Source organism: Puma concolor, chromosome E2, assembly GCF_028749965.1.
Source record: "Puma concolor isolate L17-30 chromosome E2, mPumCon1.1.hap2, whole genome shotgun sequence".
In the NCBI taxonomy this organism is placed as follows: Eukaryota; Metazoa; Chordata; class Mammalia; order Carnivora; family Felidae; genus Puma; species Puma concolor.
In genome coordinates, this window is record NC_141681.1 from 32,724,815 (window position 1) to 32,868,993 (window position 144,179).

Below are 144,179 nucleotides of genomic sequence, written 5' to 3' on the forward strand. Positions count from 1 at the left end.
AACCTCTGCCCCTCTCCCCCACTCTCTCTCTCTCTCAAATAAATAAATAAGAATTAATTACAAATATGTAAATATCAGGATATTTCATAAGAATAGTTAGGTTCCAACTTCTCTTGAAAAATTATAAGGTCTGGAAGTGCTTCAAGACCATGGGTCTCAGCCACAGTTGCCCCTGCTCAGGACACATGAAGGAGGATTTGCTCACTAGGAATATCTCTACCAAAGTGCGTGTCCTGTCACGGTATTTTAGAATGTTTTTCTACTGTACCTCCTAACAGCCCCCCTAAGTGCCTTGTCCTGCTCTCATGTCTCCCGGGACAGCTAACATATGAAGGAAAGGTGTTCTGGCTTTTGCTATTCGGAAGAACAGGTGGTAAACTCTAGCAGAGATTCGAGGCTCCAAGACTGGGAAATGGCTCCACATGGACATTTATGCAAACCCGTGTTCAAATGTACACTTTTTTATGAAGACGTTTGCTCACTACCCAGTTTGAAGTTATGTGCCTCTTCACCATCCCTCATTCCTCTCCCCACTCATCCCTGAGATACTTTTGTGCACATTTTGCTGGTTTAATGGCGTCTCCGTCTCTAGGTTGTGAGCCCCACGAGGGCAGGCACCTGGTCAACCTTGTTCATTGGGGTATGCTCAATGCCAGGGCAGGCCCGGCCCAGAGGAGCAGGTCAGCAGACACTGAGCGAATGAATGAATGAGGTGAATTTGATATTGGTGGGTCTTTGAGCAAAGGCTCAGCTCTCTGACCCATGAGATGGATCCTGGGGTGAATAGTGTAGGCTGAGGGTGAGAGCAATGGAAACCACACGTAGCTTATGAGATTTGAAAAGGAAAGAGAAGGTTGCTCCTTCTCAGGTAGAGATGGGGGAGGCTGATGTTTCTACAGTGGCCATAACTGCATGGAATATGTAGCTAGACATGCCCAATGGCAGGAGAATGCTTCCCAGACACTCAGAGCTCTGGGTTTAGCCCAGAGAGCTGACGGAACTGGCAGCCCTTGGGACCGTGGACAGAATACTAGACACGGATGAGGAAAGCACAGTGGGTGCCATCTTGGATAAAGGACGACACTGAGGATGTGTGTTGCGTTCCCCTCCTCCCTTCCACCTCCATCCAGGTGACTTGGGAGGGCAGCGATGCTCTGACTCAACTGAAATGAAGTTTACACCGCTTGGTGAAATGAGGGTCTCCATAGAAACAGTAAAAAACCGAACCACAAACCAAACCAAAACCAGACCAAAACAAACTTCACATCCCTCGCTCCTCTGTGCTTACGGACTGAAATTTTGTCATCCCAACATGGGCAGCGCTTCACAGCTGTATCTCCGCCACTTTCTCTACCACTCATGGAATGCAAGTAAGGGTGATTTTGCGATAGGAATAAGTGGGGATCCACGGTCATTCATTTCGAAAAGGTAACGAATTCACCAGTTTCCGTAATTTGGCTCTCATTTGTCAGGTTACTCATTATGCCCCATTGCAACTGACTATGAAAATGTGTTCAGAGACCCGCTGCTGTGATCAGTGGGGCAAAGGTGCCTGTCGTAATGGGGGGGAACTCTGGGCTGTGGATCGCCAAGACCTGGGTTCTGGTGACAGCTGTGTCCTCTATTAGCTGTGGGCTCCTGGCGGGCTCCTTTCCCTCTCCCTGGGCTTCTGCCTTTGTACTGGACGACTGTGGGGATGAAATGGCCTGGCGAGTACATGTGATTGTCGTAACCGCGTACCAGCCGTGCTGTTATTCATGTAACGAGTCTCTTTAGTTCCCCTAAGGACCTGGATACTTCTGCGAGGTTGCTCGAGACCATCCAGCGTGAGAAGCGTCAGGATGGGCGAACTCTAAACGTCCTCTCTCTCTCTCTGACATTCCAGTCTTCACCTTGTGACTTTCAGAGGGAGAGCCTGAGCCACTTCCCAACTTCCTGTGGGCAGAGAGTCTATTCAGCCCACCACTTGAACGACGGGGGGAGCTGCCATCCGTTGTTCCCAAGACGTGGCGGGAGCCACAGGTGACTGGTTTCCAAGTGGAGAGGTTCTTAGGAAATGTTTGACAGCTCACCTTTGTTAAGTGTTCCCCCCAGGGATTTCGGTTGGGTCCCTGCTTTCTTGTTTATATTTTACCTCTCCTAAAGTGCCACTTACCTTCGTGGTGTGATGCAAATGGAAATGGCTGGCGTAGCAGGCTTGGGTTGGAAAAAAAAAAAAAAAGAAAGAAAGAAAAAGAAATCCAAACGAAGGCGAGGATTTGTCGGCTGTCCACTAGAGGGCAGCAGAGTAGTGAGAATCGGGATTCTCCGAGGCTTTGTACATTGAAGTGTTGACATGTGACTTGGCAATTGAATAATTTTTGATACTGTCCTGACACATAAACACCTAGAAGCAGGTTTTCAAAGGTTATTTGCACACTAAAAGAGGAATTAACAAAACGAACTTGCATGCCAAAAGTAATTTTCAATATTCTACAAAGAACCGTGGCCTCATTACGAGATCCCTTTTAGAGAATATTCGGCTATCGTTAACTGGATATGTTAAACTTAACTGGCAAACACTCGTTCAAAATAAATCAGGCTGAATGGACCTAAAAACGTAGATCCGGTGCCTAATAAAAATTTCTGCTGGGGTTGGGGCCTGGCCAAGTCACCCAAAAGGAGAAATTTGGTTTTAAGTGATTTTTCTATGTCCCTCAGGCCCTGGTGCTCCCAGATATGCGGTCCTAACGTGGTTAAACAATTGTACACACACTATGTGGCTGTGTGTGTTATTGCGGTAATTTATTTTTAAACCCTTGCTCTACCTTGTGCAGAAAAAGTCAGCGAATTATCAGAGTTTATTCCATTGACATTCTCACACCTTGAGAAATAGCCCATTTGTATTATCACAGTTTGATATATTTCCCATTTACTGAGCTTCTTTGGCAAGTTGGCATTTTAATTTAATTATACTTTTTGCTAATGGTCTTTATTTTTCAGTGTCTGTGTGTAAAACGCCCGCGGGTTTGATTATCTCCCCCCCCACCCCTTCCCAGTGCCAAGCTGTAGTGCAAATTTATAAACTGACAAAATTCAGCGTAAAATTCAGGAGGTGAAATTAAGGAGTTTGTAAAGAAACCCTGCCCGAGCCACGAGGCGTTTTCTTCACTTGCAGAGGGCGGCCCTGTCTTGCTTGGGCTTAGTTCCTGTCCTTGGTGTGGCTAACAGGACCTTTAGCACAAAAGAAGGTGGGGCCGGGGCTCCCCTGGGTCAGAGAGGGACAGAGACCAAGGGAGGGTTTTGATTCCTCCCTGGGACTTTTCTGCGCCTCTTAGGATCTGGCAACAAACGGTAGTAACGTTTCCTTGACTTCTTGGCAATGCTTGGAGCTTGTTGGGGCTTTTCCCTTCCGAAAAGTAATTCATCGTGGAGGCACACAGCTCTCCTTGAAAGCTGCAAGCAGGCTAGTGGAGCCCGGATGAGGGCTCTCCCAGGACCTCAGGGCTGCACTGGCGTGCCTTTCGTAGCAAAGAGGAGCTGCTGAATGGATATACCCGGAGAGGTGAGTGTACAGGCTCATACTGACATTTACGCAAGTGTGGGTACCCCGTGTCCTTGTGCTCACACACCATTGACTCTAAGGCACACCCACTGATTCAATAATAGCCTTTCAAGAAAAAATAAAGAAAAGAGGAAGACACACTGCCGTATTAAACATACACATCGATCGTAGGGTGCATCCCAGTGTCAGAGATGCTAAAAGGGGGACGCCTGGGTGGCTCAGTTGGTGAAGCATGAGACTTCAGTTCTGGTCATGATCTCATGGTTCGTGGGTTCAAGCCCTGCATCGGGCTCTCTGCTGACAGCTCAGAGCCTGGAGTCTGCTTCCGATTCTGTGTGTCTCCTTCCCTCTGCTCCTCCCCCGCTCACACTCTATCTCTGTCCCTCTCTCTCTCTCTCTCTCTCTCTCAAAAATAAACATTAAGAAAAAAAAAAGAGAAATGCCAAAAGGTAGAAAACAAACAAAGGCAGATTTTTAAATCTTGGAAATTGAGTGTGTATAATTTTGATAGATCTATTTAAGGCAAAGTAGGCTTTCAAGATGGGTCCCAGAATACAACTCAGCACCTGAAAACCTGTGGAACCATAGTCAAGTTCATAACGTCCTGACTCCTCAGTGGGAAAACCATCCTTGCTATAATTCGCAGGGTGGGGGAATAAACACGATGCCCATCTGTAGAAGCTCTGGGCAGGTGCTGTTTCCTGTTCATGTATTTCACTGGATGTGTGTTCTCTGTGTTTGTTTCGTTCGGTTTCTGTTGGACTCAGCTGAATTTTCCCACAGGAACCTCACCCCACCTGCCAGTGTCACCCCCTCATACTCTCACCCACCCAGCCTGCTTGGATGATTTGCCTGATAGAAGTGTGTGGACAAGAGCCAATTCATTTAATCGGTTTAGCAAAGCCTGGGACAATTTATTTGCCTGTTCTCAAAAAGACATCCGTCCGCTCCTGCAGAGAGAGCTGAGAAAGCCAAGAGAGTTCTAATAGAGGAGGGTTTTCCATTCAAGCAGAGGGGGTGGGGCATGCGAGTATATCAGGCAAGATCTTGGTGACACCATCAGGGACCCTGTGAACCCATCCATTACACAGGATCCCAGCTACAAGAAAGGTGCTGCCTGCTCTGGGGCGGCAGGAAGGAAAGAAAAGAGGCTCTGTTCTGTTGAAGAACAGAGCATGTTAATTACCTCACTCAGGGGATCCTATAAAACATGATGCATATGTAAATGGATACAATGAATATGATTACCGCAGGATTTAATTTTCATAAGGAGGAGCGGAGGAGGGGGGTGGGGCGGGGAGACAAGAGCTCAGATGGCACTCTCTTCAATCTTTGCCCTCATAAGAATCTAACTGGTAGCATCTCTACTGGCCAGCCTCCCTGGTGTTCGTGCAGTCCCTCCCTTGCCTCTCAGTTGCTACTCAGTTGTTTGCTTGAGCGAATGAAATCCTTTCGCGCCGTGAAAGATAGATAGGCTATAAGGCCAAGAGAGGTGGGTCGTGGAAGCCAACTCGTGTAGAACGTCTGAGATCTTTTGCGGGAAGGCTACTCGTTGGTGCGGAGAAGTGGGGGTGTGGCAGTGGGCCACGGGGAAACATGGGGGCCAGTTAACCAGAGATGGACAGGGCGGGGGGGGAGGAGAGGAGTCATCAGATTCTGATGTATTTTCACTGACATGGGTGGGACAAAACAACACCCAGGGCACAGAACGATGATGCCCCAGGTTTTGGCTTGAGCAAATGGAAGTCCGGTGTTGTCAGTTTTTGATGTGGGAGAACATTCATTTTTCATACGCAGAGTGTAATCTTTGTACCAGATGAAAAAGGAAACAAGTACCCTTTGGGACAGAGTGAGGCTGACTGACGGAGAACAGAAGAATTCAAGACATGGTGTAGGAGAGAGAAAGCATAAGAGAAAACAAATGTAAGAACGCATTCCAACTCTTGGCAAATGTCCAGCTGTACGGCGGGCTGGATTCCCCTCGACCCGGAAGGACATACGCACGCAATCATTAAACGTAGTTATTATTGAATTAATTGTGTGTGCGTGTCTCCCCTTCATTCAGGCCACCGTGAGCGCTTTGACAGTTGCCCCCTCTCTGATTCTTTAGCTGACTGTAGTCATTCAGGTAACACTTCTGAACTGTCTGGTTGGGGCAGGCATGGTCACTGGCCCCTACCTGGCCTCTTTGGCTGACTTCCAGAACTGCTTGGAAGGGTGGGCCAAGCAAGGGAGAAAATATTTTTCTCGTCTTTGCAGGTGGGACCTTCCAGTCTTCACGTTCGCCTTCATGTTTTTCGCCCTCAGAACAGCACGCCTGTCCTGTTCTCAACGCTCAGAAGATGCTGCATGGAATGCCACGATGTCCTTGTCACTGTCTTTGTCTAGTCTGGGTGTCTAAGAGAGAGAGAACAGTCCTGGCATAGTTGTCTTAGTGCACAGTTTGTCCTTGGCGTTAGCGGTGTTAAAGACGAGAAGCCGTAGGCTGAAAAGAAATGTGATCAGCCTTTTTGTTTTTTGTGTCTGTGTTTTTGCGAATGGTGGCCGATGGGATGGTTAGAAGTTCAATGTTACAGGTGACACTGGACTATTTTACAAACCAAAGGCAATCCACATCACTCCTCTGTTCTCTTTCATTGCAAAGGGGATGTGGCAGCCGAATAGATCCTGTGATAAGAACTGGTGGTACCCCTTGATTCAAGTTTCCCTTTAGGTCATGATTTTATTGTTCAGTCATTCTTTTAAACCAATGTATTGGGGCGCCTGGGTGGCTCAGTTGGATGAGCGTCTGACTCTTGATTCTGGCTTGGGTCATGATCCCGGGGTTGTGGGATCGAGCCTCGTGTTGGGCTTTGCACTCAGCGTGGAGCCTGCTGGAGATTCTCTTTCTGCCTCTGCCCCTCTTGCAAGCATGCTTTCTCTCTCTCTGTCTTAAAATTAAAATTATGAGGAAAAGTCACCCTTTAAAACATAAAAACTAAAATAAAACAATGTATCACTGCCCCCTGGTATGTTTCTCTCATTTTAAGGGGTTTAGTGGAAACAGCAAAGACTCTTCGTGGGTTTCACTTCTTAGTCTGCCAGCGTTGTCCTCATCACTGACTTCCAGGGGGCCCTTTGCGCCCAACATCGGTGTTTTGTGCACGCGGGAAAGAGCATCCTTTCCAGCTGCGTGAGACCAAGCATCATCAGGACCCTTGGTCGCTGAGAGGATTGGGAGACCCAGAAGGCAGCTTTTCTGGCAAGATGGAGACTGTCTACTCCACGGAGTCTTTGCTATTTGAGCCTGTGACTGTTGGGTGTAAGAGGGCGATTTAGAAAGCTATTCCTTTGCCCCAGCAGAAGTCTGCCTCTGAAATTGTGATGCATGAACACCAAGTGCCCAGTTTTTTTCTGGAACGGAGATGAAGGATCAAACAGAAGAGACGGGCTGTTTCCTGTGGACCCTCAACCGCCACACCTTTGTGCCTAAAAGGTATTCGGCATACAAATGTCTTTATGGTTCCCTGGAGTTATTGTGACGAATCGAATCACGTGCCTCCAAAATGCTGTGTGGGGAGTCCCAGTACCTCCGAATGTCAGCTTTTCAGAGATGGGGGTCTTTATAAGGCTAATCAAGTTAAGATGAGGACATTAGGCTAGGCCCTAATCCAATACGATTGGAATCCTTATAAAAAGAGGAAATTGGGACACAGATACGCACAGAAGGAAGACAATGAAAAGAGGCATAGGGAGATAATGACCATTTATAAGCCACTGGGAGAGGCCTAGAGCATATCTTTCCCTTGCGGCCCCCAGAGGGAACCAAATCTGCTGACCCCTTGATGTCAGACTCCCAGCCTCCAGAACTATGACAGAATATGCATTTCTGTTGCGGAAGCTGCCCGTCTGCGGTCCTTTGTTATGGCAGCCCTAGAAAATGAAGGTAGTTACCTATGACATTTACTACACTTTGAGTCATTCCATTGGCTCCTCCTAATATGTATCCACTGGTTGGCTGATGCGGTCTTTAGTTCTGTAGGCAGCAGAGTGTGTGATGCCAGGATTACTTCCAAAGACAAATGAAACAGACTACACAGAATGGTTTGCAATGATCATTTTGTGGGTCAGCAATTTGGGCTGGGCTCAATTGAGTACTTTTCTGCTGGGCTTTTCTAGGGTCACTCAACTGATTTCAGTCACGGCGGCTCAAAGTTGGGTGGAAAGTCTAAGATGACTTAACTCATAAGACCAGTGTTTGGGGAGCGCCTGGGTGGCTCAGTCAGTTAAGTGTCCGTCTTCGTCTCAGGTCATGATCTCACTGTCTCGTGGGTTCGAGACCCAGGTTGGACTCTGTACGGACAGCTCAGAGCCTGGGACTGCTCTGGATTCCGTGTCTCCTCTCCTGCCCCTCCGCCACTCAGTCTCTGTCTCTTTCTCTCTCTCAAAAATAAATAAACATTAAAAAAAAAAAGACTGGTGGTTGGTATTGGCTAGGATAGCTGGGGTTGGCTGTGACAGCTGAATGACCATGTGACCTCTCATCTTCAAGGAGGCTAGCCTGGGCGTCTTTGCATGGCAGTTATAGGGTCCAAGATCTTTATATGCATTCTTAATGATTTCCTCGGGATGGTTTCCCAGAAATGAAATTACTAGGTCAAAGGGAATGCCTCGTTTTCAGGCTTTACCTGGGTCTTACCAAAAACGCATGTTCTTTTAACAGATCCTATGACCAGGTATTGTATCTGTAGTCATTTTCCTTTTGTTGATGTTTTCTATAACTCACATTCATGTGTAGAGGGAAAAAAAAGCCACATTCTCTACCTGACTGCATTCAATCAATTCCTAAATTAAGTAGTGCGAGTGGAAATGTAATTCAGTACACACATCCCCAAGGAGCACGTGGACTACAGATTCGTTAAGTGGGCTTCATCCCCCATTATTAAACACATCCCAATTTTCCTAGCTGAAGAAGGGGACGGGACAAGCACTTTTACTCTAATTAAGTTATTGTAGCATTGAAACCAAACAACTGGTCTACAGTTGACTTTGTTCAGGAAGACCATGAATTTCTATAGTTTCTACACATGTCCCAGACCTGGAGCTTGCATTCATTTAAAATCCAAGAAGACCTGCTGGTGTAAAAACCTGGCTGCCATTTTGTCTCAAGAGCTCGAACAGAACATCGTTCAACCTTATGTCCATCTAGGTGTTTTCCATTGGTGCACCAGATCGGGTCAAAGTCAGTATAGTGCCAGAGTAGCAAACTTCAGAGATAGTCCTTTCTTTCATCTAAGACCTGCGTAAATAACCATGCCTATCTGCTGGTAGCACAGACACTTAAAGGGGAGAGATAAATAGAAAGTCAATAGAAGAGTTTCTTGGCAACTCCTGGTATCTTCCCCAGGTAGTCAACTTCTCCCAAATTATCTTTGAAGAGACACAGACAGACATAGGCTAAATATTAAGTGGCTGCGTTTCAATATCATTTATCAGTCAGTCAGAAGAGGAGTTTTAAAAAGTCAAACCTCTAAAATGGATTCTGAAATCCAAATCTTTTGATAAAAGTTCTGGCAAACAGTGCCTAGAAATCTTTTCACCCCATGGTAGGGATGGCGGTGACGTTAGGAAGGCAGGGAGGGCCTATATCCCAAGCTATGTTTTGAGATAAACTGCCTTTCTTTATGCTTTTATTTATTTATTTATTTATTTATTTATTTTTCAACGTTTATTTATTTTTGGGACAGAGAGAGACAGAGCATGAACGGGGGAGGGGCAGAGAGAGAGGGAGACACAGAATCGGAAACAGGCTCCAGGCTCTGAGCCATCAGCCCAGAGCCTGACGCGGGGCTCGAGCTCACGGACCGCAAGATCGTGACCTGGCGGAAGTCGGACGCTTAACCGACTGCGCCACCCAGGCGCCCCTCTTTATGCTTTTATAGAATTGAAAACATTCGTTTCCTCGCTGGTAGGCAAAGGTCAAGGCAAACAAAGAGGTAGAAAATACTGCACTTCACCCCAAACCCTTTATTAAGTTTACCTTTAAAATCGCACTGGTGTCTTTCGTCAGTATAAGGCTTTGAAATAGTCTAAGCATTGTGGCCACAGAGACTTAAGTCTCAGTAGAAGTTCAACTACATACCAGTGATGTGACAGGCTAATCGCACTCTGCGTCTCAGGGGTACTCATCTTAGGAATGAGAAACTGATCTTCTATTCGAAACGGCTGTTATAGTGTGGATTAATTGCAATTGTATATAAAGCAGGAGATGCCAAGCTAGGCATATAGTACTATGAATTAATCATTATCCTTATTGGTGCATTACTTCATTATACTATGTCCTGTATGTAACTAGGTCAGATGTTATTATTCTGGTTTTAGGGGCAATAATAACAGAGCATGGAAGAATTCTCCCAGGTTTGTGCTCCCAGTTCCAGAAAGCCAAAAAGACCTAGCCCCACACAACAGCACTAGCAATGACTTTCATATAGTTGATTGGGCTGATGAGCCTGACTCATCATGACCAAGACTTCTTTGGGCTGAAACACATATACATATACATATACATATACATATACATATACATATACACATACATATACATATACATATACATATATGATTCATAGTGGAAATAAGCAAGACGCTGAGCATCTGAGTTTAATACAGTATCCCTTGTTTTCCATGACTATTGATATTGGGTATAAGATTCAAAATCAGTTTCAGGACATTGGCCTCCACCATATCATAAGTGCACCACAGTCTACTTTGGTTCTTTTTATTTATTTTTCATTTTTTAAAAAACGTTTAAGTAATCTCTGCACCCAACGTGGGTCTTGAATTCACAACTCTGAGATTAAGAGTCACATTCTCTCCTGACTGAGCCAGCCAGGTGTCCCTACTTTGGTTCTTTTTGAAGAATCATCCTAATGTGCAGCCCCCAACAGACCAAATGCAGCATCTGTCCCCATTCCATGTTGGTAGCCGGATGTAGGTTGTTTCTCTCAGCTAGGGCGGCCTATGTGGTAAATCTGATGAAAATGTTAGATCCTCAGTGGAAGCGATGGTATCGTGGGTTAGGCTGGTGACGATTCTTAGGAGTATCTGCTCCTCGTTCGAACATGGGTACTTTTCTTTTGCAAAATCAGAACAAACAGCCCGTAAAACTAGATTCCTGGTGTCATTCCCAAATGCACCGTGCACCAAAAGGTTCAGTACTACATTTTGCCTCTTATTGCCATGTGGGTTTTCTTCAACATGGCCGTTTGTACCGGTTGACTCTCACGAGCAAGTCTACTTACTCCTCACAACCACTCTCTGTCCAAGAGATGTGAATGTGTCTTTTTGTTTACGGAGTAGCACAGTCAGGAGCAGAAGCTAGTGACAGAGAAGAAGCGGGGAGCTGTGTTGGTGGAAGGAAGGACAGAAGTTACCCTACTTGTAGGATAGGACAAGTGTGGCTTTGAAGGATGACTTGATCACCATAGACATGCTTTCTGACTCTAAGATGTGGCACATTTCATCAGAAGCTAAAGTAGCATCCTTATCTAGTTCACTTCAAGTTTGGAATGAAATCTTACAAAAAGTAGGTATGTGTTAGGGAGTCATCCATCCTGAAAGGGACATGGAGAAAAGTAGAGTTGTTGATGAAAATGTGTATGTTGGGGCAGAGGAAGTATGGGGGCTTTTTTGACAAGGTAATGGCTAGGCTGAGGGCTCTTTGTGATCCTTCTTTGCTAAACTCCTGGATATGAATCCTGTTTATTACTGAGACAGACAATGCTAGTTACCTAGCCCCCATCTTCCTTAAAAAAAAAAAAAAAAGACATGGCATTTTTCCAGCCCCTCCATGTGCCCCATTATAATTCTTCACTATATCGGACCACTCGCCGCTTGAGGTGAGCGTGTGACTCCGTTGTGGCCAATGAAGCATAAACCAAGAAGTTCATGGAAAGCTTGTTCTTTCTTGATGGCGATACCGTCCTTCTAATTCCTCTTTTCTTCTTCCTGCCTAGAATAGTGTTGAGGTCAAGCTGCAGGGATATAGCATCCATGAGGTGGTATGTGTATGGGCAAATGCGTTCTAAGAGAGGGCAGAGTATCTAAAAGGAAAGATCCTGTGCCACCATCTTGAGCCACACGCTAGCTCTGAGGACCGGTGTTCTGTTGTTTGAACTAAATATATTCTGGAGACCATTGATAACATCAGGCAAGACCTGAATTGGTTAGGGTTAAGTATAGCTGCTGTGCACAGCTGCCAAACATCAGTGCATTTTATGCAAAAACTTATTTCTCACTCACATAACTTCCCAAACTGATATTCTTTTTTTTTAATGTTTATTTATTTACTTTGAGAGAAAGCGAGAGCCCACAAGCATGGGAGGGGCAGAGAGAGGGAGAGAGAGAGAGAATCCCAAGCAGGCTCAGCACAGAGTCCAGTGCAGGGCTCTATCCCATGAACGTGAGATTGTGACCTGAGCCGAAATCAAGAGTAGGACGCTTAACTGATGGAGCCACCCAGATGCCCCCCCAAACCTATATTCTTGATCAACATGGAACTCTTCGCTAAAAACAGTGATTTGGAGGTACGGTCTCGTCCTGTCTGGTGGCTCTGTCGTCTTCAACACGTGGCTTTCAAAGTCACCCTGTTTGTGGGCTTCTGCTACCAGAGTAGGAGGCGAGAGAGTATTGAGGGGTGGGATGGGGCCACTGGGAGGATGTGCGCCAGTCCTCAACGTGGCGCTTGTCACCTCTCCCCTTTACCCATCGACTGGACTCGGTCCTTTGTCATCAGTGACTACGTGCGAGGCTGGTAAGGCAGTCTATCTGAGGCAGTATGCCAAGGAGGGAGAGAAGATGGTTTTGCGACGAACGAGTTGGCATCTTCGGCGACTGTGAACGCCATACATCCGTCATTGCTTCATCCTTGGGGTGTTGCCTTGGAGTTCGGAGGGACGGGCTGGCACCTCATTTTTCATATTGGTGATTTACAGTCCGGCTGGTCTTTCTTCAGTATTCAGATGATGGGATGTGAATATAGATAAGCAACAAGGCCTGTAGTTTTCTTCATCTGATAAGGAAGAAGCGAAGGCAGTGGAGGATGGTGGGATCTAGATGCAGGTATTAATTTCCCTGTTTGACTTCGGGGAGGCAGGATGTGGGGGAAGAGAGGAATAAAAATTATTGGAATTTCTTAACTTTCAAAACCACAAACTGTGTCTCACAAAATTGCAAATAGGACATAAACAACAACTATTTGTTTGGCCAGGGTTTTTCACTAACCTTGCTGGAAAGCGGGTGGGGGTATAGTGGTTAGAAAGTCAGCCCGGGGCTCCGAATCCTGGCTCCCCCACTCATTGGTTCTGTGACTCTGGGCAAATTTCTTAGTCCCCCTGAGCCTCAGTGTCTTTACCTGTGCAAAGGAGTCAGTGAAGCAGTTGCCTCCTAGGGGTGTCGAGAACACTGGATGAGATGAAAGCGATAAAGCTCTCAGGATAGGGTCTGACCTACAGTGAGCATTCAGTAGACATTAGCTGATGGTGATTTGGAATGAATGAAACACTTGATTTAGTTCAGGAAGCACTTAAATGTCAGAAGTCAGCGTAACACTTGTTTGTTTTAAATTTTCTTTCATTGTGGTAAGAACACTTAGCATGAGACCTCCCCTCTTAACTAATTTCTAAGTGCATGATATTGTTGATTAGTATCATTATTATTCACCCTGGGTGACTGAAACGTCTTGCCCATTGATTAGTACCTCTCCATTTTTCCCTCTCCTCAGCCCCTGGCAACCTTCATTCCACTCTTGGATTCTATGAATTTGACTGTTTCTGATACCTGGCATAGAACCATGCAGTGTTTGTCCTTCTGTGACTGGCTTCTTTCACTAGCATAATATCCTCAATGCCTATCCATGCTGCTGCATACACAGATTTTCGTTCTTTTTAAAGCTCGCTGTACTCCATTGTATGTATACAACACATCTCCTTTATGCGGTCATCTGTCCATGGACATTTGGATCATGTCCATACATTGGCTAACGTGAAGAAGGCGGCAATGAACACGGCCACACCAACATCCCTTGTAGATCCCGATTTCAATTCCTTTGGGTAAATGCTCAGAAGTGGGTTGCAATTGAAAGACTTTTGCACAGCAAAGGAAACTGGCAATGGAATGAAAAGGGAGAAAATACCTACAAACCATATGTCTGACAGAGGGTAGATTTCCCAAAAAATAAGGAACTCCTACTACTTGGAAGTAAAAAACAAAACAAACATAACAAAAGAAACTACTGGCTAGATTAAACAATGGACTAAGGACTTGAATGGACATTTCTTCAAAAAAGACATGTGAATGGCCGGCAAGCATATAAAAAAAAAAATTGTCAATGGCACTGGTCATTAAGGGAATGCAAGTCAAGACTACAGCGAAATATCACCTTATGCTGGTCAGAATGGCTATCACCGAAAACAAAAACAAAAGCAAAGCAAACAAAAGGCAAGTGTTGACGAATGTGGAGGAATTGGAACCCTTGCACACTGTTGAAGGGAAAGCAAAATGGTGCAGTCACCGTGGATAACAGTATGGAGGTTTCTCAAAAAATTAAAAATAGCGCTACTGTTTGATCCAAAAATCCCACTTCTGAGTATTTGACCAAAACTAGTATTATTATTAAAGAATTATGATTCATCGGCTTGGAGTGTCCAGAGAAAGCCTCTAGATGGTGCTGAAGCAGAGAATCAGCTTGGTGCCCAATCTGAGAAGTTTAAACATAGTTGCTTATCATTTCTCCCAAGCCAGGAACCTCCCAAGTCAAAACCGTAGCTGTGTTGGATGAAGTAATCTGGAAAACTCCCCTCTCTACCTCTGTGAGCCCATGAGTCTTTGGAATGGGAATTGTTGGCCATTCTTTGGTTGCTCCCTAAAATAATGTCAACCTCCAACCTAATTTAAATCAAATGAAACAGCATATGTTAAGGACACACAATAATACACACTAAATGCTCAGTAAGTGCAAATTTCCCCTTATTTTCTCTAGCAGGCAAAGAGTATTTCCCTCTATTTCTTTCCTCATCAGCATGGTCGGTGGGCAGCAAAGTTTGAAAATCTATGTATTTGCTTAGTAAAAGTTTGAGGTAAGCAAGGTTTCCCTGATCTATTGATCCGAAAGGCTGTTGGGTGTAGAGATTTCAAGTCTGAGCTCTGGACTCAGACAAGCTTCGAGTTAAAACCTAGCTCATCCAGGAGCTGTGTGAGTCCTCTCTGACCAGCTGAGTTACCTGAGACAAGCCTCGTCCTGTCTCTCAGAGTCAGCTCTTTGTCTGTCGTATGAAGAGGTGGACTGAGTCATCTCCATGGGGCCTTTTGGCCTTAGGCTGTCTTCTTTATGAGTGCAAAGGTGGCTACTGTGGGCAGTAAAAGAGACCATGAGACCACGCGTCCTTCCTAGGGGTGGGAGTGAGTTTTGGTTACTCTCCTACTTATGTATTTGACTATTTTTTCAACCTTCATGGGGCAGCTGGCCCGGTTTGATAGATGAAGACAGAAATCGTCTGAATTGCAAAGTCAGTCCCGAAGGGCAGCGTGGGACTAAGAAACATGAATGTCCCGGGAAAGCTGCTAATTTGGTGCCTCTTTAGACATACTTGTGTGTGTGCATGTGTGAGAACTTGATTTATTACAAAACTTAAAAAATTTCATTACAAATATAATATTCATACACCTCTGCCTTCATGTTCAGATGAGGGTCTTATTAAGGTCCTAAAAATGATGTTTCTTTGAAATATTTGTTCATTAAAAATACAGATAAGTGTGAAGACAAAAACCCCAAAATAATTCACAATTTCCACATAAATCCTGATAATCCAAAAAATAGAAGGATGTGTATACAGTTAGCAAGTGTAAACAGGTCAGAAAGGAACACGATGGAAAGGGAAGTCCCTTCCCCAGTCCTTTTTCACTACCACTAGAAGTTTGCTATGATTCTTCCAGAAACATTTTATGTATTTGCCAGTATACATGTATACATGCACACACACACACACACACACACACACACACACACACACACATTAATTGCAGGAAAGGAATTTAGCAAATTTTTTACTTCCATTGAATGTAATCTTATATTTCAACTTACCGTTTTGCTTTTTTTTGTTTGTTTGTTTACTCAAAACAGTGTAATGTTGGTTGCTTATAGCCACCAACATAATTTATGCGGGTATACTTAGTTAAGTGTTGTTCAAGCTGCCTGTAAAGTTTCTTTATCTAGCCTTTATGATGGTGCAATATTTTAGTATCCCTTGTCCTCTCTTAAGTTCTCTTCTGTAATTTTCTAAATCAGACGTCTTCTTGGGAGGCATATTAAAAGGGTTTAAAATTTGGATAATAAAATAAATTGCTCATTTCCTGTAAACAGCATTCCGGCATGCATTATTCAGTTTCAGAATTATCCTGATTACAACTGCTGACTTCAGGCAGCTATGGGTTCTTGTTCTTGGACTTGGTGACATAGATGTATTTCAGAAAAAAAAATCAGTGGGATTTTCAGAGAGGATTTTTGTGTGTTTGTTTTATTTTGTTTTAATCTCCAATTATGGGAACTGTCTACTTTTGTGAGACCAATATCTGTTTTGTCAATTCTGTAAAGAGTCGCATGTGGAACCTTGAATTAACTGGAAGCCACGTTGGCAATCAGGATACGTGGTGTTTTCCGGCCCCTTGCAGAAAGCCAGCCATGGTGACGGCATTGTTGACCTGACCTTAATTAGACTCGTCTTTTTTTTTAATGGATTTTTTTTAGTGTTTATTTATTTTTGAGAGAGAGTATGCAAGCTTTAGAGGGACAGAGAGAGGGAAACAGAGGATCCGAAGCAGGCTCTATGCTGTAAGCGCAGAATCTGACACGAGGCTCAAACTCACCAACCTCGAGATCATGACCTGAGCCAGAGTCAGATGCTTAACCCACTGAGCCACCCAGGTACCGCCTTAATAAGAGTCTTCTTAAGAGCAGGGGCAACCTCTGAATTTTTCTCTGAGTCTGTAGGGAAGGGGTGAGTAGGATTTAGAAGTTCTTGGAAGTATCCAGATTGCTCTGGGGAGTGAGCACAGAACAGAAGGGAAGAAGAAGACATACACGTTCTCCACGTGGGAAGTGCTGTGAGCATGGCACATGGGTCGTCTCCAGTAACAGCCCAGTTGATGCGAAGATTCTGCTCTCAGAATCAGGACTGCGATGCCATGCGGTTCTCACACACCCATCACCTGTGCACCACTTCTGTGATAACCCTGAGACGTGTCCACTCAAGACCGGGATGGGAGAAGACAGCTGTCACTGTAACTCTGAGGAATGCTACAGACACAAACTGTGTTATGTAAAATTACGCATCCGTTCGTAAAATTGTCATAACTGACGGGCGCAATGTGACTTTTCTGAAGCGGGCACTCAGATTGGGCGCAAGGAGCAAGTAATGAAGGGACTTTACAGAGATGATTAACAAGGGCCTCCACTTTTTATTAGACTCATTTTGCTAATCCCTAGAATTAAAGAATTCCAGGTGTATGGAGCCAAGTATGCAAATGATTTCCTTCCGCCTAGCTGCTGATTTCATAAAAGGTTCTCAAACAGAGAAATAAAACACACAGAATGGGAAAGCTTTATGGCACAGTCGAGAATATTGTGCCTTTAAATAGTTCAGACAAGCAGTGCGTGCTGTAAATTTGCCACAGAGACAAATTTGTGCAAAGCTATAAAAAGAGCAGAAGTGAAGCTGTAAGAAGGCGGGGGGGGGGGGTGGGGTGGGGTGGGGAAGGGACTGGAGAACTCTCGAGGCCTCATGGTGGCCAAGGCAGTGTGGATTCAGCTGGGGTGGCCTCCGGGGCAGTGCCAGTGGGGAGCACGTTGGACAGAGTGGGCTTGTCCAACACAGAAACAGATGGAGGAAGAAAAATGGAGACATTTTTATTCAATGTGCTGAAAGCATTGCATTTGCCTGGTGTTTCCAGTTGTAGGGCTTGGCAAACTATAGCCTGAGGGGCCAAATCTAACCACTTACCTGTTTTCCTCTGGCCCAAGACCCTGAGAATGGTTTATGCATTTTCCAACTGTTCAAAAACAAAAACAAAAACAAACACCCAAAGCATGGTATCTCATGACATGTAAAATTATATGAGATTCAAACTTCCGGGTCCATAAATAAAGTTTTATTGGAAGGTAGTATGGGTGATCTATGGTAGCTTTATGTGACAATGAGAAAGTTGCATAGTTGCAACAGAAAACGTATGGCCTGCAAAGACCATATTTGCTATCCAGCCTTTTATAGGAAAAGTTGAAAGACCCCGTTCTAGATCAGTGGTTCTCCAAGCACGGTCTCCAGACAGGCAGCATTAACATCACCTGGGAACATGTTAGAAATGCAGCATCTCAGATCTCCTGAATCAGCCACTCTAGGGGTGGGGCCCAGAAATCTGTGTTTTAATAAGCTCTCCATCCACCACCCCCCCCCCAATAATTCTGCTATCCGCTCAAGTTTGAGAACCACTTCTGTAGAGTAACTTGGCAACTAGAGCCTAATGGGACATGGAAAGTGAAATCCCCATAAGAGTGGGCACAGGTCTTCAGGAATGTGGGAAGTCTTCTGGAGGGATAGTTCACACCACAGTGGGTGCCCTGGGCTTGCTCCTTAAGGAGCTCTGCTGAAGGAAAGAAGAGGGACCAGATAGATGCTGTTGGAGGGCTAGACTCTCCGCACACATAGGCTTCAGGAGCTATTGTTGTTTCCCATTTTACAGATGGGGCAATAAATAACACGGGCAGAGTCACACGAGTGAAAGGAACAGCTTTCAAGTATGGGTTCTGTGTGGCCTCAGTGTTTGAGTTCCTTCCCCCTTCCCATGGAAACCTTGAATGAGGCATACAAATGCTGCAGGGACTCACCTCGTATCAGGCTCCAAAGAATTACTGGGAGCCGGTGCCTTGGATTTTGGAGTTCACACCCTGCTAAGCACGGCCTCTGCTCTCAGAGCTGGCGTTATGGAGAGAATCATTTTGCCCAGTGCAGGGAGATCCGCGGTCTCTTCGGGAAAATGTCTGGTTATTCACAGTATTTATATGTGTAGAGCACAGAATATTCTATTGTGAAAATATCGAGATAACAACTACTTGGGGAGCATTTTCAGTGAAATATTTACTTGGGAGAACAGGAAACATGTCTAACGATAAAAAAAATGTAGGCACATCTGGGTGAACATTATTTAGCTGCAAGTGTTTGCTTAGATATTTTTAATATACATTTATGCACTTTAAATTTATTTTATTGGGTGAAATAAGGACTTTGGGGAGAAGAGCTAGGGCATAGATTTTTAAATGTTCTGGGCAAATGAATACAGCCTCCGGTACACGATGATGCTCCCAGCTGCTTTTGTTTGACGGATTATCCTGATGCCCTTTGTTTTATTGTAGTGCTAAAGTAATGGGTCTGCCTGGAACAGTTTGCTGACAGATGAGGGCCTTGGTCTGTCACTGAAATCCCAAGAATTTAAAGGGAAATACATAGCAATTCACCCGGGCTCCTACTTATTACCTGCAGTAAAGGGGGCACACATGGGAATCGACTGGCTTTTATTTTAACTTTCAAAGGAGAGATTTCATCTATATTTCTGCAGAGACTGAAGGTGCGGATAGGCAGGTGAATGTCCGCAGACATGTCACTGGCACATTAATCAGATTTCCTGCTTTTCTAGCAAAGCATCACTTTCCTGAGACAAGTTCTCTCGCAGCTCACACGTGGGATATTTGTAGAGAAGACGTGAGGCAGGGGACCTGGATGGAGAATCTTCCCCTGAGATTTTTTTTTTTTAACTTTGCCTTCTGAAAGATTATAGACCAACAGGGAGTTAAGAATACAGAATATTCCTATGTACTGTTCACCTAGCTTCTCCCAGTGTTAACATCGTATGTAACTATAATACATTATCACAACCTGAAACTGATACTGGGACGATACTAGTAACTAGAGCACTGGCTTTAGTGACTATCAGCAGCTTCTACGTGCATTTGTGTGCGTGTGTGTGTGCGTGTGCGTGAGAGAGAGAGGATTAACCAGTGGATCTCTTCCGTGGAAGCTTACACCCCTCGCCTCTCCCTCGTGAAGTTAGGCATGGCCATATGACTTGCTTTGGCCAGTGACACGAGAGCAGAAGCCTTCACCAGTTTCCCGTGGCCCTGCCACAGCTACCACAGAAGAAAAGATGCACATGGAGGGGTCATGAGACCAAAGCCATCTTGCGTGGAGATAACCCAACCCGGGAACCTAACTCAAGCAGCAACAAAGTTGCCTGGAGTGAAAAATAAACTTTGTTGTGTCAAGCCGCAGAGATTTTGGTGCCATGGTTACCTAAACTAGCCTTTCCTGATTGGTGCAACGCTACAGCCTGGGGCCATTTTGAGAGACGAAGGGAAGTCGCTGGCTACTCTTCTCCCGTGGTGTGTGTGGTCCTTCTAGGATTGTTTGTTCTGTTCTGGTAGAGACTGACCTTCCACCACCGACGGGGTAAAATTGGTCTGGCGTTCCTTCCTGCTTGAGAAATGTCTTCTTCCATTTCCCCTTGCCCCACCTTAGAAAGCCAAGCAGAGCCGAGATGAGGCCCCACCACCTCCTCTGAATCAGAGGCTCTGGAGTGTGATCCAAGTTATTGTGATGCATACCTAAGTCTGAGACCCGCAGGCCTCAATGTTCCTTCACTTCACTCTCCATAGCTTATTTGCTGTTTTCTGAATCCTTGAAAGCCTATAACTATTGGAGCTCTGGCTTTTCACCAATATGCGTGGAATCTAGGAATGCCTTTTTTTCCTTTATTCTCAAGTTAGTTAACATACAGTGTAGTCTTGGCTTCAGGAGTAGAATCCAGTCATTCATCACGTACATGTAACACCCTGTGCCCATCCCAACAAGTGCCCTCCTTAATGCCCATCACCCATTTTCCCCACCCCCACCAACCCTCAGTTTGTTCTCTGTATTTAAGAGTCTCTTATGGTTTGCCTCCCTCTCTGTTTTTGTCTTCTTTTTCCTACCCCTTCCCCTATGATCATCTGTTAAGTTTCTCACAGTCCGCATATGAGTGAAATCATGTGATATCTGTCTTTTTCTTCTGGCTGACTTATTTCACTTAGCATAATACTCTCCCGTTCCATCCACATTGTTGCAAATAGCAAGATTTCATTCTCTATCATAGCCGAGTACTATTCCATTGTGTGTGTGTGTGTGTGTGTGTGTGCGCGCGTGTGTGTGTGTGCCACATGCATATATATATGTTCTGGGAGAACATACACCACATCTCTTAATCTATTCATCAGTTGATGGACATTTGGGCTCTTTCCATAATTTGCCTATTGTTGGTAGCGCTGCTGTAAACATTGGGGTGCATGTGCCCCTTCGAATCAGCACTCCTGTATCCTTTGGATAAATTCCTAAGAGTGCAATTGCTGGGCCATAGGGTAATTCTATTTTCAGTTTTGTGAGGAACTTCCACACTGTTTTCCAGAGTGTCTGCACCGGTTCCCTTTCCCACCGACAGTGCAAGAGGGTTCCCCTTTCTGCACATCTTCACCAACATCTGTTGTTTCCTGAGTTGTTAATTTTAGCCAATCTGGCCAGTGTGAGGTGGTGTCTCACCGTGGTTTTTATTTATTTTGAGAGGGAGGGAGGGGGGAAGGGCAGAGAGAGAGAGGGAGAGAAAGAATCCCAAGCAGGCCCCACATGCTGTCAGCACAGAGCCCAATATGGAGCTGGATCCCACGAACTGTGAGATCACGACCTGAGCAGAAATCAAAAGTTGGCACTTAGCTGACTGAGCCACCCAGGTGCTCCTTTAGCAATGCCTTTTTTTTTTTTTTTTAATTTTTTTTTAACGTTTATTTATTTTTGAGACAGAGAGAGACAGAGCATGAGCGGGGGAGGGTCAGAGAGAGGGAGACACGGAATCTGAAACAGGCTCCAGGCTCTGAGCGGTCAGCACAGAGCCCGACGCGGGGCTCGAACTCACGGAGTGTGAGATCGTGACCTGAGCCGAAGTCGGCTGCTTAATTGACTGAGCCACCCAAGCGCCCCTAGTAATGCCTTTTAAAGAAAACACAAAACATGTTCTGTTCTGCACTGGTATAAGGGCAAGGATTTATTGAACCTTCACTGATTTTAGCTGATTCAGGCTGAATGGGACCTGAAGGCCTCTGTCTCATTACTGGGAAGTTCTTCTCCTATGGCCGTTTTCTCTCTTTTGCTCTCACATGCTCCAACTCAGATGCAATGTTTAGGATTCATGGTTGGCTGCCTTGCTGAGATTTTCCACCTTAATTCTAGCATAGTCTCAGCATGTAATTATATTTCTGTTTTCAAAGGGGAAGAAATTCTAGGGGCACCTGGATGGCTCAGTCGGTTAAGCGTCCAACTTCGGCTCAGGTCATGATCTCATGGCTCGTGAGTTTGGGCCCCACCTCAGGCTCTGTGCTGACAGCTCAGAGCCTGGAGCCTGCTTTGGATTGTGTGTTTCCCTCTCTCTCTGCCCCTTCCCCCCTGACATTCTGTCTCTCTCTCCTTCAAAAATAAATAAACGTTAAAAAGAAATTTAAATGAAAGGAGAAGAAATTCTAATGGTGCAGGCACCAGGGAAAGATTATTATTTTCTACATGAGGATTTCACATCTCCCGGGTGAAGATCCACCAAAGCCACCATAGCTTTGGCCGTGGTGCTAAACTTCATTCATGATACTGCAGTCCTGCACTTGGATACCTAAACTGCACGTTAAGTCTACCCTAGGTACAAAAGGGGGCTGTTCCACAATGCTGTCATATTTATCCACAGGCAGCAAAGTTCTGAGCTGAACTGGTCCCACCAAGCGTCACCCCATCCAAAGCAAAAGTCAATACTTGCAGCTTGGAATCTTCTTAGCCGGCCCAGTGTATAGACCAAGCAGGACCTACAACAACTGAGACTTCCACCCTACTGTGGGCAGCGGGAAGACAAAATGCCATGAGCTAAACTGTAGACACTAGAGTATCATGTTTTGCTTCTATTAGAAAGGAAGAGTTCCAGATGAGGAGCGGTGACATTGTGCCGACATTTGGGTACTGGCTTCTCCTCCAAAGTGATCCTCACACATGGGAATGTTGCAGGTCAGGGCATTATATTGACAGATCTTGGGGACTCTTTACGGTATGGCAACCATGCACCGTGGAGGCCCAGTAGAAGAAAGGGCTGTGTCTCATTTTTAGTTTTTATCTTTTTACCTGTTATGACAAATGATGACTGTATAACCCAGAAAACTTAAAAGATAAAAAGACATAAAAATAAAGTATAAATTGCCCATAATGGCAAAAATAGAAATAACTCTTATTAAGATGTTGGCACAGGTACTCTCAGTTATATATAAGTATAAGCAAATCAGGATTATACAGAATATACATTATTATGTTAAATCTTTTTCACTAAACAATGCAGAGTGAGCTATTTGCCCATATTATTACAGAATCTCTAAAATTATTTAAATCCCTACGTGATATTTCAGTTGTTTGCTTTTTAAAAAAAATACGTATTTATTCTTTGTTGGACAGGCATTTCCTGGGGCCTGGCTGGGCCCTGGAAATACAGTGGTGAGGAGAGATGCCCTTCAACGTACCGATCTCTCTCTTGTTGGATGTCAGGGTCAGGAATCACACAGACACTCAGGAGCCCCCCACGTCCCACCCACAGGGGCCGTGGCAAACAGTGGCTCATGATTCTTGTACTTTGAGCGAACCTGCTTATACTTTGGAGTTTCCAGGATTCAACTTGCTGCACACAAATTGGAAACTGCTGCTTTGGTTGCCTGCGGGGCGAGGCCTGATGTCTGTATGGTTCCGATCGAACACAAGGTGAGTGTAATAAGCAGACCGCCTCTCCTCCTGGGGGAGCTCACTGATTCATGGTGCCACATCCTGGGTTTCCTTCCAGCTCAGTGCCACTTGCTGGGCCTGGCCATTTATCTTTGACAAAATTTCCACCTGAAGCTTTCCCCAAACTCCACTGTGGCCCACGAGACCCAGACATGTGACGGGGGGAGGCTCACAGGGGTAAATGAAAGGGTCCATGTTTAGAAACTCTCAGCCTCTGCAGCGTGAAAACAAGACACATCACGGGGTGTATTTGGTACCACACCGGATCTTTCGAGGCCCGTATCCTTTTTTTTTTTTTTTTTTTTTTTTTTAGTAAATTTCACCATTAGTGCTCAATATTCTTTTGGGGCTTGGGCTCATTCTCTGCTGTTTGTTTGGCACAATGGCTGAGGAGTCTGCACTTTCAAGTAAGTTATTCCAAAAGCTAATATCTTGTTTGATTCTTGGGGATTCAGAATGCATTTCTTTTGGCCCATAAGTATCACGTGAAAAGTAGTGGGTAAGGTTTTGTAGAGGCCCCTCAAATCCACTTGAATGTAGGATGTAGCCAAAGGTAGCATCAGGCGTACAAGAACGAGGTTTCCATCTGGGAGCAGGGAACGGGCAAGAGGGCGTCTTTGCTCTCTGTTCCAGTAGAAGACTAACCCTAATGGAACGTTTAAATAACTTAGACTTGCTTTTGGCTTTTTTCTCCCTTCCTTACCGGGCCCTTCTCCCACCTTCGAGGACTCGCTCACTGTCAGAAACTCTCACTAGAGGACCTCGGCCCGACCTGCCTGCCCCACAACAAAGCCCGCATTTCTTCACCTCATCTGCCTCCTGTGGGCCTTACAAGTACTAAGCTTAAGGGGCTGATGTCTGTTGGCCCTGCCACGGATACAGGATTGTCTCTGGAGGCTTCTGTTTGGTGGATTTCTGGGCGGACCAGAATAGCAAGGCAGCACAGTTTAGGTGGGACTTGTGGAAGAGAGTTTTGCTCTCTTCCTGTGTTGTCTGCCATCTAGGAGAGTTTGCCCTCACTCCTACCTCTTTGTGTCTCCTTCCCTTTCTGCATTCTCCACCAACAGCCTCCCTGAACTGGAGTTAGAACTGGAGTCTGAAGGCTGAGGGGGTTGGGGTCGAGCCAAGTTCTTATAGCTTGTTAGTCACACGGTCATATCCACCTGCGGGGGAGGCCGGGCGATGCAGTCCTTAGCTAAGGGGCCAGGTCCTTAGCATCCTCCTTTACTTATGCAAGTAAGGGAAAATGAATTCTGGAGAGTGTATTAACTTGCTCAGGCTGCCATAACAAAGTACCACAGACTGGACAGCTTAAAACAACAGAAGTGTCTTTCCTCGCAGTTCTAGGGGCTTGAAGTCCAAGGTCAAGTTGTTAGCAGAGTTGATATTTTTCTGGGACGTCTCTCCTTGGCTTGTAGACGTTCATGTTCTCCCCGCGCCTTCACGTGGTGTTTCCTCTGTGTCCTGATCTCATCTTCTGAGGACACCAGTCACACTGAACTAGGGCTCACCTGTATGATCTTAATTGTCACTGTAGAGACCTTATTTCCAAATAGTCACATTCTGAGGTACTGGACATTAAGACTCCCAACTCATGAATTTTTGGAGGCACACAATTCAGACCACAGCAGGGGGGTCTGCTACATCCCTTCCCTGCCCTCATGTTGTCCAAATTTGCTTGTTCTCATTGCCAATTAGACTGAAGGCTTTCTGATGGAAGTGGTGATGGCCTTTGGTCTTCATTTCCCTCCACAGCATTTGGCACAGTGCTTTACACCGTGCATGTTCAATAAATGCAGTTGGCTGAGTACCAGTGGTACTGATAATAATAAACGTGGTGATGCGAAATAAGGCAGTAATCGATAAATATATTTACGGATCCTGGGGAAAGCAAAAGCCGATTGGAAAAGGTTGAAATAAAGGAGCAGAAGCTGTATATTAACTTACTCGTTCGTGTTCTTTGTTAAACAACTGTTGATTCGGTACACATTGCGGAGCATCTTTGTTACAGGTGTTGGGGATACCATGGCGAACAAGGCTTTGTCCTCACAGAAGTTACATTCTGGAGGGACAAACAGTGACAAGTGAATTAATTAAGAAGATAATACCCGCTTGCGATAATGGCTATTCAAGATAGAAGAGAAATAATATGAAATTTAGTTTGAGAACGGCATTTAGGTGTTCCAGAAGGGTTCGCTTGTGGGGAAAGCACTGGAGGCGAGACGTACGGTTGCGAAGGGAGCAGACCCTGGAAGCGTTGAAGGGAAAGCAGCAGGCAGAGACAACAGCGAGGGCCAGGGCCCTGAGCTGGGGACCCACCTGTCTGTTTGAGGAGTAGAAAGAAGGCCGGTGGGGCTGGAGCAGAGTTAGGGAGTGGGGTGAGGTGGGAGGTGCTGAAGCTGGAGGTCAGGAGGACCAGAATGTGCAGGGCCTTGGAGGCCAAAGTGAAGGCATGAATTTTACTCTAGGGAAAATGAAAGCAAAGAACCAATGATATACTCGTGGATATACTACTGATAACAACTTCGCTTTCTAAGCCACGGTACACAGAGTACTTCCAAGGCGCCATTATGGTCATGCTTTTAGTGGATTGAATTTTTCTTTTAATTTTTTTAAATGTTTATTTATTTTTGAAAGAGAGAGAGAGATGGAGTGTGAACAGAGGAGGGGGAGAAGGGGAGGGGGAGACAGAATCCTAAGCAGGCTCCAGGCTCTGAGCTGTCAGCACAGAGCCCGACATGGGGCTTGAACTCATGAACCATGAGATCATGACCTGAGCTGAAGTCGGGCACTTAATTGACTGAGCCACCCAGGCATCCCTGGATTGAATATTTGGATCCCTTGACTTGTGGAGAGGACATAGGTGGGTTATGAGTTCCAGAAAACATCTGAAAATAATAAAACGCCTGCAGTGCTAGTGTAGAACTAGACTGAGTATAGCTAGTATCTGATGTGTGCAAAGGCCCATTGAGATCTGTCTGGGTCTTGGAATTATGATCATTATAAACACCAGCTCTTGTTGTCTCATTAGAGATCAAGTTGAATGTGCAAAGATCTTGAGACAGACCTTAGAAACTGCTTTCAAGAAATATATATGCCGCTGTAATTATAAAATGCTTATTATTTTATAGGTGCATGTATACTTACAAAATTACTTTCAAAAATTATTTTCTGGCGTGACTTCCTTGCCTTTTGTCAGTTAAGCCCTTTCTTGTAAAAGTGCTGGAAAGAGTTCTTGTAAACTGAACCCTTTAAGCATTTGGAGGCTGGTGCCTGAGAATTCACTGTGTAGTAATTAGAGTTGGCCACCTTGATTGGCTGCAGAGAATTATAGGAACACCAAGTAACGATGCAACAATTATGCCCCAGCAATTAGCAACCAATAAAGCAGCAGACCTCATTGATATAGCTGTCCTACTTAGTAAAAGTATTGGAAAACAAATACTGTGCAAAATAAATAACATGCAGCTAGCTCTGGAAGAGGAGCAAAGTGAACTTGTGTATGGAAGGGGATCTAAGAGCAATGGGGCCTGGGCTGAGGGGGAGCGATTCCTGAGCATGGGGTGGCCGGTCTGACAACCTGGGTAACTAATCCATAGCCCCTACACCACCACCCCCCCACCCCGTTTGAGTGCTTAGGGTGTATGGAGGGCCATTCTAAGCGTTGGACAGGCTTGGCCGTATTTCATTTTCACCACAATGCACGGAGACAGCTGCACGGTCAGCAACATTTTACAGATGAGGAAACTGAGGCCCAGAGAGATTACACGGTCATAAGGGGCAGAGCCCTGATTTAAACCAGAATTTAAATTAAACCCAGAGTCTGCGTGTTCCCAGCTAGGTCATCCAGCATTTCTAACTGAGCCTGTCTTTGTTGGAGCCTCAGCAATGCTCCCTAAGGATGTCTCCCTCCACTCTCAAAATTGATTGCTACTCAGACTGTGGATAATAGAGCCTTGTTGTAAAAGTAAGTCCTTTTTGACAGACACAAACCATTTAAAGCATGTTTGAAGATGTGTACTCACCACTTGTGTTTTGCCATTTAATTTTCAGCAAACTACACTGGTGATACAGCTGGACATACAGTGGGATCATTGGACTTAGCCACCATTTCTTTTTTTTTTTTTTTTAATTTTTTTTTTAACGTTTATTTATTTTTGAGAGACAGAGACAGAGAGTGAGTAGGGGAGGAGCAGAGAGGGAGGCACAGAATCTGAAGCAGGCTCCAGGCTCTGAGCTGTCAGCACAGAGCCCTCCATGGGGCTCGAACTCACGGACATGAGCCTGGAGATCATGACATGAGCTGAAGTCGGATGCTTAACCTACTGAGCCACCCAGGCGCCCGGACTTGGCCAAGATTTCTATGAATTGAGAACATCCCATTCTGCCCTGGACACTTTACATTGACTCGCTGCCCACTCATCACTGTTCCCCCACTCCTGGACCCATCCAGACCCCTCCCTCTTCACCTCCATTTACCATACTTATTCTCCTTTGTGCCTGGCCCCTCAATACCGTGGCGTCACCCCAGTTTGGTTGTGTCCTTCCCCTAATGTGCTCCAGCTTAGAGGACCTGCTTTATCCTCCTCATTCTAGCCAGCCCTCATAATTCCCTTGCAGGCATACCCCAGATCCACGTAGGAAGAAGAGCTACGTGGTACTTGAAGCTTGGGTTTGTATCTACCCATGTGACCATGGGTGAAATGGTGAATTGCTCTGAGACTCTGATTCTCCACCTGCAAGATGTAAATATCAATAGCATTTTCTGCTCCGGGTTGGCACAGAGCCACTGATGACATCACGTTCAGTACACGTTCAGGACTGTGCCCTGTATGGTTGTGATATGATTGAACATTGGGTGTGTTCAGTGAATGATAGGTACTAATTAAGAGAAATCTCCACCCACCCTGTCCTGGCCAGCAGTGCAAGGCTACTCTCCAGCTAAGGACTGAATGGGAAGAGAGTCAGTTGTGTGCGAACAAACATTAAGCCTGTGTTCTTTCTTTTGTTGTCCCCACATCTAGCATAGCTCTCGGAAAACTACAATAATAGCTAGAAGAAAAATCCATGCACATTTACTGAGCACATACTAATTTCTAGGTACTATGGTAAACACTTCATCTGTGATATTTAATCCTCACAAGGATTCTCTGGGGGTAAGTCCTTTAATGTTCCCTGCTTTATGAGAATGAGAAAGCCAAACTTCGAAGAAGTGAAAGGATTTGCACACACAGTGGCAGCCAAGTTGGAATTCAAAGTGAGGATGGTCTGTCTGTAAACCCTGGCTTTGACCATAGACTAAGATGCTTCAGTAAACAGTGTGAAGGAAGGAGGGAGAGAGGGTGATAGGAAGGAAAGAAGAAGGAAGGAAGGGAGGGGGAAAGGAGAAAAGAAAGGACGCCCTCTGCAGTCCCAGGTCTTCTTAAACTTGACTGCGCACTGGAAATCCTTTGGCCAACTTAAAAAAAAAAAGTCCTGATACCTGGCTCCTACCCCCCCAGAGACTGTAGTTTAATTGGTCTGGTCTGCAGCCTGGTCATCAGGATTGTGAAAGCTCCCAGGGGATTCTCGGGTGCAGTCAAGGTTGAGCCCCGCTGCCTTAGCTGGAGCACATTGCCCCTGTCCTCCAAGGTGGCCGGAGAGCACTTTTCATTAGCACACGTGAGCAGCACCTGAGGCCTCCGATGGCGGCTGCAGGTGCACTGGGCCCCGACAGGGCAGGGGTACATGCAGGGACGGACGGTGTGGTTGATGTAGAACCCGGAGGGGCACAGAGTTCAGGAAGTGGGGTTTATTACAGTCCAAATGACAAAACCTTCTGTGCCGAGTTGCATGCCGACAGTGCCCAGACTGCAGGAGGGGATTGACGCAGTCCCTTCTGGTGAGTGTCCCCCTCACTGTGGTGACAGGGCGCCTTGTGTCTGGAATTTCCTGGAAGATGACTTTTTCAGATTGCCCCAGGCTGGTTGCCCCGATCCACCTCCCGGTCTGGCTCGCTGGGGCCGAGCAGCTGGGCCTGGGGACTCCCGAGCCGGGCTGGGCAAACCCTGGGACTTGGCACCGGGAGGGGAGGAAAGACAACAGCCTGTTGTAGGGGGCGGTGTCTGAATCACTGTGGGAGTCGCTGAAGTTATTCGGACTGCACTGCCAAGGGATATAGCATTTCCTTTGATTCAGGAAGGAAACAGAGCTTTTTTTTTTTTTTTTTTTAAATACGAGTTGGTGAGTATTCCTCAGATTCACTGCCAAGCCTGGAACTGGAGGCTGGTCTGCACAATTCCCCAACTTTGCCCTCCATGGAGAGCCATGCAGGTGGTCTGTTCTGCGTCTCTTGGCTGCCACAAGATGCATCAGTACATGGGAGATCTGCCCTCTGCAGAAAGAAACAAAAAATAATCAAACAAAAATAACCATTCTCCGCGCTTGGCCTTGCCATCGGCTCAGAACGTTCTTGAAGCGCATAATAAAAGTGGCTATTTATGTTGCCTGTGTCCCAGATCGTGTGCTAAGTGCTTTTCGTTATTAGATCATCTCACGGTCGCTTGCTCTCCAAGTGGTACATGATATTACCCCCATTTTATAGAAACGTTACTTGAGTTTCCGAGAAGTGAAAATGCATGACTGAAGGTCAGAGAGCTTACATGTGTGTAAAACAGGATCTGGACTAAGTTCTAACACAATACATGTACTCAGTGACCTCACTGCATGGCATGTGTTTCATCTGTCTCTGAATTTCTGGCCCCTTGCACAGAGTCCAGTGCCTAGAAGAGTCACAATAGTGTGGGATGGACGGATGGATGGATGGATGGTCAAAGGAAGCCATTACAATCATTCTGTCCTCAATTCTTTATCTGTGGAGTTGTAAGAACAGAGAAATGATGTGTGTGACCAAGCTTCTAAGTGGGGATGTCCATAGGTAAGGAAAGCTTGCTAACATTCACTAACACACTCAGAAAAGTATATTGAAAGGGTAAAATTTCTCACTGTGGCTATTCAGAATCTATCTATTTCCCTGATCAAGCACACACACACACACACACACACACACACACACACGTCGGAGTGGTGAGACATCAGAGATGAAGGATCTAGAAAATTTTCCAGATGACAGAGGGTGGACGTGAGAGAAGATTCCATGTCAGGACATTCTTTTTTTTTTTTTTCTTTTTTCTGTGTAGGAATTCAGTGCTTGTGGGGATTGGAGCTGGAGGGGAATTCTGAGGCTGTGTGTGCAATGCCTCGTGCCAGAGATTAGGAAACACAGAGGAGGCTAGCCACTTAGCCTAAGTCACGGAGAAAGTCCGTGAAAAGCTGCAAAGAGCACTGAGGTTCGGATCTGCAGCCTCGCTCACCCCCTTCCTCCTGCCTGGAGCTGGGCCGAGCCTTGGGCCTGGCAGACCCACAACAGCCTGATTGATGCTTCCTCTGCTTTTGTCATTTATTTGCCGTGGGTTTTTTTTTTTTTTTTTTTTTTCCTTCCCCCAACAGAGCTGATAAGGAAGGTGTTGCTGGAGAATCATGTATCTCTTCCTTTTTTTTCTTCCCTCTGACCAGGGAGATGCAGTTTTCATTACTCTGGCCACTTTTCAAGGGTAAGCAATCTTGCATTATTTAGCACCTAAACTGGGCCTTGAAAGAGACTCAGCGGAGGCCTCCTAATGTTGGGGTGTCGTGCTCCATCCCAACAAAGAAACCCATCTGTTCGGCCGGCCGAGCTTTTCCATCTGATCGGAATGTTTTGTTGTTGTTGTTGTTGTTGTTGTTTTGTGTTTTTGCCTTTGGCTCCAAACGCTGATGCTGACCGGAATTTGCAAGTTGACAGCTCATCTGTACCCTCACCCTGCCCCTCAGGTGTTGTGATAAGAGGGAGCCACAGGCAGTGGGCCGGGGAGGTTGAGAGCCCAGGGTCTGCCAGTGCTGTGCACGGTGGCGGCCGGCAGGTTACTTTACTTCCCTGAGCGTCAGGTTCCCGCATCAGAGAATCTGAGATCTGAGTGGAGACGAGGGTGAGGCAAGAGAGGCATCCCGGGTACAACGTTTACAGAAGCACCATGCGTGGGCCTGAAAGCGAATGCCCCTTAGACGTCGCACCCGAGACTCCTCTGCCTCCCGTAGTCCGGGCCCTGGTTGAGATGGTTAAGATAATAGCCACTAACCCTTGTGAAGCATTTACTGTATGCTTACCACTCTCTCAAGAGCTTTATGTAATGTGCAGCCTTATACAGTAGGTGTGATTTTACCCCCATTTTATTGTTATTTTTACAATTTTTTTAGTGTTTATTTATTTTTAAGAGACAGAGAGACAGAGCGTGAGCGGGGTAGGGGCAGAGAGAGAATGAGACACAGAAACCGAAGCAAGCTCCAGGCCCTGAGCTGTCAGCACAAAGCCTGAGGCGGGGCTCGAACTCACGGACCGTGAGATCGTGACCTGAGCCGAAGTCTGACTCTTAACGGACTGAGACATCCAAGCGCCCCTATGACCCCCACTTTGATAAAGAAACTGATCTCGAGATTGTCACCCTCCCACGATCACAGAGTCTGTAAGTGATAGAGCCTAGATTTCTACTCTGACACTTAGTAGATGCTTAAATAAATGCTCGGCTGCTATTTGTGCTGTGGCTGTTATTCAGGTGTGAAATCAGCAGCCACGCTCCTGCCCTGTAGCAGCCAGAATTTTGCCCAGGATGTCAAGTGGCGTCTGACCGCCTCCACCAGTCTTGGAGGTGACAGATCCGTTTACAGCGCTGCTGAATGGAGTCATATTAACTTATCCATCTCTGCCAAATGCTATTCATTGTGAGATCTGCCCCATAATGAAGCATGATGGATTGCTTCTTTTGGCCAGAGAATAACTTAACCTCTGACTCGAGATGGAGGTATGTTTTCCATGAAAAGGTGGTTAACAGCCTCTTCCACCCGTCAGAAATACTGGCCAAGGCTGCGTGAGGTGCCAAAAGCCGTATTCCATCCTCAAAGTCTGTGAAAATAAATTCCTCTCAATATATTATGTATTTGGTTCCCCATCTGGGTTTCCAGGAATTAGGGCTGTTATTGTACAGTCTAATTTTAAATCTGGAGCTTTATTATTCAAAAGAAATGTCTTCTTTTTTTTTTTTCTTCCCTTCTTGTTCTTTTCCCTCCTTGCTCTGTGTGCATTCTGTAGTGGGTTTAATTGAGTTTTCCCCACAAGGATTCCATTGCAACTTCAGGGCTTGAATATCCTGATAGTCAATGGAGCTTAAAAAAAAAAAGAGAACATTTGCAGCCGTGACTGTATTCAAACAGAATCCCTCATTTCCGTGGAGAAGTACAATATGTCCAAGTGAGCCGGTTTTATATTAACTTTGGGGCGGGAGGTGGAATCTGAGAATTGAGGATGTGCTGTGTTGAGGCTGTCCCCGTGGGGAGCTCTGTGGCTGCGAAGGTGCTTGTCAGGTGTGGTCGTGGGCAGAGAGTCTGGGTCCAGGCACACCTCCCCACTAATCTTATCCTCTCCTTCCTCCCTCTCTGTCTTTCCTCCGCCCAGGGGTGGACGCACTCCATATCAGATGGACATTACCCTTAGGACTCCTAGGTTGTGACATCTTTATACACCGACCCTTTCTTTCCTCCTTTCTAGGTGGGTGTGTTTTGGGGAGGGCATAACATGGGACTCACGGCTGAGTTCATGTGCTCTGTCCTCTTTCACCTTGCTCCTTTGGAACTGGTCTCCTACACACTGATCTGAGCCTTCTTTATTTGTGCCCTGTCTTTGACAGGGGAACGCTCATGCCTGAAAGAGATTTGTAACCTACAAGGCACATGCAAAATAAATGAAAATCAAATTGAATTTTAAAATATTCTTAGATACTGTAGTCGTTTTTTTAAGATTTTATTTTTAAGGGGAGCCTGGGTGGCTCAGTCAGTGAAGCGTCAGACTCCTGATTTCAGCTCACAGTCTGTGAGTTCAAGCCCTGGGGTCAGGCTCTGTGCTAACAGCGCAGAGCCTGCTTGGGATTCTCGTTCTTTCCCTCTCTCTCCGCCCCTTCCCTACTTGTGCTCTTCCCCCCCCCCCAAAATAAATAAGTAAACTTAAAAAAAAATTTAAGTGACCTCTACACCCAATGCAGGGCTTGAACTCACAATCCCGAAATCAAGAGTCACACATTCTGGGGCGCCTGGGTGGCGCAGTCGGTTAAGCGTCCGACTTCAGCGAGGTCACGATCTCGCGGTCCGGGAGTTCGAGCCCCGCGTCGGGCTCTGGGCTGATGGCTCGGAGCCTGGAGCCTGTTTCCGATTCTGTGTCTCCCTCTCTCTCTGCCCCTCCCCCATTCATGCTCTGTCTCTCTCTGTCCCAAAAATAAATAAAACGTTGAAAAAGAAAAAGTAAAAAAAAAAACAAAAAAAATAGAGTCACACATTCTACCAACTGAGCCAGCCAGGTACCCCTCTTAAATTTTCTAAAGAGTGTTGGCATAGGGCATGACAGTGCTTTGGGGCTAACACGCTGCAAGCCCAGCTCTTTCTCCTCTTAGCTGGGTGATTTGGGTCAGGATTTTGGTCCCTTGGGTTCTCAGGTTCCTCATCTCTGAAATAAGGCTAATACCATGTTTATTTCAAAGGCAGTCATGAAAGTTTAATGAGATGTAATTCTCAAACTCCTTGCATGGGGCTGACGTTAACCCTCGATACTTACTTGTTGGCCATGTTGATGAGGGGGGGAGAGAGATATGATTGTTCACTACCATCTCTCGATGCGGAGCCTCACCCTTATTCTGGAGTATTCCATTTGAAGGCGTGCAATTTTTAGAGTGGAAAGTGACTCCTGTTACTTCTGCCGCCTTTCAGTGGCACCAGAACTGGTTCCTTGAACTGTGGACTAACGCACATGTGGTCTCTAGTAAAAGCCGTGCAAGGAGTGAGAGTGGAAAATTCCAGGTCTGGCTGCTGTGTGGGTGGCTGACCCTATTAACCATTAACAGTTTATCTTGAATCTGATTCTGATTCCATCCCATTTGTTCTCCCTGCCCCTTCGTTCCCTGGTTCCCTTCTACAATTTACATTAGAAAATGAACGGCAAGTGTGTCCCATTTGTTAGTGTTGGGGCCACTGGCTGTTCTCCCGTGTCGGCTCACCTAGGCATTCTCTTGGGTTTTTTTTTGCTAACTCACCACCATCAGGGATGGAAGAGAGACGGCCTTTTCTCTGGGCCTGTTACTCCATCTATGAAATCAGGCGACTGGCTCCCTGCCATCCTACATCATTTTGGCATTCAGAAGCAATGGCTTTTGAGCTCCTGAACAGAAAGGCACTTCAAACACAGTGGGGCATAGGAGTGTTGCTTCTTATATAGAGGGGAGGCAGGTGCAAAAGACCGATCAAAATTCAAAAGGTCATAGTTACCCCTGTAACTGTTGTAAATTGCCCAGTGAGGAGGCACAGAAATCAGGCTGTCAAGCTATAACTCTGGATGTGTATAACATTGGGTGTGTCACCGTAAAGTGTATACAGGCTACACATAACCTATAGAATACAATAGAGGGATGCGCCGGGTGTAATTGTATGCTGTTTTTGAATTATCTCAAGAGAGAGCGTGCGTAGCTGGATTTAGGTATCCAACACATGCTTGATTCTGCACCCCTCTATCACAACTGAATTATTTCGCCTTTCTGTAAAAGAAGTTCTATGAAAAATGGGGTGCCTGGGTGGCTCAGTCGGTTGAGCACCCATCTTCAGCTCACGTCATGATCTCACGGTCTGTGGGTTCGAGCCCCGCGTCGGGCTCTGTGCCGACAGCTCGGAGCCTGGAGCCTGCTTCGGATTCTGTGTCTCCCTCTCTCCCTGCCCCTCCCTGACTCATGCTCTGTCTATCTGTGTCTCTCAAAAAACAAATAAACGTTAAAAAAAATTCTATGAAAAGAAATTGTGTTTTAAGATTGAGAGAGCTTAGTTTCTCCACTATTATGTAAACCTTATCAGAGGAGGAGTTCGCCTATAAGGTTGGCCCACAGAAATTAGGGAGAGACCACCACAGAGCAAAACCTTAGCCTTCCTTTATTGTAAATAGGATAAGAACTTGATTGGCTCTCACAGTGGGCCCTCAGACCAGTAACCATCTCGTACAGACTCATGGAGCTCCTTAAGTCTACAATCCTGTTTACTCTGGGCCAGTTACCCAGAGAAAATAGTACTGACAAGAAGAGGAGTGAAAGCCGACAGTAACCGACTGCTGTCTGTGATCCAGGTTCTATACTGAGCCTTTTGTATGTGCTGTCTTCTTTGAGCTAGGTACTTTTACCATCCCCATTTCACTGATGATGAAACTGAGGCATAGCGGTGTTAAATACCAGGACTGACCACACAGGTCGGGAACATAGCTCCCGGGATAAAAATGCTAGCCGTCTGATTCCAGAACTCATGCTGTCTGCCATGGTTTGAATGCGTGGGTCCCCGTAAAATTCCTGTGTTGAAATCCTACCCCCCAACGTGATGGTATTCATAGGTGGGGGTCTTTGCAAGATGATTAGGTCATGGGAGTGGAGCCTCCATTAACAGTGTTAGTAAAAGAGATTCTGCAGAGGTCTTTAGCCCCGCAGCAAGAAGGTGCCATCTATGAACCAGAGAGAGGCCCCTCCCCAGAATGCAATCATGCTGGACCATGCGGGCACTTAAATCGGAGACATCCAGCCTCCAGAAGCGGAAGAAATAAATTTCTGTTATTTATAAGCTACTCCATCTGTGGTGTTGTATTATAGCAGCCCAAAGAGACCAAGAATCTCTCAGAAGGACACACACAAAAACCAAGGCTTCCATCTTGGTGCCTCTCCTGCATGCCTGGGCGAGTCATGTTCTCTCTCCACGTCTCCGTTTCCTCACCTATGAACTGAAGACAGTGGAATCTGAATGGGAACTTTGAGCAAAGACATTGAAACAATGCATGGGGAACTGGTGTGCAGTTTCATAGTGATAGTTTATAGGTTGGTGCTGATTTAAAAACTCAGACGGGGTAGATCATTGGACTACCAGCTTCTAGTGCTTCCTCCCAGTGACAGCCGGTCAAGACCAGTTGATAGCATCTCATTCATCTAAGCTCTGGCATTGCCCCTTCATCAGAGGCTCTCGGTCAAAGGTGGCAGGGGGTAGGATGGACATATCCGTCTAATCTTAGAATTTTTTTCTTTTTTTTTAAGTTTTCTTTATTTTTAATTTTGAGAGAGAGAGAGAAAAGAGAGAGAGAGAGAAAAAGAATGAACACGGGAGGGGCAGAGAGAGAATCTCAAGCAGTCTCTGTGCTGACCGCACAGAGCCCAGTGTAGGGCTCGATCCCACAAACCATGAGATCATGACCTGAGCCTAAATCAAGAGTTGATCGCTTAACCAACTGAGTCACCCAGGCGTCCCTGGAGTTTTTCTTTCAGGGGTGCTTCTGACTTTTTTTCTAATATATGAAGTCTTCAAGGAGTGCCCTGACCCACTATTCAGAAAGGGCAGGGTCAGTACCAATTAAGGAGACGACCACTGAATCTGTTGACTTAAAAAAAAAAAAAGTGAGTCCCTGCCTTTGAGACTCATTGCTTAGATACCTATTCATCTGTGATAAATTGCCTTAATAAATGCCATTGAGCCGGGGAACAATGAGAATGAGGGCGAGTTAAGAATAGAGGGCCCTCTTCTCCAGGAAGACGAGACATTATGATATGCAGTGTCCTGGGACTTTTACAGTGCAATGATGCTGATTCTGGAAAGCTTGTGAAAGGAAGGGAGACGCTTTTCTGCTTGCTGGGGAAAAAGACACCAGCTCAACTCATTCATGCATCGAAGACACATTTTGGCACATGGTAAAGAGGAAAGAAGGGATCTGGCGTCTGGCTGTGATCAGCAGCCACCTCACCAGGTGTCTGGCAGAAAGTGCTGGAAGTTGAACAGCACTTGGTCATGGCGACCTTACCTGATGCTGTTTGAGGGAAGCCAGCAGCACTGGGGGGTCAGAAGCTCTGAGCTGCAGTGCAGGCTCCTCCTTGGCTGTGTGACTTTGGCCTCATCTCTTGGTGTCTCAGCTTCCAATCACCTCACTGGGCTGCTGGGGGCACCGGTCAGATTTGTGGCAGGACCTTATGAACTGCCAGCAGCTGCTTGTAAATGAAAAATCGTCCTATCGGGGTTCATCAAGCACCTACTTTGTGCGAGACACTGCTGGACTCTTGGGGTATGACACTGAACAAAGAAAGCCACATGGCCCCATTCTCAGGGAATTTGCGGCTAGGTGATAGAGATAGACAATAGCAAATAAATACCTAAGACGGGAAGGGGGAGATTTGAGCAAGGAACCTGGGGGCTCCAGGTTCGCTGAGGCTGGAGGGAATGGAGTCAATGGTTGGGAAGCTGACCCTGGACCTAGTGCAGGTTACAGCCGTTGGGCACAAGCAGAAAAATTTCTCATGTGGGAACGTTTGTGCCTCCAGGCCGGGAGGGCGCCCACAGGCTGGCTTGCTGATGCCGATGTGAGTTCCTTGGAGAGCAAACCCCAGGGGATCCCTGGTGTGTGTCTCCTTCCCTTCTAGAGAAAGATCTTTCTCTCTTCTCGGTATCTTCTCAAACTTCCTTTGTTGCCTGGACATTTTTCATTTTGACTTTGTACTTGGCACTATTTTTAGATTCATAGAAAAGTGGTAGAAGTAGAGAGTTTCCATCTCCCCCCTCGCCCGGCTTCCCTTTCAAGTTAACATCTTCGGGGATCACGGTGAAGCCAAACCAGGAAATTAATGCCAGGACAATACTATTGACTAAATGGCCGGCCTGTGTGAATCTCACCGGTGTTTACCCCGCGTTCTTTTCTCTCTTCCAGGATCCAATCTAGGATCCCACGTTGCCTTTCGTTGTTATTTGTCTTTAGTCTCCTCCACTCTTTGACCATTCCCGGGTCCTTCCTTGTTCCTGACCATCTTGAAGGGCACAAAACCCTTGGGGTCACTTTAAAGAATGTCAGGGCTATTGGGTTTTGCTGCTGGATGGACAATCTGAGATAGTGAGGCTCCAATCATCAGCACCACTGGATCTAGATTGGGGGGATTTGGCTCCACTGCAGATTTGCAGAGGGAAAAGGTATAGGCACGGGGTTGGGCTCTAACAGGGACGGGGGGGGGGGGGGGGGGAATGGTGTGTTTCATTGAAGTATCTTTCTCCTGAGCTGCATGTTGTGATCAGCCCACCTGGTTTGAATCTGGGCAAAGTTATTTCATTTTTCTAGGCTTCAGTGTCCTACTCTGTAAAGCAGAAATCAGACCAATGCAAATCTCAGGGGAGGTATCAGGAATAAATGGGATAAGGCAGGCAAAGTATCTGATCCCATGTCTGGAACATAAAAAACATTTCATATATCTTATTCTTATTCTTATTTTATTCTTATTCTTATTCTTATTCTTATTCTTATTCTTATTCTTATTCTCATTCTTACACCATGTTAGTATTCCCTGGTGGGCATGATGCTAAGCACTTTGTCAGCATACCTCACTTCGTCCTGGCGTCTCCCCTATAAGGTAGTTGTCTGCACTTCCCAGATGAGAACCGGAGGCGCGTAAGTGGTTTCACACCTAATTCTCTCCAGCCTGGTGTCCGTGTCCTTTGAAACACTGCCCTGTTGCCTCACCTGGAATAATGGAGGAGATATTTCATGCGTGTGTTTTAGAGCTCTTTCTCATGTATGGGTTTGAATGTATCTTCAGAACATTCTAGGGATGGGATGGGGCAAAGACATCCCATTTGATGGGTAGAGAAAGTGAGGCAGAGTTTCCGAAGGAAGTGAGATACTTCTCACCCGTGCACGTCCTTTTGGGCGAGATGACACTAGAATCTTGACAAGATCCTTCCAAGCCCTTAAGAAGCATGCCCTGGTTTTCACAAAGCATTGTGCTTTGTGCAGTCTTAGTACAGATGATGCCTCCAGGGGGTGGGTTGCAGAGACTTCATGACCAGCTCAGGGTAAAGTCCCGTCTTCTCTCTCACCCCCAGAAAATGCCCCGCAAAAGAGCCTTGAAATTGTCCCACATTGGCCAAACAATGCTGTAATTTAGAATTTGTCTTTTCTCCCCAGTTGAGACCCCCAACCACAAAGCCAAGATCTCTTGCGGCTTTGTTTGGATTTTCTAGCTTAAAAATCCTTGCGTTTTAGGAGCAAACACTAGCCATGATTCTAATGTTTGGGGAAAGGCATTAGAGACACTTAGAGAATATAAAAAAGTAAGCACTGACATTTTTAATTCCCATTGAAGAGAACCCGATCCAAATAGTGGGTTAAGCAGGGCAGAAATCCATTTAGTTTAAAATAAAACATATTCTCTGAGCACTGTGCGTATTGGGGGGGTCACAGAAAAATGAGACCTGGTTCCTGGAGATACAGGAATGATCACAAATGACACCTGGTATGTGCCAGGTAAGTCATATGTGTGTGTTCGGCCTTATTGTGTTTCTTCACAGACAACTCTGCAACTCAACAACCCTCGTGAAGATCCAGAGGGATTGAATAAACAACCCAAGTTCACATAGAAAGTAAGCGCAGATCCAATATTCGAACTCAGAAAGGCCTTGCTCATGTATTGTCACAAGGCCCTTAAAGAACATATAAGATCAATGTGCAAGCTAGTTTTTGCGATATGGTGGTTCGACTACCGACTGGGTTTCCCCTCATAATTCTGTGAGTAGACACCATAGCGAGGTTACCAAATCTGCTCTCAGAATATGCTTCCAAGGGTCTTCCCAAGCCCCGTTTAGCCCCGCTTCTCTTCCTCATTGGCTTGAGCTGGACATACACATGATTTCTTACCTTGCCAAGCCAGAATGGAGACAACAGAGAAGGGAGTGAATAAAATGTCTGCCTAGGAATGGACATGTGTTAAAACCAGATAAATTCAGTTCATCATTAAAAAAGTTGAGCAGGAAGGCATCTGACTCGTGGGAGGCATTCGATACATGTGAGTTGAATGAATTGATGGGTGAGGGAGTAACTTTTGAGATCTAAAGTGGTTAGTAGAATGCCCTGGCAGAAGACAGGCTGGTGAATCAGCTCTAGCTCTGTCCCTTTTTGCACACAGTTGGGAAATGAGGTAAAGAGAGTTGCTGTCACTCAGCATCACCATACGTCGAGGGGCAGGTAAGGAGCTGTGCCCACATGTGCACAAGATATTGCACTTTTGCTTATTACACAAGACTACTTCTAAGAAAAGGGCCATTTTAATCACTACACATCCATTAGAATGGCCAAAACCCAGAGGACTGCCAACACCAAATGGGGAGCCGCAGGAACTCATCCATAGCTGGTTGGGGTGTAAATGGCACAGCCACTTTGGAAGACAGTGGGTGGTTTCTTACATACCTAATCATACTCTTACCGTGGGATCCGGTGACCTTGCTCCCTGGTATTCACCCCAAAGAGCAGAAAACATTTTCACACAAAAACCTGCACCCGGATGTTTACAGCAGCTTGATTCATAATTGCCACAACTTGGAAGCGGTGAGGGGATAAACAGTGGTACATCAAACGTTGGAATATTATTCAGTGCTAAAACAAAATGAGTTATCAAGCCACGTAAAGACGTGGATGCTTGTCAAATGCGTATTACTGAATGAAGACAGCCAATCTAAAAAGTCTACATACTATATGATTCCAACTATTCTGGAAAAAGGCAAAGCTATGGAAATAGTGAAAGCATCAGTGGTTGCCAGGGCGACAGGGAGGAATCAATGAATAAGCAGGGCACAGAGGGTTTTTAGGGCAATGAAAGTATTCTGTGATGCTATACTGGCAGGTGCGTGTCCTTATACGTTTGTCCAAACGCATAGAATGTCCAACACCGAAAGTGAACCCTCCTGTCAACTGCGGACTTTTACTGATTGTGATGTGTCAATATAGGTTCATCAGCTGCCACAAAAGTCCCACTCTAGTGGGAGAGGTTGTGTATGTGTGGGGACAGAAGGTAGATGAGACACCTTGTCTTTCAGTTTTGCTGTGAACATAAAACTGCTTTAAAATACAAAGTCTTTAGGGGCGCCTGGGTGGCTCAGTCGGTTAAATGTGTGACCTCGGCTCAGGTCATGATTTCGTGGTCCGTGTGAGTTCGAGCCCCACATCGGGCTCTGTGCTGACAGCTCAGAGCCTGAAGCCTGCTTTGGATTCTGTCTTCCTCTCTCTCTGCCCCTCCCCTGCTCACACTCTGTCTCTCTCTCTTTCTCTCTCTCAAAAATAAACATTAAAAAAAATAAAAAGTAAATTACAAAGTCTTTAAAAAAACAAAAACAAAGACAAGAAGCTAAAAACCCTAACAGAGGAGAATTTCCTCAGCGTGGCCAAGAATATCTCCCCAAACCTACAGCTAAGCGCCTACTTTGTGGTGAGAAACGTGAAGCTTTCCGCTAAGATCAGGAGCAAGGCAAGGATGTGCCCTCTCACCACCTGCTTCAAAAGAAAGAAAGAAGCTGAGGGAGAGGGAAGGAAAGAGAAAGGATTTTAACGCTTTGAAAAAAAGGATTAGAGAGGAAGGTTTGGGAATCTTAACTCTTAAAACTTATCTGTGCTGTTGTGCTGTTCATCGAAGAAGACCGCACCCCGTGTCTTTCTCTAGTGTTGTGGTTCTGGGAGCTGGATCACAGTCCTTCAGCTCCAGACAATTGAAGACCATCCGGGCTCAAGCTTGTTGAGTGACAAACCATGAACTATTTTATATTTTTCACCAAAAAAAAAAAAAAAAAAAAGCCTGTGAGGTAATGAACATGAACATCGTGTCTCACTTATGATTACTGCGTAATTAATTCATGTGAGTAAGAAAAAACACATTTAGGGGCTGCCATATGTGGCTTTGGTTTCTTTCATTTTTCATTTGTTTGTCTCTGAGACTAACGATGTGTTATTTACCATCCGAAGGCTTTTGCGTTGTGAGCGTAAGGCTGCCTTGCGTTTCAGGCTGTTGAACTTCCACTGGGAAAGAATATAAGAGAGAGGATCATCTGTTGTGAGTGGACAAGCAGAACGAGCTTCCCTGCCTGGTGGGCTTGGGTGGAGGCCAGAGCCACAGGGAGCAGGGTGGGCCTTGATGGGACTCAGCTCAGCGATGACACGGCCCAAGCTTGTCAGATCTCCATAAAATTGTTTGGGAGAAACTAGGAAACTCGTCTTACAGGTGACACCTCCCAATGTTACATTTTTGTCAGCTGTTGGTATTATTGAACGTATTGTTTCAAATCGTGAGATCCGAACAAGGCATAAGCATTGGCTGGTGTCTGACATCTAGGTTGGCATCGGCGTAAACGAGGATGCGACAATGGCTTCTCGTCTGTTGTTCACCGCTGCGGCTCTGCAGAGAGCCCACAGCTCTTTCATAGACATTCACTATTGTGTGGTCCCCGGGGGACTCTGGGTGCTCCATGAGAAACAAATGGGGCAATGAATGTGATGTGCTACCCGTTTTAATATCCAAAGGCAAGAATGCAACCGGGAGGCCCCAGCTGTCCCCAGCCAGCAGAAGCCATCGCTTTTGGTCTACACAGGAGGCCTCTCCACTCCCTAGGCCACGCATGCCCTGGGCCACACAGCTGGCCAGCTGCCCATGGTCTTGTCACCTGCTGGATCCTTGGAGGCATTTGAGTTGTAACTCCTTCCTTAAGCCGTTAGTTACTGCCATCTCAGGAAAATAACGCATGTGCTGCTGGCTTTAGGACTCCCTTGGAATGAGACAAAGAACAAGGGAGGCCCTGAGCCAGAATGGAGAGATGTGATTTTCCTACATTCCAGTTCAGAATTCCTCAAAGGTTCTCCACCCCACTGTTGCCTGGTCAAGTCTTAACTTCTTTCTTTTTTTTTTTTTTTTTTACTTTTTCTTTTTCAACGTTTTATTTATTTTTGGGACAGAGAGAGACAGAGCATGAATGGGGAAGGGGCAGAGAGAGAGGGAGACACAGAATCGGAAACAGGCTCCAGGCTCTGAGCCATCAGCCCAGAGCCCGACGCGGGGCTCGAACTCACGGACCGTGAGATCGTGACCTGGCTGAAGTCGGACGCTCAACCGACTGCGCCACCCGGGCGCCCCAAGTCTTAACTTATTTCTAAGGCTACAGCCTCTAGGTCCCTGAGCAGGATGTATGTGTTCCACTTCCGGGTTCCTGTCTGAGTGTGTGGCACCAGCTTGGCGCCCCCATCGTATTCTTCTCACATTTTCAACTGAGCTCTCTACGACCACGAGCTGCTAGAATAGGGGTGTGTGTTTTCCTTGGTCTCCTCCGGACCCGGGCTATTTGGTGGCACACAGCTGGGGGTCAAAGATATTTGCCAGTGAAGAACTGACAGAGATGAAGAACGTCTTCCGAATGGATGCACGGGTACCATGGAAAGCTGTTCTGATTTTGTGCTCGTGCCGTGGACCCTTCCCCACAGGACACTGTGATGAGGTAGGGGTGCTAATTTCCCTGCTCCTCTTTTATTCCTGTTTCTCACTGGACAGGCAAGAAGAAGGAGGTGAGAGAGAGCGTGGAAAGACCAGCTCAGAGACTTTTCTCCTCCGCGTCCTCCATGCCATTGATGGGAAATTGAACCCCAGCCTCCTCTTACAATGGCATGTTCGGCAAACCCTCTACTGCTGGAATCCAATCCATCCATTAAATACCAGAGCAGCCGATCTGGATCTGCTGTTCCCTTCAGCTGACCACTGCCGGCTGCATGGGAGGCAGGGCCGGGGGTGGGGGGGAGGGCCAAGAGGGAGCCAGAATGGGGGGGTGGGGAGAGAAGGAAGGAGGGGGTGGGGCACTCTCCTTGCGAACTTCTCCCTCCCCCGCCCGCTTCCAAATCATAAATTAACAACAGTGGACCTTGTGAAGTGCAGCTTCGCAAATTAATATGAAATACGGGGCTTTTTCATAAGCTTGAGAACCAGATTTAAAAGCATATTGGTGTTTGTACACAGCAGGCCGTAATGATCCATTATCCTGCAGACAGAGGAGCTCGCAGCAACACATAAAGAAGATGCAGTTGGGCCATCTGCTTTGATTTCTGCAGCGTCCCCAGAGATGCAAGGGAGGGGCTGACAGTCCTCTCCATCTGCCCTTACATTATCAATTACAGTTGAATTATGCCGGGAGCTGTAGGGCTGGCAGATACGGATGGGCGGCTGTGGCACCTGAAAAATATAGAAGAAAATCCATATGTTGGGAGCCAGCTGTTTATTTACAAGTCCTTGACATATTTCCTCACTTTCTCGGCTGCTGCCTTTTTTAAGGTTCCTAGAGACGTTTCGGTTCAGTGTGAACTTGAGAAGAAATTAGGTGTAGCAGCATAGCACCACATGAATAATATTTCAGTTTCCTTTTTTTTCTTTTTTTTTTTTTTACAGTTGAAATGTGCACGGAGCAAAAAAAAAAAAAAAAAAAAAAAAAAAAAAACACCAACAAAAACCATCAGGTCGAACAGATTTTAAATTATGAAAAAAAAAATAAGTTGTGAAAACATCTGGGGTGGCTGCTACAGCTTGTTATGTTTATAAAACATGTTGGAACCGGCGGGGGCCACGCACACTATACATTTTTTGGCAGCTTAGAAATCATGTGTAAAACTGTAACTTTTATGAAATGGTAAGTGTTTATGGAAGCTTAGGGGGCGGGGAGGTAGACATCGGAGCGGGCCCTGCACTTCCTGAAGTCTTTTCCCACAGTTTCTAGGGCAGGGTTTTGTTTTGTTTTGACTGGTATTTTTTCTTTCTTTTCCAACAAGGGGAAGTGCCTTGTCCCTGGTTCGATTCGTTCTAGACCGGGCAGGTGCACGGCTGCTGCCCTGATTCGGTCGCGCTTGGGTTTTACGGTGCGGTATTGCTTCCAACCGTGTGGGAGTTTACCCTTGGTTCTTACTTCACGCCATGTCCTCTCCCCACATCCACTCAACCGGAGAGTCTATGCGCGCGTGTTTGCTCAGCTGAGTTCCAACTCAGTGCGTCCGGAGGGTGCCGGGGTGGGGGGAGGGTTGGAGTCGGAATTCAGCAGTTGCAGGCGACAAGGGGCCTCGTGCTGGCTGAGGGGAGACTGTTTCGGAGATGCCCCAGAAGCAGAGGTCTTTGCAGGGTGAAGGAAGAGACTCAGACTAGAAGTCAAGCCCCAATTGTCTCTTGCCCCTTGGGGCCGATTCAGGGGACCTCCTGGTCTGTAGGCTAAGTCGGAGATCCTATGCTTAACACTGTTTCTTGCATTATGCTTTAGATCAGTAAGTGAGAGCTTCCTGAAGGAAGGGATGAACTTCCTTAGGTCTGCTTCTTTCTTAAGACCAGCATTCCGAGCGTTTGTCAGATGTTGGATGAATGAACCCATCAATGAACGGTACCTTAGGATTTACTTTACGTTACGTAAGACGCTTAGCAGCAGCAAGTGCGAAATCTAAGAACTACAGAACCCTGTCGTTCCGTGACATGGCCATTGAGATGCCAGCTCTTTGTTACTAAGGATGCCTTCTCAAACGTGACCACTGTCAGCCGGCCAGGGTGTCTCATTCTCTTTGTGACCACTGGGAAGCTTCCTGGAGAAGAGAGGACCCCCACGGGGGTTGTGCTCACAGGCGGTGCTGATTGTTGTTCTTCTTTTGTCTTTTTTTGTCTTTTTCTGTTGGGTCCATCTCATGGAGATGACGTCACGTGTGCACGGTGATGCCCACGCCGCTTCGTCGTAGAAGCTCAGTGCGTGAGAGCTTTCATACAACCGCATCAGGACCCTGTATGATCATCTGTGGGGCCCAGTGCAAAGGGAAACTGTGAAGCTCCTCGATCACAACTGAAGAACTTCAAGGGGATGACAGCAAAGCCTTAACCAAGCACAGAGCCCTTCTGAGCAGGTGCCCCCTCTAGGCAGGGGCCTCGTGCAGCTGCTCAGGCCACAGGCCCGGGAAGCCGGCCCCGCCGGTGTTGTCACCACATCTGCTGGCGGCAGGCCCACTGCTACGGCCTCTACCTCCTTCCCCATCTTCTTCTTCCTCCACAAGGCATTATGCAAGAGTCTCTTACCCGGCTTCCTGTCTCATCATTCCCTTTGCCCCAACTCTTTCACTCAGGTACTGAACGGAGCCTCAGGATGGTCTCAGCATTTTCCTTTCCTACTTCTTTAAAAAAAAATTTTTTTAATGTTGATTTTTGAGAGAGGGAGGGGGAGGGGCAGAGAGAGAGAGAGAGAGAGAGAGAGAGAGGGAGACACAGAACCCAAAGCAGGCTTCAGGCTCCGAGCTGTCGGCCCAGGGTCTGACCCGGGGCTCGAACTCGTGAACCGTGAGATCGTGACCTGAGCCGAAGCCTGATGCTTAACTGGCTGAGCCACGCAGGCACCCCTCCTTTTCTCCTTCTGACTTCTCTCCTGATTGACCTGAAATGTCTCAGTCAGGTTTTGATCCCCCTCACGAGACCGAACCTAACCACTCCTACTACAGCAGGCTGCTGCATTGCTGCAATAATTATACGAACGTATACATATTAAAATATAGATTTTACACGTTCCTTGGAACCTGGTAGGTGCACCCAGAATACCAGCCCTCCTTACCTTCTCCTCGTCACTTGCTGGAATTGATTCCATCATACGTCCAGCAGGAATCCTTGGGTGTAGGCAAAATTCCTTCCTTCGTTCTTTCACGTGTCATGATAATTTTTCTCCCCCACTCATGAGTTCTGATTTTTTTTTTTTTTTTTTTTTTGTTATTTGTTCATTCAGTCGTTGTGTTACTCAGCCTCGTTTACTGGTTCTCAGAATACACAAAGATGGAAAGAAGGCCAGGGTAGCCTCCATGATATTTTATGATTTCTCCATCCTCTCTTCCAGGTCTCTAATCTCTACTCCTCATATCATACTTAAGAGAAAGGGTGTAGCAATAGAATGACTCAGAGAGGTGAACTGAATTGGCTAAGACCACATGGAAGGTTAGTGGCTGCTATGGACTCAGTTGTGCCCCGCCCCTCAGTTCGTATTTTGAAGCCCAAACCCCAGTGTGACTAGACTCGGAGACAGGACCTTTATGGAGGTAACTGACGTTAGAGAAGGTCATAAGGATGGGGCCCCGATCCAATAGGACTGGTCATTATAAGACAGAGACACCCGGACAGCCCTCTTTCTCTCCATGTGCACACAGAGGATAGGCCATGGGAAGGCCCGGCGAGAAGGCACCTGTCTGCAAGTTAGGAAGATTTCTCATCGGAAACCAAATTTGCTGGCCTTGATCCTGAGCTTCTGGCCTCCAGAATTTGGAGAAAATCAACTTCTGTTGTTTAAGCTTCCCAGTCTGTGATATGTTATGCTAGCAGTTCGAGCAGACTGATAGAGCGGCAGAGCTTGGATTGCAGCCTAGCAGGAACTTCTGAGTTTGCCTATAAAGTCCGTGCAGATGGTGACCGAGGCTTTTACTTCTCCTGCGTCTTCCATTGACTCCAACTGAGCATGCAGGAGAGGCAAAGTGACAGCGAATGCACGCTGTGCATTCATGGAGAGGACTCCATGAGCATGCAGGAGAGGCAAAGTGACAGCGAATGCACGCCCGAGGGACAGAAGAAAGTCACTGATGCTCCATTAGCTGGTATCTTTGATAACTTCAGGTCTGGATATCTAGTCAGGGCTACTTAACAAATCACCACATAACGTAATCTGATGGCTTAAAACAGCGACAACTATGCGCTTGCCCAGGATTCTGTTATTTAGGCAGCACGCCAAAGGGAGAGCTCGTCTCTGCTCCATGTGGCCTCAGCTGGAATGGCTCCTAAGTGGCTGGAGGGTCCACCTCTCAGATGGCTTACTCCCACGGACGGCAAATTGGAATGCTGGCTGTCTGCGAGGAGCTCAGCGGGGGCTATCCACCGTGTCTGGTTTCTACCTCACGCGTCCTCTTCCCCCCTGGGCTGGACTTTCGACAGCATGGCAGCTGGGAACCCAGAGGGAGCAGCCTAACAGCAAATGTTCTAAGCAGACAAGTCCCAATGTCCAAGCTTGCACTGCCCAATAGAGTAGGCACCAGCCACATGTGCCTACAGGGCACTTGAAGGTTAGTCTGAATCAAGATGTGCTTTAAGGGCAAAACACACACTAAGTTTGCAAACTTACTCTGAAAAATAGAAGGAAAAATGTCCCTAGGACCTTTTTTCAATATTGATCACATTTTTGAATAATATTTTAGATATATGGGGTTACATAAAATATACTACTAAAATTGACTTCATCTGTTTCTTTCACTTTTGTTTTTTAATGTGGCTGCCATAAAATCGGAAGTTATGTCTGTGGCTCACATTGTATTTCTGTTGCGCTGGTCCCTGAGTTTATCAGGCCTCTGCTTGTGTCATCTTGTTATTTTTCAGGAACCAAAGCTGGTCACATGGCTAAGCCAGAGTCATCCTGGGAAGGGGCTCCACAAAGGTGTGACTATTGGGAGGAGGGGTTCATTGGGAACCACCCAAGTGACGGTCTACCACAACTGTCAGATTTCCATTTTGTTCAACCTTAAAAAACAATATAATACACTTTTGTAAAGTGACCTGATATAAAAGCTCTATAAAAAGTCAGAAAACAACTTCCAGCATCATACACACTAGGATATAGTATTGTGGGTGTTTAAGCAGTGACCATGCAAGTAATAACTGCCTGTTGTATGCAGAGCACCAAGTGCTGAGGAAGAGGCTTAACAGGTTCCCATGTGGCTTGAAACCTGAGAAATTCACAATGAATTTCTTGAATGGGAGAATGAATAATACAAAACTGTGCTATATTAAGACCTAGTTGTGTGTTACAAAATAAATGCCATGTGAGATACCTGCTTGTCCGTTGTCTCTCCAATTATATCATGTTGTGTGTGTGTGTGTGTGTGTGTGTGTGTGTGTTTCCCTATCTAGGGTTCCTGAGATTTAATTCAGGGGATTGGAAGTAGAACACGTATGGAAATGTTTGATGAGTATAATTTAACAAGATTATTTTTCTGTGCATTTCCAGTGGAGAACCACAGCAAGGCATGTCTCATGGGTGTTCCAAGAAGACGCAGAAGGAAGAGGAATGAGGTCAAGGGTATTTCTCAAAGAAGGGGTTCTTAGTGGTGGGGTGGGTTTCAGCCCCTAGCGAGAAATCAGAGGACCCTAAGACTTTCCCGATGTGTCGTATCAGCAGACAAAGCTTCTGAGATTGCTTCACCCTCAGGTGAAGTGGGATGAATTTCATATTTTTGGTCTCAACCTCAGGGGCCTGGGTTATGACATCCACACAGGGATAGAAGAGAGTTGTAGGTAGTTTGCTAGGGCCACCATAACAAGGTACCACAGACTCTGTAGTGTAAAGGACAGAGACTCATTTTCTCACAGTTCCTGAGGCTGGAAGTCCACGACAGCGTTGGTCTTTTGTGAGGCCTCTCTCCTTGGTGTGCAGACGGCCTCCTCTCTCTCCCTGTGCCCTCACACAGTCTTCCCTCTATTGTGCCTGTGTCCTAATCTTCTCCTCTTACAAGGATACGATTCCGATTGGATCAGGGCCCATCCTAACACCCTCACCCATACCACCTCTTTAAAGGTCCCGTCTCTTGGGGCGCCTGGGTGGCGCAGTCGGTTAAGCGTCCGACTTCAGCCAGGTCACGATCTCGCGGTCCGTGGGTTCGAGCCCCGCGTCGGGCTCTGGGCTGATGGCTCAGAGCCTGGAGCCTGTTTCCGATTCTGTGTCTCCCTCTCTCTCTGCCCCTCCCCCGTTCATGCTGTGTCTCTCTCTGTCCCAAAAATAAATAAACGTTGAAAAAAAAAATTTAAAAAAAAATAAAAATAAAAAAAATAAAGGTCCCGTCTCCAAATTCTGTCACCTTCTGAGGCGCTAGGGGTTAGGACTTCAGCATATGAATTTTCAACATTTTTGAGGAACACAATTCAACCAATAGCAAATTATTTCTAGGACGGGCCCTCTCACTGACAGAATAATTTCTGTTATTCAAAAGCATAAAAATTTGATTGAAAAGTAGAAATAGATAGAATATCCCAGATGCATTACAAAGGTGCCTATTTCTTTACTTTCTGAGGCCATCTTTATGCTACAAAACGGGACCAAAAGGCAAAGTTGCAAAATTAATGGGAAAACTGAGAATTTTAGGTGAGTGTTACTGCTTGTGTATACACATGCACACACATTTGGAGGGCACTTTCTGATCCTTTTGTTTCCCCTCACTTGGGTCAGAAGCAGTGCCTTCATTAAAACAAGAACACAGCCCTGGGGCTTTGGACAGAAGGGCCTTTTCTTTTCTTCTTTTTTTTTAAAATGCTTGTTTCATTTTGAGAGACAGCATGAGTGGAAGAGAAGCGGAGAGAGGGGGACAGAGGATCGGAAGCGGGCTCCGCACTGACAGCAGCAAACCCAATGTGGGGTTTGAACCCATGAACAGCGAGATCGTGACCTAAGCCACAGCCAGATGCTCAACTGACTGAACCACCATCCGAGAGCCCCAAGAAAGGCCTTTTACGAGAAGCCAGGTTGGAGCTGGGCTGTAGACCCAAATATCACAAATCCTACAGCCAGTGAAGTTGGGAGTTAAGTCATAACCACATGAGAATTCTTCACTCCTCTGCTTCAGTGCCTAGTGCTTTGCCTACTGTAGGTGATTAGTACTTACTGTGTAACCACTGCTGAAACACCTAAAATTCTCTCTCCTGTTATGTACCGAAGCTGGAAGTTTTTGCTCGGACTTTTTATAGAGCTTTTAATATCAGGTCATTTTACATAATTGCCTTATATTGTTTTTGAAATCACACAAAATGGAGGCGTTGGAAGATGTGGTATAATATTAAGGACGTGTCAACTTGACTAAGGCAGGGGGAAGAGCATTCCAGAAAGAAGAAACAATATGTGTTGGGAGGTAGCAGGGCGAATCCCAGGAATTGAAAGTTGCCCAGTGGGACCACAGGAGACAGTGAGGGGCTGTGCCCTGGGATACATGGTCTGGGACATCAAGAGAGTGTCATTTGGGGAAGGGTTGAGTCCCAGAGTATTCCGTCTCTGTCTTGGAGGGCTTTCCAGGTGGACTGGATGTTTTCTTTCACTGTGTTGTTTTTCATGCCTACCACCCTACATCAGAAATTTTCATGGGTTCAGGTGAGTGGGTGACACCTCCATGTGTCAGAACTCCTCTTTTCTCCTTGACCCCCAGTCCCCATGGCAAGGGAACTTCCTAGTAGGTGGTTACAAAAAGTACTTGTTTCTTGGCTACCATGGCGGTACCCTAACCTGCTACCTACACATTTTCTGGAACCCCTTCCAGTGCTGCAATGGGGGTGCCTCCCCTGTCCTCTGATAACAGTCTGACGGCAACAGCTCAACTTGACATCTTCCATTTTTTTTCTCTCTGTCTCTGGTTCCCCTTTCCAGAAATCTTAACGGTGAGGTTGCTTGAAGGTGTCCCAGCCGATAAAGCTTGAGGAAGTCCTACTCAGATCTGTGCAGAGGGTCTTAAACTCAGGGGGTGACGATCCCATCGTTCCACATCTTCAGGAAAGAAAAGAAATGGGAACCAACCGTAACTCACTCAGGAATTACAGCAATTTGTTGTCCCTTCTTTTGCCTGGGATGCTTCTTCCCCAAATATCTTTATGGCTCCTTCCCTCCTTTCCTTCAAGTATCTATTCAAAAATCAGAAAGGGCTTCCCTGGCCACCCTCAAATAAAATCACCCATCACCGATTATCTTCCTTACCCTAACTTCTTTATTTTTCTTTAGCCTGCTTTATTGTGTTCTGGAAAGTTAACGTCCTCTGACGCTGCGGAAGTCATAGTTCATCCAGCATCCATTCATTGTATAAGTGCCTTTTGAGCACCTACTATGTGGCAGGGACCATGCTGTGTGGTACTAATGAAGAGCGGAACACGGAGAAGACTTCTGCCCTCCTTCTAGTCTAGACGCAACTAATGAAGAAGTGATTAAATCCATCCAGCCATCTCACCATGGAGACGGGGAGACCTATTGAGGATTGCCTTCACTTGAGTGGTCACAGGAAGACTTTTGTGAGAAAAAAGGGAAAGGATCAGAGGGCGTGGGCTGCACCAGCCTCTGCTCTACTGGCTTCCAGCTCTTGCTTCTCTCATGGCATGGGGTCTCACCCAGGGTTGGAGTGGGCTGGGCACAGATGCTGTGGCATCCCCCCCCCCCCATCACCCTGTCTTCCTCCCTCTCCACTTGGACCTTCTGCCAGTTCCAAGACAGACACTTCCGTGTGTGAATGTTGATGGGCACAACAGGTGGTCCCGGTGTGGGGGGCTGGGAAGAAGACGGGCTCATTCCAACCATGTGCCATGACATTTCAGAATGTTTCACACCCCCCGCCCCCCGGGGACTGCTTGCCCAAGCCTAATTTTGCAGCCCTTTTCATCTGATGAAACCCCAAGTCTTTTCAAGGTATAAAATAGTGATCTTTTCAACATGCAGATCTGATCATACCACACCCTCCGGCCCGCCCTAGTTTAAAACCTTACAGTGGCTTCTCTCCGCTTTGGGGATAAAAACCGCTTCTGAACCCTGGGTTAAGAACCTTGCGTGGTCTGGCTCCAGCCTCTCCAGCCCTATTTCCTCCTAGTGGGTCACACTGAGTACCGTTCAACCCTTTGGATTCGTCCTGCTCCCTCCCAGCTTTTGAATATGCTGTTCTTTCTTTCCGGAATGCTTTTCTCTCCCTCTGAACCAAATTAACTCATCTCTGATATTTAACTCAAAGTTAGTATTTCTTTAAGGAAGCCTCTCATGATCCCTTGTGTTTTTCTTTGATAACATGTAGCCTGTAGCTGATTCCTGTCATCTCCCCCATTAGAGAGTAAGCTCTGTGAGGTCTGGCACTGTGACCATCGCTGCTGACCCCTGGATGCCCACTCCTAACACAAGACTTACCATGTAGCAGCTACCTGTTCACGTTTGTTGAATGAGAGAACGACTGAACAAATGGAAAACTACACATCTTTCTTTGTACTCCCCTTTGGGCATAAACAAGATCAATTAACAATTATTGGAGAAAAAGTTCCTGTCCAGGCACACGGTCCACTATGTAGAAAATATTGGGCCACTGATCCCGCAGAGGCAATCCCTTCCTGTTGCAAGTGATTTGTTGGTTGCGCTGGAGGAGTCCTGCTTCAGAGACAGTGATGTTCGTGTTCAGAGTGGATGAGATGGGGGCGGGGGGTGGGGGGGAGGTCAGAGGAAGAACACTCTGGGTGAGCTGACCTCTCTGTCTGGATCACGGCTTTGTGTATGAGTCCTCATGTGCACCCGTACATGTACGAAGCCTACTTCTACGGGTGTTTGCCCACTCTTCTTCTGCTGTTCCTTCCTTCTCAACCCAAGTGATAGTTTGTTTTTCCAAAGGTTGCTGGTGTGAATGGAAAATTGGTTAGGGTCATAAATAAGATTCAAGGGGAGTAACTGGCCTAGATTTGGGGGATGACTGCCCCTCCCTCCCCCCTCTATAATTTATTGTTTTTCTTCTGTGGAAAGCCAAATGATATTTCTCTAATTAACAGACACAGGCGACTATCGTATAAATCAACCTCACAGCCTTTTTAGTGATGCAATCGCTTTATGATCACGGGATATAAATTAAACATCACAAATGCATCTCAAGCAGCAAGACACAATGGAGTCAGAAAGAGGGGTTTTCTGGCTCTGGGGATTGTAGACGCTGAGGGATCTTTACTCAGGAAGCTGCTGATTTTGCCCCAATATAACCGGGGTCGGGGTATAGCCTGCTGATGGACGGGGACACCGTCCATCCTTTCTGCTGTATGTTGAACACACATCCTTTCTGTTGTATGTTTCTGTATGTTGTATGTTTCTGTACAGAAACATCCTTTCTGTTGTACGTTGCCTATAAGTGTGATTGCATGTACGCGCACGGAGAGCCCAGGATCTGGCCTCAGCCTGCGTACCTATTCCCTGTGTGACCTTCCGGAAGTCACTTGTTTCCATGAGCTCTGTTTTTGCCTCTGTCAATTGGAGACAATCACAGTACTTACTTCATAGCATGACTGAGGGCATTCGTACATGAATACATGCAAGGCACTCAGGATAGTGTCGGACACGTAAAAAGAACTTTAACTCATTTGAACTCTTACGACTGTGGTGACCATTATCACCACCCCCAGCCTCATATTTCGCGTCTCCCTGTTTTATTTTGCACCATCGCTTGAGATGCTGACTTCTGGGCTGCAGACCCTGCCACTGGGGGTCGATCCTAGAACTCCCCATGCAAACATCCTCCTCGATGCTTCTGATATCTGTGAATCACGTTTGGAAAAGTATGGATGCCATGCACAGCAAGTTGAGGCTTTTGCTAAGCACGTAGCTAACGTAAATTCTACCTGCTAGGAATGAGACAGTGCCAAAAACCATCCAGAGAGCAGATTTAAACTTATTTTTCTACTTCCTGCTAGGGCATGGCCTCTAGACGGAGTGGCTTTGCTGAAGGCACTATCCTTCCCCTTATCCCTCACCCAGATCCAGGTTTCTGTGAGTGTGGGGGATGCTGGGAGATGATACCCCATCTGGAGATAAGGGTGGGGGAAGTGAGCTACAAGAGATCCTTTCTATTCACACACCCTTGGATATGCTGCCTTCCTTTCCATCTCTTACTGTTTCCCCAAACTTGGGAGGTTTTTTGTTTCTTTTTTTTTTTTCTAATTTCTCCTCCCCACACAGAACCTTGGGGAGTTACAGCTTCTAACACATGTATATGTTCATGATCTTACGTAAAATGCTAACATGAGATTAGCAGCAAGGAGAGATTCTGATCTCTACGCAACAGATAAGAAGACTGAGGTTCCGAAATAAAAGGGATCTGGGGATCTGGGTGGCTCGGTCGGTTGAGCGTCTGACTCTTGATTTTGGCTCAGGTTATGATCCCAGGGTCATGGGATTGAGTCCCGAGTTGGGCTCTGCACTGGGCATAGAGTCTGCTTGGAATTCTCTCTAAATAAATAAATAAATAAATAAATAAATAAATAAACAAACAAATAAATAAGGATTTTCCTGAGGTCACACAGTTCTTAAGCGATACATCAGTCTCGATAAATTTTAATCTTAAAGCTACTACTGTGTCTGGCACTGTGGCATAGAGGCTTTGGTCTCTTTCCTTGCTTAGAAAGAGATGGCTGTGGTGAATGCGCAGTCATGTATAGACTACCATATTTTGGGATGAAGTGCACGTGAGTCTGTGTCCGTGTGTCCCTCTGTGTGTGTATTGGGGGCAGTGGTTCAAAGCCCCCTCTTACAGCTCTTTGCCCTGCACTTTCTGGGTGCCCCCAGTATTGTCCCACTCACCCCAACCTCAGGGACTCAGCTAAGTTCTCCATGTCCAACTAAAAGAACACTGTCTTGAGACTATTTGGGTCATTTTAAGCATGTTGCGTGGCCATAGTCTCTAGAAGTCATGGGACATTTTGTGGAACGTCATGACATTTTAGAAGTTGAAAGAATCATGTGTTTGAGGACACATGGGCCGTTTCCTTCTCCCTTGTAGCCCTTCTGTTCAGTCGTCCAGGCATTTCTGTGGTTGCCGTTCAAGGGAAGGGTGAGCCAAACACAACGGAGAGAAAGAAAGGAGGATTCTTGTATTGGTTTTTACATTCTCAAAGCTTGGGCTGCAGGGTGAGGGGAAGATCCACAAGTATCATTTGAGCGTAGATCTGGGGAATGCTTATTAAGCAAGGAATCCACGAAAGCCCTGGACTTTGGGAAGGGAAAAGGTGGCCGGGAGGTAAAGAAGGAAAGAGTTTGGTGGGCTTTAGAGTGGGCTCTGAATGGAGGGAGCCTGTGGGGCAGGGCAGAGCCAACATCCAAAGGTTCCTCGGCCTCTGCCAAAGGCCTTGTTTGTGGTTTGCTCTTGAGAGGCGAATGGAGGCTTCTTCTGTCTCTGCAGGAGCCCAGCCCCTACTTAGCTGAGTGTAACACAGAACCTGCCCTGGGGATCTAGAGTGGCTGCCCTTCCCATTGGATGAGCCCCTTTAATCCAGTCAGTATGCTGTGGGGTGACTGGCCCACAGTTCCCATCCAACTTATCCCATGTGACCAACCCCCATTTCAATACCATGGGACACTTCCTTACATGTGAGGCAGAAGATATGCACCATGGACACCCACAGGGTGGTGTTGTGGGTTTTGTTTTGAGGGTTTTTTTTTTTTTAACGTTCATTTATTTTTGAGACAGAGAGAGACAGAGCATGAACAGGGGAGAGTCAGAGAGAGACGGAGACACAGAATCCGAAACAGGCTCCAGGCTCTGAGTGGTCAGCACAGAGCCCGATGCGGGGCTTGAACTCACGGACCGTGAGATCATGACCTGAGCCGAAGTCGGACGCTTAACCGACTGAGCCACCCAGGCGCCCCAAGGTTTTTTTTTTAAGAGTTCATTTTTTAAGAACAGTTTTAGGCTCACAGCAAAGTTGAGGAAAAAGTGCAGAGATTTCCCATATACATCTTACTACCATAGATGCATAATCTTTCTCATTATCAACATTGCCCACCAGAGTGAGACATTTGTGACAATCAATGAACCTATATTAACACATCATGATCACTAGACACATCATGATCACCAGGAGTCCATTGTCTACATTAGAGTTCACTGTGGGTGTGGGGCATTCTGTGGGTTTGGACAAATGTACGAGAGAATGGATCCATCCTTTTAGTGTAACGGAGACTATTTTCACTGCCATAAAAATCCTCTGTGCTCTGCCTGTCCCGTGTATTTCTGCCCCCAACCCGTGGCAACAACTGATCTTTTAACTGTCTTTTTCCAGAATGTCAAATAGTTAGAATCATATGGTTCCTGGCCTTTTCAAATTGGTTTCTTTCACTTAGCAATATATATATTGAAGGTTCCTCTTTGTCTTTTCATGGCTCAATAACTGATTTCTTTTAGTGCTGAAAAAAAAAATCCCATTGTCTGGATATACTACAGCTTGTTTATCCATTCAACTCCTGAAGGAAACCTTGGTTGCTTCCAAGTTTGGGCAATTATGAATCAAGCTGCTATAAATATCATGTACAGGTTGTTGTGTTGACATCAGTTTTCAACCGCTTTGGGTAAATACCAAGGAGCAAGATGGCCGGATCATATAGCAAGAGTGTGTTTAATTTTTGTAAGACATATCCCAACTGTCTTCCAAAGTGGCTGTACCATTATACGATCTAACCAGCTATAAATGAGAGTTCCTGTCACTCCACGTCCTTACCAGCATTTGGTGTTGTCAGCCTTCTGGATGTGGGTCATTGTAATAGGCTTGTAGTAGCGTCTCACTTTGTGGTAGTGGTGTTAGAAAGAAACCCTTCAGCGCCAGTTCTTGAGTGGGACCAGTTGAACCATCTCAGCCATCTCGTCTACCTCCAAAGCCGAGACGGTGGTCAGTAAATCCATGTTACATGTATATACCTGGGAAATAAGGCCGTGCAATCTTGTGCCAGGTCCAATGGGATTTTATACTATATTTGAATATAAACACGTGAATACAAGTGCCAACAGTTTAGAAAAATTATGGGAGGCAAAACTTGAACTGAGAAAAATCCATCAATTCTTTTTCCTGTATGCATGTATGAATTGGTTGATACAGTACCCATTGGCTTAAAACCTGTGGAGTAGAGCCAGTGTTTGATTACAGGGGTAAGATCCAGGCCTGGGCTTCTAGAGCATCACTTTCCAGGCATTGTGTCCTGAGAATCCCTCCTCTTTTCCTCTGGAGTACTGTCCGGTTTGCTTCCAGACAATCCTGATGCCTGACACTGGGGCTTCAGAGCGGTGACAAAACAGGGGAGCACGGGGGCCACGACAGCGTCCTTTCCGCAATGGCCACCCGTGGCACTTTTAAAGTCACGGGAAATATACCGTGTCCTAATTACCCTGTGTTGCTCAAATGTGAGCCACAGGCCATGAGGCCCGGCTCTCATGCTGCTGCTGCCCATCCGATTCAGCTGAAATCCACACCTATTGAAAATCTTCTCAAGGAACCTTGAGATATAACATGGCTGCCAAATTTCTGCTTTTACAGCCACGTCTTTTGTCCCCTGCTGCTGTTCTGAACTGTGAGTTCCATCCTGTGTCAGCAATCTTCCTGTTAAGGCCCTATTGATCTGGAGACGGATGAACTTATTTTTCTTTTCAAGGTATAAAAGTACACGTGGTCCTGGCACTTAACTAACTCGATGGTGGGAGGAAGTCGGCTTCTGGCGCGCCCTCCCCCTTCACCCACCGTGTCTAATTAACATGGAGTCTACCTTCTTTGATGAGTTCATAAGTGTTTCACAGACAGGCGGGATGTAGCAACTTTGCAAGACACTGTTTAAAGATCTTCGACATCTGAGAAAGCCACAAAATCCAATAATCCTACTTTCAGAACTCCAGGGTGTCCACTGAGATCAATCTCATATCTAAACATCACATAAAGAGAGTGCATTGCATTATAGACTGGTTTCTATTGAACACCACCTAAGAAACAGCATTAGACAGTTTTGGGGGGGAAAAAAATGGAGTCTGTACCAGAGGGAATGGAAAAAAAGGTTGTCAAATTCTGGAAAATTTTCCCCTTGATCAAAGCTGCACTTTCAAAATCGTTCCATTATTAACAAAAGTCAGCTTAGCTACAGTTTCTCTTCCGGACCATTTCTTGACGGAGTAAATGTTGGGAATAAACTGGAGGGGCTTTTATATTCTTCTTTGGACACAAGCAAAGCTGTTAGGAATTCCTTCCTTGGCAACTGCAGCATACCAGCACAAGGTCCTGTCGAAGGGGTGAACGGGGGTCGAAGGTTGTTTTTTTCTTGGTGGGGGACACCTAGTCCTGTGCCCACTCTGGCATATGCCCCTCGATGCAAGGTGTGTCCGGCATTTATAAGGAGCCAGGACCCAAGCACCAGAAAAGGAAACATTGGATTCAGATGTAGCAGATCTTCCTTCGCTGGGGCTTAAGGAAAGAGTGAAATCCTCTAGAAGTGTTCTTTCTTGAAAAATAATAACGGCGAGACATGCTTTCTATTTTTCTTCAGGAAAAAAATAGATTTACTTAGCATAACATATTTTATTTAATTTTCTCAGTGTTGTTTTTATCGCCGTTAATATTTCCAAACCTCTGCTCTATGGAACACTAAATCTTTGTTATGAGAAGGAGATATTCTTACCCTTAATTAAGCTTGAGAGAGGCTGAAGTTTTCTGTAAAATTTTTTATGTTTATTATTTTTGAGAAAGAGAGAGAGAGAGAGAGAGAGAGAGAGAGAGAGAGAGAAAGCAGAGGAGGGGCAGAGAGAGAGAGGGAGACGCAGAATCTGAAGCAGGCTCCAGGCTCTGAGCTGTCAGCACAGAGCCCAGTGCGGGGCTCAAACTCATGAACTGTGTGATCATGACCTGAACCAAAGTCGGATGCTCAACCGACTGAGCCACCCAGGCGCCCCGAGAGAGGCTGAAATTTTAAAAGGCTACTTCACTGCAGGACTTTTTGGAGCTTTAAACATGGTCAGGTGTCCTGTGAGTCTCCAAGTGGTTGGAGAGAGAAGCTAATGTGAATTTCCAAAATCTATTTGATCGTGAAATTCTTTATCAACAAACCTCTCTCTCTTGTGACTGACTTTTTGGGAATATGCTCTTGGAGAACGCTGTTCCCCCCGGTGCACATCACATTTCATTAGCACCTCACCTTTTAGTCTGAGAAGGACGGCTCCGAAAGAAAGGAACATCAGGTGGGTCAGGGTTTCCCTTAAAATGCCCTCCCGCATCTTCTTTGAGCCGAGCCTGGTTTTCCAGAACCGCAACAATTGCCCAAGCCGCCAGTTCAAAGGCAGCCGTTGGTCATTTGGCTACATCTGAGCTGTCATACATACAAACAATAGCTGGGGATTTAATTATATTTCTTCGAGCAGCTCCAATTTCCTCATGCCTATTCTGTTTCTGTATACTTGAGACGCTCGGAGTCGAGAAGTCTTGTCTATTTCAGGCTCCACATCCAGATAAAAAAGGAAAAAAAAGCACCTCAGAGGTGTAGCTATTTTAGTTTTTTGCAATCACAAAACTGCTTCTTTCTCTAAGTATTTTACGCCATCTCCTTTCAGCCAGCGTAGGCACCTAAAGCTTGGCCCCCAGTATTTTATTCAACGTTTATTTATTTTTGGGGCAGAGAGAGACAGAGCATGAACGGGGGAGGGGCAGAGAGAGAGGGAGACACAGAATCGGAAACAGGCTCCAGGCTCTGAGCCATCAGCCCAGAGCCCGACGACGCGGGGCTCGAACTCCCGGACCGCGAGATCGTGACCTGGCTGAAGTCGGACGCTTAACCGACTGCGCCACCCAGGCGCCCCGGCCCCCAGTATTTTAGCCTGTATTACGCTTACGAGTATCACTTTATCTGACCTGGCTCCCTGTACCGCGCCTTCTCTGTCTCTGTCTCTCTGTCTCTCTCTCTCTCTCAAAAAGGGCTTAATCTGAAATTTTTGCTTACTAGGATGTGGACCAATGCCCCTGGGACATGTGCAGATGTGGGACTTGGGAACAAAACCGATTAGAGGAGAGTTAACTCAGCAACCCCTACGTGAAAAATGTAAAGTCCTCACACTGCTCTGTGGCCTCTCTCTTGTACCACTTCCAACGTACGTGCATTCCATGGCGTTGAGTTGGTGGAGACACTAACTCTTTTATGGCCAAATGAATTAGTGGGTTATTTATATATTTTAAACTTACTTAGACACTCCCTTAAGGCTCACAGCCAAGTCAATAAAGTTATGTTTGAAGATGGAGTTTGAAATTCTATTTTCATTCATTTTAATGGTTTACAAGCAAATTGCATTTTCTACTTCATTCTGTGACATAAGTCAATAGGTATCCAATGTAAATGTAGTTCATTTATATCTGAATTGATGTTCTGTCCACCATTACCTTATGTTTCTAATGCATTCTGATACATTAGTAAATAGGCTTGTCTGATTAATCATTAGCACATGAAAAGAATTAGCTGCTGCCTGCCAAATGGAATTATTGACACTGATAAGAAGACCAATGATGGTATCACCTGGAAATGGAGTATGCGGGTAATTTAAGAAAGAAAATGCCTCAATAAATAAGCAGAACCTTGAAAGTATTTCCTTAATTTTTCCTATGATAGACATTCTAACTTCTACTTAAACACACACACACACACGATTTCCTAACATTCAAAACTCGCTGAAAGAAAGTCTAGATTTCCTCCACGAACTTAGTTGCCTAAAATCTACATCTCTTTTCAGTCTGGGAAAGAAACTGCTTGGTCACTAACGCGTGGAGGGTGAGAGAGGTTTTAGCACCTTTGAGAAGAATTCAGAACACAAAGGAAGTCCCTTGAAACCCTCTCTATTGTGACTCACAGCCTGAAGTTGAGCCTTTAAAAAAAAAAAAAGTTTATTTACTTTGAGACAGAAACACAGGAGGGGCGAAGAGAGGGGGAGGGATAGGGAGAGAAAGAGGGAGAGAGAGAGAATCCCAAGCAGCCTTGGTGCTCTCAGCACAGAGCCTGATGTGGGGCTGGAACTCAAGAATGCGAGATCATGACCTGAGCCCAAACCCAGAACTGGATGCTTAACCAACTGAGCCACCCCTGCAGTTTAGTTGTATTTAACCTGACTACCTACCTACCAGATGGCCCGTCTTAATTTTGGCCAGCGAGATCTGTGTGTGCGCACACGCAGGTGCACACAACACTGGTGCGAATTTACATGCTCCTTTGGAGAAACGTCTGGCTGCATGCAGTCTCCTCTTACGAGCCCCCTAGGGCGGACCTTGGGCAGGGGGGACAGACTTGAAGTCTGTGCCTGGGATAAGGCAGCCTGGCATACCTAAAAGGGTCATGGCCCCATCATTCTGAAAATGCTCCTATATTTCTACTTTGTTATGGTCTGAGCCATTAGATTTAAAAGCTCTTCTGTGTGATTGCCAAGTACATTAATGGGAGCGAATGATAAAAGTCGAGCTGCCCGAGCTGCCAGCACTGGTGCAGCGTCTTCAGGCAGCACCGCGGTGTGGTGGCGAGTGGCAGGCACTGTTGCCGAGATTTGCTTTATTCCGGGCTTGGGCGCGGTGCAGGCGGTGGTGCGACAGAGTGCTGTGTGTGGTCACCCTTGCTCCCGGAAGACCCGAAGCTGGCGTGCTGAGTGCTTTTGCAGTGTGGCTGACAAAAGGGCGTATCCCCTTAGGAGATTTCGTTATTGAGCAAGGATGCTGATGAAAGGAGTCAGGAGCCTGACTTCTGACATGTCTTTAGTGATGCACATTCTCTGTTTCCTCAGTTTCCCCGTGGGTCGAGTGCTAATAAGCATTGCTTTCCTTCCTTCCTTCCTTCCTTCCTTCCTTCCTTCCTTCCTTCCAAGGTGTTTGCTTTTCAAAAGGTTTTGAAACCATTAAGGGATGGGGCACCGGGTGGCTCAGTCGGTTAAGCGTCCCACTTCGGCTAAGGTCATGATCTCGTGGTTCACGAGTTCGAGCCCCACGTCGGGCTCTGTGCTGACAGTTTGGAGCCTGGAGCCTGCTTCCGATTCTGTGTCTCCCTCTCTCTCTGACCCTCCCCCCATTCATGCTCTGTCTCTCTCTGTCTCAAAAATAAATAAACGTTGAAAAAAAAAAAAGAAACCATTAAGGAAAGGTGTATGAAATACCAGATGGCGGAGGTCCTGTTTTTATTGTAGTATGTCTTCTCTCTTTGTTCTTTTTTTAAGTTTCTTTATCTGAGAGAGAAAGAGTATGTGTTGTGTTGCACCGTCAGTGCAGAGCCTGATGCGGGGCTTGAACCCGTGAACCATGAGATCATGAGCTGAGCTGAAACCAAGGGTTGGACGCTTAATCGACTGAATCACCCAGGTGCCCCTGTCTTCTCTCTTTAAAATCAAAAGCCACTTGGGGCGCCTGGGTGGCGCAGTCGGTTAAGCGTCCGACTTCAGCCAGGTCACGATCTCACAGTCCGTGAGTTCGAGCCCCGCGTCAGGCTCTGGGCTGATGGCTCAGAGCCTGGAGCCTCTTTCTGATTCTGTGTCTCCCTCTCTCTCTGCCCCTCCCCCGTTCATGCTCTGTCTCTCTTTGTCCCAAAATATAAATAAACGTTGAAAAAATAAATAAATAAATAAATAAATAAAATCAAAAGCCACTTGAAGACCTGTACTGGGGGTTCCCAAGCAGCTCGGATTGAACAAGTATTTATTTAAATTTAATCAGTCAAATGACAAGCATGTATTTCGTTTGCTCATGTCACGTTTTGGGGCAGAACCTTCTCTCGTGTTTAATGTCACCTGCAGACTCGTGTTTTGCTCATTCATTAGTCTACGTGCTGGATCACGCATGGGTTCCTTTGGAGGTTTGCGTCATCTCAGAAGGCAAGATAACCAGAGGACCTGTGTGGGACCTCAGTCCCATATACTTTCTTAGATATGGGTTCTAGTGGGAGGCTTTCTCTACTGTTTCCATAGGAAAAGTTTTCTAAGACTTAGCAGAAGACAATGCATGCAGGGAAATGAAAATGCGTGGTTCCCTGGGGGTTGACCTGCTGCTCGAGAGCCGAGGACATTGGAGAGGTAGAACAAGACAAATCGTAGTTACAACGATGAGCTCAGAAACCTGAGTGCCTGTGTTCTCATATGGGGCTTTTCAGTTATACATCAGATGGCACTGGGTGAAGTTACCGTTAGCACATTCTCCCTCTGTTTCCTCGTTGGTAAAGCGAGGATATTGATAGCACCTAACTTGTGGGATTGTGAAGAAGGATAAAGAAGTAAAGCACACAGGGCATTGAGTATAACGTCTGGCTCATAGTGAGCATTCAGGTGCAGACTTAGTGGTGGGTGGGTTTGGCTCCCTGTGAGATAGGATATGAAGAGTTCTGAGCGCTGTTCTTAGATTTCCTGGGGTGTCAACAAGGTGATCGGGTCCTCAGGATGACTCCAGCCTGGACACCTGAAGATTTCTTTCCCCAAACTCTGAATTTGTTGCCTCTTTCATTTTTTTTTTAATAGTGCTTGTCCCTTTCTTTCATTGCCGTGTCACCAGTGCCAAAATAGTGTCAGTGTCTGGGTGACACTCAGGATTTGTTAAACATGCGAATGACTCTTCTAGTCCCCAAAGTGTCCCTTTGCTTTTTCTGTTGAGTTGGAGACACATTTGCCAGATTCATTGCAACTGACTTCCTTTTCCTTACACCTAAAATAAGAGTAATAGAGGACTATTTTTTCTCTTAATAAAATAGTGTTTTGAGTGTGTCAACACCAGGCCCTATAAATACCACCACACTACCCATCTGGGGATCCATTGGAATCACCCTTCAATGAAGCTGTCACTGAGCAAGCACTCGGCTGGGACACAAGGACTTTCTTATGCCTTCTTCCCCAAGCTCCATCATCAGGTAATCACTCTGCTTCCTAAAACAGCACCCAGAAAGGTGGCAGCAAACCAGTCCCTGGGCAGGGGCAAGAAAGCCAAGAAGTGTGATATTTTATTAATTATTACAAAAATAACCTGCAGGGCTGAGGCTCGCCACCGCAAAGCACAAGTGTGAAAATCCCACTTTGCTGGCGAACAAAGAACTCCTCGTTAACTACAAAGATCTTCCCTCAGCAACATGTAAAGTAGGAGGAAAGAAGAGAGTGCAGACGTTATTAGCATTTAAAGAAATGAAGAAGTTTACCTCCGAAAGGTGATGTTGTAAATCATATTTCCTTCCAGGGTAGTGGTATATTCGGCAGTCTTGGGCATTTTCCCAAGACTTTTTTTTTTTTTTCCTGCCCCAAAAAGAATTTAGGAAACAGGTTGACCATTGATTCATGTCTTCCAGTATGTTAGCTATTAATAACGCTCTCATTTCATAATTTTTCCCTCTTTTGAATGCATTCCAGATGTTCACCTTGCAAATGTGAATTTTAAATGCTTACTGTTGCAATCATTTTGTGTCCCAGGGACTTTAAACACATTTGTAGCCCTCTTTTCAGAACCTTCAAGAGACGGTGACAAGTTAAGGAGAGAGAGGGAGTGAGAAAACATACCTGTGATAGAACACAGAAAAATGGATACAGATTTGAAAATAGATACATCTTTTTGACCTCTAGGCATTTTATGACTGTATGTCTGCACGCATTTTTTTAAGAAACTGATCTTATGCTTTTATTTTTCATAAGTATTTTTTCAAGAAATCGATCGACAAAATGGATTTATTACAGAGTAACAGTAAGATAAGTAAAACTTAGCTTCAACTTGTGGTTCAGACTGCTATTTTCACACACAAAAAATGGCAAGTGATGAAATTCTCAAGACAGTCCACCCTCTGTCTTACATGGTGGCATTTTAACACAATGTAGCATGACAAAAGTGGTCATAGAGGAGATGGTGAGAACAAAGCAACTTTTTTTTAATATCCATTTATTTTTGAGAGAGAGAGAGAGACAGCACGAGTAGGGGAGGGGAAGAGATAGAGGGAGACACAGAATCTGAAGCAGGCTTCAGGCTCTGGGCTGTCAGCACAGAGTCCAACGTGGGACTCGATCGAACCGACCAACTGTGAGATCATGACCTGAGCCGAAGTCGGACGCTTAACCGACTGAGCCACCCAGGCACCCCCAACAGCTTTTTAAAACAAAATGGATTTTTTACCAATTGCCTATTTGTTAGGTCAAAACTAGGCTGGAATTTTTTTTATCAAGAAATGATTTTAGGTTCATGTGATTTGATGCATGAGCGTAAATTTCTCTTAGAACAAAGTCTATGGTTTAGAGTATTGTTTACGACTATCTGGTCCATTTCTGGAGGATAACGTGGACGCTTAAGATGAGCAAAGCTCTGCATGCCCTACATCTGTTTGCTGTATTAATCAGGGTAAGGTTTTGCTGCTATAACAAAGAGATCTAACAATACAAGAGATGTAAAGAACAAAGGGGTTTATTTCTCTCTCCCGTACCAGGCCCCACGTGAGTAGTCTGGTTAGGCAGGCAAGCCCTGTTTCCACATAGGCATGCACGGATCCAGGCTCCTGTCAGGTCATTTCTCCTTGACACCCACAGCCTTGTCATCATCTCAGGGTGGAAGCTGGGTTGCCATGATACTCAGGTTCCAGCCAGTGGGAAGAAGAAAATGGAGAGGAAGCATGCCCAGTATTTCCATAACCAGACACATGACTTCCTGGCACGTTCCACAGGTGAAAACTTTGTCACCTGGCCAACGAGCCACAAGGGGGGGGGGGTCTGGAAAGTGTGGTCCTGAGGAGCATCTGGAAGCCCTGTGGCAATTCTATGCCTGTGAAAGGAGGAGGGGACACATTGGATGGCCTTCCAGCAGTCTCCATCACAACCAGCTTTTCCTATCCCAACACACGCCGCTTCAGGCCTGTGTACCCATGGGCCGTCTCCTACCCCATTGCACAGGGTTATAGAATTTTGCCAAGCACCAGGCCTCAATTTGGTAGCCCTTTTCCCTTGCTCAAAGTTTCCAACTTTTTACATCAGCTCTCTTTCTCCACCCCAAACCTTCAGGGTACAAACAAACCAACAGACGCGTATCAACTCTTCCCCACCCACTCACTTGTTGTCTCCCAACTTAACCCCAACTTCCTTTCTTGTAGCCTTTTCTACTTCGCATAATCTGGAGCCTGCCTTGAAATAAACCAACTAAATAAACCTAGGCATAATAATACTGGCTAAGTAGAAGTCCTGTGTCTTCCCCCCCCCCACCCCCCATGTCAACCTTTATAGATGGCATTTCTTCTTTGGTCCTTGTGGCTTAATTTGCAGGACTGATATAGGCTGTGAAAATATCCACTGCTCATCTTCACAATGTCAGCCACTAAAATCAATATGAGTGTGCTCTCCTGTGGGATCCGGCATGTGTAAAGAATATGGACTCTGGAGGAAGACTGGTCTGGGTTTGAGATTCCTTTGCCGAGCGGCTGCGGCTCCATTTCCAATTCAATTCAATTCAGCCTCAGTTTACTCGGTTTACTTGGAGGAGAATAATGTGATTGTCATGGGCATCAAAGCCCACGGAGTTCACAGGGGTCAAATATCTGGCATGTGGGTAGTCCCTGAGTTCCTGAGCCTCCTTTGCTGTGGACTTGTTATTCTTATTTAGATGAACCATTTATATTCCTTTAGGCCTCCGGCTCCTCACCTGTAAATCAGGAATTAGGCTTGCCTTACTTGTGAAACAGTGCTAATGGGAGGAATGAGGAACGCAAGGGATGGGAAGACACTTAAGGGGAAAAAAAGCAACAGATCTTAAAAAGTGCTCTGGACTACTATGAGGTATTTCTTGTCAGTGTCCCTATGCTGAGATGTCGGCCGCTCTGGTTTCCAACTAAGGGATGGTATTCTTCCAAATACACAGCTAGAGCCAGTGTGTCCCATAGAATTCACAGAATCTGAAAGACCCTCCAGGCAACTATTATTATATCAGTTTAACGCCAAGCCCTGCACCTGAAGAAATAGGAAAAATAATTTGTTCTATAGTTGGGGTCAGACTGGTCTAATATTTTCAGCTTTTAATCTCCCCCAGTGGAAACACCCTCCATTAAATGGACGTACTGGAGAAGAGTGGAAGGAACTTAACAGAATGTTGCCAGTAGCTCAACCCCGTGAAAAAATATTGTAAACTTGTTCTCTGGTTTCCTGTTGGTGACATGATCTTATAGCCAATTGGGAGTGTTAGGGACAAGAGTTTGTCTATTCTTCCCTGTGGTGTGGTTTTCCTTGTGGCTGTAGTTGGTTTTATGTCCTGAAGTTGGCCTTGGCAACTGAGTATCGACAAGTCAGCTTGTCTATTTTTTTTTTTTAATGGGTGATGTTTGTTTGTTTTTGGTTTGGAATTATGAAAGTGTTAATTACAGAAAATTTGGAAAATGTAGTAAGGTATAAATAAGAGATTTATGGAAACACCGTGACTCTTAATAAATCGGTTTATATCTTGCAAAATATGTGTATTTCCTAACTAGGGATGTGGAATGAAATGGCAGAAGCAGGGAGGAGAGGCATTAGGTTACAGAAGTATTTTTGGATTCTCACTTTGTGGCGACAAGGATTGGGGTAGGTATTTGTATGGTTGCTGTGGCCAATGTAAAGGAAGTAGAGGGCTAGAAGGAAACTGTGAAGTGTGTGTGTGTGTGTGTGTGTGTGTGTGTGTGTGTGATTCTCACATTCTTCTTCTTCCATCTCTTCCCTCAACATGGCCTTCCAATCTGAGCAGTGATATTGGCAGGACTGGTGGGGTGGGTCACTTACATGGTGTAGGTCCCCAAATTTCAGTGGCTTAACATAACAAAGGCTTTTTTCCCCAGTACAAGTCCCCCCACAGGTTGGCAGGAGGACTCTGCTCATCACGGCGACCCAGGGATTTAGGTTGACAAGAGGTTCCACTTGACGAATGTTTCCATGACAGTCACAGGAAGAATCATGCACTGGCTGTTTAAGTTTCTGCTGGACATGACAAGCATATCAACAGGTTATATTTTATTAGACAAAGGAAGATACGTGGTCACACCTCATTTCATATTCCCAAGAGAAGAGAACGAGGATGTTTGTGGAAAGTCCTAATGACACCCTCAATGGGCAATGAGGGCACCATGTGCCTTCCAGAGAGTTCCTACCGTGCTCAGCCAAGATTCTCCCAGATGTGGGCAATAGGTGTGCCTTTTATAAATTCTGCTTCCATAAGTCCTAAACCCTTGCCAGTATGATATTCACCCTGGAAGGTACTAGAGAACAGGGCCTGTCTGCTCATTTTTCTATATCAAGCCTCCAACTCCTATCTGCCCAAGGCGATGGGATGGTGCCCTGACCAGAATCCATTATTCTTTGGTAGAATTACCTTGGGAAAATGTTATTATCAAAAACTGTGGTCCTTTGTTTTTCTTCAATGTACAAGTTGTTTTTTGAGTTAAGGCAACCTGCTTTGATGTCACAGCTTCACGTTGGAGGGATCGTACAAAACATACATGCATACATATTAAGCACTTACTACGTGGCAGGCACTCTGTTCTGTACTCCTGATGCAATGTTGAAAAGGAAGAGAAGAAAAATACAGTCCTTATCCTTATGGAGCTCTTACCATGTTAGGAGAGGCATACACTAAGGAAATAATGATGACACAAATGTAGAATTTCAACTACAATAAAGGGCTATGAAAGGCACTTTGCCCTGGTCTGATGAGGAATAAATGTTAATGAGGTCCAGGGGTATGGGTGGGAAGGGCATTTAGGCCAAGGACACAGCATGGAAAAATCTTGGTGGCAGGAAGGTAATGATGGCATTCTAGAGTCTGAAAGAAGACTTGGCTGGGTGGACACAGAGAGGACAGCATGGTTGGCATACAAGACCTGGGAAACCCCGTTAAGGATTACTGTTTTAAACTAAAGAGTAGGAAAACTAGATTTGCATTTCAAAACAAGTGCTCTGGAGGCAACGTAGGAAATGGAGGGCCATGGGGTGTATGCTGAGTATACTATGAGTTCAACGGCATTGCCCATATAAGACATGAGCTTAGACTAGGGTGTGGTGGCAGAGACACTCAACAGACTCCTCGAAAACGTTGCTCCACGTGCAACAGGAATGCTAAGAGCATGATACAGAGAAAGTCTCTCTCTCAGTCACTGTATCATGGGAAGAAGGCTACCATGTTGAGGGGACAAATGGACAGTTTTCATATTGATTCGCATGTCAAGGGTAGAAGCATGGGGGGGGCGGGTAGCAGTGGGTACAAAAGGGTCGCGTATCCAGCTATTAGCGAAGATTGTTTTGTCTCTTGCCCAGACATTGCTGGATATATCAAAAAAGAGAGCTAAGTGCATATCTTACTTTGACCCTCTAAATATTTCTTTTTTAGTGCAGAAGGTATTGTACTATTTATATATCTCCTGATGGGGACACAGGAACCTCCTGACCATTGTCCAGACACTTCATGGCCCCACCATTGAGGTCATTTGATTGTGTTTTACCTAACTAAGTAGAGGAGTTGTAATTGTTCTTTATGATAGAGAACTAAGCCCTAAAACTAAACTCTGGGCATAGACATCTGGCCCATACTCTTCGAGCAGACCAGATGTTTAAAATAAAAATGAAAATTTCTGCATGACTAATGAGATAGGGTCACAAAATATAGTCAGTGGGGGAGCGGATGTCAACTCTTCACTGATTCCCTCCCTAAAGACAAAAAAAAAAAAAATTGCTTCCAAATAAGTCTAGCCCTGTGTGTGTTTTCTTTACTTCCATAGTTCATTATGCACACTGCGGTAATTTGTTGACAGTCCAAGGCAAATCCATGATAAAACCAGAGAACTTCTCCAAAGTAAATATTTGGTGCTACAAAATAGGGCTTTTTTTTTTTTTGCACATTAATCCAATAATAAAATGTAGTCTGTGGGAGGAATAAGGAGTGCTTGCTAATTTCCTAAATTGCTGTAGGTCACAGAAGCGTCTCATTGATTTGAAAAATTATTTTGTTTATGGAGAAGTAATATTCCCAGTCAGGAAACCCAGCTCCTTAGTGCTGTGGCCAGCTGCGGAGGCCTCCAGATGCCATGGATAGGGGAGAAGGAAATGGGGGTTCAGCCTGCCCCAGTCCATGTCCTGGATTTTGAAGGCAACATGGGAGGACAGCCAAGAGGACAGATGTAAGTGAGCTCTCAGAAGCTAAAACTCTGCCCGAAGCGTTAGAGTCCGGAGCAGCAAGTGGCCTTTCCGCTTTGGTTAGGGCTTACCAGTCCCATCCGTGCTTGTGTTACAGCATTTCTAGACCTTGACTTTGCCCTGCAAGTAGCTCAGTGAGCAGACGGTGCAAAAGCAAGGGATGGATGGATGTGTGACACTAACATCAAGGAGAGAAGGTGTGTGTAAACATTAGTACTTACAAGACAGTGGCAGCTCCCCTTGTGGAGGGTTGGGATGAAGGAGAACCCAGGCCTAATGTGTTCTCTCTGCCGTGGTGACCCAAAGGAGTGTTGGACTCAAGAGGGTGGGGGAATTCAAGAAGAGCTTCTCAGAGAGGGCAACGCTTTGCCTTTGGAAGCGGGAGGAGGGATTTGCTACGAGAAAATTTTTATTCCTGCATCTGTGAACTTAATAAGGTAGCCGTGTAAGCAAGCTTACAGCTACAGCCCTATCAGAGTTGATGCATAGAAGGAGATGAGATGAAAAGGAGTAGATATTATCTTATAAATATTCACAAGGTGCCAGGCACCGTGCCGACCGCTTCCCGTTCGTTGTTTCAGGTAGATGGTATTAGTCTCTGGGGTTGATGAAAAGACTGAGGTTTAGCAAAGCTAGACGGTTCTCCCACTCAGCATAACTCGGGAGAAAACCTCAAGTAGAGCCACTTAGATGTGGAGCGCGATGCTTGAACTCAAATGCCATACTGCCACTCACTCATACCGCCATACTGCCACTCAAGCTGACCGCCGTAACGTCACTTGAGGCTGAAGGTAAAAGCAGGTGCGTGGGTTTCCCAACTGACCAAGTTTTAAAAACTAGGTCGTATGAACACAGGGTTCACCCTGAAGAATGGGAAGTGTGTGACCCGACCCTCGGTGACCGCCTCCACCAAGCTGCCATGTGGATGTAGAAGCTCTGTGATTCTACGACGTTGTGTCCCACGGCGCCTGGATTCGCAATGGTGCTTTGAAAACTACTCATCAAGGAGGTTCCAAGGGGCTCATTTGACAATTGGTTAAGGGTATACCGAGGTCCAGTCTCACTCTTGTTAAGGGCACATATTTTCTTACATCTTGTGACTTCCCACTTAGTTCTATGTGGCACGCCACTTAGGTGGGCACCCCATCGGGGGAAAATTCATTAGCTTGCTTCACCAGCGTCTTGTCGACACGGGCGAAATAGACCTTGGCTTTCTCAAGAGCTCTAGGAGACTCAAAGAGCCCAGATTTGAAATGGAGACCAATGAAATTCAGCTTGTTTCGCTCTGACGGGAATTGTGGGCCACCCTTCTTTCTAATTTCCGGGGTCTCCTTTTTCAGAAAGGATTTTCGGCGACGTCTCTCTCTAGCGTCGCTGGTGCCCCTTTGTATCAGAAGGAAATTAGCCGCAAGAAAAATCGAGGTTTGACAATAGAAGGCCAGATGCCACACCTTGTAAATAAATTTGAAAAAAATAGAAAGCATGCACTGCAGGCAGCTGCACCATATAAACTCAGGTTTTTACACCACAGTGTCGTGTTCTTTGTATCCTCATTTGGCTCCAACATCTGTTCACCCTTGTCCATTCCTCCCATATATTAGTTTTAATTACAGACACAGGAGTACAGCTTCTGTGATTCTCCTGCTTACTCTGATAGAGACATTGGTGGTGTGTTTTTTTGTTTTTTGTTTTTTTTTTTAGGGATCCAGCTCTGGCTGAATTACTGGAGAGCACAAACCCAGACTTGTCTGTCACCTCCCTGAAGCAGACAAACGCTTCTCTACTTTTCTTTTGTTCCTCATTCCCCACAACCTGCAATCTCCTGGCTGTGCCTTTGCCCCATCCCATGCTTTCTGATGTTCTATCAAAATATTACTCAGTTTCCCTATCTTCCCACCTCACCCAGCTGAAAGGCATCTTTCTTCCCTTTCTCCAAATTTCCGTTGAATTTACTACCTGTAATGCATACTGAGTGCTTAGCTATTTTTTTTTTTCTGGAATTATGTTTATTTCTTTAAAGTCATTACTTCCTGGTGAATTCCAAGAAGTCAGAAACTGTGATCGTATGTCTCTTGTTGAACCTAGCACAGATTTCTATGAATAGTGAGTATTTAAAAATAGTCTGTGAATAAATTAAAATGGGCATGTGGTCTAGTAAATAACAGATTTTCCAAAAAAAAAAAAAAAAAAAAAGAGAGATTAGCAAATACCAGTTTATGGTTGAACATAGTCTGGAGACACATTTCCAGGCCCAGTTTGGAAAATTTTTCTAAAACTGACAACATTTAAAACTCACACAATTGCACAGATATCTCTATATATTTCAGTTCGACTCTTAAGTCCAAAGGTGGCTAACATACCACAGTTTCCTATTTAGACAGGGTAGGTCATTTGCACTTTGATAGTCCTTACCTGGCACATTCCCCCCATTTATTTCACCTGCCTAACCTCTGTAGAAATCTGAGTTTGTAATTCTTGCAATAAGATTACAGGTTTCTATGATATCTGATTATTATTATAACCAACCTCCCTTCCCACTAGCTTGTATCACACTGACCCACCGACTGAGAACAAGTAGAAAAGCCGGATAAATGTTTGCGGAAATTTATTTGAAGGTACTGGAGAGCTAGTGAGGCAAGCAGGATTTAAAGAACTGTGGTTCCCGAGAAAAGGGAGATGCGTGGAGTTAAACCTGAAAGTCCTTAACTTTCAGAAAAAGAAAGCACTTTTCTACCTGAGGCACTTGCAGATTCATAAGCAACAAGAAGTAAGAGAATATATATCTTAAGTAGAAAATATCACTTACAAGAAGAATCTGAGCAAAAGGTTTTGCTTAGGAAGATAAAAAAATTGGAATTTAGAATTTGCAAAATAGCCAGGCTATGAGAGGGCAAAATCCTAGAGAGAAAGGAGCCAAGAAATCCACTCAGTATCCCACATGACTTTTTTAGTTGAGGCATGGGACAATGTGTAAGCAGCAGCCCACAGACTAAGATACTGGGCAGAACTTTTGACAATCCCATGATGCTAGGGAGACAAATTGGGGTTTGGAGCTTTCCAGAAAGAGAAGGGATTTTAACAAACATCCCTGGCTTTCATTGGGCACCACTGAATATCGCATCCTGGGCATGAGGGGCAACTTAGAAGTAGTCTCAGTGTCAAATGTGCTTCATTGGAAACCACCCCTCCTTTAACTGCCTGATAAAGCAGAGTAGAACCTCTTTGGGTGTAGAGACCATCATTTGGATCGTCTATAGATTTTATAGGCAGTACGTGACTCTTGGTAAAATGGGGCCAGACTGAAAGGACATAGTATTACTAAGTAAAAGCCAAAAGAAAAGAAAAAAAAAGCTGTCAGTAAAACAGATCCATAGGTAATTCAGACATCAGTGTATTAAGATATAGATTTAAAATCATGGTGACCGATATGTTCAATGAGGTAGACAACAAGATAAAGAATATCGTCAGAAAAATAGAATCTATACAAAAGAAGTAAATGAAAGTTACGTTACTGAAAAATAATTTACATTAAGAGCTCAATCTATAGGTTGAATGGCAGATAAGACAAGCTGAAAAAAGAATTAGGGAAATGAAAGACAAGTAAGAAGATGTTCAGTCCGAAGGTATTTAGGAGCACAATAAAAATGGATAATGCATACAAAAATCTAACATACGGGGAGTTGGAGCGTTCGTGATAGGAGAAAAAGAATGGAGCAAAATCAGTATTTGAGAAGATAATGACCAGCATTAACCCAAACTGAAGAAAACACCATGCCAAAGATGATTTAAACTCTATGAACTCAAGCAGGGTGAACATAAAATGAAAAATAAATAAAAACAACACATGCTGAGGTGCACAGTAGTAAAACCGCTAAAAATCCAAACCAAAAAGAAATGTAAAGGCAGCTGTTTGGGAGGGGGTTGGTGGGAGGTATGAGAAAAGAAAAGTTTACCAGCAAAGAAACAAAACTGACAGCAATTTTTCAACCACACAATGGAAGTCAAAACACAAAGGAAGACATTTTTAAAGTTCTGAAAGGAAAGACCGTCAACTTAGAATTCTATACCAAGTGAAAATGCCCTCCCAAAAGAAGGGTAGAATAAAGACGTTTCCAGACAAACAAAATCTAAAATAATTAGCCAGCAGCAGACTTGTACTAAAAGAAATAATAAGGAGGTGGTTTCAGATCGACACGTAAAAATGAGTGAAAGCGTTAAGAACAGAAAGGCTATAAATATGTGGGTAATCTACATTAATATTAATGTTTTGTGGGGTTTAAAATATAGGTAGAATTAAAACCTCATAGTGATTATACAAGCCATGGGACAGAAGATGCGATTAAAGTTTTCGAAGATCTTTGTGTTAGGCCGAAGTTGGTAAAAACACTTTTATTGTCTCTATCAAATCAAGAATCCATATTGTAATATCTAGTTTAACCACTGACGGAACAGTGAAATTATATGTCACCAACAATTAATAGGGTGAACACCAGAATGGTCTAAACTGCTTTATTCGTCCAAAAGGAAACAAGAGAAAAGATACAGAGGAACATAAAACCGGTGGAACAAATAGGAAACAAAAACACATACGTCAGTAATTTCATTTATTTATTTATTTAAAAAAAATTTTTTTTTTAAACGTTTATTTATTTTTGAGACAGAGAGAGGCAGAGCATGAACGGGGGAGGGTCAGAGAGAGAGGGAGACACAGAATCGGAAGCAGGCTCCAGGTTCTGGGCCATCATCAGCCCAGAGCTCGATGCAGGGCTCGAACTCACGGACCGTGAGATCGTGACCTGAGCTGAAGTCGGACGCTCAACCGACTGAGCCACCCAGGCCCCCCCGTAATTTCATTTAATTTATTCAGATTCCATGTCCCAGTTAAAAGACAAAGATAGTAAGACTGAATAAAACTTCAAAACCTAATTATCTGCAGCTTACGAGACAAGACTTAAATGCAAGGTAACACATAGGGTGAAACTATACATTGTTAAAGACATACCATTCAAACACTAACCAAAAGGAAGCCGTTGTAGCTAGGCCGATGCCAGAAGGGTAGATGTGGTGCAAAAGTGAGTAATAAAGGGGGGTATTTCATAATATTGAATGACGTAATATGTCAGGGAAATAGAACCATTCTAAACTTGTATGTACCTGAAACATAGCCTCAGAATATATAAAGCAAATATCAACAGAACCAAAAGAAGAAATAAAAAAAAAAAAAACCCATAAGCATACTTGGAGATGTTACTCTACCTTTCTCAATGGCCGAAAAGATGAATATTTAAAAAATTATAACACGAGAGGCCTGAACACCATGGCACGCATGGTCGTTGCACCCACAACTGTAGAGCTGCAGAAATACATATTCTTTCTTAAGTGAATATGGAATATTTACCTATTTGGGGCCATAGAGCAAATAGGATGATATTATCTATGGAACGCTCTTTGCAGTGAAATTAACCTAGATATTATTTTTTGATTATTGGAATATCCTTACATATTTGGCTATTAAGGAGGGCGTGTATAAATCATATATGTATCAAGGAAGACATCAGAGTAGAAAATAGAAAACATTTTGAGCTTAATAAAAATACAATATAGTAAACATTTTGGGATGTGGTTACAACCATGGTTGGTACGAGGCTGACAGCCTTAAAGACACTTGTTTGAAAAAGGTAGATGGAGGGACACCTGAGGGGTTCAGTCCGTTAAGCGTCAGACTTCAGCGCAGGTTGTGATCTCTTGGTCTGTGAGTTCCAGCCCCACGTCGCACTCTATGCTGACATCGCGTAATCTGGAGCCTGCTTCACATCCTGTGTCTCCCTCTCTCTCTGCCCCACCCCTGCTCGTGCTCTGTCTCTCTTCGTCTTTCAAAATTGAATCAATGTTAAAAAAAAATTATTTTAAAGAAAAAGGTAGATGGAAAATTAACATATTCATGTTAAGAAGTGAGAAAAAAAGAAAATGATGCTCAAAATAAGAATGAGAGATAAATGGCAGAATGTAATGAAATTAATAAAAAAATATAAAATAAAGAGAACCAGCAAATCCAAAACAAAGAATTTCCTTAAAAAGATCAATATAGGGGCGCCTGGGTGGCTTGGTCGGTTAAGCATCCAACTTCGGCTCAGGTCACGATCACATGGCTTGTGAGTTCGAGCCCCGCGTCGGGGCCTGTGCTGACAGCTCAGAGCCTGGAGCCTGCTTGGGATTCTGTGTCTCCTTCCCTCTCTGCTCCTCCCCAACTTGTGCTCTGTCTCTCTATGTCTCTCAAAAAAGAAATAAATATAAAAACAAAAATTAAAAAAAAAAAGAAAAAATGAATAGCATACCTGGGTTGCTCAAACCCTGCCTATTTGTAAGAAAGGCCTGTGTTCAGGACAGGCTCTTGGCCAGCTCCTAGGAGATGAGCTCTGAGTCCTTAGAAGATTTTGCTTGATGAGGGTGTTAGAGGTCTGAGGCAGTGGGCCATGCAGTACCCGTGTGACCCGATAGTCACACTGACAAAGTAATTTTGGGGGAACAACTGTTTTTCGGACCCAGGGCAGGAATCTGACCAAGTAGCTGAAGTTAGTCACACAACTGCTGCAGGCCTACCGAACTGACATCCATTAAAAAGCCTGGTCACCAAGACTCACACGAGCATCTCTAGTTCATGGCACTTTGCACATGTTGTCGCACATTGTTGCTGGGGGAGTCGGGTGCCTCTGTGTGAACCCAGTGGGAGGAAGCACTGGGAAGCTTTACCTGGTTTCTCTTGGACTCTTCCCCATACACCTTTTCCTTGTGCCGATTTCAATCTGTATCGTTTCACTATAATAAATTGCAACCATAGGTATCACAACTTTAGCGTCCCGTGGGTCCTACTAGCAAATCGTGGCCTCTGAGGGTAGTCTTGGGGTACCCACCACAACACACACTCGCATATACACACAGGTTACAAATTATTGATGTTAGGACGCAAAGGATAATAAGAAATTATTCTGACGATTTAAAGTATAAGAAATTTTAATTAAAAAAATTTTTTAAGTGTTTATTTATTTTTGAAAGAGAGAGAGAGAGAGCACAAGCAGGGAGGAGCAGAGAGAGAGGGAGACACAGAATTGGAAGCAGGCTCCAGGCTCCGAGCTGTCAGCACGGAGCCCGACGCGGGGCTCAAACTCACGAGCTGTGAGATCATGACCCGAGCCGAAGTCGGACGCCCAACTGACTGAGCCACCCAGGTGCCCCAAGTATGATAAATTTAAACTAATACATTTAAAAACTTGGACAGAATCAGCAAATTAATACAAGGCACCACTAAAAGAATTAGAAATAAAGTAGAATATATGACTAGCCATGTATCTACTAAAGAAACTATATGCACAACCAAAGATCTACTTACAAAGTAAAGCAATTCCTCTTGAGGGTCAGTAGTAGAAGAAAAAGAGAATTAAAGAGTTTACATTTCCAGGTACGAATCTCATTACAAAGCTGTGGTAAATAAAAATTATGAATTTTTTCCCCCGATAATACACAAACAATAAAACAAAATGGAGGCCCCCAAAATCCCACGTCCACACAGATACACAGATGTGATACTGTAATGCAGTAGAGAAAGAGTAGCCTTTGCAGTAAATGGTGCCAGGCCAAGTGAGTATCCATGAAGAAAAAGAAGCGAATCTTGGCTTCTGTTTCACATCAAAGTCAAGAATGAGTTCCGTGTTGAGCACATTTTCAATGTAAACGGTAAAAATAGTTTTCTAGAATTTATATAGGAGAATTATTTAGTGACCTAGGGGTAGGCAAGTATCTTGTAAAAGTGCACAAAAAAGCACTAGCCTTAAGGGGAAGAAAGACCTAGGAGTTGGAATTTTACAAATAAAGAGCAAAAAGGAAGAGTGAGAGAAGATATTGCAATCCATTTATCTGATTCAGGGCTAGTATTCAGAGTGAACAATCACATGCTACAAATCAATAAATAAGACGGACAACCCAATAGCATAGTATGCAAAAAAAGTTGGAGCAGGCACTTTACAAGAGAGGAAATTCAAATGGCCACTAAGCACATAGAAAGCATCAGCCTCCTTGGTCGTTAGAGAGACACAAATTAGAACCACTATGGTTTATAGCCACATACACTAAAATAACTAAAATTAAAATAAACTTAAAAATACTAAATGCTGACAGAGATGCAGAGCAATGGCTATTTTCCTGCATTGGAGTGGATGCACATAGTCTACATACTTGCACAACCACTTTTGAAAACCGGTAATCTCTACTAACGCTAACTGTATAGACAACTTATGATCTAAGAATTCCCCTGACAGAAATGTACTTAACAGAGACACATACGCACGTGAACAAGGGCTGTCTAAGAATGTCCATAGCAGCATCTTTGGTGGCTAAAAATTGGAAACAATGGGAATGGCTACCAAGAGTAAAACGTAAAAATAAATTGTAGTATATCCATACAATGAGATGTTTTAGGTCAATGAACAGTGAACAGATTACCGCTACCTTCAAAAACATGGATGAATCCTATGGATCAATTTTGAACGGAAAAAAAAAAAAAAAAGCCAAACACACAAAACGACACCTGTTACGTGATTCCCTTCAGACACACTGAAAACAGATTACATTGATCTGTGTTTTGAGATGTCTAGAAAATGGTTACCTTTGGGAAGAGGTGGGTTTTGACGTGGAGGGGATATAAAGGGCTTATATTTCGCTTATTCATCTGAGTACTGGTTACATAGGTGCGCTCACTTTGTGAAAATTTACTGAGTTCCACATGTGTGATTTACGTACTTTTTCTCTTTGGTATACATCAATTTTAGAAGTATACTAAAAAGAAAAAACATTTTATATAGATAAAGGTTAACAATGTCATTCCCTACGGTTTTGAGTTTCCACAGTGCTTGGTGGGGGAAAAAATGGCGTTTCTTCCCCCTGGAGATCACTGAGAACCAGCTGCTGTCTAAGCAGCACAGGGCTTAGAGACTGCCTTCCACCATCAGGACCATGTAAGGCTTAAAAACATCTCTGCTCGTGCCTTAACATTTTGACCAGGATGAGACAGGTTACGGTTTTCAAAACACTTTGCCGATATTTTCCCCTTGAGATGAAAGGAAGCTAAGCCAAGGATTCAGTTATTCGTATTTTCTCTCTTACTGTTGAGATACTCAACCGTGGTCACTGGAAGATGGCGGGAAGGAAAGAGATGATACATCTGCACTTGGGGCAGGTTTGAGGGGTGAATCCGCCGTAATTGACCTTGAATGAACTAATTGCCGACAGAAGAAAACAAAATTTCCGTTAGAGGGAATTCCTGGGAGATTCAATTCATTAAATTTTGCCGCTCAGATCCTTGTTGGGATTATTGTAATACTTACTCCATTACTTCAGATTTTCTGTGGTTTGTGGGAATGACCTCATGGTCTATCAATTATTTCCATTTTTGCTATATGTTAGTGGAACTCGTTTCTGATACTTGCAACCAAAGAAGCCTAGTTGATGGGCCATGTTACCATTTTGCGCAGCATGGAGACCCCTGGATTTTGCATAGCTAGTGTCTAGCCGGCAAGCAAACTCTCGGAGCAAAGGACAGTGAGAGCCAAGTCTCATGTGGTTTCCTCAAGGCCCAGTGATTCCCTTTAGCCAACAGGGAGGGCTTGCACTGCTGAATTAATGTCACTTTTCCCTTCCTTTTGTATATATCCCACAGTGTGCTGGCACTTCCACACAAAGCACAAAAAATGTGGGATACTCTCGGGAAAAGCAAATTTCCCTGCGGTGAGTTGGGGGTGGGGTGGAGTGCAAAAGGGTCATCAAGTGTTCTGGGAGCTTGGAGAGACTCTGACAAAAAATAACTAACATTTAGGGGCACCCGGGTGGCTCCGTCAGTTAAGCGTCCGACTCTTGATTTCAGCTCAGGTCACGATCTCACGGTCCGTGAGTTCCAGCCCCACAAGAGGCTCTGTGCTGACAGTGTAGAGCCTGCTTGGGATTCTCTCTCTCCCTCTCTCTCTCTCTGTCCCTCCCCAGCTGGTTTTCTTTCTCTCTCTCTCAAAATAAATAAACATAAAAAAATGACTAATATTTACGTTTGGAGCTTCTTCTGAAAAGATTCAGTCTGGGATTTGGGAATATGAGTTCTTAGCAGTAGGCAGTGCCCAGTGGGAGAAATATATCCTCCCAATAGCAGTTAGGAGGACATAGCCAACTATACCCACAGCTATCGATAATAACATCAACAAAAACTGACACTTCTTCAGCACTTACTGTGCAGTGTGAAACGTTACAAGCATCATCTCATTGATGCTCACCCCAGTAGGGTGCCAAGATGGGTAGCATGTCAATTTCATGAGAGCGAGGGATTTTGTCTGCTTTGGTCCTTGTGTTCAAGGCACCTGAAAGACTGCCTAGTTTGTTAGTAGATAGTTGATGCTCCATAAGCTGGTCAAATGAGCTTGTTGGCTCTCATCATTGCATAGATTACATGTGGGCGAAGTAACTTGCCTGCATCTAGGAAGTGATAAATCAAGGATATTGTTCAGGTCATTAGGCTCCAAAGACAACAGTCTTCACCATGACCCAATTTTGACATTTTGGGAAAACAAAACTGGTCAGAGAATAGAGAAAGTCTTGGCGGAGCAGTGCATCCAAAGGGTTTTGCTGACCCAAATCTTCCATGGCTTTGGAGCTGTCCCCTTGTTTCAAAGCCAAGTGGTGATGCTGTTAGGATTTGTGGAGAGGCAGGAAGGAAGCAAGTGTGTCACTCAATACTCCTTCACAGGATGAAATGAATGAGTGTAGAGAACTTTGTTGATCTTATTGACGATTCCCTCAAGGAGTCAATGGAACCTGTTCATCCGCTCACTTTACTTTTCAGAATCACAGAAAATGTTCCTATTCAGACTCATTAAAGAATGAAAACTGTTATGAAGTTGAACAGACCACTAAATGGTACATATTGAGGGAGGAAGAAATGGAGTCACAAGTGGACTCTGGTTCCTAAGTTGCCATTTCTTTTGGATATTCAGTCCATGGGGACCAAACCGTCAAGATCAGTGGCAATTTCACTTTCCCAGGAAACTGTTCCCTACATTTGGTTGAAGAAATTCTGCATCTTGCTTTGCAAAAACCACCAAAAAAAGACCCCAACAGATCTTACTAAAACACTGCTTATGATGTCTAAAATGATTTTGTAGCCAACAATGAACTGCAATAGCAAAAACGACAACAACAACAATCTCTAAGTAGCGTCCTTCGGAGAATGGGCCTCTGAGAATGTTTCGGGGCATTCTTGAATTCAAGTGAACGTCAGAATCTGCTGTTAGAAACTGTTAATGTTGATTTCTGTTATCTTCTTTTTCTGTCTTATTCTGATTCCCTTCAGATGCGAATGGCAGAAACCTGACTTATTACCATCTCAGTGGTTCACATAACTGAAAATTCTAGGGTCATGTAGCTCAGCTAAGGATACATCCCAGAGTTCAGATGATGTCATGAGGATTCCTTCTGTGTTGTCCCAGCTTTTAATTCTGCTTTTCTGTGTGCTTCAGTCTAGGTAGGTCCTCTCAAAGGGGTGGCCTCCAATAGCGTCAAGCCGAACGTCATCCCTCTGACTCCCAGTTGCAACCAAAGTCCAGGAACTTAGGATCTTTGGCTTGCCTCGAGCGACATGAAGCTCCCTAATCTGAAACCATGACTAGACAGAAAAAATAAAGGTACCTGCTCTGGGAACTTACCTTCCCCCAAAATGTCTCTCTGACATCACAGACCATGGAGAGGTTTGCAACTATGATTTGGATTATGGCATTTCACCTCTGGAAGCCAATCTTTTTGATAGATTTGATAAAGTGAGACCCGTCTTGGTCACAGCCTACCATTGTTTTGCTGGTCTAGGCCAGGCTGGTTCCTTTCACAGCTGTGGGCTTGACTTCTCCTCCTTCAGAAACTAATGGCCCCAGGAGAGGTGATCGTAGAGTCCCAGTGGCCACAGCTAACAATAAGAGTAATGGAAATAAGACATGGCTGGAAGGTGAGGACTCTAACTGGAGTCCCCCCATAGTATATCATTATTTCCTTAAAAAGTATTAGACCTTATGATGTAGGGGTAAATAATACGGGCTGAGGAATAATATGGATCAATATTTATGTCAAGTCTATGATCTAACATAAAATACTTAACAGAACTATAAAACGAAGATATTAAAAATATCTACGCCACAGGGGTGTGCCTCACTCATGACCAGGGTAAGTGTCACTATTGTGCCATCTTCCCAGTATTTACCTTCATGACTAGCATGCTCCCCCTTTTCCCTGAGTTGTAGGATTTTCAAAATGAGAAGGTTTTCCCCTCCTAAATCCTAGACTTTACTCTCCCAGCACATCTCATTCCTGTATAATAACTTCTCAGATAACCCTCAGTTCAAATCTTTCCTCTTCTACTCACTTCTTGGTTGACCCTGACCAAGAAAAACACTCAATCTCCTCATCTGTCAAATGAGATTATTTACATGTACCTCCCAAGGATGTAGTAAAGTTTAAGTTAGTGCATATATGGCATCTGAAACACAATAGATGCCAATTAGTTTTCTTTCATGTAGTGATTACTTGCATACATGTGCCAGTCTTAGTTTTAAGTACTTTGGAAGTTTCAATTCATTTAATTCAGTTTTTTTATTAATTTTTTAATGTTTGCTTATTTATTTTTGAGAGAGAGAGAGAGAGACAGAGTGCAAGCGGGGGAAGGGCAGAGAGAGAGAGAGAGAGAGAGAGAGACATAGACTCAGAAGCAGGCTCCAGGATCCGAGCTCTCAGCACAGAGCCTGTCGCGGGGCTCAAACCCACAAACTGTGAGATCATGACCTGAGCCCAAGAGAGACATTTAACCAACTGAGCCACCCAAGCACCCCAATTCAATTTTTTAAAGAATTAACCCTACCATTATTACCTTACAGACAAGGAAATGTTGAGACGTTTAGCGAGCTGCCGAAGGGAACACTGCTGGTACATGGTGGGAGTGAGATTTGAACTCAGGCAGTCTTGCCCAGGCTCCGTTACCTTGACCACTTTTTCCTCTCTCACCTACTTCTTACCAGAAGATGACGGATGTGGGTCAGCATTGAATGAAAGGTTGGGATGTCATCTCATATCTATTTAGCGGAGCTTGAGTCCATCCTACCGTTCAACAGCGTATTTGCCCAAGGAAGTACTTAGTTGTGGAGAGTGGCAACGGTTTTCTAAGAGGTGCAATTTTCCTTTATGCATCACGCTGAGTAGTATACTCAGTAGTATACTCACTGATTCCTCTTCGTGGAAGGCTCACTCAGGGCAGGTACCACATTGTGTCACTGATCACACATCGTCAAAGCTTTACAACTACCTGGTGACACAGCAACAACCCCTAGTGTTGCTCAGCCAAGATACGGCAGATCCATGACTCTTGTGTTCAGAGGGCTTGCTTTTAATGGGCATGCCATACCATCACTGGTGTAACAAAGAACACCGAGAATACAGAGAAATGTCCTCCGCATGTCTGTGATGGTCCCTTGTTCTTAGAACCCACAATGAACACTTTTACTTACGTCTTTAACCTGCCTTTGTTACTCATTTACCATAGTCTAGACAATAACTATGTGATGCTTGAAGGCGAGATCACTTTTGAGCTGTTTCACCCAACTTGGAGACATTGCCCAGGTCACATCATCTCACCATTCCTGCCAGCCTTGCTTGATAGGATGTACTGGTGTGACTGTGGGGTATGTCATCAATGTCACTGATTGTCCTCGTTACAAACCTTAAAATAAATTTGTGTTTCAAGCTCCTGAAAAACAATAGCTGAAACAGTAAAAAGACTTAAGATGAATGCAAGAATTTTGGGTTTACTTTCCTAGTGGTGGTCACTTCACTGTAATCATAAGCTTTATCTCAAGGTGGATGAGGAAGGCGATGGTTAATCTCACAAATATTGGACCTCCCATGGTCCTCATCACCATACACTTTAGATACCATAGTAGCCTCAGGAATATCAAAGTTTTCATAGATTTGAGAATGAACATAGCTAAGACTGATTAAGAAGTTATAACTTAGACTCACACTTAGAAGGTAAATATTGTACCAGTCAAATTTGACCAACGTTAATGAGCTGTGTCTGCCAATTCAAAAATAGGAAAATGCCCCTTTCTCTACTCTTTATCTCCTGAGCTCCACTTGTTTCTTAGCCCACTTGGGCCATGGTGTGTAAGTTTGGGGGAGAGAATCAATAAAATCTTGCCAGAACAAATAGTTACAGTTTACTAATTTCCTGATAACCCTGTATAGCATTAGTCTAAAGTTTCTCACTATTAAAATCTGGGCTCCGCTGTCTCAGAAGTGACCCCTCTGGCTGAAAAGACCATCAAGAATATGTGGCGTCTCAACCATCTCCCGCCCACAGACCAGCCTGATTAATCCCGATCGAGTCTTTGGAAAGCGCACAAATATAAACTATTCATTTATTTCAAATCGGCGGGCGCCGTGGGGAAGTTATCACATATAATCTAGTGTTAGTCTATCCACTGCATCATAAAAATTAATTTGTCTAATTAATGACATTAGTACTTCTATACATGCATAATTCATATTAATTGATAGGTCTGCCTAAAAAGAATACCTTTTGGAAGAAAAATGATCCCATTAGCGCAAGTTTAATCCAAATCAGGGCTGACAAAGCATGGAGCCTTCAAGGCGTATCTTCAGCTTTGTTAATTGTCATAAACATTCTAAATTGATTATTCTTACATTAGCATGAGACATTTCATTCATCAATGCTTTGCTGTAAAGGAAATTTGTCTAATGGATTTGGGTAGCTTAACTAAATAAGTAGTATTTTTTTTTTCCAGGGTAGCTAGAGGGGCATTCGAAGCATATTAATTCACTAATACTGGAGGGAAGAAAAATTAGCAGTGGAAATATATAGAAATATCATACAAAATTAGATTTCTGACACTGAATAATTTTTGTGATATCTATTTCAATGGTAATTGAGTGAACGCGCCTCCACTTTTATTGCTTTTCTGTTTTGCAAGCTCTGTGATAAACAGCTCATGTTAATATTTCTTATGAGTTATGTTCCTGCACCTGGTAGGGCCACAGGGGGTTGAACTTGAGGATGAATGAGAGGAATATGCATTTTGGCGGGGGTGGGGGGGGACTGCTAGAAGGCACAGGGATTATACAAGGATTGGCCATATAGTGCCATGGACCTTGGGTTTCTGGGAGAACCATTTCCACAGACATGTGCAGCCAGCTAAGCCATGGAAAGACAGTACACCTAGGTCTGATTGTGTCCCCATTCCGACACACTAGAGATCTGGAGATTCATTAAATTTGGGGGCTGCCTCTCCTTTTTTTTTTTTTTTTTTTAAGAAGTCATCGAGGAATTCTTTTTTTTTTTTTTTTTTTTTAACGTTTATTTATTTTTGAGACAGAGAGAGACAGAGCATGAACGGGGGAGGGACAGAGAGAGAGGGAGTCCCAGAATCTGAAACAGGCTCCAGGCTCTGAGCTGTCAGCACAGAGCCCGACGCGGGGCTCGAACTCATGGACCGTGAGATCATGACCTGAGCCGAAGTCGGACGCCCAACCGACCGAGCCACCCAGGCGCCCCGAGGAATTCTTTTTAATGGCCAAAAACAAAATTACCGGCCCATAGCCAAAGATTTACACAAAGCTGGTTTGGAATTCTCTGTTTGGGAAGGAAAAAGTTATGAATGAGCGAGGCAGTTAGATTTAACAGTTGCTTCTGTTCTCTTTTTGGACTGTGTAGACAGCTTCCACACTACGGGTTCTGGGCTCACCTGAGAAGTTTGTCTGGGTGAGGCAGGACTTGTGCCGTAAGGATCTTAGTTAGCCCAGGACATTGTCCATGATAGTCTCCTACTTGGAGTATCTCCTTCTCCTACTTCTTCTTGGCTTTCTCATAAGGGTGGATTTGAGATATGTCTAATACTTTAGACTATCAGAGGCACTGGGAGACAGTACATCTGTGTTAGAGTCTTAGCCAATCTTAGTGCCTGGGTGGCTCAGTCGGTTAAGCGTCCAACTTTACCTCAGGTCATGATCTCACAATTCATGGGTTTGAGCTCTGTGCTGACAGCTATCTCCCTCTCTCTCTGCCCGCCTCCTTTCCCCATGCTCTGTGGTTCTCTCACTCTCTCAAAAATAAATAAACATTGAAAAAATTAAAAAGAAAGAGTCTTAGCCAGGTACTCAGAAACTATGTGACCTTGGGCAAGTTTCTCAATGTCTTTGACCTTCAGTCTCTAAGAGCAGCAATTTCATTGTGTTGTTCTGATGATCATGTAAATGAGATAATGCACACGCAAAGGGTTTAGGAGGACACGTGACTCATCACAACTGCCCCCAAAATTGAAACAATTATCATTCACTATTATTTGGCTGAACTAGATGGAGACAAAGAGATGCTTTCTTGTGTTCTTACTACTCTTTTTAATTTCCCTTCTTTCCTGAAGAGTTTTTGACTCTAAGTGACATTTTTTCATAATCTCGATTTCCTTCAAGTTCAGAGTAGTTTTTTGCTCACTTGGCATCCACAGAAATTCCAGGCAAGTAAAAAGTGCTGGGGTGCCTAGGTGTCTCAATCAGTTGAGGGTCCAATTCTTGATTTAGGCTCAGGTCATGATCCCAGGGTTGCTGGATTGAGCCCTATATTGGGTTCCATGCTGAGCTGAACGGGGAGCCTGCTTAAGATTCTCTCTGTCTCTCTGTCTCTCTATTTATCTCTTTCCCTCTGCCCCCCTTCCCCACTCTCTCTCTCTAAAAATAAAAAAATGAAAAAAAGGATTTCTTTAGAAAAAAAAAAAACAGCTAAAAAACCTCCCATCAACCTTCCAGAACGTTGCAATAGTTGTTATTCCAAGTGTATCACTTACTTCAAAGCCTCTGTGCTTTGTCAAAAGAGCCAGCCTTGTGGGGTAGATTAAACTCGGGTTTCAGATTTAGATAAACCTGAATTGGAAACCTCTCTCATTCATTCATTCATTCATTCATTCAGAAGATGTTAAATGAGTACCAACTGTGTTCCAGGCACTGTGCCAGCTCTTGGGGACACTGACATGTGCTCAAGGAGTTGGCATTCTAGTCAAGTTGATGGAAAATACACCAGTGAGCACCAACATAGAGAATTGACAGAGAGAAGAGCTGAGGAAGGAGGTAGACCAGGAATGTAGTGCAGAGTGGCTGGGCTGTGGGCAGAGGGGAGACTTCTTTAGCAAGGATGGTCAGGAAAAAAACTCTGCTATAGAAACAGATCCATGAAAAGGAGCCATCTTTCCAAGAAAAGGGAACATCACAGGTGAAGTGCCTCTGCAAAAGGCAGGTTCTTGGCACATTTGAGGTCCAGAAAGGAGTGTGTGACTGCAGAATCGTCATCAAGGGGGAGGGTGGAAGGAAATGAGTCTCAGGATGGGCAGGGACTTGAATCAAACCCATCTCTGCCATTTTCTAAACTATTTTCTTGGGAAGGTTTCCCAGACTTCTCCAAGCTTCACTGTCCTCCTCTGCGAGATGAAACTAATCATGTTTGCTTTCTCACAAGGTTTTCTTCATGAATAAACAAGGTATCTCAAGATTAGAGATAAATCCGGACTCATAAAATGTTGTTCCCTTGTCTCTTTCCACTCCCTGAGTACTATTCCTTGATACGTATCGAAATATTTCCATTCTGTTGAATGGCCCTTACCCGATTTATTTTGGGGTTTTCATACAATCCACTAGATAGTTGCAGATTTCCTTCAACCAGAGAAACCTTCTTCTGCTTGGTGACTGTATGTCTCACTTGACAAGATTGGTAGAGTCTGGAATAAACAGTGAGGACCAGAAAGAACTCACCCCCATCCCCCAACTTCTGAGGCAGAACTACTCACGGACTACATTCTATCTTTGGGTGTGTTCACCTTCCAGCATCTTGCACTCACTGCTGGCTCTTCCGGGATGTTTTCAGAAAACTCCTAACAAGCCCCATGTGTCTCATGATGTTCTCCCTGACCCTTCAGAACTGGAATCATTTCTTCCCTAGGCTCTAATCTCGAATCTTCCTGTTCTAATAGCTAATGATTTACACATCCATTTTCAGTCCGTTCACCAAGCTTTCTGTTTAGGTCTCAGTTTACGACGGAAAGGAAACACTTCCTAAAGTTGTTCATTTTGGTTTCCAGTAGACAGAATTTGGGAAGGATAGAGATATTGCATATCCCACAACTAAAATATACCAGATGTGTCACTTCATTCTGGTTTTTAACATATTATATTCCTGTTTTCCTAAGTGTAACTTAATATTGCTTTCAGCATGGAATGCGATACCCAAATTAGACAAAACATAAGCCATACCACTCCCCGAATATATATTTGTACATAGACTAATGGATGGGACTAGGGCAAATGATCTGTGTTAGATATTCCAAATGTGAAAAAAAAAGAGGTTTGTAGCGATAGATTTAATAGCTATTGGGGGAGTGCTTACAATAATTGGTTATTGTTGAAAAGAAATGTCAGATATCATTATTGGCATTTACAATTTTAATTAGCTCGATCGCTGAGTCCAATATGTTATATTTTCCTCTTTTCAATTTCTTTTTTTTTTTTTTTTCTGGAAGAAATAAAACCAATAAGCTTTCACAGTTATTTAAGGAAATGTTATTAAGATCCACAATGCTGGGATGTACTAATAGTTTAATGGATAAAGAATAAGGGTCATTTTTCATGCTAAAACGCAGCCTTGAAATGAAAGACTTGCCCCATTTCCTGCAGAGACAGAGCGGCAGAATGCACGATTGCCTCCAAGCCCTTGGTTTGTTCAAGGTGTCCTGTACTTTTTGATCTTTGTGCCGCCCATTCTCCACCACCCACCCTTGTTTCAAGGAAGAGGATGAATGGGGGACAGCTCCAGGAGATTTTGAGTGGAAGAACTGAATTCTGTGCGAGGCATGGCTTTGGAGCTTAAAAGGCAAGGCATCTTTCCTCCCAGGCACCTCCAGGGTTAGAAGTTTCCTGTTTACCTGCAGGTGATTCTAGACACTTTTGGTAGCATCCTACACATGCAATTTCCTTCTGCAAGGTGTTTCATGAAACTAAAATATACATAATTATTTGAGCCATCTCTAATCGTCTCCACACAGAGCATTTTGCTGGTGATGTGTAAGATCGGCTTCTCCTGATGTGTCATAGTCCCAACCCACATATTGCCAACGATCACAAGGTGATCTCTTTTCTGAAGCAAACAGCCCGGAACGTAGGTGGGTTTTCAGAGACCTCTTAATTATTTATCGATTGTGATATTGTGACATAAGAAGAAATGCATATTTTGATGTTCACCCCCAGCTCTTGGCCAGAGGTCTTAAAACCTTTGAAATTTCCTACACAATGCAAGTACTAAGGGCATCTTTTGGTCTGATGTTTGGTCTCTTCTTTGGTTCCTGACACAGAGCTCCTAAATTCCTTAGAAATTGTAAGGTGATAGGATAATTTTTATTCTACTGACGTGACGCTTGAGGCCCCAGATACCTTCAGGATGGAGGCTGGTCGTCCGAAAGACAAAGTTATGATTGGAAGCTTAGACATTTCAGCCCCGTCCTCGGGGAAGGAGAAGGGCTAGAGATTGAGTTAGTGGTGAAGGCCTGTGTAATGAAGCCTCCATAAAAATACCTGAGCTACAGAGTTTGGAGAACTTCCAGTTGGTGAACACATCTACATGCCAGGCGGGTGCCATGGCGAGTGTTTTGGGAGTAGAGAACAGAGGAAAAATGGAGACTTTTTCCTTTTCTACACACACACACACACACACACACACACACACACATAATGTATATACTATCTGTATCATGCACAGTATATACTTGAATAACCTGTTCAAACATCATGATGCATGGAATTTTAAATATTTATTTTGAGAGAGAGAGAGAGAGAGAGAGAGAGAGAGAGCACAAACAGGGGAGGGGCAGGGAGAGAGGGAAAGAGAGACTGCCAAACTGGCTCCACACTGTCAGTGCAGAGCCCAACACGGGGCTCGATCTCATGAACCGTGGGATCATGACCTGAGCTGAAACCAGGAGTCAGACGCTACACCGACTGAGCCACCCAGGTGCCTCTACGTGGAATTTTAAATGCAAAATTCTGAAGCCAGACAGAAAAGCTTTTAAATCACTCTTGCTTGGGGATTATCAGTGCCACCTCATACAGGTGACTAAGGATGATATAACTAACGTGGACACTCTGGGCTCCCTCGTAACATGTGTTGGGGCTTGGAGAAAGGAGGCGAAAGAGGCCTATACGCCATATGCCTCAATATGTAAAATTATAAGTCAAGCTAACAAACTGCTTAACATATTCTGTCCTTGACAAATATAAATCACAATTTCGCAGAGTTGCACGATGGCGTGTGGCTGTTCCCTGAGAGTGGAGTTCTAGCTCCTCCTGTGGTACTCAGTAATATCTACCTTCGTTTCCTTCGCCAGCTTCCTCCCACATAGAGGGAGGCTTTAGCTCTTGAGTGTGGACAGTCTGGCCTGCATTTCTAGTCTCTTCCTCTGTCTCTTTAATGAGCTACCCCTTCAGGTACAGGGGTATATACTTGGGGTAGTACCATCCCACCCTCGGAAAAGCAGATCCCCAGAAGCAGATCAGGGGTGACTGATTAAGGGTGTTTCAGGGTCCTGGGGATGTGGAGTGTGGTCCAAGGAGGAGATAGTATTCTGCACAGATCCAATTCCTTGGCCTCAGTGGTATTTTGGCCAGAGGGAGCCAGAGTAGAGACACTTTGAGGCCCAGGGCTAAGGGTAGCACTGAAAATTCCTTTGCATGGTTAAACTCATTATCTGGATGTTTTAGCTTTAAAAGCTCCCTACAAAACAGGTATTATTAAAAATTAGAGATGAGGTTCACTTCTATCAAATTATCCAGTAAACAAGTTGTTTCTTTGTTGCCATTTCTTCAAAGAGACCCAACCAGTATAGTCATGGCTCATTTTTGGATGGGAGGATCGGAGATCTCACACTATTGGAAAGAGTAGAAGATAGAGATAGAGAGAGAGAGAGAGAGAGAGAGGAAACATTCTACTATTGCTTATGGAAACAGTAAAAGAAGCTAAAAGATCTTTGTATCATACTATTGGCTAGAGGAGACAAAAGTTTTGGAAAAGCCAGCCTGAATTTTAGCTCTAATCAAAAATGATACCATCATGCTTCAACAGGGGCCTTCATCTTGTACAAGTCGGTTGCGTGTGCTTTGATGGAGTTTCTGTGCCTTCTCACTTAATGGTCCCAAGGAAGTCACATAAGTGAAGGTTGTTTGTGTCAGTATCTAATTTCTGTAAGTTCAGTAATGGCCGAGCTCCATTTATTTTCCCCAAGTGTAATGAATACTGTATAAGCCCGTGTTCTCGGTCATCGACGTCAGGTTTCTCGATGATCTGAAGGAAAATTGAACCTCTTTGTTGGCTCAGCGTCAGCAGACATTTTCTCAGCACATTGTATCTCTGCACAGGATTGGTGGAGAAAATGTTTGGTAAATTTCTTCAAAGCCACATACATCCTCTTGGGCAGTGAAGTTGAGTGGGCCTGGAATCCCTGGTTGAACTGAGTGGATGAGTTCCTGGCAGGAGTTTGGAAGTACCTGCTGGGGCCACAGTGTCCTTGTGGGGACACTGTGCCCTGTGTCCTTTCACTTAAGAAGGATAGAAGTGGAGGCAGGACCTGGGAGCAGCCTGAGGCCTGCCAGTCTATGGAGGAGTTGTTACTGGGTGGTTGAGTATTAAGTATTTTGAAGTCAGAAAACTTCAGAAACATTCTTGATAGAATATCTGGGCTCAATTCTCTCTTCAGGAGACCTAGAAAATAGCAGAGTACTCACCCTCCCTATCCCCCTGCTCTTCTGCTTGTGTGTGTCTGAATGAGACAAAAAGCTCAGGGAAGTTCTTGCTCAACCTTTACATCTTAAAGCAAAAGGATCTATGGGTATGTCAAGTCTCCAGGATCCTGTATGATCCCGGACTGTCTTTTTTACCACCCTTGTCTTATAATACTTCCCCTCTTGTTTTGTTTTGTTTTGTTTTTATACTTTTCTAGACATATGGACCTTCTTTTATGTCCCCCTAAAGCTGTGTCAGCTCCCACCTCTGCGCCTTTGCACACGCAGTTTTCTCTGGAATGATCTCTCTAGACACCACAGGCCTCCCTCCTCACTTGACCCTTGTCTTCTCACTCACCTCCATGCCTCAGGTCTAAATGTAGGAGCCATATCCTCAGGGACCCTTTCTATGCCTATCTTTCATGTTCCATCGGGTCCTTCGTGATGTGCTGCTTGCATAGAGTTCTTGAACATGGACTTGGTAGCGCTGTGCCCACTTGGAATTATCTGATGTTGCCAAGCAGGCTGTCGGAACAACGTGAGTACGCCGTTCACTGCCTGGGACAGTGCAGGTGCTCTGTATACATACGTGCGCATTTGCACATGCGTATACACAGTGTAGGGATTGATTTGAGGGCTGACAGCCAAGTGGAGGACCATTTCTGTCTTTGGAGGGAGGCATCAAAGAATAGTGTAAAGGACTTTGGTATGGAAGGCAAGAATCCTAGGCCCTAAACCCAGTCCTAAAATTAATTTCTTGGGTGACTTTGAAAGGTTATGAGAAGAAAAAGTGCCTAGAAATTCCCAATATCATGGCAAAGTAAGACAAGAAAAGAGAGGAGACTTATTTGAGTCAACCATATAAAATTGTTGATTTTGACTTTTTTTTTTTTTTTTAACTTACTCAAGTGGCCATTTCCTAGGTTTTAAACCAACTGAATAGAGAAGGTCTCCATAGAATCCGTGGAATTTAGCTCTGTCATGGGGTTGTTGGGTTTTGTCTGCAAAGCCGGAGGTCCCATTTTGAAGGGAGTTTTCTTCCAAGATGGTTGGTCAGATGGTGAGGAAGAAAATCCATTCTGTACAGGACACAGAGAACCGGCCCTAACTAATCCTTTTGGGCAAAAAAGGCGGACCGTGGTAGCTACTGCCCCATAATCACATTTCCTCACTCCTGGTCATAAACCCCAAATCTTCCCTTTTAACATGCTTTGAAACGATGATCTTTTTCCATGTTCGCACGCCTGCCCCTCGGCCTTTGTGAAGCAATTTCCACAGAAACAATGGTCTGCCACCAAATAAGAGTTTACTAAGAATAAAAATTGAATTTCGTCTGCCAGTTGACAAGCTGATTGATCTGGGGGCTCCCGTGACTGAATCCTCTCCTAAGCACATCCTCATTTATCATGTGCAAGATTGTTTCAGAATCAATAGCAGCCCGGCGCAGACACGTCTCTGCTGGGGACCCGTCAGGGCCCACAGCCATCCCTATAAAACTGCTAATTTTTTGGACACAATTACTTCCACAGTTAAATCCTTCTACATCTGTCGTCCTCGGACTCTCACGAGTTATTTGCTGAGGTCATCATTTTTAATACGCTTCCTGTAAACGCTGAACCTTAAGGAGTTTGCCTTTTTTCCTTGTGAGGTTAATTTCTTGCCCCCGCTATTCTTCCTCAAAAAAAAAAAAAAAATCTGTGTTTGGGAGTTATGTTGTATGTTAGGATGGCAGTCGGGTTCAAGTTTCCATCTACACCTGATATCAAAAGATGTACCATATACGAGCAGGAGTGAGGCAACTTGACTTCAGGGCTAGCACCGTTTGGATTAGCTGTGTGTCTCTCATGGTTGTCTTTCCCTCTCTGGGCTTCATGTCAAGAAATTGGGTCACATCAAGTCTTAAGTACAGTCTGTCTTGAACACACTACTTGTCCAGGTCAGAGACTGTGAACTGGAGTTCCATGGGTGGGATTGAGCCTACAGATGGGTCTCATTTGGCCTCTAACGTATCTGTGTTTTGTGTGTTTAATTTGATTGAGGTTTATTTTTGCCTACTTTCTGGAAGTAATTTGGTAATATTTTAAATTTGCCGACAGCACAATTCACTTTTTTGTTGTACACTTCTTTTCATCTGAATTTTGACACATGCGTGCGTTGTTAGACGCACTGCACCCAGGATATAGAACAAGTCCAGCATCCTAAAGAACCCCTTCATGCTTCTCTCTGACACCCAAGCCCCTCCCCCACTCCTAACCCCTAACAACCAGATCTGCTGTTTCCAAAGTTTTGCCTGTTTAGTATGTCATATAATACAATTTCACAGTTATATAACCTTTTTGATGACATTTTTAAAAAGTTTATTTATTTATTTTTGAGAGAGAGAGAACAGGGGAGAGGGAGAGAGAGAGGGAGAGACAGAATCCCACGCACGCTCCTCACTGTCAGCATGGAACCCGACACGGGGTTCGATCCCACGAGATCGTGACCCAAGCTGAAATCTAGAGTCAGATGCTTAACCAACTGAGCCCCCCCCCCCAGGCGCCCCCAGTCATATAACCTTTTTAAACTGAGTTATTCTACTTAGCATAATGCATTTGAGATCCATCTATGTTGTAGGGGTCAACAACTTGCTCTTTTTTGTTTCCGAAAAGTATTCCATTGTACGGATTTTACCACTGTTGGTTTGTCCATTTGTCCACTGAAGGATATTTGAGCTCTTTCAAGTTTTGGACAATTATGAATAACGCTCCTATAGACTTTGTTTTGTATGTACATGTTTTCAGTTCTCTGCTATAGATTTCTGGAAGTAGGATTGCTGGGTCATATGGTAAGCGTGTTTTTCACTTTTTCAGGAAATGCCAGAGCGTTTCCCAGAGTGACCATGCCATTTTGTACTCCTTCTAGCAAAATGTGTGGGAGAATTCCTGTTTCTCTACATCCTCACTGACACTTGATATTGCCAGCATTTTTTATTTGAATCATTCTAATAGTTATATAGTAGTGTCTCATTGTTTTTTTAATTTGGGTTTTTCTAATAAGTAATGACACGGCACATCTATTCTTGTGTTCATTTGGCATCATATATCTTCTTTGGTGAAGTATTTGTTCAAGTATGGTGTCTGGTTTTTTAAATTAGGTTGCTTATTTACTTATTCTATTTTCTAAGTCGTTTTTCTAAATGTATTTTAGATGCAAGCCTTTTGTTGTGTATATGATACACAAATAATTTCCCCCAGCCTGTGGCTTTCTTTTTACTCTCTTCATCGTGCTCTTCATGGAAAAATGGGGGGGAAAAAGAAGTGTTCCATTTTGATAAAGTCCCTATCATTTTTCTATTTATCATTTTTTTTTTGTATGGTGCCTTTGAGGTCAAATTTAAGATGTCTTTGCCTAAGCCAAAGCCATGAAGATTTAGTTCTGCCTTGGCCTCTAAGAGTTTTATAGTATTATATTTTGTATTTGGGTCTCCATTTCACATTAATTGTATCTAGTGTAAGGTGTGAGTCAAGGTTTTCTGTTTTGTTTTGTTTGCATATGGATGTCCATTTTCTTACAGCACCATTTGTCAAGAGGGCTATCTTTCCTCCATTGCATTGTTGTCAAAAGGCTAAAAATCTGTTGATATTTATGTGCACCAGAGAACTTCTGGATTTTTGAATGCTATTCCATTGGCCAGTGACTATGTTTTCATAAATGCCATCCTATCTTGACTACCATAGCTTTCTAGTACCTCTTCAAATTTGGTAGTGTGAGTCCTCTAACTTTGTTCTTTTTCAAAATTGTCTTGACTATTCTAGCTCCTTATCTTCCCATATACATTTTGTAATCAGTTAGTGTGTGCCTACAAAGAACCTTGCTGGGATTTGGATTGGCACTGCATTAAATCTGTGAATCAATTTTGGGAGAATTGGCACGTTAGCTACATTGACTCTTTTGCTCCATGGGCACAGTATGCCTTTCTCTCTATTTGGGCACTTTTTGTTCTCATTCATCAGCATTGTGTAATTTATGAATTCTGACCCGGCACCTATTTTGTCAGATTTATGTCTCTATTTTCATTTGGGGGAGCTATTCTAAACGGTACTGTTTGAAAATATTTTATTTACAGTAGTTTGTTCATTGCTAGTATCTAGTAATGCAATCGATTTTATATATTGATCTTTTATTCTGCAACCTTGCTAAACTCACTTGGTGCTAGGAGCTTTTTTTAGGCTCCTTGTGATTTTTCTGTGAGGAAAATTATACTATTTGTGGATAAGTTTAGTTTTATTTTTTTGTTTAAATCTGGACACCTTTTATTTCTTTTTCTAGACTTATTTAATTTGTTAGGGCTTACAGTACAATATTGATTAGGAGTGTAAGAGTGGGCATCCTTGACTAGTCTCTACTCAAGAGAAAGCATTCGATATGATGTTGGTTTCATAGATACTCTTTATTATGTTCCCCTTCTATTCCTACTATTCTGAGAATTTTTATTACAAGTGGATGCTGAACTTTGCCAAATGCTTCCTCTGTATCCATCGATAGGATCATATATTGCGATGAATTGCAGTGATTGATTTTTGAGGGTTGAATCGGGCCTGCAATCCTGTGATAAACCCCACTTGATTATGTAGCAGATTTTAAAGGAACGCTTCGAGTTTTTAGTTTCTCTTGAAAATTCAGAAGATCTTGCAAGACTGAGTCAGAAATCCTGCCTGGCCACAAGCTAGAATCAAAGAGAGGTCATCCTCTAGCCAACTGGCAGGTGCCCTCGGTAAACCACAGTGGAAGCCAGAGTCGAGACCTATTTACCGTGGCATGTGCACGCTTGTTTTTGTTTTTTTTTTAAGCAAAGAAGTATTTACGACAATGTCTTCGGACAAGCGGGAAGCAAAAGATAGACAAAGAATGCTGTGTATTTCAAGGAAAATGGAAGAAAGCACATAATTTCTGGCATGTGATCAATATTCCCAGGCATTTTTCTCACACCTGCCTGCTGCTATCCCAGTTGTCACACCTGGGTCCCTGTAGGCATCTGGATTTGAAGCTGTAAATGAATAATCTAGGTATTACTCCCATATATGTCCAGCACACAACCATGCCAGACCTCAGTTGCACTCATGATTCTAAAACTAATTTCAAAAAGCAAATAAGCACATAGTAAACAAAAAGTCAGAGTTTCCGAGAGGAGATGCCTGAGAACCCAAGTCTCCGCCTCACTTTTAAACCCTCCTACCCTGCTGCTTCTCCCCAGAGAAGACCACTTTCTCCATTCTCTCGACTGTCCCTCTGGAGGCCCTCTGTGCAGCACATACATCTGCGACACTGGTACCCAAATGAGGATGCCGTACACATTTCCTCACCTTGCCTTTTCCCCTAACTACAGCACAGTATGCTAAATGCATTTTCTCTTCCTTATGATGTTCTTTTAAAAAAAAAATTTTTTTTTAACGTTTATTTATTTTTGAGACAGAGAGAGACAGAGCATGAACGGGGGAGGGTCAGAGAGAGGGAGACACAGAATCTGAAACAGGCTCCAGGCTCTGAGCCATCAGCACAGAGCCCGACGCGGGGCTCGAACTCACGGACCGCGAGATCGTGACCTGAGCCGAAGTCGGCTGCTCAACCGACTGAGCCACCCAGGCGCCCCTTCCTTATGATGTTCTTAAGACATTTTCTTTTCTCTAGCTTCTTCTATTGTAAGAATAGAGGACGTAATACAGAACATGCAAAATACATGTTAATAGACTTTATGTTATCAGTAAGGCTTCTAGTCAACAGCAGGCTATTAGTGCTATAGTTAAGGTTTGGGGGAGTGAAAAGGTTTACACAGATTTTTGACTGTGCGAGGGGTTGGCACCCCCTAATCTCTGCACTGTTCAAGGATCAAACCCATCCATGTATATTTAATGCATTATGTTAGATAGCACAATATGCATTGTGACAGGCGGTCCTGAGTGTTATTGTGGAAAATAAAGTGGAGTCAGAAGACAGGAAATATTGAGAAACGGGGTTGCAGTCTTAAACTGAGTGGTCAGGAAAGGCCTCACTGAGAATACGGCCTTTTGGGAGGGAGGAAATTGTACACCTGGATATACAGATGACTTCCTTCTTTTTAAGTGCAGCATAGTATTCTAAATGTATGGTACATGGTACGTTTCCCAATCTGTGATAAGCGACTACTAGGCTGTTTCTGCTGTATGGCCAATAAACAAGGCGACAGAGATTATCTTTGCAACCACCGTTCGGATATATGTGCAAAATTAACTAGCGTGGGAAAAATCTTAGAAGTAGAGCAGCTGCACCGGAAGAAAGAATCATCTGTATCCGTTCCCATGTTGCCCACTAGAGAGAGTTTCTTACGGAGAGGGACCAAATCTTAGACATCACTGGATTTCCTGAGCTAAGAGGATATTTTTGGTTTGAACGCACAACAGCTCAGAACTGACACAGAGCGAAATGGCTGGAGTAGGGCTGTCCATTCTTCTAGTAAGCACACCAACTTTCCCTGTTCCCCAGACTATATCCTCCAGCTTCAATACACAGCCACCACCTTGGACTCTAACTGACTTGGCGGAGCTTATCTGGGGAAACTACCAAGGATAGAAAGCGAAAAATCTCTTCCTTCGGCAATAAACAGTATGTTTTTTTCCTCTGCATAGAATGAACACTGTGCCTTCAGGGTGTTAATCCTTGAAGACTCACCCCGAAGGCAAAACGAATAATTCACTTTACACACTTAGGTACTGGCAGACTTATAAATGTGTCTGTCTTTGGGGTATCCAAAGGAGTCTACACGTCCTGAAGGTCAAGATAACTAAGAAAGCTGGCACATTCCAAGGACTGTTAAAGTTAAAATCAGCCTCGTTTGGGGGGGAAAAATAGAAAAACAAAAACTCTCCTGGCCAAGACATGATGGATATGTAGCAACTTAGAGCCCTGATAATATTTCCGGGGGATGTCAGAACATTTACAATTATTCAGTGCTTAGAACTCATTTGCTCCCCGGCATTATCTTTGTTGGTCGCAAAAGGAAGTATCCTTGAAGTGTATAGGGAAAGGTCAGCTCATAAATATAATAGGCAAGCTCTTTGCTTTTGCTTTGGTTAAAGAAGGTAAAAAAAATATATACAAATAAGCAAGTCAACTATAAACAGCTGGATGGTATGCCTGAATTTGTAGGGCCAGAGACCCTTGCAGGTGCCAGGGCCCCATATTCCCAGGTAGAGCAACAAGAAACAGTTCCTATTAAGCCCTCATATCTTATTATTTTTATATCATAAATTGCCGTTAGGCCTTCCCGTGGAAGAGGTGATGATGATCATTTACACATGCTGGACAGATAAATGATTCAATTCTTAGTTACAAGAGACTGTTGACAGTGATTACTGATGCTCATTTCTTTCACGCGCATTATATGGGGCAGGAAACTCCAGGTTTAGAGGCCTTTCATGTTTTTTCAAAGTAAATCAGTCACTCCCATAATAATTATTTATTATTCCACGTTGGCAGACGGTTGGATGCATTTATGACAGTTAAGAGCTTTCGACAAAATGCTGCAAAGTGATGCAACCAATAAAATATTTTATAGCATGGGAGATAGCAACAATAATTAGAAGGCCTGGGTACACAATGAGAGAAAAGACAGCAAGGTTTTCCCAGTGACTCCTGGTGAGTCTCCACCTATGTTTCCGGCTTGTTCAGGACCAAGGAGCTGGTATTCACCTAGGATTTGGATTCAGACCACCAGGGATCTTTGCAGAGAGCTTTCTTCCCGAAATATCGTCCACCCTTCGATCTGTTTGTATAGTTTACTTTTTGTTCTTAATCCCAACTGTTATCAAGCATTTTCTATGCGCCAGGTATCCTACTGAGACCTGCGTAGACTCTTACCTCTCTGGAAGGACCCTTGACTGAGAACGGCGTGCCTTCCAGCTGTTAACTGTGAATGATGTCCTCTTCCTGCTCCGTGTCTAGCTTTATTCCAGAAGTTTCTCAGAGTTATGCTTCCATGGAAACAGAACGTTTCAAAAATCTGGGTTCGTTTGTCACAAGGGTTGCTTCACATTACTTTATTTCTTACAGCTATCTCTCTTTGAGAACACGTTAGGGGAGAAAATACCGGGAAAAGTTAAGTTTTAAACTTCACGCTGTTGACCGCCAATCACCTCTCTGAGGTACAGGTTGCTTAGGTCACCTCTCAGAGGCATTATGTGAACAGTCAGTCCTGCTATGATTCCACATATGCATTCCTGAAAGTCACCACACTGTGAAAAAAACCAATAAAACCCACAGGCCTTATGGGAAAAAATGGGGTTGGGTACAAGACTCAAAAACATCAATAACAGGTTTTTTTTTTTAAAAAGTAAAAAACGTAAGAATATAATGAAAATCCTAGCACCATGTTACAGGTGTTAAATGGTTACAAAATACGTAAAATAATATGGCACTTTACCTTGAAAAAGACCTGAAGTCTGCTTGTAGAAATGGATGTTGGAAGGATTGTAGTTTGTTTCTGTGAATTAGTAGAAGCAGGGTCACCTGAAATCTGATGGAAACTTCAGACACCAGCTGTGGGTGGGTATGGCTTCTAACACGGAGTGAACCAGGGTAGCTGGTAGATGTCTGAAGTGTGTGTATATGTGTGTTTGTGTATTCTTAAATGGCTTCCACTGGCAGAGTGCGGTTTTCTGTGTTCACCCACCATTTCTTACATAAGAAATTGTGCAGAAGCCAAGTTCCCATGATGTTCAAATTGTTCCCTAATAGATCAGTCAAATCTTGTGTTCTCAAAACATATATTATAGCAAGGCTGAATGTATATATGAGAATGTGTTTTTACTCTCAACATAAACTGTTAATGTAGAGTGGCTCCTTTTTGAAATGTTGAAAACATATAAAATGGTAAAGATATGTCGTCTTTAATCCCAAAGCAATCATGGTGGGGTTTTTTTGTCTCTTCCTTTATTTTTAAGAGATTATATATATGTGTATATATATATATATATATATATATGTGTGTGTGTATATATATATATATATATATATATATATATATACATTGTATATGTATATATACCTGTGTGTGTGTATATGTGTATATATATATATACATATATATACATTGTATATGTATATATACGTGTGTGTGTGTGTGTGTGTGTATATATGTACATATATACACATATATGTATGTACGTATATATACACATATATGTATGTATGTACATATATATGTACATATGTATATGTATATATATACGTATATATATATATGTATGTATGTATATATATTAAGCTTGACTGAGAGAGAGGGTCTACTAAAGGGATTTGTTGAATTCAAGTTGAGTCGTTTCCATGGTAAATGGTAACACTTCCTCAAGAACTAATTTCATTTTAGATGGAAAGAACCCAAATGCCCACCAACTGGTGGCTGGATAAACAAATGTGATATGTCCATCCAGTAGAAAATTACTCAGCCACAAAAAGAATGAGGTACTGACATATGCTATAATACAGATGAAACTTGAAAACATTGACACTTCAGTGAAAGAAGTCAGGCAGAAAAGGCCACATATTATATGATTCCATTCATATGAAAATCCAGAATAGGGAAGTCTATACAGACAGGAAGAAAATCAGTGGTTGTCTAGGGCTGAGGGCGGGGATGGGAGAATAGAGGATTGCTAGCTAAAGGTACCGAGCTTCTTTTCAGGGAGACGAAAATGTCCAAAAATTGACTGTGGGGATGGTCGCCCATATCTATAAATATACTAAAAACCACTGGATTGCACATTTTAAGTGGGTGAATTGTAAGATATGTGAAACAAAATAAAGCTGTCAAAAAAAAAAAAAGGAATTTCATTTTAGGTTTTATCCAGATGGTTCTGTGAGAGGAGGCACTAAGACCTCCATGTTCTTCGAAGCTCACGAGTGTGATGGGCTCAACTAAGTCTGGTGCATGGAGGTGAGGATTATCTGCAGATTTCTAGATGTTTGGATGTTGTGCATGTTGCTGTCCAATGAGGATGTTTGCCGGTCCCTTTCCACTACGATCTCTCTCTTGAGATTTTGTCCGTCTTCATTCTGATAAGCTTCGTGGCCACCTGTGGCATATCCCCGATCTGTTTAAGAAGATCACACCAGAACCTTGTTTTCTGAACTCTTCCATATCTGAGAATACCTTTCTTTTGTCTTCCCCTAAGTAAGACAACTTAGTTGGGTAGAAAAGTACTAGGTTATTTTCCCTCTGAAGTCTGCAGATTCGGTAATGCTGTCTTCGGACTTCAAAAATTTCAGAGAAGTTTAAGAGCAGCCTGATTTGGTTTCTCTGAAGAAATCATGAGTTTTCTACTTGGGCACTTACAGTGTTTTTCTTGGTACTTAGAATTTGGAAAAGTTTCCAAGGTGAGATTCAGTATTGGTCTTTTCCATTGATTTGTGCTGGAACTGTGGTGAACCATTCTCTCTCTCTCTTTCTTTTTTTTTAATTTTTTTTTGCATTTATTTATTTATTTTGAGAGAGAGACAGAGAGAGAGTGAGCAGGGGAGGGGCAGAGAGAGAGGGAGAGAGAATCCCAAGCAGGCTCCACGCTCTCAGTGCGGAGCCTGATGCGGGGCTCGAACTCACAAACTGTGAGATCATGACCTGAGCCGCAACCAAGAGTCAGACACTCAACTGACTGGGTTGAGCCATTCTGATATGCATGTTTTTTCAGCTCAGAGAGGCTTGATGTCTGTAAGTACTGGCTATAGTTCCAATTGTTTTGATTTCTTCCTTTAGAGGATTTGTATTGTTAATCTCTTAAAAATGTGTATTTCTTTTTTTTATCCTCCACAGCTATGATCTTGAGCATTGTTTTTACCCTTGTGTGATTTTTAAAGTTTCAGGAGAGCTTCGCAAGTTCATCCTCCAATCACTGGCGTATTTCACGCTGCCCCAATTCTACTTTGAATAACCCTTGTGAGAACTTATGATGCTCTATTTTTAATTTTTCCTTTCATCCTAATCTACTCTGGTCTTTATGACTTTATACTACAGCTTCAGTGAAGCCATGTCTTATGGTCTCCTTCTAAATAGAAAATTGTTTTAAAAGGTGATGGCGGGGGGCAGGGGGTGGGTGGCACCTGGGTGGCTCAGTGGGTTAACTGTCTGACTTCAGCTCAGGTCTTGATCTCCTGGTTTGTGAGTTTGAGCCCCACACCGGGCTCTGTGCTAACAGCATGTAGCCTGCTTGGGGTTCTCTCTCTGCCTATCGCCCACTCTCTCTCTCTCTCTTTCTCTAAAAATAAATAAATAAACTTTAAAAAAGAGGTTATAGGGTTTTTATAGTAAATAAGTTCCTAAATCCTCTTTCCTTTACAGCTTCGGAATAACAAAGCTTTATCGTCTCTCCATCATTTCACATATTTTAATTTTCTTGTGGACTCAAATCACAAATGAGGCAGTAGGGCAGAGTTCTTAAGATTAAAGCTCAGATATTTGACAGACTGCATCCAAATCCTAGCTCTCAGTTACTCTCTGTTCACCTTTGGGCTAGTTAATTATGCCCTTTTTGTTTAAGATTCATCATCCGTATGACAGGACTATTTATACACATAATGGAGTTCTTCTCAGTGCCTGACATTTAGTGCATGAAAAAATATATATAATTTTTCAACTGAGAAGAAATCTACCTGGATCCAGAATATGACTCCGGCTGGGTGAACATATTGTTTCTAGTCCTCCTTCCCCTTTTATATTCCAGTAGTCTCCAGAAGTTATAATCTATGAATGGAGATCAAAGGAGAGTCGTTCATACGAACTGACAAAGGAGATCCACAAGTCCAGTTGTTTTCATCTAGAAATTCTCATGGAAGTAAAGAAATGGCAATTTTCTCATTGGAAGAGCCCTTGGAATTCTGAACCAGCGAAAAGCAGCAAAAACTGGGATGAAAAATCTTCCTATCCTCGAGTTCTTCAATCCTGTTGTGTTGCCTTTGTTCTATGAGAGTTTCTTCTAGATTTTGTCTGTTGACTGGAAGACCTAACTATCGATGGTGGTGGTGGGATTCTTGCCTTCCCCCATCTTCTGCTCAAACTTGGAGTCAGAAAAAAGGTTTATGAAAGCCTAAACATGTGTGCTATTAGGTACTTTGGTGTTTGCTGAGTCCCGAGAGTTCTTTTGAGGGGCTGATTGTCTCTTGCCACAAACTCACAGGGACTACTTTCAAAGGGAATCAGTTGTCCCCAAATCAGAGAATCTCAGAGTTGGACAGGTCATTCGAAATTATAGACACCAAGCTACTGCCTGGTAGTCAAGTTCTCTTCATACCATCCCTTTCATATGGCTTGTCCGATCTCTTCTTGAACTACCTTCTGTGATAGCTAGCAAGCTCACCGGCCATCAGCATGGTCCATCCCTTGTTGGACAAGTTCCTTACCCAAAGTGAAATCTGTCCCCTGTGTATGCTTAAAAAAATTTTTTTAATATTTATTTATTTTTGAGAGAGAGAGAGAGAGAGAGAGCACAAGCCACGAGCAAAGGAAGGGCAGAGAGAGGGAGACACAGAATCCGAAGCAGGCTCCAGGTTCTGAGCTGTCAACAAAGAGCCCAACATGGGGCTGGAACCCATGAATCACACGATCGTGACCTGAGCTGAAGTCAGATGCTTAACCAACTGAGCCACCCAGGCGCCCCCTTTTTAAAAAAAAAAAAAAAAATTAATGTTTTGCATAATGCTTTTTAAATGAAGAAGAAATCTATTATACTGGTGAGGGGGTATGTACAAGAAATAGAAAGCCTTGGAGCTATTACAAGCAGAGAGGTATTTAATAAATGGACTTAGCTACTTCAAAATTATTTTAAGACTTATGTGGATCAGAAGTCAGGGGATTGATACCAGATTTTTTTTCCTAAGTTTAACTTTTTTTATTGAACTATAATGTACATACAGAAAGTGAAATTGAGTTTTTACTTCAGAATCAACTGACAGAAGACTGTTTCTATCACCACTTCCCCACAGCTGTCTCACATTCACAAATATGGTTCTCAGGCAATGGAACATGTAATTGGGCAACTACAAACACACAGGCCCATCATAGATTGTTTGTCCACCAGTCTTGCCAAAGAAACATGGCTCTGCTTTCTTTCTACCTTCCACGTCTCAGAGGATCCATCCCATCCACAGACCTCAAATCACAGTGAGTGCTCTGATTGCAAGGTGTTTTTGCAAGTTTTTCATCTTGCCAACCTCTTGACAATGCAGGCCAAGGGACAGTAGACAGTATTAAGAAGTTACAGAGCCAGACGGACAGAAATCTCTTACCAACATATTTCTTCCCATGCCTTTACTCATATAATCTACAGTAGTGGGGCTCAGGAAGAAAAAAGCCTTTGACAAGTTATCAGTGCCCTCTGGGTAGGATAAATGCTTAACCCTTGGAAGATATTAACGGCCAAGTTCGAAATAGTTTTTCAGGTTAGTCAAGGATCTGATGAGCAAGGTATTCCTGTCCTGAGGTTCAGGGTCCTGAGATTCAGTGAGGTAACTGAGGGAAAGACCGGGAAAGGAGAATAAAATAGTAATGAATATATATGAGGTTTTGTTCCTCAGGAAAAGAGGGCTCTGATGCTTTATTTTCATGAACCTTCATGAACATAAAAGCAAAGGACCCCAAAGACAGGGCCGTCATGTAGACCTTCAAAACCATTCGTCTCCGGCGGGCATATCATTTATCGTCGTGCCAATAGGCAAGGAGAGATCACCATGAACACCCTACCATGGTCACACTTGACCAGTGGAAAATGGAATGACATTATGGGATGCCAAGGACCTTTGCCTGTTCCTTTTCCATCTCTCTGGAGACTAGCAGTATGATCAGGAAGTTTATTCACTTGTAAACACACCTTATTTTTAACATCTTAGTCATATTCGGCTGGGTTATCATTGCTTATGTTATTCAAATGACTCATTTCCTCTAGCAGCCTGCAAATATTAGACATTATCATATCCCATATCTGTCTTATGCTCTGTGTCCCTGAGGACTATTGTGTAGTTTATCCGAAAGAAGAGTTTTAGAGGAAGATCATACCAAAGGCCAAGCTCATGCAAGAAAGAAAAAAGCAAATTGCACATGTAGCTTTTTATTTGAAGCCTCAATGCACCAGAAAGGTTCTGTTAGTGATGGTTGTAGAATGTAGATAGATGGCAGCAATAAAATCAGATATAAGGAAAAAGCAATCACACCACTGAATAGGTCACATTCAAAGTATATTATATCAGAATTGGGGGAAATCTACCTTAGGGTGTCTGTTGCTTACCCCAAAAAAGGCTTCTGAGAAGTGTCCATACATCCTTCCCTTCAACCCATGTATGCCTGATTCAATACTACATTTCAAATCTTTTCCTATAATCAGAGTGTATTCTTATTGTTCCATGAAAATTTTATATTCACCTACTTTTTTTGTCTTTGCTGTTCATAATAGGTTCTAATGGGGTCCCGTCCAAATTCCTTTTACCTGGCCAGTGTGCCCATCCTCCGCTGCTGAGCTGCCTTGCTCATGAGGCCACCCCTCATGTCAAGGGATATCCATAACCAGTGACTGACTACCATGGTGTTCGGGAGTCCTGCTCCCTTGCCTTGAAGGGGAGAAATTCCACAATGCATCCAAATCTGTATGTCATGCTTTCCTTTCAGGGAACCTGACCCCAGATACTGCTAAGGTAGCTTTTTTTCTTTTTCTGTTTAAAACTCTAAGCCCGGGTCTTTTCTGCTTCTCCAAGGTAGTCAAGGTCCTCTTGAGTTTCCACTTCCTTCCAGCAGCCTTGCCTGATAGTCCCAATTCTAGCTCTCTCTCCCCTCCTCTGAGCTGCTGAAATTGTTCTCAGGTAGTGATACTCAAGTTGAATGCTATTTTGGCTGCTGTCTTGTAGGGTTGGCTTCCATCTTAACATATATATATAAATTGCAAGTGCTTTAGAGTGGATGCTGTTGAGGTATGCCATATGTGGTCAATAAAGGATGTCCATCTAGCTTCATGTGCAGTAGGTTTCCCAGGAGCGGGTGAACTTTCCAAATGAACATCTATAAACTGAGACCTTAGGCCCAAGAACCTGGTTCTGGAATTAAGAGTAGACTATGCCTGGGGGACCCTGCTCCAGGTATATGGATTGGTCCTTTTAAAAGCAAGGTAGGGTTGTCACTTGGCAAGATGGGAATGATTTTCCCCAGGGTTTCCCAAGCTATTTTTATGGAAACAGAATATTCTCTAGGTAAACTGAGAATAAACGATTCAATCCTCAAGTGTATTTGGAAACACACAGTATTAGCCAATGGAAATCCCCAACGTACACCAAAGGCTGTGAAAATTCCTATGCACTAAAAAGAAAATCTGTCTAACTTTGTTGAATGTAGTATGGTTCCAGATTTGTGTGACCATAGAATTTATGTTAGCATAAGAATTATCTCATGGAACTATCCTTCTGTGGGCATCTTTAGGAAAATGCTAGTTGTGGTAGTGGTGGTGTTGGGGTAGGACGGAGGAGAGCTAGTGAGGGTCCTGGTAACCTGGGAGCATGTGAAATTTGGAGGAACCCATTCTAAATTTGTGGCAGATTGCACGTGAAGCCGGTCATCTTCTCTTCCAAATGAGAAAACTCATTTGGCTGCAGCAGCATGAGATGTCTCAACATTGTTCCCATCCATCCTGTAGTTGATAACAAGGGGCTGTGTGGGGATCCAGAGCTCAAGAAACCCATCCTACCCCCTCTCCCCAATGTCAGAGACTCCCGTGGTAAACTTGGCTTTGAGATTCTCCCTAAGCAAGCAGAGTTGTTCCTTCCTGACTTGTTGAAGATGGACTTGTTGGTTTGGCGTGGGGTTGACCATGGGAGACGGCAGCTGGGTGGTAGTAAAAAGGGAGTCTGTTTTATTTCAAGGATTACCAGTTTCTAAACACATTTCTCAAGATGGCATTCCAGGAATTTATTCCTCACAGGAATCCCATGGAATCTATGAAACAGGTACTAGCATCATCCCCACATTGCAGGTGGGGAACAGGAAGCTCAGAGAGCAGATGAGTGTTTGGACCACATGATACATTCAGTTTTCTATCCATCCATCCATCCATTCACTCAGGAAATATTTATCAACTACCAGCTCCATGCCAGGGCCCCTGCCTTTGCGTTCTGCCCACATTTGTTCTGCTCAGAAAATGAACAAGCCACTCCTAGCGGGCAAGGTGCTTGGTCTTGGCACAGTAGCAAGATGGTGTTCAGTTCAGCAAACACAGGTAAAATCCCTGCTCTGGGCAGATCCCGGGTCTGGGCCATTTCTTTGGGGAACTTGGAAGATCTATCAAGTCTAAAAACCAAACTCTTGACTGTTTTTCATGGGCTGGTGTTCTAACCAGTTTGACCCACATTTTCTTTGAGTACAAGCATTATTAAGTTTTAAAAGGTTTATACTTTTCCCAGCTGTCAGATTTTCATAAGGTTGACTTTAGCTCAAGAGAAGTTGAGGCAAAACCAACTGGTATTAGTACTGTTGACATTTTGGGCTGAGCAACGTTATTGTGAGGGCCTATTCTGTGCATTATAGGATGTTTAATAGCATCCCTGGCCTCTACCCGTTAAATGCCAGTAGCCTTCCCAAAGTTGTGCACCAAAAATGGCTCCAGACTTTGGCAAATGTCCCCTGGTGGGGTGGGGATTGGGGGACAGGATTAGCCCCAGTTGAGAGCCGTTGTCCTAACACGTCATCAGCGTACCACATGGCCTTTAGTTCCAGGACCTGCAGGCTGGGGAGGTAGGAAAAAAAAAGTTGAGGAAAGTGTGACAAGTTGTAAAGCAGCTTGCTGAAGGTCGGGCTAGAATTAGCTACATGGTGAAGCTAAGTTAGAACCCATGACTTCTGATCTCGACCGAGTGCCATCCTGCGTGTTCTACTGTGGCAGTGGCCCTCAGCTGGGTGGCCCCTGCCAAAGCCCGTGCCCTTTGCAACCAGAGGTGAGAGGAAAAGTGGAGGAAGGGATCCTTACTCCTAAATGGAAGGACCACGTGACTCTGGAGGTGAGGCGCTCGTGATGTGTGCTTCCTGGTTTCACTGCGAATTAGGACCGTCCGCACTTGAGCAGCCCAAAGATTGTAATGTTCCTCCGGTCGAATTGTCTTAACCCACCGTGGGGTTTGGGGATTATGGGTGTTGGGCTCACGACAAGCAAACTGCCCCTTTCCCAGACTTCAGGTCAAAGATGATCAAGTTGACTCTCTTCTGGGCAGCAGATTAACTCTTGCTTTTTACATCTGTGTACATCCTGCCTTGGGTTAAAAAAAAAAAAAAAAATTGTCGGGGCAGGACTTGGGGTTGGTTGGGAGCCACGGGCCTAAGCCTCTGTTTATGACACATGTCATATTTCATGGACCGCGTCTGGACCCCACCTGCCTCCTTAATCTCCTCGGAATGCTGGTGCTCCCTCTGTGGGCTGTGTGTTATTCTGATGATTTCAGTGGGTACTGCAGTTTCCAATTTCCTAACCTTTCTATTAAAATTAATATTTAGATTTTATAACTTTAAAACTGGAAGAGTGATGGAAGCAGTATTTGATGTTTATGTCCCCCAGTCACGAAAATGCTCCCACTCTCCCTCACGCCGGGCCACACACATGTAGTCACAATAAATAGCATTTAACATGTTTACAGAATGGAGAGGGTGAGGAGGGCTTCTGTTTTTATATTGATGGGCTCAGCTGGGCTGGGGATACTATTGTTTACAATGAGCTACATTTTTTGTTGTTCTGATTTACCCTCAAATTAAATCTTTATTTCAGAAACCAACCCCAGGGAGTCCCTGTAACGAGGGAATGTAATAAACAGCATTAGGGAAGGGCCCGTAGCCGCTGCTCCCTGGTAATTAGTCCAAATGTCTCAATCAGAGTAGTTTTCAAAGTTTTATGGCTGCAGTTTGGCCACAAGTTTATTTGTAAAAGCTGGCCTGCCATTTTGCTCAGGGTGGCCTTTGCCCTTCGGGGAAGGGTGTCGGGGCTTGTCAGCGTGGGACACGGGGCAGTCAGACTTTCAGGTTTGCTTGGGGGCGACGCCCAGCTTCCTTCTTAGCATCCGTCTCTAAATTAAAAATTGTCCACGTTTAAAGAACCTGGGAAGGGAAATAATATCGGGCCTCAGTCTGGAGGACAGGCAAGGGAGGAGAAGGGGCCGAGGTTGGGACCGAGCGTGCGGGAGCATTCCCCCCCGGGCAGAGTGACTGTCCTATAAAGCCTGGCAGAAAAGTTATTAAAAAGCTCTGGGTACCTGGGGTGGGGCCCGGACCCGGGCGGTGCGCCCCCCCTCCGCCCCCAACTTGGTGGGAAGAAGGAAGCTTGGGCCTCGGCAACACCCTCAGGGATCTAGAAGTTCCCTGGGGGGCCTGTAAGCTGCGAGACCTCCAGGCCTCCCAGAAAAGGGACCAGAGAGTGCACAGCGGCAGGACCAGCTGTGGTCAGACTCCCATTTCACCCTCGCTGGCAACACAAAGCAGAAAATGCAGAGCGCCGGCCCGGGTCTCCGTGTACATTTCCCCTGCCGTCTTGACTGTGTCTTCGTAAGGCCCGCTTATTTGCTCAGTTATTAACTCAGTACCATGGTAACATAGCAATATTCAGCCATCTCATTTTCTGAGCCGAGTGGTTAAGACAGGGGCGTGGATGGGTCAGAGGTTTCTTGGAGCATGATAGATGGACATCTTAAATCAGAAAATGCAGAAAGCATGATGTCAGTGTTTAAGAGCCTCTGCCTGCTGCTAAGTCGCTTAACCTGGTTGGGGGCGGGAGGGTTGCAGTGGGGCCCGGAGAAGGAGGTGGTCAGGCAGATAGATATACCTCTCCATCTGGTGGGAAGGAGAGTGTGGTTGGGGGTGCGGGGGGGAAGTGCACAGGGTGAGGAGTTCAAGTCGACTGGTCCCTCCTCACACACACTGTCGGATTATTTCTTTACTTTTCAAAAACATTTTCTATCTCCTGAGGAACCTAAGAAATCAGCGTTCGCTGAGTCCAAGGGTCTGCAAAAGTTTTCTGTAAAGGACCAGATGGTAAACATTTTAGGTTTTGTGGGCCACACGGCCTCTGTCACAACTACTCACTGTGCTCTTAGGGGGAAACAGCCATCAGCCATACCTAAATGAATGGGCGTGGCTGTGTTGCAATAAAACTTTATTTACAAAATCGGGGGTGCCTGGGTGGCTCCGCTGGTTAAGCTTCCAACTCTTGGTTTAGGCTCAGGTCATGATCTTGCAGTTCGTTGGTTCGAGCCCCGTGTCAGGTTCTTTGCATTGACGGTGCTGAGCCTGCTTGGGATTGTCTCTCTCTTCCTCTCTTTCTGCCCCTCCCCTGCTCTCTCTCTCTCTCTGTCTCTCCCTCTCTCTCAAAATAAATGAATCAACTTAACAAAACAAAACTTTATTTGCAAAATCAGGTGATGGACAGGATTTGGCCTGTGGTTTGCTCACTCCATAATAATCTTTGGTTCCCCCTTCTGTGTTAACTTTTACTCTTTCTTTACTCTCCCTTTCCCTGACTTCCTTCCTTCTCTCCTTCCTCTTTCCTCTCTTCTTCCTCTCTCTCTCTCTTTTCCTTTCTTCTTTTTGTCCTGAACTATGCCATACACTATGAAAGGTGCATACACAGTCTTGTCCCTTACCCCGCTTCTATTAGGGAATATTAATGAGGAAGCAGATCATTGAAATAAAATATTGTAGTTGATGCTAGTTACCCAATATCTATCTCCATTTCTTTCTCAAGATTAGGCAATTTTGTTCAGAGTGGCAATGTCCCAGATTTTAAACAACAACAAAAAAAAATCACTTCTCCTGATTTCCTCATAGCTAGAGGTGGCCATGTGACAAGGTTCTGGCCAATGAGACACAGGTAGGAAGAACTTGGAGATAGCATCCCTTAAGCAAGCCCCTTTGGCCTCTGACTCTTGGCCTTTCCATTTTCTTTCCACCTGGAATGCTGCTATGATTCCTGGAAGGGCAGCAGCTCCATTGAGAGCATTAGGATAAAAGCTATGCGCTGAAAATGCGAACAAGAAGGTGCCAAGAGCCTGGGCGGGTCCCTGATGGCATTGCCTACCTCTGAATTTCTTATTGCTCAAGCTAATACAGCAGGCTTTTGTCTTACATTCAGCCCAAGGAAACAGTAATGGACTGAATTATTATTAGCTGTGGATTAACATTTCATGCTCAAGAATTATTTACAGAGTCTAGAAAAGAAAATAAGCATGACCACTCTAAGATTATTGAAGTGTCACCTCACGCTGTGTGCCTCAACGCTTGGCAATGTTCCCCACAATTAAAGGAGGCACTTGGCTAACAATGCAGATGCAGCATTGTTTTAAAAACGATTTATGATGGGGGCGCCTGGATGGCTCAGTCGATTAAGCGCCAGACTCTGGATTTCAGTTCGGGTCATAATCTCACGGTTTTGTGAGTTCGAGCCCCGCGTGGGCTCTGTGCTGACAGCCAGGAGCCTGCTTGAGATGCTCCCTCTTTCCCTGCCCCTCCCTCACTTGCACTCTCTCTGTCTCTCTCAAAATAAGTAGATATGCTTAAAAAAATGTAACATGACTTATGATGACTGGGTTGTTGACTCACTCTGGGAAACCAGTGCAGTAGGTTTAGATGTGAGGTAGAGGGGAGCAGATCTGGACTCACTTGTTTAAATCTGCCATTGTAAAAGGTTTCTTTCCTCGTGCGGGTAAAGACAGTCATGGACTCAGGCTGAATTGTCAACAGGGTTAACGCCTTGATTGTGCCTTTTGACTGTCAGGGCTGTTACACATTTGGGGACATCAGTAAATTAAAAATAACTTGTGTGTGAGTGTATTTGTGTGTATATACATGCACTGGGGAGGGGGATCAAGGAAATCATGACCACAGTAGCACATTATCTTTCACCAGATTCAAAAACACCATTTAACAGGTCTCCAGAGAGACCTCAGTCATCTGAAGCCTCCAGTTGAGGCTCCCAGTCCAGCTTGGCAATCGGGGAAGTGGATGAGTTTCCACATTGCTGGTGGGCATCAGTCGGTTGATAAACTCCTGGCCTGATACTTCAATTCTCCGAAAGCACACCGCTCAAATTCACCTATCATGGGGGAAGTGGGGAGTGGGACGACGTGAGAGAGGGGCTGCGAAATGGAAAACTAGACAGAAAGTTCCTTGAAGGAGTTTCTTCCAAAGGAGGGTTCTTCAGGAACGAAGGAGAGCATTGCTCTGCCTGCTTTTGATCGAAAGCCTGTTGCATGGGTAACATTCCTGAGACATACTCACTGGGATCCCTTCTCAACGCCAGATTCAAACAGCGTTTAGAAATCAGGGCCTTGGCTTAAGCGCCTGAAATTCATGGACTCGTATCATCCATGGGCCATACCTTTGGTGTAGCCCTTGGGTGTCTCTGGCTCTCTTCCGTCTGCTTGACCTCCTTCTCCTACTGTCTTTCTCAGTTTCTTGATGCCCGGAACACATCCTGGCCAGTGAACGTTGCTGAGATGCTTTTTTTTTTTTTTTTTTCTTTTTGCGGAGAATTGTGACATTGAGCCATACCTGGACTGCAGTCAGAAGCTTTCTAGGAAACTTCGCTGCACTTTGCAGAAGCCCTCTGCTTTTGGGTCAGCATTTTGGAAGGAGAGACAATTGATTCTTTCAGCCTTGCCGAGGCAGTTCTTTTTGATGTGTATCAAGTGTGTTTTGACACAATCCCCTGAGTCATTGCGGTTTTCAATATTCCTGGGCCTGTAATGAAAGTCAAAGAGGGGGATCTGTTCACTTAATGTTGATTTCTAATATCGATGGCACATTAGCCCATTTGTGTTTCAGAAGCTTCAAGGGATGGAATTAACCCCTTGGGTTTCAGATTAGGTACACCTCTTGTGGGACTGTGGCTGTCAAAAGCTGATACTGTCACCAGAGACAAAGGGACTTCTTGAGAAGCACGTGTCATGCTTATTCAGATAATTTTTTTTTCTTTACCGTTACCAATTTTATGGTACATACAACAGCTGCAGAAGAATTTGTGGGCTTTTTTTTTTTTTTTTTTTTGGCTGTAAGGCATCTTAGAGAGTGTTTGCCAATTTTCTGTCTCAAAAAAAGGTGTCTTCGCATCTTGATTTAGCCCTGAATAATTCAACAGAATCTCTAATAACAGACTTGCATGTTGCAAAACCCCAAAACATGTTGTAAGCTTAAAGAGGCAGCAAGAAATTTAGCATCACAAACAGACGTCAAGGAATCAAAGCTAGGAGGTCTTTAAAGGGTAGGGGTTCATGCTTCACACATGTGCTGATGCTTATTTTTTGCTGACAGTTTCCTTGTTTTTCATAGAGCAGTGGCTTCTAAAAGGGCCAAAAAAAATTCCTGGATGTTGGCTGTTGCTCTTAATTTCCTTTTTATAAGAATTCCCTTCTTATGGCTTCTTCCTTCCTTCTTCCTACCTTCCCCTCCTCTACCTCCCTCCCTTCCTTCCTTCCTTCTCCTTCCTTCCTTCCTTCCATCTATCCAACACATTATTATTGAGTGCCTACAATTTGCCAGCCAGTGGTTAGGGCTTGAGGATCTGATGATTAGTAAAGAAAAAACTAGCCCCTCATCTAGAGTAGAATAGTGTTCTCTCTCCCAAAGGCCAGGTACTTTTGTTGTTCTCTTGGATTCTGAGATAAGCCAATGTCTTTTTAACAAATCCCATGTCATCCTCCTGCCCCTCCCCACCAATTCCTCCTTTAATCTTTTTTTTTTTAATTTTTTTTTTTTTAACATTTATTTATTTTTGAGACAGAGAGAGACAGAGCATGAACGGGGGAGGGTCAGAGAGAGGGAGACACAGAATCTGAAACAGGCTCCAGGCTCTGAGCTGTCAGCACAGAGCCCGACATGGGGCTCGAACTCACGGACTGCGAGATCATGACCTGAGCCGAAGTCGGCCGCCTAACCAACTGAGCCACCCAGGCGCCCCTCCTTTAATCTTTTTAAATGGCTTTTGTTTTGTGGTTTTCCACCAAAATCATGAGGAGTGTATTGGCAACCCTGACATACAGGGGAGCATAGGGAGGGACTGGGGGTGCTGGGTTTGGGGAGATTGTAACTTTGGAAGCTGTCTTTATATACTTGCTTTATGTATTGAAGGGTTGTCCTTAGAAGTGGAATTAATTTGATCTATATCTTTCCAAGGGGCATATGTAAGACTAAATGGGAAACAGATTTTGACCCAAGGGAACCATACGTTTTCTTTTTAAAAAATTTTTTTGTTTATGTATTTATTTTTGAGAGAGAGCGAGAGAGAGAGGGATAGAGAGTGAGGAGGGGAGGGGCAGAGAGAGAGGAGCGGGACAGAGAGAATCCCAAGCAGGCTCCACGCTCCCAAGCAGAATCCCAAGCAGCGTAGAGCCTGATGCAGGGCTTGAACTCATGGACCGTGAGATCATGACCCGAGCTGAAATCAAGAGTCGGAATGTTAACCAACTGAGCCACCCGGGCACCCCAAAGGAACCATACATTTTCTAACAATCAGGGTAAAGGGAACTGTGCCTGACTCTGAGCTAAGTATGTATGTGTGTTTGTGTTTGCATATATTTCTCTGTAGGTATAGGCCATGGTTTCTCAACATCACCACTACTGACATTTTGGGTCAGATAATGGGGGGACTTTGTGGGAAGCTGTCCTGTACATTGTAGGATGTTTAGCATCCTGATTTCTACCCACTAGATGCCAGTAGTATCCCCAGTTATGACAACCAAAACATCTCTGGTCTTTGCCAGATGTCCCCTGGAAGGCAAAATGGCTTTCGGCTGAGAAAGGTACATAAATATATAATAATTATATAACAAATATATCATGGTATATTTATTTTAATATGTATTATTATTGAATATATGCATTATGCTATTATATAATGATATTTATATATTAGTTATAATATATAATGTATTTAGAATATGCATTTGCCTATTATATAAATATTTCTATATTATATTTATATGTTCATATATATAGCGTATTATAGTATGTGTAGCATAATTTATAGACATTCGGTGGATAGACAGTTAGATGGATAGACAGGCTTTTCTGGTATAGAACTGGGTCTCTGACTTCCAACGGACAGCTTCTCTGGAAACCACATAGCTTCTCTGGGGGTGTAGGGGCTCCTCAATTCTAGAGTTACTGAAGGGGACCACAACTTGTCAGGCAGAGGAGAAAGGGAGGCTCTTCAGGTAGGGGGTCAGACTGTGGACTCTGTAAGCCGCGCACCCCCCACTCCAACTCACAGATTTTACCATTCCGTTAAGACCAGCTTTAGGTTAATGAAACTGGTGTCGGTTTCCGAGGGAATATACCAAACTGAGGGTATGCCAGCGCCCCCCCCCCCCCCCCCCCCCGTGCTGTTTGAGACATGAGGCGGATTTGCAGGGCAGGATGAGTGCAAATGGTTGAACTTGTTGGGGTTTAATTGGCAATCAAACATTTGCTTCCTGGATGCAGGCGTGTCACTGTGAAAGCACACCCAGGACGTTCCTTTCTCTGGCTGAAGTTATTAATATGTGTTGATTGATGTCAAAATGGGAATTAAATCATAAACGTGCTCCAGGGCCTCGGTCTGCTGGCTTGGCAGCTTCCTTAGCCCTGTCACTTTGGAGAGACAGCTCGCGTGGCCCTGCCTCATTTTTCTGATGATTACTTAAGGATTTCACTTTATCATCATTTGTCCACGAGCAGGTTTTGTTCTCCCTCCCATTAGTATCGCCTCCACCGTGGCGCAGTTGGAACACAGTTGTTACCTGCAAAGGAACCCTGGGTGGGTTTCATACTCGGGTGAAACAATGGGGTTGCACGCTCTATAAAGAAAACAAAACAAAACAAACTGTTCCCAATTAGTGCTATTTACAGACACGTAACACCGCGGCTGCCGATCAGGAGTGCATGGTTCTTTCCCATGGGGGTCCCAAAATTCCTAGCACCCGCTCGCAGGCATAAAAAAGCATGGTCTTTCTCATTTCCAAGTTAATCCGATTTGAGTGTGGGCTGAGAGGGACCAGAGCTTCCCGAAGGGCCTGGCAGAACCGGGCAGATCAGCATCATTACCAGACCACACACATTATGTTTAATAGCCAGACTGTGCACTGGACCAGAGAAAAATCGGCGAATTAAAAATTCCTGAGGAACAGCCTCTCTCTCCCTCCGCGCCGTGGAGGCTTTCGTTCTGACTCCATCATCTCTTGGTTCCATTTCGACAGCCTCCTAAAGGGCGTCACCGAGCCTAGAGGCGCCGCGTTGCCATTCCCGTTCTCCAGGGTTGGTGAGGCGACCCCCGGAAGCCCCCGTAGGAGCAGGCCATTTCCCTCACTTCAAAGCCATTCTGGTTAGGGGCGCCTGGGAGGCTCAGTCGGTTAAGCGTCCCACTTCGGCTCAGGTCGTGATCTCGCGGTCCGTGAGTTCGAGCCCCGCGTCGGGCTCTGGGCTGACAGCTCGGAGCCCGGAGCCTGCTTCGGATTCTGCGTCTCCCTCTCTCTCTCTGCCCTTCCTCGCCGCCCACCCCCCCCCCCAAAAATAAATATAAACGTTAAAAACAAAACAAAACAATTCCGGTTCTTCGGTGCTTAGAGGACAGATTTCAAAATCCAAGTGATTGTGATAAATGACCCTTCAGAATCTTCAAACCCAGCCTCTGCCAGGGAAGCCATCCTGTCCCCATGGATCTTGCCCCATGACACAGTTTCCTACAATGACCCTCTGTGTGTTGTGGTTTCCTTGGCTGTGACGGCGTCTTCATGTCCCAGTTGGAACACATTTTTACTCTCCAAGGGTCCCTCAACACAGTGTATCCAATTCATCATGTGATATTCCAGTTTTGTCTAATTACACATTTGTTTATTTATCTGTTCATAAATCTGTCTCCTTTTTTCCCCTCTAGCCTTTTGTCCCCTCTAGCCTTGGTAGAGTATAGGCCCCTCAATACCTGGGACATAAATAGTTGCTCATTAAAATGTTTCAGAACAGGGGCTCCTGGGTGGCTCAGTCGGTTAAGCCTCCGACTTCGGCTCAGGTCATGATCTCACAGTTTGTGAGTTCGAGCGCCGCGTGGGGCTCTGTGCTGACAGCTCGGAGCCTGGAGCCTGCTTTGGATTCTTTGTCTCCCTCTCTCTCTGCCCCTCCTCTTCTCACACTCTGTCTCTCTCTCTCTCAAAATAAATTAACATTAAAAAAATTTAAATGTTTCAGAACACATGCATGAAGACATAATTGAATATAAGTGTGAATAAACAAACAGGCTCTCCTCGCTTCCAAATCATTCCTTGGAATAAATGGGCAAAACTCATATTAGTATAGCGTTGAATAGTGGCCAAGAGCCCAGATTCTGGATTGAATCCTAGCTTCGCCACGTCACTAACTAGATATTTCACCTTGACAAGTTACTTACCTTCTCTCTGCCCTCAGCAGCTTTACCTGTAAAATGGGGATAATAATATCCTCTCGTTCTCAGAGTTGTCAGGAGAATGAAACAGATACAAGTAAAGAAGGTAGAACCTGGCCAGTAATAGTATTGTGTTAGCACTGTTTTTGGAGACACTAGCATTTCCCAGAATCTCTCTCAAGCAGGGGTTCTCCACCTATACAATAGAATCATCAAGAGTGATTAACAAATATACAGCTTCTGGGGCCTTACCCCAGGCCAAGTGAATCAGAACCTCTGGGGTGGGACTCCGGCCTGAATTCACTATTTAATGAAGAAACTTCAAAGTGTTTGTTCACAGAAGGAAGGTGGTGAGGCACCCAGAAGCTAGCCACAGTGAGAAGCCATCGGCACTGGTGAACCGAAGGAAGAAGCAGGGATGGTGTCCCTGGAGCCGGGGAGAGCTGGGGCCCTGGAGGATGCGCTGCAGGAGACTGTGGTCACTTACACCCAGCCTTGAGGACAGACGCAACCCCAAGGCAGGGAAGCCAGGGGAAAGAGCCACCTGACCTCTTTCCCCTCCTGCCCTTCTGTCTCCAGGGAAGGACAGAGTCCAGCCATAATCCAGCTGGCGAGAGAGTTCAGGGACCCCATCATCCGGAGTCAGCATCCGTGGGCATAGACCAGGAAGAGAAGTACAGAGAGTGGGTTCGAGGAGACAAAGGGGGTTTTAAAAGCCGACATATCAATTCTAGGCAGGGGGGATCTCCCCAGGGGCTTCTCAATCTTGTGGAATATGACCCACTGCCTCCATCGGGCCTCCCTGTGGACCCCTCGCCAACCCCTCCAGCAGCCATCCACGGGCAGAAAGCACACAGACAGCTTTCCTATACCCCAGCTCTCAGTAGTTACTTCCTTCGGGGTCCTTATTCCAGGACACCAGCGACTGGAGGAAATTGTTTCCGGGAAGTACCTTGGGCACATAAACCAGATGGCTTTATGTCCAAGGTCACAGCTGCCTTTCTTTCTGGGAATTTGGGTGCTGGACGCCCAGGAGCCTCCGTCAATGGGAATTTGTAATGCTCTCCCTTCGGTGTGGGAAGGAGGCTCCTGGCTCTTGCCTTTTTATTTTTAATCCAAGCAAACATGCCAGAGGAGACCCTTGAGATTTCTACCATATGTCAGATCATCTGACTCAGCCAAATTTGCATAACCCCATGGTGGAATTTGGGAGTGGAAGGGTGCTGGGTACCCCAGACAAAGTGCTTCAGTTTGCACTGAACCCACCAGCTTGTTTTCCCATCGACTGTGTCGGCACGTTGCAGAAGACTTCATTCCTGCCGCTTCCTTTCCAAAAGGAGGAAGATATAAATCACAGGCGCAGAAGTAACTAGCAGTTGTGACATTTTGTTACAGAGTTTAATTACATGAATCATAAAATATTGCTACAATTTTCCAAACTGTTAAACCTTAATTAATATGAACCCACAGGGACCACCTTGATCGTTCTAAATATTCTGAATCACAACTCCTACTGAAGGCTTCCACCCGCCTGAAGTGCTTTGTAATTTGCAAAAAGTGATTAATTATTAGAAATGAAACCAGACAAATTAATTTAATATAAATGAGGCTGTACATGATTTGATTAATTCTTTTTAATTACCTATATGTTATTTTTTCAATAGTTGAACAAAGGACCCTATTCTTCTCCTGCGTGTTCATATTCATTAATCTCATTAGCACAGAGTATTAATATAATTTTATCACACATTCCAGAAGTACGGCGCATTGACAAACCATAATGAATCGTGGCATTAGTGTCCTATCACTACATTAATTTCAAGACATGCTTGGCTCATCTGCAATTTACTTTGAGACTTAGTTTAAAATGAGCTGAATAAGCGTGTAATTATGACATCTGCTTCTTTTCAGGTACCTCCTTTGTAAATCAGTGACAAAGGAATAGCAGGTTTAAATATGTGTTAACACTTGGATAGCATGTATAATTGCAATATGGCGATGTGTAATGAAGATTAAATTAGACTGTACTATACCTGACATATGCAAGAACATAATTGAAGTGTAGTCATTGTTACAGTAGAAGCAGCTGCAAAATACCAATATTTGAACCGAGGAAAGTAAAAGGGAATTAGGAAAGGTAAAGGGGCTATTCTCAATGAGTTACCAAGAAAAGAACCAGGCTGCAAATCCTAGGATTTCAGCCTCTTTCTCCCTTTGTGGTTGATGACAGTTGGTCATGAATTTCATGAAAATTTCCAAAAGGGTCCATTTCGGATGTCGCCGGGGCATGACCTCACGCTGCATATCTTGGATGTTCAGCACTTCTGCTCCAGGCCATGGGGTCGGCACCATGCCCAACCTTCCCATCTTGAGCCTCAGGCAGGGAATTGGAATTCTGGGATTGGTGTCTAGACTCTCCACGTGGTTAACCCTAGATCTCCCTGAGTAAGACCCTCAGAATGACAAAATGATCTGAGGTTGCCTGGGGAGCAAAGGAACCCTGGAATCTGCACCTGGGGGAAACTTAGGAGGAAAGATTTAAGGGTCTGTGGTCATCGGAGGGCCATCCCAAGTTGGGATAGAGAATGGAACCACATCGTCTATCACAAACCCTCCCCTATCCTTCCTGACAACAAATGCTTATGGCAGCCCTTGCCCTTAGGATCTGTTCAATTTTGGGTAAGGATTTATCACATGCCAAATCTACCGGGTGCCTTGGGTATCCCTGGGCAACGTGGGCCCCCCCTCCCCCACCCAGCTGTGTCTATGGATTTTCTCTCTTGCCAGCTCCTAAGTGCCTGAGTGTAGAGTGTGACAGGAGCCAAAAAAATATTGCTTGTGAGTTTAACAAATACTCCCAAGGAATTTGGGGCCATATCTCAAAGCAATTTTAAGAAATTGACTTACCCAACGAAATCCCCATGTCACCCTTATTAAGTTGGTGGTAAAGAGATGGGAAGAGGCAGTAAAAAAAAAAGAGATAAAAGGAACAGGGCCTCATCCAAAAGTGCTGGCAGGGAACTGCCGATGTAGGGGCTGGACAAGACGAAGTAGGGGGCGTCACTTACACAGGTTGAGACGTTCAGCTACTCGAAGGAATCTTGTACCAGAAAGGATTGACTTCTGTGTTTATCACCTAAGCATACCCTCTGAGAGAGAACGTGGTATTTGCAAAGTTACTGTGATAGAACCATTGCATGTTAGACTTTGGAAGTGACTTGGAGATCGTCTATGAAAGGGTGCTGTTGAGTGCCGAGCGGTGGGAAAGATGGTCATGGAGAGTTTTCTGCAAAGTTTTGGAATAAGAAAGAAAGGCGTGGCTTTCAACTTGCAGAGAAGGGTATTTCAATGTCAATCTTTTTCTCCCCTCACCCATTTATCCTTCAGTGTATCTAATAATATTATAACCCATATCCAGCTCATCCTATACGCCAGGTATTACATTAAGCACTCGGATTACAAGAGGGAACAAGACAGAAGCAGTTTCTGCCCCCGGTAGGAATCATGTAGATCCAGCCTGTTTGGCGGTCAAAGGCAATCTGAAGGAAAACAGACCTAGGACATGGGTTGTTTCTCCTTTTTCTCTGTGCTCGAGACGATGTGAACCTAGACTTCCTGTATATAAAGGATCGTGTGGGGGCACTCATTGTTTCCTTATCCTTCTCCCCTCCCACTTGCCCCCTTAATGTGAGTGAGAAATGGTCTTTGAGGACTGTCTTATACTTCCTAAATGCTCCCCACTTCTGCTTGTCCACACCTGCCAGAAAGCCCCTGCGTGGGCATCTCCCGGCCAGCACCTTCAGACGAAGCCCTGTTCCTTTCAGCTCCCTCCCTTCCTCTTCACGTTACCTTACCAGTTACGGACATGATTGCTTGTTTAACAAATGTATGTACCTCTTGTTTAAATATTAAGTCGTCGATGCCACACTAAGTACTACATTCAGAGTTCTCATTCTGTATTAGAGCCTATTGCTTAAAACAAGCCCTATTTTAGGGGCACCTGGCTGGCTGTCAGTTAAGCGTCTGACTCTTGATTGTAGCCCAGGTCAAGTTCTCACGGTTGGTGGGACTGAGCCTCCCATCACGCTTCATACTGAGCCTGCTTGAGATTCTCTCTCCACACCCTCTGCCCCCTCCTTGCTTTCCCTCTCTCTCTCTCTCAAAAACTAACCAAATAAAAATAATAAGTACATAAATAAAATCATAAATGAATCAATAAATAAAGATAATAAATGAATCAATAAGTAAATAAGCCCTATTTTAGGGTCTCCAGTTCCTTAAGGATTGAAAGGAAGCAAGCCAGCGCATATTTATTGATTGATTGATTTTTAATGTTTATTTATTTTTGAGAGACAGAGAGACAGAGCGTGAGCAGGGGAGGGGCAGAGAGAGAGGGAGACCCAGAATCCGAAGCAGGCTCCAGGCTCCGAGCTGTCAGCACAGAGCCCGACGCGGGGCTCGAACCCATGAACCGCGAGATCATTCCCTGAACTGAAGTCAGATGCTTAACCAACTGAGCCACCCAGACGCCCCACAGCACACATTTAAATCAGGGTGTGAACTGAAGGAGAGAGACAGTGCGTCAACTGGGATAAACGAAGCTGTGCTGCAGCGACAAATACGACAAAAGATCTCAGGGACAGCAAACAGCGTAGGCTCTGTTCCACGTGGCCAGAGCAACCTCCGGCTTCAGGGCCGCTGTTACCATCCAGGTGCTGGGCAAGCTCTGAAGGGTCTGAGGCCACAAGTGAAAGTTCCAGTCCAGATGTGGCTCCGGCCACTTCTGCTCACAGCTCCTTGGCCAGAGTCAGTCCTCCGGCCCCACCCAGACACGGAGGCCGGGAGCACAATCCCCTGTGTGCTCAGGAGGGAGCAGGGTGGGAAGCTTGGGCAGACAGCCCGAACGGCTAGCACACCGGGTGATCGGTTATTAACATCCTTGTAGAGGTTTTTAAGTCCACTTGCTAGAATGAGGCTCCAAATTGGGTCAAATAGATCGCCCATCCTGAATTTCTTGGCTCAACATCAAGCATCTCACCTGACCAAAGACACTGACTCTGTCCCCCCGAGTAAAAGTGGAGTTTCTTGGAAAGTTGCAAGGAAAAAGCAAATCCACCGTGCTTCTAACTAGCCAGAGGTATGAGGCAGCGCGTTCCCAGTCGGCTTTGAATCATCTCTTCTTGGGGCGCCTGGGCGGCTCAGGTAAGCGTCTGACTCTGCATCTCGGCTCAGGCCGTGACCTCACAGCATGGGGGATGAAGCCCCCCCCCCACCCCACCCCCCCCAGCGCTGGGCTCTGTGCTGAGAGCACGGAGCCTGCCTGGGCTTCTCTGTCTCCCTCTCTCTGTTCCTCCCTCTCTTTCTCTCTCTCAAGGTAAATAAATAAACTTTATACATACATACATACATACATACATACATACATACATAAATCGTCTCTTCCTGTATGCGGAAAACCGAGAAAGACAGACACCTGTCACTGGTATGGGATTACTCCTTGCACAATGATAAATCTTTGTCTTGAAGATTTAGGTGACAGATCAGCAGGTCAAATACTATAAAGATGGTTTCACGGAGCAGCTGCATTTTTTTTGTTTGTTTGTTTATTTGTTTGTTTTTACCCTTTGGAACTTTAAAAGTTCCTTTGGAACCACACAGTTCTCTAAACAAGGCATCCCTTGACAGCAAGAGCTATTTCTGCCCAGAAGAGGAAAGGTTAACGTTTTTCATAATAATGGGTTTCACCCCACATGACACAGATGAAGCCTGCAATTGTTTTTTATCTCCTCCGGGCTTGCCTAGCCATCTAGAAGTCTTCGTTAGTGGGAGGGAGCCAGGGGGGAAATCACTCCCGAACTCCAAAGCAAAGCTGCTGGCCTAGGCTTTTGTGTGCTCGGTGTGAAAGGTCCGTGATACTGCTCTTGTGGGTGTGTTACTGCAAACTCGCGTCTTATGACTTAAATCCCCTGAATTGTCTCCATGACCGGGGTGTGAAAGGAGACACTGCAATCTCATATGCTGCTGGCCAGGGCCATGATTTTGCACAAGGGCCATGATTTTGCACAAGGACTTTGAAAAACTGTAGCAATATGGACTGCAGCCAAACGCATGCTTTATCTTCGACGTAGCCGTTTCACTTTTGGGTATCTTCGCAATAGAACTGAAGATACGTAATCACCAACAGACATGTATAAGAGTGTTCGTAGAAACAGTAGGCACGAAAACCCCAAACTAGAAACATATGCTCCATCAAGAGTTGAATGAATGAAATGTGGTCTATCTGAATAATGGCATGCCATGCAGTGATGCAAGCACTGAGCTCGTACTGAGTGAATCTACAGACTTAATGTAGAAAAAATAAGCCAAAGAGAAAAAGAGTACCTACAGAATGACTCAACTCCTATAAAATGCAGAAAATGAAACAGGCAAAATTAATCTCTAGTGATGGAGGTCAGAAGAGTAGTCCCCTCTGGGGAGAAAGAGGGGGCAGGGAGGAACCTTCTGTGATGCTGAGATTTTCTCTGCTTTCATCTAGGTGGGGATGATGTGGATGGAGAACACACAAGGATACATGCATTTACTGCATGTACATTATATGTCCATTAAAAATAAATGGAAGCTGAGCCTGGGTGGCTCAGTCGGTTAAGCTCAGTTGCTATCAGCTCAGGTCATCATCTCACAATTGGTGGGATTGAGCCCCACGTCCGAGCTGTCAGTGCAGAGCCTGCTTGGGATTCTCTCTCTCCCTCTATCTCTGCCTCCCCCCGACTCACACCTGTGCACGCTCCCTCTCTCTCTCAAAATAAATAAACTGAAATAAATTAAATGGAAGCTAAAAGCAGATATGCTGGGTTACCTAAGTACTGTTTTCATTTAATTGGTACAAAGCATGTTGACATACAGGGGCGTATATTTGTGGTTTTGTGTGTGTGTGTGTGTGTGTGTGTGTGTGTGTGTGTGTTCACATGCGCGGGCGTGCATACCTTAATTAGCTCTGTGACCTGGATGTTTAGTAACTTACTTACCCAGTCAGTTACTTGCTCAATTTCCTTAACTGTAACATTATGACAACAATAATGATATCTGCTTAGAGGATTATTGAGATGGTCAGAATAAGGGATATGTATGATATATGCGAAAGAATAACATATATGTGTGTATAATGGGAGTGTGTACGTAGGCATGCATATCTCACACACACACACACACACACGCACACCTTCTATGTGAAAGAAGGAAAAGAACATTTGCTGGTTGCCCATTCATTCTGTTCAGTCACTTGTGCATCAAATACATATCAAGCCAAAGGCATACCGTGCTGAGGTCCCTGTCATGGAGAAACAAAAGAACGGACACTAAATGTTTGTGCCCCCTGAGGTAGCCCCTCTCCTAGAGATGACTAGCGACATACTCAGCTTCTAGCTTTCTGAGCTGTCTCCTCCTTCTTCTTATCCAAGTTTTTCTGCAGGCAGGATACGGGGCACTAAACTGAATTGGCGTTTACGTAAGTATCATCACTTTTTCCCTCCCAGAGATTCTATCTAGCCTAGATTGATTAGGGTCCCTCTAGACCTCCACTTTCCATGTACGTTTAGAGATGGTCCAAGGCCCAGACTCTGGGGCCAGACTGCCTCGTCCAGATCCCACTCTGCCTCTTACCAGCTGAATGACCCTGGCAAGTTACGGAACCCCACCGTCTGCTCAATGTTCTCATCTGAAACATGGGGATAATAGTTAGCTACCACATGGTATTTTTGTAAAGATTAAATCAAAATGTATATTTATTTATATATAAGTACCTTCAAAGCTATTTTATATAATCTATGTATATATTACAACATATATACACAGTCACTTACTGTATATTTTAATTACAATATCTACTTTACAAGGTTGTTGTAAAGAGTAAATGAATATATAAATGAATATAGGTCTATATTCATTTAAATATCTTAAGTGATTTTATACATGTTGCAATATAAATAATCACTCAGTGCATGTATACATAATACATACATGTCATACATCTATATGCATATACAAGTATACACACACACACACATCACTTAGAAAGTTGTTGCCTGGAGGGGCGCCTGGGTGGCTCATTCGGTTGGGTGACCGACTTCAGCTCAGGTCATGATCCCACCGCTCGTGAGTTCAAGCCCCTCATGGGGCTCTGTGCTGACAGCTCAGAGCCTGGAGCCTGCTTCGGATCCTGTGTCTCCCTCTGTCTCTGCCCCATGCCCCACTTGCACTCTGTCTGTCTCTCAAAAATAAATAAACATTAAAATAAATTTTAAAAAAAGAAAAGAAAGTTGTTGCCTCGTAAATATTCATAAGTTTCTACACCCAATTATTGTTACTGATGGACTGTATCTGGATAGATAGGTAGATAGATGATAGATAGAGAGAGAGAGAGAGAGAGAGATAGATATGGCTACAACAGAAGGATAATTATGCCTGAATTTTTGTGGTTTGAACTCAGCACAGCCCCATCTCCAGGCTTTTTGTTTTTGGTGCGTTGGGGTGAAGGTATGTAAAAAGACTGGAATCCCAGCCTTGTCCCCCGTGCACCCCAGCAGAGACACATTCCAGAGTCGGGAAAGCACAGATACCAAAGGAAGGCTGCCTTTTATCCATCGCCTAATGTGAAATATAAAACAGTCCAAGTCATTGGATAGGCAAAAGAAAACAGAAATCGAAATTCAACCAACTTGCCAATGCTCTGAAACAAGAATAAAGAGGGACAAAGTGAGGAAGGCATACACGGCAGAGAGCTGGAAGAGAAGGCCCGTGTGGGGTGAGAAGTGAACACAGCATCTCATTGAGCAAGTTTAATAGGCTCTCGGGGCCCCCGAATCGGGGTAGGAACACAGTTTAAAAAGGGAGCGTAAATGAAACTCTGATAGACTGTGTAGAGGGGATTATTCGTTGGTTCAAATTTTATTTGAAAGAACTGAAAGACAGGGTCCAGAAACCCCAGGCTTTGGCTGATGAAAAAATAATCAAACAAAACATTTATTTTCACTAATTTAAAGGGACTTCCGTGACTCTGAGGCTGAGAAATAGGCAAGCAACTGAGGCCCGAGGCCGCCTAGTCTGGGCAGGCTGGCTCTCCAGGGGCCATAGAGAAGCGACTGCCAGCCCCTTTGGCGAGTGCCTCTTGAGGGAATGTCAGCGGCTCCGCATGGGCAGAAAGATGATTCGGTCACTGCCAGTTGAGTAAGGCCACAATCCACGGGTAGGCGAGGTTTCGCCAGAAAGGGATGGGCATCCCCGGTCTCTGTCTCCCAGATGAGAGGAAGGTCATGATGCTGAGTATCAAAACCTGACAGCCTGGAAATCTGAAGGCCAGAGACTGCCTTATGGTCCCGTGGGTCTGCACTGAGGAGTCTACAGGGTCCTAGGGAGGCTTTAAGGACAACCCTTTGCCACCAGCGCTGTGTTGAAGGCTCCAACACAGAGGAGGGTATATCTGAAAGCCAATTAGCTAGCTTGAGGTTTCTGTTTGTTTCTCACAACCGCAACTGGACAGTATGTCCACTGCCCCATCTACCACCAAGGCCAGCGTTGTGCGTGTGCAGCCTGCGCGGTTGAGCAGAGCCTGGCACTTAGAGGGGCCCTGGGCTTAGTGCTCTGTGTTGCCATCTTGAAATTCTCAATGACTTTGAACAAAGGGGCTCCATGAAGTATGTGGCTGGTCCTGGCTCCCACTCTGGGATCAAGCCACTCGCTCCCCCAGCTGCCAACACTGTTGGCTAATGAGAGTCTGTAGCTGAGGCTTTGACCTTGTCTGAAGACAGCCGTCTTGCTCAAGGTTAAATCCTCTTTCCAGAATCAGCGCAACGTAGGGCAGATTGGAGGGTACGGAGACCCAGCCCCTTTGTTCCATCTGGGATCACGAGAGGCCTCTTACTAAACCTCCTGTATGCAAATCTCCATCTCAGGCTCCCTCTCCAGGGATCCAGAACTAAGACACCCTAAGGTTTTGGTAAAGTGTTGCCTACGTGTTCCGTTCTCATCTTAGGTGTGCTACCGGGATTCAGGGAAGGGATCTTGCATCCACATGCGGACCAGGAAGCTAGCATGGCGGTAGTGGCAATAATCGGTGAAAATCTCCCCAGGGTAAGGTAGAGAAAATGGGGTCAGAGAGGTTAATGAGTTGCCCCCCCAAGGCCATACAGATGGTAAGAGCCTTAGCTAGGATTCAAACTTGGGATTCCTGGCCCCTAATTAGATTCCTTTGAAATAAGTTGTCACACTTCTTAACCCCACAGGGAGCCTGGCAGTTCTGATTTAGCACTACATGCAAAGGAGTTATGGGCATCCTCTCCTTCTTTGAACTTCCAACATACTTTCCTGGGAACTGGCTGGTGGCTCTTTGTATAGTACCCTTTATAACCTAGAAACCACTCTTTCCTTTGAGTTTCAGATAAAATTGGGTTATTTCCTCACCCACAGGGAGTAGGAAATCCAGCATGGCTCCAGTATCTCTAGGATTTTTCCTTCGCCAACGTCAGCTCAGCTGAGGGCATCAGGAAGGCAAAATTTTCAAGTCCCACTCAGACCAGCTGAGCCAAACTCTGGAGACGGTGTCCGGGAAACCTTCCAGGGGATTCTGCTGTGCTAAAGTTCCACCGCTCCACAGAGCTGGTCTTGGGAATTTGCCTAACCACACCTGACTGTGACTTTTGCCAGGCAGGAAGTAGTCTCACCTTATCTGCAAAGGACAAGTCCCAAGACCTTCCAGCGGATGCCTGAAAGTGTAAATAGTACGGAACCTTATCTATACTATGTGTTTTCCTATGTGTACTTAGCTGTGATAAAGTTTAATTTATAAATTAGGCACAGTAAGAGATTACCAATAATAACTAGTCATAAAATAGAATAATTACAACAATATACTGTAATAAAAGTTATGTGAATGTGGTCTCTCTCTTGAAATATCTCATTGGGATATTTCCTTCTCTTGAGGGAGATTGGGAGATTGCCCTTCTCTTGAGCTTCTGACCGCATGTCCGAAGGAGAATTCTGTGCTTCCGGACCGCGGGTAACTGAATCTGTAGAAAGCAAAGCCACGGATAAGGGGGAACTGCAGGATGTTTGATGGCCAGTCTCCCTCACGTCTCCCCTCTTGTAGCTTTTCCTTCTCGTTGCTTCCTGCAAACCCAAGCCAGCAACTGAGCCCCATTTTCGTGATTTCCCCTCAATTCCATTTACACAGGCAGTTGAATGCAGCACATTGTACCCCAAACGAAGAAGAAAACGAGGAAAATGATGGGGGAGCAAATTGCCTCTAAACACAACCCAGTACACACGTGGTGCTAACTGTCAGGCATTCAGTCCAGGGCTTTAGAATTCCTCAGCCACAGGGAACTTTCTCTGGTTGCCTCTTCTGGGCCCATCTTCCTGCCAGGTCCCTGTCTCTTCATTGCTCTTGGGTGTCCTTGCTTCTGATCCTTTGCTGGTCTCCCCCTCCCCTACTCGCTTCCTCTTCACTTATTTTCCTCTTTGTTTCTTTCCGGGCCCCTCGTCATCTCACGCGAGGATCATCGTTTCAAAGCCAGAATGACCCATCAAGAGGAGTTTGATGTCAGTGCTTCCAGTAGCCATGACTCCTCGGGCACATGTAATTCATTCTTACTGGTCTTTCAGCACCACCCAGATTGTGGCTTTGTGCCACCTGTGTGCCCAGGACAGGTGCCGTCACTTAGGTGAGGAGTAAATCCCTGTCGGCTGGGGTTGACCTTGACCCAGTACTGCTGGGGATGGCTTTGGCTTTGATGTTCTCTAAGGCCAAGGTTTTAAACAAATGGTGCCTTGAGCTTTCTGGCACCTGCTGAACCATAGAATGTGAGAATGTCCAAATCAAGGAGATCCAGGTAACCCCCTCTGAACATGAAGAGCTGAGAACAAACCCTTTGAATCAGCAGGGCCAGCCTTGACAGAATTGTGCTGGAGACACATTAACGCCTTTTAGTCCTGTTTCATCCTGTTCTCCACTCCCTTCCCCATAATTCTTCTCCAAGAGCCTTTGTCTCTCTTCTCAGGGCTCTCATTCACTCTCAGGAATCAGAGAATCCCTCTGTCCAGAGCCTCTTTCTCTGAAGAGAGAGACAACAAAAGCTTCCCCACCCACCTGTCCTAATTCTCCTGTGCTCAGTAAGACCTGATCCAGTTTAACTAGTTCATACTATACAACTAAGGTGGATGAGAGTTTAAATAAGATCCCTTCAGGAGACCTCTCTGTTGTTGTTGTTTATTATAATTTCTTTTTTAATCAGGAGACCTCTTTCTTTTTTTTTTTTTTAATGCTTATTTATTATTGAGACACAGAGTCAAAGCATGAGCATGGGAGGGGTGGAGAGAGGGGGAGACACAGAATCCGAAGCAGGTTCCGGGCTCTGAGCTGTCAGCACAGAGCCCGGCGCAGGGGCTCAAACCTACAAACCGCGAGATCATGACCTGAGCCAAAGTCGGACGCTTAACCAACTGAACCACCCAGGCACCCTGAGACGTCTTTGTTTTATTCTAGGACTTCGGAGGCTTCCATTAAGACCTCAGCGGGCTCATGAGACCCTTTCTGGGTGCTCGTTCGTCATTTTATAGCGTTTTCACTGGGAGGCAGCATGCCCAGAGATTAAGCCCACAGACCAACATTTAAACTGGGGCTCACCTCCTGCTAGCTGTGCAAACTTGGAGACGTACCTTAATCTCTCTGTCTCTTTCACCTATGAAATGGACATGATACTGATAGGTAAGCAAAGCAATAATTCAACAACAAACGTAAGGCTCAGTGACGTTGTGGTTTTATGATTGTTCTGTACGTGCATGGTCCTGTTTGTGAAGGTTAATGCTGGCATAACTGCAGGAAATCAGCAGCTGCCTCGGAGTGTGGTCCGATCCAAGATGACCCAGTGCAGCCCAAGCAACCTCGTGGTGCTCTGGAAAGCAAACGGGAAGTCTTGGTTTTGTGTATGAGGTACCCGGTTTCAGGAGGGCCTGCTTTTATTCCATCTTCCTCCCCAGCCCAGCTACCCCCTTCGTTCCCCTAGCGTAGCATATGTCTCCTTGCCTTTTACTGCTCCGCAGGCGCCTTCCCCACAGCCTGGCCAGGATGCACAGAGTGACACAGGATGTCAGTTGAGAAATGAGTGGTTAGTGGTGATGACAGGCCACACCGCAATTCTGTCGAGAAGCCCTCCCTGGAGGGGCCCCCGGGAGCAGGCGAGAAGCCCCACAATCTCCCTCTAATTTGTACCACACCAGGGAAGGGCAGGATGGCTCCCACATGAGGAAGATCCCTCCTGTTCACACACCCACAACCCATTGACGGAATTAACTCTGGAGACCGGCTCCGGAAACGTTTCCAAGGGAAATGATTAATAGTAAAAGGTTGGGATGCTTAAGAATGTAGCTTCACACCCTGCAGATCAAAACCCAGTGCCCGCAGCAGCAAATGATTTATATTCCACGGCAGTATCGTACCATCTGCCTTGTTCTGATCCAAATAACTGAGGCTGAGAAGTTATTTCATAGTAATATAGCTACCGTCTATTTGGCTGGAATTATGTGCCAGGCCGTATGCTAAAGTCTGAATGGGTAACTTCTCTTGGAATTCCAACACTTGTCTTGTGTGGCATGTAGTGTTATTTCTTTTCGCCGATGAGGAAATCGCTCTGTTGAAGTTAAGTGGGATTTGAGCCTGCCTCCAAAATCATGTCCTTAACCACAGCTCTATCTTGCCTCCTAATAGCCGATGTTCTGGAACCTGGTTGAATAACACAGGTTATTTAATCTGTGTTTTGGAGTCAAACCTACTATCTCAAGAGGAACTGGAAATTTTTTTCCTTCATATTCCATAATAGCCTTTTTTTTTTATCACTGTTCCTAGTACACTATACTACAATTACTTGGTTCTGACCTTGGATGTTCACCCTAGCTTGAACTTCCTGAGGATCTGGGGCTAGATGGTTTTAACATATTTACATTCTAAAGTCCATTACCCTCAACAGACATGAATGAAAGAATGATGAATGAAGGAATGAATGAATGAATGAATACAAGTCCTTCTGACTCCCAGCCCAGTGCTCCATCCACCATTTTCTGCAGACTAGCCTTTTCTTGTGACCTTTACATGGTTTTTCTCTTGGGATTGTCAACAAATTGAACTAGAATTAACATTTCTTCATGAGGCTTAGGAATAATAAAACTAATTCTCCCTGAGATCTCACAGGACACTGACCAAGTTCACAAAACAAAGCATCTTGTTTTCTTTCTTATCTCCTAAGATACATGCAACTCCCTTTTGCAGTGCAATTGGTAGAAGGAAAAAAAAATGATGATGATGCTCTCAGGCTATTTGAAAATATTGGCCAAACTATCGCCTTCTTAAATGATTTTAAGCTAGACATATAACTCTAGGACTGACATCCCCCAGTGATTTATACAATTAGGGGTGGTTCTCTCAGAGTGACTACTTAACATCCCTGTAATAACCCGACTGCATGAGCTTTGGGGGGCTGCTTCTAAGTGTCACGCTAAGCCACTTTAATCTACCGGTTGTGCCTCTGTCTTGTCTTTTTCTGATCATTTTCACATAAAGGTACTCATAGAATTTAGTTTTGTGTACTGTGCTATTCAATTAACATTGCAATACGAGCATCTGACAGGGTACTCTAAAGAGTTGGATGCCTCGATTTTAGTCTTTCTTAATATTTCCAAGTGACTGTATCATAATTTATTTAGCTTTTTCTCTATTGTAGGATATTTATGTTGTATCCAGTATTACAGTCGCACAACACAGCAATGTGATAAATAACCCCAAGGAGAGAGCTTTCTCTGGGCTTCTCTCTTTGGACTGTTTCCTTAGGGTCAATTCCCAGCAGCCTGCCATTTATTCTTGATAACTGGATTTGTGAACAAGAGATGAGCTCACCAGGGGACACCGAATAAGAGAAGAAAGTTAACTCACTAGTCCCTGAACACTTTGAAGATGATTATCTAGCCGAAATGTCTGCCTTAGTCCAGAGAAAACATTGCATTTTATTTTAATCTTTGTTTGCCAATATATTTTTATTCAAAAGCAGGACTCCCGTTGGAAAGAGTGAAGCAGAACAAATGCGTATAATAAGGAGAAGTCAAGGACTAGCTTCTACCACAACCCCTCTATTCCCACCCCACCGTGATGACAGATTTGAACAGCTTGGTGTGCATCCTTGTACACATTTCTCCATGGGCATGCAAATAGACACGTGCTTAGAAATGCATTTTTAGGGGCGCCTGGGTGGCGCAGTCAGTTAAGCGTCCGACTTCAGCCAGGTCACGATCTCGCGGTCCGTGAGTTCGAGCCCCGCATCGGGCTCTGGGCTGATGGCTCAGAGCCTGGAGCCTGTTTCCGATTCTGTGTCTCCCTCTCTCTCTGCCCCTCCCCCGTTCATGCTCTGTCTCTCTCTGTCCCAAAAATAAATAAACGTTGAAAAAAAAAAATTAAAAAAAAAAAAAGAAATGCATTTTTATTTATTTTAGTTTTTTTACATTTTTTATTCTATTTAAATCCAAGTTAGTTAGCATAGAGTGAAATGATGATTGTAGGAGTAAAATTTAGTGACTCATCACTTACATATAACACCCAGTACTCATCCCAGCAAGCGCCCTCCTTCACGCCCATCACCCACCTTGCCCATCCCCACCCACCCGCCACCCCTTCAGCAACCCCCCGTTTGTTCTCTGTATTTAAGAGTTTCTTACGGGTTACCTCTCTCTCTCTCTTTATCTTATGGTTCCTTCCCTTCCCCTGTGTTCATCTGTTGTGTTTCGTAAATTCCACATATGATTGAAATCGTATGATATTTATCTTTCTTTGACCAACTTGTTTCGCTTAGCACGATGTATTCTAGTTCCATCCACATTGTTGCATATGGCAAGATTTCATTTTTTTTGATCACGAAGCAATATTCCATTGTGTGTGTGTATGCATGTATGTGTGTGTGTGTGTGTGTATATATATATATGCATGTATGTATGTATATATGCATGTATGTATGTATATAGGTATAGATATAGATATAGATGATATAGATATAGATATTCTTTATGCATTCATCAGTAGACATTTGGGCTCTTTCCATACTTTGGCTATTGTTGATAGTGCCGCTATAAACATTGGGGTGCATGTGCCCCTATGAATCAGCATACCTGTATCTCTTGGATAAATACTTAGTAGTGCAATTGCTGGGTCATAAACACATTTTTTAAATACAAATGTAAACACATTTTTAAATACAAATAGGCTTTTATATATCACACTGTATTCTGGATAACTTATGTTATTTTTTTTTTTTTTTTTTTTTTTTGCATGTAACGATATACCATGGAAATCCTTTCAGGTCAATAAGTAAAGAGCTAGCTCATTCTTTATAAAAAACTGAGTAATATTCCATAATAGGAGGTTTCACAGTTTATTCAGCTATTTTTAAGTTCCATTTATTTAAACTAAACTAAAACAAAATTCACTCATTTCTCCCACCCCCAACTCCCTGCCTCTGACAACTACCAGTCTGCTTTCTGTATTTATGAGCTTGGTTTGTTTATTTTTAGATTCCACATATGACAGATCACATACAGTTATTTGTCTTTCTGTCTGATTTATTTTACTTAACCTTGAGGTTCATCCATGTTGTCACAAATGGCAAGATTTCTTTTTTTGATGAGTGAATAATATTTCATGACACACATGCACACACACACACACACTCACACCACAATTTCTTTTTTTTCCTATATCTTGTAATCACTATTGTAATTTCCTATATCTTGTATCGCTATTGTAAATAATGTTGCAATGAACATGGGGGAGGTGCATACATCTTTTTGAGCTATTGTTTGTTTGTTTTCCTTAGATAAACAGCCAGAAGTAGAATTGCTGGGTCATATGTTTTTCTATGTTTAATATTTTGAGGAACCTCTATATTGTTTTTCACAGGGGCTGCACCAATTTGCATTCCTGCCAACAGTGCACAAGGGCTCCCTTTTCTCCACATCCTCATCAAAACTTGATATTTCTGGTCTTTTTGATAACAGCCATTCTAGCAGGTGTGAGGTGATATTTCATTGTGGCTTTGATTTGCATTTCCTTGATGATTAATGATGTAGACCATTTTTTTCCGTACCTATTGGCCATCTGTATGTCTTCTTTGGAAAAATTCAAGTCTTCTGCCCATTTTTAAGACAGATTGCTGGTTTTTTTTTTCTGACTTGTATGAGTTCTTTACATATTTTGGATATTAACCCCTCATTAGATATATAATTCACAAATATTTTCTCCCATTTTGTAGGTCGCTTTTTCATTTTGCTGATGGTTTCCTTTGCCCTGCACAGGCTTTGTAGTTTGACTTACTTCCACTTGTGTATTTTGGCTTGTGTTGCTTTTGCTTTAGGTGTCATAGTGCAAAAATGGTTGCCAAGACCCAGGTCAAGGAACTTACTGCCTATATTTCCTCCTAGGAGTTTTATGGTTTCAGGTCTTATGGTGAAGTCATTAATCCATTTTGAGTTCACTTTTGTGTATAGTATCAAGTAATGGTCCAGTCTCATTCTTTTGCATGTGGCTGCCCAGTTTTCCCATGGACAATGGATCTCCCAGTGGAGATTGTCCTTTCTCCATTGTTTATTCTTGCCTCCTTTGTTGTAAATGAGGCATATATGTGTGGGTTTATTTCTCTATTCTATTCCATTGATCTCTGTGTCTGGTTTTTTTTTTTTTTTAATATTTATTTATTTTTGAGAGAGAGAGAGAGAGAGTGTGTGTGTGAGTGGGTGAAGGGCAGAGAGAGAGTGGGAGACACAGAATCTGAAGCAGGCTCCAGGCTCTGAGCTGTCAGCATAGAGCCCAATGTGGGGGCTTGAATTCATGAACTGCAAGATCATGACCTGAGGTGAAGTCAGATACTTAACCCACTGAGCCACCCAGGTGCCCCATGTGTCTCTTTTTAAGCCAACACTATACTGTTTTCATTACTATAGTTTTGTAATATAATTTGAAATCAGGGAGCATGATGCCTTGAGCTTTGTTATTCTTTCTTAGGATGACTTTGGCTATCTGGGGTCTTTTATGGTTCATTCAATTCTAAGATTGCTCCATTTATATGAAAAATGCCATTGGAATTTTGATAGGGGTTGCCTTGAAGTTATATATTGCTTTGGGTAGTATGGACATTTAAAAATGTTAATTCTTCTAATCCATTCTAATCCAATAAATTTCTATTTATTTGGTGTCTTCTTCAATTTCTTTTATTAGTTTATGAGTATTAGTCTTGCTGTTTTCATTGTACAGGTTTATCACTTCCCTGGTTAAATTTATCCCTAGGTATTATATTCTATTTGATGCAATTATAAATGGGATTTTTTTCCTTCTTTTCTTTCTTTCTTTCTTTCTTTCTTTCTTTCTTTCTTTCTTTCTTTCCTTCTTTGATAGAGCGTGCAAATGGGAAAGAGGGGCAGAGGGAAAGAGAGAATCTCAAGCATGGAGTCTGACATGAGGCTCGATCCTACGACCCTGGGATCATGACCTGAGCCAAAATCAAGAGTCAGATAAATGCTCAACCAACTGAGCCACGCAGGTGCCTCATGGGTTTGTTTTCTTAACTTCTCTTTCAGATTGGTCATTATTAGTGTATGGAAGCACATATTTTTGCATATTGATTCTGTATCCTGCAATATTATTGAGTTCATTTATCAGTGCTTACAGTATTTTGATGAAGACTTTAGGGTTTTCTATATATAATATCACGTCACTTGCAAATAGTGACAATTTTACCTCTTCCTTTCCAATTTGGATGCCTATTATTATTATTATCTTTATTACTTAATTGCTCCATCCAGAACTTTTAATAGTAGGTTGAATAAAAGTGGCGAGAGTGGGCATCCTTGCCTTGTTCCTGATCTTAGAAGAAAAGCTTTTAGCTTTTTACTATTCAGTATGATGTTAACTGTAGGCTTGCCATATACGGACTTTATTATTCTGAGGTACACTCCCCCTCTACCCACTTTGTTGACCGTTTTTCTGATGAATTGATGTTGAATTTTGTCCAATGTTTTTTTCTGCACCTGTTGAGATGATCATATGATTTTTATCCTTTGTGTTGTTAATGGTGTATCACATTGACTGGTTTATGGATATTAAACCATCCTTGCATCTCTGGAATAAATCCTACTTGATCCTGGTATATGATTTTTTAACGTATTATTGAATTTGGCTTCCTAATTTTCTGTTGAGGATTTTTGCATCTGTGTTTGTCAGGGATATTGGCCTGTCATTTTTTTGTGTGGCCTCCTCATCCGGTTTTGGTATCAGGGTACTTACTAGCCTTGTAAGTGAATTTGTAAGAGTTCCCTTCTCTTCTATTTTTGGAAGAGTTTCAGAACGACTGGGATCAACTCGTCTTTGAAAATTTGGCAGAATTTACCAGTGAAGCTGTCCTGTTTGTTGGACGGTTTTTGATGACTAATTCAGTCTCCTTACTAGTAATTTGTTAGCTCAGATTTTCTATTTCAGTATGTTTCAGTCTTGGCAGGTTGTATGTTTCTAGGAATTTATCCATTTCTTCTAGGTTCTCCCATTTGTTGTCCTGTCATTGTTCATTGCACCGTCTTATAATCTTTTGTATTTCTGTGACATCAGTTTTAACATCCCTTTCATTTCTGATTTTGAGTCCTCTTTTTTTCTTGGTGAGTCAAGCTGAAGATTTGCCAATTTTGCTTACCTCTTCAAAGAACCAGCTTTTAGTTCCATTGATCTTTTCTACAGTCTTTTTAGTATCCACTTCATTTATTCCTGCCCTAATCTTTGTCATTTCCTTCCTTCCACTAACTGTGGGCTTTGTTTCTCCTTTTGCTAGTTTCTTGAGGTGTCAAGTTGGGTTGTTTACTTGAACCTTTTATTTCATGAGGTGGGCATTTATCGCTGTGAACATTCCTCTTAGAACTACTTTTGCTGCATCGCACAAATTTGGGTATGTGACACTTCCATTTTCATTTGTCTCAAGGCATTTTCTGATTTCTCTTTGGATTTTTTTCTTCGATCCATTATTTATCCAATAGCATGTTGTCTAATTTTCACACATTTGTGAGTTTTAGTTCTCTTCATGCAATTAACATCTAGTTTCATACCATTGTGGTCAGAAAAGATGCTTGATTATGATTTCAATCCTTTTAAATTGTTAGGACTTTTTTGGGGGCCTGACATTTGATCTATCTTGGAAAATCTTCCATGTGCACTTCAGAAGAATGAGTGCTATTGCTTTTGGATGGAATGTTCTAGAAATATCTGTCAAGTCCATCTGGTTAACATGTCATTTCAGGCCAGTGTTTCCTTCTTGGTTTTCTGCCTGCATTGAGATAAGTAGGATATTAAAGTCTCCTATTATTATTGTATCCCTATCAATTTTTCCCTTTAAGTCTGTTAATATTTGCTTGATATATTCAGATGTTGCTATGTTGGGTTTGTAAATGTTTATAAATGTTATATCTTCTTGTTGGATTTGCGCATTTATCATTATGTAACACCATCCTTTGTCTCTTATTACTATCTGTGTTTTAAAGTCTATTATGTGTGATATAAGTATAGTTAATCCAGCTTTCTTTTTGTTTCCATTTGCATGGAATATCTTTTTCCATTCTTTCACTTTCAGGCTGTGTGTGTCCTTGCATCCGAGGTGAGTGTCTTGTAAGCAGAATGTAGATGGGTCTTGTTTAACCCATTCAGCCACTCTGTCTTTTGATTGGAGAATTTAGTTCATTTTCATTTCAAGTAATTGTTTTAAGTTTATTTACTTAGAGAGAGAGAGAGCTGGAGAGGGTCAGAGAGAGAGAGAGAGAGAGAGAGTCCCAAGCAGGCTCCACACTAGTCGTGCACTGATGCGGGGCTTGAACTCATGAACTGCGAGATCACGGCCTGAACTGAAACCAAGAGACAGATGGTTAACTAACTGAGCACCCAGGCACCCACATTTAAAGTAATTTTTTAAAAATGTTTATTTATTTTTGAGAGAGAGAGAAAGAGAGAACATGCGCAGGGGAGGGGCAGAGAGAGAGGGAGACCAAAGATTTCTGCTCTGACAGCAGTGAGCCTGATGTGGGGCTCATGGGGGCTCGAACTCACAAAACATGAGATCGTGACCTGAGTCGAATTCAGATGCTCAACTGACTGAGCCACCCAGGTGCCCCTAAAGCAATTATTGATAGGTCTCTGCTTATTGCCATTTAGTTCATTGTTTTTTGGCTGTTTTTGTAGCTCCTGTCTGTTCCTTGATTCTTCTCTTACTCTTTTCCTCTGTGTTTGATGGCTTTCTTTAGTGGTCTGCTTATATTCCCTTCTCTTTATCTTTTGTGTGCTTACCTACTGTAGGTTTTTGCCTTGTGGCTACCCTAAGGCTTATATAAACAACTTCTATTGGTAACAGTCTATTTTAAGTTGATAACTTAAGTGTGATCCCACTGTAAAGCTCAACATTATTACTCCCTCTCATGTTTTACGTTTTTTATGTCACATTTTACATCTTTTTATCTTGTGAATCCCTGAACTAATTATCTTAATTATAGTTTTTACTACTTATGTCTTTTAATCTTCATACTGGCTTTATAAGTGATTCATCCAGTATCTTTACTATATATTTACCTTTCCAGTGAGAAATATTCTTTCATATGTGTTCTTGTTACTCATTAGCTGCCTTTCTTTTCAGCTTAAAGAAATCCCATTAGCATTTCTTGTAAGGCCAGGTTAGTGGTAATGAACTCCTTTAGCTTTTGCGTGTCTGGAACAGTTATTTTTGAATTAATGGAAATTCAGGTTGTTTCCAGACAAAATTTCTACCGAGCTGTTAGGAAAAAAAAAGTTCAAATTTAAATATCACTAGGATTATTTCCTCCTTCGTTCTTCTTAGCAATTCCTAATTATTTTCATGGGGCGTATGTGTCTTCTTAACTGGGCACATCGATGCCTATGTCTGATGACTGTCACGGAATGCAGAACTCAGTGCGGCCCTTCTTGAATTGCCAGGTTTATTTTACAGTTTATATTGCAGGATGGGCCTTATTTGGGTTGCAGCGAACATTTATTGAGCGTCCACTATGGCGTTCCAGCAGATACAGGTGGAGAACAGAGAACCGCAAAGAAACAAAGAAAAACGATGTTGGGACAATAAGGAAGTCAGTCTCTCTAGATCAAAGGGGCTTGTGTAACGAACGACTTAGTTTTACTTAAAGGAAGGTGGATTAATGCCACCTAGTGATGCCTTCAAAGGAAGTAGTAGTCTTTGGGAGAGATAAACCCGCGTATAAATGACACAAGGCAAGGAATAAAAATTGGGACATAGGACAAGTTAAGCGTAAGGATTGGGTATGGAAGTACCTAGCCGCAAGCCTCCCCCCAGGATACCCATTGCAATATTTAGAGCGGTCTACATTAAAAAAAAAAAAAAAAAAAAAGATCACGTTGGGGTGAAGGTGCAGGGCAGCGTTACAAAACACTCTTTGGAGTCAGTAGGGTTTCCTGCTCATGTACCCAAGCATCAGTGTCTAGCTTAACTCTAATCGCAGTTATGTAGCAGAAAGCAGACCAGCTTTGGAGCCACAGACACCTAGGTTCAACTCCGTGACTCATTGGTTCATCTCTCCTTTTGCTCACGAAGCACCAACCCTAGGCAAGGGACTGTGCGGGCGTTGTGGATACAGCAGAGAACAAGATGACATCCCCGCCCTCTTGGGATGCTCATACTAGTGGAGGAGAACGGATAATGAGCACGAACCTTCAGCTAGTGTTGAGAGCTATAAAGACAACACGAAGGGGGGATGTGATGGAGAGGCCTGAAGGAGGAGTCCAGGCCAGACCGGATGATGAGAAAGGCCCGAAGGTGGCGGGACCTGCCTGAGTGGAAGGAGCAGGTCACGCACACGCATCTGCGGGGACAGCCTCCAAAGCAGAGGGAACAGGCGTGGTGTGCACAGGCACAGAGAGGAAAAGGCTGCGTGGCCAGGACGTGGGAGGGGAAGAGGCGAGTGGTATGAGGTCAGAGGCAAGATCAGATAGGAGAGTCCGGATTTTATTTTCACTGCAGTGAGAATCCATGGGGTGTGATGGGAAAGTGGTGGGTGGCAGGATGGGGGGGGGGGGGGCGTGATGTAATCCAATTTAAACCTTCCAACTCCTGTTCTGATTGCCGTGCTGGAAACAAATCACGGAGAGGCAAGCGTGGACGCAGAGTGAGCCACGGGGGGGGTTCATGCTATGGACCAGGTTGGACATGATGGTGGCCTCGGCCCTGGTAATGACAGGGAGATGACAATTCCCGAAGCCATGAGCCTCCCATAGGCGGCAACTTTACCTCTCAAAGCCCGATGTGTGTTCATCTGTGAAGCCGGGATGCCATTGGGAGGGGCATTCTGGAACTTGTACGCCAACACCTAGTACAATGCCTGGCACACGGTCCGCGCTCCCTGCGTGGCACCGACACTCACTCTGCTCTACCTCACTTTGGCTCGTTTGCAAACAACGAGGAGTGGTGGGTAATCTCCAGAGGCTGATAGGACGCTGACCATTCTTTTTTTTTTTTTTTTTTTTTTAATTTTTTTTTCAACGTTTATTTATTTTTGGGACAGAGAGAGACAGAGCATGAACGGGGGAGGGGCAGAGAGAGAGGGAGACACAGAATCAGAAACAGGCTCCAGGCTCTGAGCCATCAGCCCAGAGCCCGACGCGGGGCTCGAACTCACGGACCGTGAGATCGTGACCTGGCTGAAGTTGGACGGACGCTCAACCGACTGCGCCACCCAGGCGCCCCGACGCTGACCATTCTAATGGATTCGAATGAGATGAAAACCCAGGAGGAAACAACAAAAAAGAAAAAAAAAATACAAGGAAATTTACATCGAGGTGTTGAAGAAGGTCCCAAGAAGCAAACGCAAATGGTGGTTTTGATTCCTGTCCATGCGATGGTCACGTATCTCAAGGAGCTGTGCACACAATCGCTAAACTTAGGGAATCCTATTAACGAGGGACAGAGAGATAGTGGGCAGAATGGGGCTTTCTGTTTTTATTCCCCCCCCCCCCCCAATGGTCTGCGAGTGGGAGAGGCCCTTTATGTCCCTGGTAAACATGAGCTTCTACTGCAGGTGTTTGAGTTTATCACAGAGAGGAAATGACTTTTTTTACACCTAATTTAATCTGAAGCTATTCACAGTTTAAAATGTTTAGTAACGGTGACCTTTTTAATGACTAACACATTGCAGGTGGTCCTGTTGTAGCCAGCAGTTAATGTTTGCCATCAGAAAGAGAGAGAGAGAGAATTAAATGACCACTCCATGGCAGTTGTCTTTGCCTTGCAGGGTTCAAAGGACAGCTGGTTCTGAAGGGGGCCATAGTTAAGAGTCTGTGAAAAAAAAAAGATGGGGTCATTGCTCCTCAATGGGAGAGCAACTCTCCTTTTCTTGGTCTTTCTTGGAACTGAGGTTTGGGCAGAACGTCTCAGAAAGAACCGCAAACCGGATATCGCTAGCTGTTTTGTTTTTCAAAGGACAGATGGGTCTGTGATATTTCAATGGCCAACAACGGACAAGGAATTGTTTTGGTTGCTGACCGTTGGCTGAATTCTTGGACTTTTCCCACCATCTTGCACGAGACTGGGGGGTCCATGGGATGTCCGGGGAAGAACTACCATTGCAGATGAGTGACGGAGGCCCAGGGCGAGAGAAGAAGGAATCGACCCAGTGGCTTATGGCAGATCTTATCCCACACACCAGCTCGC

At 44.3% G+C, this 144,179-nt stretch overlaps 1 long non-coding RNA gene across 2 annotated transcripts; it reads right to left on the minus strand.

The window, feature by feature from the left end:
* Window positions 1-27,307: 27,307 nt before the first annotated feature.
* Window positions 27,308-101,177, minus strand: LOC147573471 (uncharacterized). 2 transcript variants are annotated; one of them, XR_015244805.1, is made up of 6 exons: window positions 100,835-101,177; window positions 46,452-46,540; window positions 40,815-42,135; window positions 38,937-39,076; window positions 37,379-37,559; window positions 27,308-29,824 (listed from the first exon to the last, which is right to left on the minus strand). It is a non-coding gene; the product is annotated as an uncharacterized LOC147573471 (long non-coding RNA). The 2 variants fall into 2 exon arrangements; XR_015244804.1 differs by having other exon boundaries at window positions 37,379-37,562.
* Between the last annotated feature and the right edge of the window lie 43,002 nt (window positions 101,178-144,179).